Genomic DNA, 144179 nt, shown 5'->3' with positions numbered 1-144179 from the left:
GACCAATGGCATCCTCCATTTTGGAAGTGTGGGCCTGCACTTCAGGGAATACCAGGCTCTGGTTACTGCTGTGTGAGAGCGATCGAATGTTTCAATAACCATAACTTATGTGTTAAATGGCCACTCTGGGTGCCTCACTGAGCAGAGCAGCACAGTCAGGAACAGGGCCTAGATGGCCTGACTCCTACAACTGAACTGGTACACCAGGCTTCTTCTCACCATCAAGTCCCCCATGTCATGCCCAGAATTATTCTGCCAGGGAGGGTTGGAGGCTGTTCCCTTCAGAACCTGCAAATGCCACTCCCACCCGGACCAGAGGGGACAATGCAGAGTAATTCAAATCCCACCCCTTCCCTCGCCCACTTCCTAAGGAATGCACATGCTCCTGAGATGCCAGCAATCCAACCTAGGTCTCCTGCATGTGGTACAAAAAGCCCTAGCACTCAGCCACTGGGCAAGACTACCACTAACATTCTTAATGCAGAAGAAAGCACATAGACTAGTTACATGATTGCACAATAGAGGGTTTCAGGATTTTTGAATACAAAATACTTAATTTATCAAGTTGCCTAATTAAGAGATACTGATAGAGACATAATATGTGGTGAAAACAACTGCCTAATGGCATAGATACATCACTTGGAACAAAACCGGTGGACCAGAACATCTTTGTCACGTGCACTCTGGTCTAGCTGAGACATAACGCTAGAGTTTTCCAAGTGCATATGAAAGGTTTTTCTATTTCTGTCTGCACAATATAAGGATGCTAGGAACATAAGAATGGCCGTACTGGGTCAGACCAAAGGTCCATCTAGCCCAGTATCCTGTCTACTGACAGTGGCAAATGCCAGGTGCCCCAGAGGGAGTGAACCTAACAGGTAATGATCAAGTGATCTCTCTCCTGCCGTCCATCTCCACCCTCTGACAAACAGAGGCTAGGGACACCATTCCTTACCCATCCTGGTTAATAGCCATTAATGGACTTAACCTCCATGAATTTATCCAGTTCTCTTTTAAATGCTGTTATAGTCCTAGCCTTCACAACCTCCTCAGGCAAGGAGTTCCACAAGTTGACTGTGTGCTGTGTGAAGAAGAACTTCCTTTTATTTGTTCTAAACCTGCTGCCCATTAATTTCATTTGGTGGCCCCTAGTTCTTGTATTATGGGAACAAGTAAATAACTTTTCCTTATCTACTTTCTCCACATCTCTCATGATTTTATATACCTTTATCATGTCTCCTCTTTTCCAAGCTGAAAAGTCCTAGCCTCTTTAATCTCTCCTCATATGGGACCCGTTCCAAATCCCTAATCATTTTAGTTGCCCTTCTCTGAACCTTTTCTAGTGCTAGTATATCTTTTTTGAGATGAGGAGACCACATCTGTACACAGTATTCAAGATGTGGGCGTACCATCGATTTATATAAGGGCAATAATATATTCTCCATCTTATTCTCTATCCCCTTTTTAATGATTCCTAACATCCTGTTTGCTTTTTTGACTGCCTCTGCACACTGCGTGGACGTCTTCAGAAAACTAGCCACGATGACTCCAAGATCTTTTTCCTGATTCATTGTAGCTAAATTAGCCCCCATCATATTGTATGTATAGTTGGGTTATTTTTTCCAATGTGCATTACTTTACATTTATCCACATTAAATTTCATTTGCCATTTTGTTGCTCAATCACTTAGTTTTGTGAGATCTTTTTGAAGTTCTTCACAGTCTGCTTTGGTCTTAACTATCTTGAGCAGTTTAGTATCATCTGCAAACTTTGCCACCTCACTTTTTACCCCTTTCTCCAGATCATTTATGAATAAGTTGAATAGGATTGGTCCTAGGACTGACCCTTGGGGAACACCACTAGTTACCCCTCTCCATTCTGAAAATTTACCATTTATTCCTACCCTTTGTTCCCGGTCTTTTAACCAGTTCTCAATCCATGAAAGGATCTTCCCTCTTATCCCATGACAACTTAATTTACATAAGAGCTTTTGGTGAGGGAGCTTGTCAAAGGCTTTCTGGAAATCTAAGTACACTATGTCCACTGGATCCCCCTTGTCCACATGCTTGTTGACCCCGTCAAAGAACTGTAATAGATTAGTAAGACACGATTTCCCTTTACAGAAACCATATTGACTTTTGCCCAACAATTTATGTTCTTCTATGTGTCTAACAATTTTATTCTTTACTATTGTTTCAACTAATTTGCCCGGTACTAATGTTAGATTTACCAATCTGTAATTTCCGGGATCACCTTTAGAGCCCTTTTTAAATATTGGTGTTACATTAGCTATCTTCCAGTCATAGGGTACAGAAGCCGATTTAAAGAGCAGGTTACAAACCATAGTTAAGAGTTCCGCAACCTCACATTCTTTCAGAACTCTTAGGTGAATTCCATCTGGTCCCAGTGACTTGTTAATGTTAAGTTCATCAATTAATTTCAAAACCTCCTCTAGTGACACTTCAATCTGTGACAATTCCTCAGATTTGTCACCTACAAAAGCCGGCTCAGGTTTGAGAATCTCCCTAACATCCTCAGCCGCGAAGACTGAAGCGAAGAATTCATTTAGTTTCTCCGTAATGACTTTATCCTCTTTAAGCGCTCCTTTTGTATCTCAATCATCCAGGGGCCTCTCTGGTTGTTTAGCAGGCTTCCTGCTTCTGATGTACTTAAAAAACATTTTGTTATTACCTTTGGAGTTTTTGGCTAGCTGTTCTTCAAACTCCTCTTTGGCTTTTCTTATTACATTTTTACACTTAATTTGGCAGCGTTTATGCTCCTTTCTATTTGCCTCACTAGGATTTGACTTCCACTTTTTAAAAGAGGCCTTTTTATCTCTCACTGCTTCTTTTACATGGTTGTTATGCCATGGTGGCTCTTTTTTAGTTCTTTTACTGTGTTTCTTAATTTGGGGTATACATTTAAGTTGGGCCTCTATTATGGTGTCTTTGAAAAGCGTCCATGCAGCTTGCAGGGAAGTGGGTTGTAGCCCACGAAAGCTTATGCTCTAATAAATGTGTTAGTCTCTAAGGTGCCACAAGTACTCCTGTACTTTAGTCACTGTACCTTTTAATTTCTGTTTAACTAACCCCCTCATTTTTGCATAGTTCCCCTTTTTGAAATTAAATGCCACAGTGTTGGGCTGTTGAGATGTTTTTCCCACCACAGGGATGTTAAATGTTATTATATTATGGTCACTATTTCCAAGCGGTCCTGTTATAGTTACCTCTTGGACCAGCTCCTGCGCTCTACTCAGGACTAAATCTAGAGTTGCCTCTCCCCTTGTAGGTTCCTGTACCAGCTGCTCCAAGAAGCAGTCATTTAAAGTATTGAGAAATTTTGTCTCTGCACTTCGTCCTGAGGTGACATGTTCCCAGTCAATATGGGGATAATTGAAATCCCCCACTATTATTGAGTTCTTTATTTTGGGCACGTCTTCACTACCCGCCAGATTGGCGGGTAGCGATCGATCTATCGGGGATCTATCAGGGATCGCGTCTAGTGTAGACGCGATAAAATCGTTCCCCGATCGCTCTGCCGTCAACTCCAGAACTCCACCGCAGTGAGAGCCGGAAGCAGAGTCAACGGGAGAGCGGCAGCGGTCGACTTGCCGCCATCCTCACAGCCAGGTAAGTCGACCTAAAATACGCAACTTCAGCTACGCTATTCGTGTATTTTAGGTCGAACCCTCCTGCCCCCCGTAGTGTAGACCTAGCCTTTGATAGCCTCTCTAATTTCCCTTAGCATTCCCTTTCTGCTGAATGCAGAAAGACATGCAGTTCAGGTTGTGAGACAAACTGACAAAGGCCAGGGATTTCAAAGTCTGGTTAACTCCCTGTCTTTAAGTATGTTGTCTCTTTTCTCTTCCACAACACAGTGCAGTAGGGATGGAGTGCCAGCTTTGGTTTTAGTTGGCCTGTGTTATAATCCTGATGATATTTAAACCTACTATTGTATGTGCAGTTCTGTCTGTTGCTATTTATCTCTCAGAAGCATTTACAATTCACTAAAAAGACTCATTCTAGTTTTTGTCTCCCTGCTAAATCACACTGCTTTACTTTGGCTTTGGGAAAGAATAAATAACTGTTCAAAGATAGCCCAGGGATGTGTATGACCCCACTGCCTTTCACATGCAGCAACAACAACAAAATAACCCTCCAAAGGAGAAACTCAGATTCTCCTTGAAGTTAAAATCAAGGATTAGACCCAACTGGAAACTGAGCTGATTCAATGGTGCGTAAAGCACTGAGTTCTGATGTCATGAACACCATGACCAACCATAATGCCTTTTCTTTTCCCCAGGAGTCCCGCAAAGTGCAGTGCCTTATGTCATGTCAGATAGGAATCAGAGTAGCAGCCGTGTTAGTCTGTATCCGCAAAAAGAACAGGAGTACTTGTGGCACCTTAGAGACTAACAAATTTATTAGAGCATAAGCTTTCGTGGGCTACATCCCCCTTCATCGGATGCATATAGAGTGGAATAAAATTGGCCTCTCAGAGTTGGTAAGACAACTCCCACCTGTTCATGCTCTCTGTATGTGTGTATATATATCTCCTCAATATTTATTCCACTGTATATGCATCTGAAGAGGTGGGCTGTAGTCCACGAAAGCTTATGCTCTAATAAATTTGTTAGTCTCTAAGGTGCCACAAGTACTCCTGTTCTTTTTTCAGATAGGAATGTATGACTGGTAGGTACAGGCACAAACACTTCTGAGTACTGTAGTTTTCCCTACTAACAAGATACTGATGCAGCTGGAGGTGGCATGTACAGCTCTCTTGGAATCTGATTTAACAATCCAAGCTAACAGGAGAGACCTGAAAAGCCGATGTGGTGTGGTTCAGAGTTAAGGTTGGAAAACATAACACTGAGTTATGAAAATGGTGGAAAATATTTAATTGGCTTTTAAGAAACCACGTCCAGAATCAACTCCTGATACTGTTCAAGACACGGGGAGTTTTTGCATTGACTTCATTGGGCCTTAGATTAAGGGGCATCCTAAATTAGGCAGCATGGTCTAGTGGAGAGGCCATGGGGGCAGGAGACCTGTGGTCTATTCCCAACTCTGACCTGCTCTGTGTGACTTTAATCAACTCATTTCTCTCTGCGCCTCTGGTTCTGCTCCTATCACTATTTAGAATGTAAGTTCTTTGAGGGTAGGGACTGCACGGCATCTGCCACAATCCACGCTGGAGCCACTACATGCTGTTGTAATATAAGCGATACGTGCTCACATGGAAGTCCTTGTCATGCTCTACACACAGTTTCTGTACTGAATTCACCATTTCACTTAGGGCATGATTTTCTACCAGTATACTTCTACCAGTCCAACCCTGAGTGTGGATGCAGTGATACTGGTATATAGTGCTTTATAGTGGAATAGCTTGTTCCCCTTCGCCATGGGAAAATAGCTAATAGAAATTTTTTAACCAGATGTAGTGGTGTCCTCTCAAACCTGAGCCTCCCTGTATTTAGGCAACTTTCAAAGTAAAGAGTAAGAAACAGAAGAGAGAAACCAGCCATTACTCCCTTCCTACTCTAGGAGATAGAAAACAGGGTTAGTTTGTACCAGCCCATGCCAGCCATGGCAGGAGATTGGCAGAAGAGGCCACTCATGTCCTGGGCAGTGCTTAATTTGTGCCAGGGGTTGGCAGGGTGGAGCCCTGGCACCTCTGGGCTTGGCAATGCATAGCCCCAGCACCTCTGGGCTTGCTGTGTCAGTTATGGAAGTAAAATATTGCTTGAGCCCTAGCACCTCTTTCATTACAAATTAAGCACTGGTCTTGGGTAATAAATTCTCAGCTCCTTTCCATAGGAGTGAAATCCAGGCTGTGTCATTTCTGCTCCAGCTTCAAAAGAGATAGCAAGAAAATGGCATGTGCTGCGCATAGCAGAGCAGTGGGTCTGTTAAATCTAAGTGCAAATGAAAATAGAAACAATGAAAAAAATCAACTGGGCTTTTGTGTAGTTGGAAGCTCATGTGATTGTATGGAATGGCAAGGACATCAACCAAACCTAGCCTGCAGTACCCAGGAAACGGAGCCTTGATTCTGCAGAGAAAGAGGCTGCAGTATTATTTGATCCCCTACACCATAAGGAAGAAGAGAGTGATTGGCTTACTGGGAGAAATCCAATTTTATGAGGATTTCAGCAGATACAAATTGTTTCCTGGATAAAGGCTAATGACAGCTAATAGGAGACCCAGCAGATGACATGGCAGTGTTTTCCAGTGTTGCCTGTAATCACAACTTCCATCTGTTATTTTCCATCCTCCTAATAAGTATTATGGGCAATTTAGTTGGGGATTGGTCCTGCTTTGAGCAGGGGGTTGGACTAGATGACCTCCTGAGGTCCCTTCCAACCCTAATATTCTATGATTCTATGAATTCCATTTTCACCGTCTTATTTCAACAAAGACATCAATGTTCCTACATTCTGTATGGACACACAAAGTGTTGGGGTTTTTTTAGTTGCTTTGATTCTGGACTAATCTGAAAAGGCATTGGCAAATGTAATTCTGTCAAGCCGACTCCTCCACATGGAATCATAGAAATCATGATCAATTTAGCAGTGTTATGAATAATACAGATTTGCTTTTAAAAAGCATTGAAAGGGGAGTTATTTAAAAATTATGAACTGACAAGGCTGTGAGTAATAGTGAATCACTCTTTAATATTTTAGGTAACTCACCATGAGGAGAGCTGTGTACTAGTTCAGCTATTACCAGGGCTAAGAAGCCAGCTACAATTTCATTAATGGGAGCTGAGCCATATAAAATTGAATAGAGCAGATTCAAACAATACCAGAGAACAATAATTGGGTCTGTCAGTCTCAAAGCTGCAAAATTGAAAAGAACAGCACTAATCTATGGAAAATACAAGAAGAAGTATAGATTGAATTAAAAAGAGTGCAGCTGTAAGGACTATGGTTACTGTTTTGTTAGCAATAAATGATGGAGCAGGCAGGCAGAGTTGTAGGTAAGAGATCTTCATTGTGCATGCATGGTGGCCAGAGTCATTTTGAGAGAGGCCTGTGTCTGACTAGTAGCAACCTGGCCACTTCCTGCCTTCTTGCATTCCCAACACAGCTTCTATTGCTGAGGCTATGGTGAGCTCCAGACTTCGTCTCCCTGTTCTTTGATGAGATAAAATAAAAGTTTTACTTTCTTGCTCTCTTCCTCCTGCATGGTGATATAGCAACCCGCATGGAACTTGGAGGGAAGAGCACAAGTTGCAGGAGGGAAGAATTTGGAGGAGGCCCAAATGCAGCAGCTCTGAAATAGTTCTCTTCATAAAGAACCACTTTAATTTTACAAGCATGGAGGTCTGTCATGTTATTATCCAGCACATGGTACATGAAATTAAATGGATGACTTCAGTGCACAGTTCCAATTCCTGCCTCCACTGGTTCCACTAGATTACTGTCTGCAAAGTCCAGGTGTCCGGCTGGGGGCTTCAGGCTGCATGCCATGGGTCACACTGCTAATTGCTCTGCCTGGAGCTTCTTACAGACAAATCCCTGCTACCATGTTTCTAGGGTTACCATCCATCCGTATTTTCCTGGACATGTCCGGCTTTTGCATCTTTAAATAGCCGTCCAGGAGGAATTGGTAACAAGGTTAAAAGGTCCGGGATTATTCCCCTCTCCTCCCTCCCTTGCTTCCATGCAGAGTGCGGCATGTCTGATTGGGCGGCTGGGGCTGATTGCGCCGCTCCCATTGGCGTCCAGCAGCCAGAGCCCTCCCCTGCTCCCCCCGTGCTGCCTGCAGCCCGGTGTAACGACACAAACAGCCCCACCGGCAGCATATTTTGCCTACACGTGGAGCCAGCATCTGACCAGCATGGGCATGGTAATGTGAGTCCCGGGGGGCAGTCAGGGAGCAGGAGGAGGGTTGGATGGGCCTGTCTGGGGGTGGGGGGGGGTGAATATGGGGTGGGGGTGGCGGGTTATATTCTTTTGTGGTGCTCGAGTTCCAGCAATATCCAGGGATGAGGGCCCTGCTCCAGCAATATTTGGAGCTGGGTCTCTCCCCCGGCCCTGCCTGGAGCGGGCCCAGCCTCCACCTGCCACCCCCCCTCCACGCGTCCCCCACCTGTGGGTCCCTCCCCCGTCCCTGGCCGAAAGAAAGCAACGCGCCCCTCTCCCCTGCCTGCTTGTGCTGCCTGCTCCCAGCAGCAACTGCTGTCTGCTGCCCCAGGGTCCTAGTGCCCCCAATCAGCTAATGGCAAGGCAGGCTGCCCTTACCCTGCCCTTCCACCCTAGCCCTGAGCCTCTCCAATGCCCCAAACCCCTCATCCTCAGCCCCAGCCCTCATTCCCCTGCACCCTAATCCTCTGCTCCATCCCTGAGCCCCCCCTCATCATGAACCCCTCATCGTCAGACCCACAGCCCTCACCCCTGCACCCCCTCTTATCCCCAAACTCCCTCCTAAACCCCAAACCCCTTCCCACACACCCCCTCCTGCCCTCAAACTCCCTCCCAAAGCCTGCACCCCCGCCCTTTGCACCGCCTCCCACCCCCAAACTCCATCTCAGAGCCTGCATCCCTCACCCCCTCCTGCACACCCACCCCCTGCCCCAGCCCGGAGCCTGCACCCAGCACCCAAACTCTATCCCAGAGCCTGCACCCTGCACCCCTCCTGCACCCTAATCCCCAGCCCAGGACCTGCACCCCAGCCCTCCTCCTCCCACCCAATCCCCTTCCCAGAGCCTTTGGCAGGTGTGGGGAGGCGGGTTCTGGGCACCACCAAAATTTCTACAAACCTGCCACCCATGGGGTCAGGGCAGTCAGGGGACAGGTAGGGTCCTAGGGGGGCAGTTAGGGTGGGGGGTTCTCAGGAGGGGCAGTCAGGGGACAAAAAGCAGGTGGGGTTGGGGTTCTGAGGGGGGCAGTCAACCCAGAGTGTAGGGCACTTGCCTTGTATAGAGGAGACCCAGATGTGAAGCCGCACAGCAGGCCAGGGACTTGCACTCAGATTTCCCCTCTCCCAGGAAAGTAGCTGAACCACCAGGTTATTCTGGGGTGGGTTGCTCTTGAACCTGCCTATTGAAGGTGTTCTACTTTGTATAAATACTTAAATATATTAGGCCAAAAGGGAGACTCGGGTCTTGTCTGCACTTGAAATGCTCCAGCGGCACCATTGCACGGCTGTAGCTGTGCCGCTGCAGCACTGCAGTGTGGACCAGAGGGGTTCTCCCACCCACGGAGATAATCCAGCTCCCTGAGAAGTGGTGCGCTAGGTTGGCTGAACTACTGATTTGTCACACCCCTGAGTGATGGAGCTGGGTTGACAAGTTTTTAGTGTGAACCAGGCGTAACTCTATGACCTGGTGCTTAAGGCTTTCACCTAGGTGGTGGGGATTCAGATCCTCTCTCTGCTTGATTCAGAGGAGGAAATTGATTCCATAGCTCCTGCCTTCCAGGTGAGTGCCATACAGTCACTCTCACTCTCTTTTTTAACAGGGAGGGTAATTAGCCCCTGGAACAATTTACCAAGGCTGGTGGATTCTCAGTCACTGACAATGTTTAAATCTGTTTGGGAGGATTTTCTAACAGATCTGCTCTAGGAATCATTTCATGGCAGGTCTCTAGCCTGTGCTATAGCCAGGGTCACACTAGATGATCCCTTCTGGCCTTGGAATCTGTGACTCTATGAAGGGCCAGGAGCGCTCTTGTCCAGGAATGCATGAGGTGCTGTAGCAAAGGGGTGCCGAGATCAGCCATGGTGTCACACCCCAGTCTGCAGGGGTGGGATTCCTCCTTTGGGCACGGTGTGTTGTTTCCTGTCTGAGAACTGGGCAACAGTCAGCCAGACATCATAGGTTGGTTTCATTGGTCGGTGCTCTCCAAGCAGATGTGACAGTAATGGCACCCCATAGAAGGTCTGGTGGAGCTATGTGGTAGCACATGCAGCCTGGAGGTTAGTGTATAATTCAAGTAGCCACTAATATGAGTGGCCAAATTCAGCTCCATGTCAACAAACTGAGTGGGGCGGTTGTGCTCCCAACCAGGCCAGGGCAGATATATGAAGATCCAAAGAGTCTGCTCCCCAGAGGCTCCTGATAGTTTTTGTATCAGGGCGGTATAGAATCATAGAATCATAGAATATCAGAGTTGGAAGGGACCTCAAGAGGTCATCTAGTCCAACCCCCTGCTCAAAGCAGGACCAATTCCCAGCTAAATCATCCCAGCCAGGGCTTTGTCAAGCCGGGCCTTAAAAACCTCCAAGGAAGGAGACTCCACCACCTCCCTAGGTAACGCATTCCAGTGTTTCACCACCCTCCTAGTGAAATAGTTTTTCCTGATATCCAACCTGGACCTCCCCCACTGCAACTTGAGACCATTGCTCCTTGTTCTGTCATCTGCCACCACTGACAACAGTCTAGATCCATCCTCTTTGGAACCCCCCTTCAGGTAGTTGAAGGCTGCTATCAAATCCCCCCTCCTTCTTCTCTTCTGGAGACTAAACAATCCCAGTTCCCTCAGCCTCTCCTCATAAGTCATGTGCTCCAGACCCCTAATCATTTTTGTTGCCCTCCGCTGGACTCTTTCCAATTTTTCCACATCCTTCTTGTAGTGTGGGGCCCAAAACTGGACACAGTATTCCAAATGAGGCCTCACCAATGTCGAATAAAGGGGAACGATCACGTCCCTCGATCTGCTGGCAATGCCCCTACTTATACAGCCCAAAATGCCGTTAGCCTTCTTGGCAACAAGAGCACACTGTTGACTCATATCCAGCTTCTCGTCCACTGTGACCCCTAGGTCCTTTTCTGCAGAACTGCTACCTAGCCATTCGGTCCCTAGTCTGTAGCAGTGCATGGGATTCTTCCGTCCTAAGTGCAGGACTCTGCACTTGTCCTTGTTGAACCTCATCAGGTTTTTTTCAGCCCAATCCTCTAATTTGTCTAGGTCCCTCTGTATCCGATCCCTACCCTCCAGTGTATATCATATCATAGAATATCAAGGTTGGAAGGGACCTCAGGAGGTCATCTAGTCCAACCCCCTGCTCAAAGCAAGACCAATCCCCAGACAGATTTTTGCCCCAGATCCCTAAACGGCCCCCTCAGGGATTGAATTCACAACCCTGGGTTTAGCAGGCCAATGCTCAAAGCACTGAGCTATCACTCCCCAGCTACAGGAAGAGATCTTCATTTTCAGGTGTTCCAGGTGAAGCTGGTATGACAGACATGGCCATTGCCTGTAATATTCTGGACAAACCTTATTGAAATATTAAACCTTATTGACTTAAGTTTGAGTATGTTAGGAGTTCATTGTATTACAAATGCAAAGGTTTATGTATTATTGTGGGAGTGTATGTAACATCTTTAGGAAGGGGAAATGACTAATGTAAAATGCTGAAATGTTAGCTTCCAAGGGCTATTTTAAAACAATGAGCCAGATAAGAAACTTTTAGGATAAATAAAGTTAAGGGGGTTCCTATGAAATACCTGGGCAATGCAAATTTCCCACCTCTGGATCCAACCTTTTGAAGCTACCTTGAGGAGAACCCCATTGTCTGATAGTTTATCTACTCATGGTCTCTATGGCTCAAAGACTCAAACAGTGCAAAGGAGAAAAATCACAGATCCATGAGGGTGCCTGTTCTGAGCTGACAGCTGTTATGAACTTGTGATCACAGAAAACTCCCTTGATGGGGATTGAAGGACTGGTTACCTGCCACAGCCCTTGTTGAAGTCAGGGGGTGATCTCTGGTGACCTTATTAGAATGTGCATAAGTTTTAATGTGTCTTCTCTGTAATGCTTTTGCCTTAAGAATAGACTAGCTAGAGCTTGCTTAGATAGAGCTGTGCAGTAACTTAACTAGGGCAATCATGCTGTTAGCCTCTGAGGAGAAAGCAAAGCAGGCCTGCTTAGGCCATCTGACTTGCCGGGGAATTACAGTGCAGGCAGGAAACTGTGCAGCCTGAAAATACCCTGGGGATGAGGGTGGGGGGAGAGAGTCGCGTGTTTCCCCTCAGAAAGGTATAGGCTGGGGAGCCAGATGCCTGAGTGTGGGTGCCCTCAGTGGACCATGGAAGGGGAATACAGATACAGTTGCCCTGAATTGTGACAGCTGGTATGTAAGACAACGGTCAAGTTTTACTCCCAATGATGTGACACCTTGTTGGAGTGACAGTAACTGACCTTGTACACAGATAGAGAAGACTCAATTGGTAATTGATTGCCACTGTCTCCATTGCTGGAAGTAAGTGGTCAAACTATCCATATCTTGGCTGAGATTCCCTTCCATCCTGTGGAAGTGCTTTCCAGAGTCAGCAATACAGATGTCGTCAGCATACACATACTCCTTAACCTGCATTTCAGGAAGGTCATTGGTGTCCATATCGAACAAAAGGGAAGCCAGCACTGATCCTTGGGGAGGGCCAACTGATTTTCTCCCTGACTTGCAGGATGAAGCTTCAGTTACAAACCATTTCTCTGATGAATCATACCATCAGCCGTCAAGAAGTAACATGCAGCAGCTTTGCAGTTGGCCCACAGTGCCACATAGTGTCATAGGCTGCTGTCAGAACAATGACCTAACAAATGCATTTTCTATGTCTTGAGTCAGAGACAGTGCCTGATCCTGGGTGCATCGTCCCCTCCTGAATCCAGCCTGAAGGCAAGGCAGCTGAGGATCAGGTACCTCATTATCCTACAGCAGGAGTAGTCTCTCCATCACCTTGTAGGTACTCATGGTGGAGAAATTAGTCGGTAGCTCTTTGGGTCTGACAATGGTTTCCCTGGTTTGGAAACAGCTATTACCTTTGCTCTGCATGAGACTTTTGTGATGCCACAATCCTGGGCACACCAATTCAGGAGTCAAAGCAGCCAACTTTTTGTGGATGCTATCCAGACCAGGAGCCTTGGTAGGCTGCAACTGATGCATAACCACATCAAGCTCTAGATCAGTAAAAGGAACCTCAGGGTTGTGTCCACACTCGGCGCCTTCTATCTTAATGCATGACTGGAAGGCACTCAGATGCTTCGGTGATGAATCAACTCATCTTCAACTCCTTCTCCGTCTGGCCCACTGAAATCAGTCAGAATCTTTCCACTAGTGCTGTTACTTGTTTCTCTGTACTGTCAGCAAGACCCATGCTTTCCTTGCTCTCCTTCCCACTGCTCAAACACATGCTGATGCCTTGATGCTATCTGCCTCATTACTGTGACCTTCTCTTCTCCAGACCTCTCCCGCACTTTGTGCACCCATCCCCTCTGTCATTGGAGAGTCTTTCCTCTATTGCAACACAGTGGAAGCACTAGGACCTTCTAATGAGAATCTGGGCATTGGGAACATTCTCCCAGCCTGTCTTTTCACATGGAATCTTCAGGCTCCTTCCTTTGATTAACATGAGTTAGGATTGAATAGAATTTCTCATCCTCCATCGCTGTAGCACTTTTACAGCTGGGAGAAAATGCTTTTTCCTTTCAGTTGTCAAATGTCAAGAGAACTTCCTGAACCATGAAAATGTACATTGCTTCTTACTGAAACCCCTACACAATCTAAAGGAATATGAAGAACAGGTCTGTAATCAGTCTGGGTTATTAAATTACTGTGGAGAGGCATTGCTATAAGAATGGGGCTGCAAACCACTATGACTCAGCAAAAATACAGTTATATAGCTCACAAAATGCCATTACTCAGAAGGAAACAATCATTGTTTTTCTTCAAGTCCTTACTCATGTCCATTTCATTTTAGGTGTTGTGTGCTCGCCACATGCACAGGTGCTGGAAGTTTTTCCCTCAGTGGTCCTAGGGGACCGGCTCTGGTGCCCTCTGGAGTGGCTCACATATGCACTGGTATAAGGGGCGCGTTGGCTGCCCCCTCTCTCAGTTCCTTCTTACCATCAGTGACGGTACTGGAACATCTCCTTGCCTCAGCAAGCTTGCTCCTCTCAACTGTGTCTACTTGCGAACTTTTTGTATATAATTATTAAAAACTTTGATGGTTTTATAGTTCCTTTAGTGTTAGAGTTAGTAATAGTGTGTTAGACCCAAATGGGACTTACCCTAGGGATGGGGCATGACCCGGTCCCTTGTGACTGTTACAAGAAACCCATGCCAGTCAGTGATCCCCAGAGAAGCGGTCCGAAGTGTTTAGGGGAAACCCACATTAGCGACAAGTGTCGCACTTGCAAGAGCTTCAGACTGCAGACCAAAAAGGAGCGGGACATTCACCTCCAAGCACTCCTTATGGAGTCGGCCCTCACATCGGCCTCAGAGCCGACCAGATTGGTCTCTGCTCTGAGCACCGTGGCCTCAGTGCGGAGCATGCTGGCACCAATCTCAGTCCCCATCCCCGGTACTGGCTAATAAGCAAAGAAAGGCCAGGAGGAGATGTTCTCCTACATCCTGTAAAGGGAAGGAGAGAGCTGGAAGAGAGCAAAGACCCGCATAAGGCAGCTCTTCCCCTCCAGACGGTGGCCAGGCTCTGACTCCCTCTGAGCAGTCGAACCCACTCCAAGACCCGTCCGCCACCCTAGGAAGCGGCAAAGGCACTCGGCTACTGAGGACATACTGTCCCTTCCTGTGCCGCCCAAGCTGGTCGCTGACATGCCCCTGTAGAAGGGTTCGGTGGGGTCGCCCCTCGCTGGGGTGGCTGGGAGCCAGGCCGCCTCACTACTGAGGTCCGCTGAGTCGGGGAATTAGCCGGGTGAGGCAGGAAACAGTCAAGGGCTCAGGCCCTCAGGCAGAGGCTGAGCAAATAGTTCCGGAACAAGTCCGGTCCCTGGGTCAGGGCGGGGCGGTAAACAAACAGTCTAGAGCTCAGGCCCCAGGCAGGGGCTGAGCAAATCGTTCAATATCAGAATCTATGATTCTATGAAACCTTAGAAAAACCCGTCTTCCTAAGGCAGCACCTTGACAGCCTTGCCTTCTCTAATGTAAACACAGAGCAGCAGCAGTCATTTTTATATTTAAAAAAGACACACCCAACCAAAACAAGACACTGGATACACTTCTCCCTCTGGAGAGAGAATGAGAGAAAAAAACCCCCATGACAGATGTGCAGTCACGTTACTGGGTCAGGGCGAGGCAGCAAACAAACAGTCTGGGGCTCAGACCCTCAGGCAGGGGCTGAGCCTATAGTTCAGGACAAAACCCCAGACTCCTGGTGCTGAGCATCTGGGGAAAGGGGGAGACGGCCACCCGTGAGTGGGGTGGCAGGGGGGACGCAGGCCTGCCCACTCCACTGCGTCCCAGCCCGGGGCCCTAACTGATCCTGTGTCAGTGGGGATCCTGGCTGCAACACACTGACATCGGCTCTGGGTGTGCCGCAGCCAGACTAGGGTCGACTGCCCCCGGGCTACTTCCAAACTCCCCCTCTAGCAGTACCTGCGTCTGGTCGGTGTCCTTCATGGAATCAAGCACCATGGGCTCCTCAGGGTACTCGGCGAGCAGTAGGCTTGACAGCTCCTCTGGGTCGCTTCTCTCCGGTAGGCTTAACAGCTTCTCCAGGGTCTGGTCATCATCAGGCCCTGACTGGTATGGCCAGTCTTTGGGTTGGTCACAGGCTGCAGGAGTCTCCCCAGCGGGAGCTAGGCCCCCAGCATCTGGCTTAACCGGCGGCCAGGCAGCTTCTGAGCTCTGGGGTGGGGCTTTTGTACTTCCCGTCCTGCGCTTTGACCTTTGGGGGCGGGCGCAGGCTCCAGTGGCTCGGCCCACTTTGGCATCCAGAGGGGTTCGTACCTCTCTGGGGCGGCTGGGAGCCAGGCTGCCTCACTACAGCCCCGTTCAAGGGGTATTCCTGCCTTGGAACCCTTACAACGATCTCCATCACTGCGGCACTGCTCCTCGCCACAGCAGGTGCTGTCAGCACTGGCCTGAGCAGCGCTACCAGCCCCAAGACGTGGGTTGGCTTACCTGACAGAGTTCCTGGCATTGGTCTCTGGACTCTAGGCAGCGTTCCTCAGGCGCTAGGTGTCGATCGTCAGTGGTCTGGCACAGACCAGCAGGGGTGTGAAACTAATCCCCAGGCCCCCAGTGCCGGGAGCACCCGAGCTGCTCTCCCAGCTCACAGCACCGTTCCTGAGGGTTGAGACGCTGGTCCCCAGAGTCCTCTTGCCGGATCGCCAGTACGGTTCATCGTGTGTGCATTAATGGTCTCCGACACGTCGGTCTTCTCACTCCTGCTCCTGATCTACGGAGCGGCACCGCTCTCTAAGCATAAGGTGTCGATCGCTGGGGTACCATTGCTGATCCACCGAACACTGCCGCTGGTCACGGGATCGTGGCACCGAGATCCATCGCCCTCATACAGGCCCTCAGTGGAGGTCCGCAGCCACCATCCTGGTCCCCCAGACAAGTCTCCCCCTCCTTGGGCTCGGAGAGCAAGGAGGAGACCCTGCCTGTATTGGCAATCCCTGCTGGCCACCAGGGGAAGCATGGCCCCAGGGCCAGTGGCTCAGGAGTTGTGTAGCGGGGTGGTTACCCGCTCCTTCCCTGAGGGGTTTAAAGACAGCCCTGAGGGAGGGCTGTTGGAAGGGAAACAACTGCTAGGCTGATTGGGGAAGTAGCCGCAGCTGAGCCACGCCCCAATCAGGCCTCAGCTGGCCCTATATGAGAGGCTGGGAGCCAGGAGCTCAGATAGTCTCTCTCTGCATTCAGAGAGAGAAGGGCCTGGCTGCAGGGAGCTAGAGACAGGGTACCTGAGTGGAGCAGGGCTGGGGAAAGGCAGAGGAGCTGGGGAGCTCCAGCCTGGGAAGCCCCAGGCTGCGGCCTAGCATAAGGCCAACAGGTACTGGAGGTTGCAGAGGGCCTGACCCAGGGGTAGGCAAAGGCAGCAGGTCCGAACCCAACCTTGCCAGTGATGAGTAGTCTGATACTGCAGTCTGCCCCAGGGCGTGGGGACTAGACGAGGACTGGCAGTAGCCTTACACTGAGGTGATGTGGGGATAGTGGGTGGGGGTTTCCCGGGAGGGGAGACCCTGAGAGAAAGGAGCTACTGCCAGGGGGCAGCACCCCAGCTAACAGGGCACCGGAGTCCAGGGAGGGACACGGGGGCCAAGTGGCAGTGGGACACTGGCCTGCAGAGGGTGCTCCGGGCTGGAAATCAAGCTAATTCCCATGGACGACCAGTAGGAGGCGCCACAGGGGAGTCGGCCCTGCTACAAGTAACAATATTCAAAAAAGCCCCTACGCACGAATTCAAAGCCCCCTCCATCTCTGAAGTGCCCCATTTCCAAGGTCTTGCTCCTTTTACCACCCACACCAAGAATTCACCCTACCCCACACTGACTTTCTCTTACCCTCCACTCCACACCCCACAAGCCTCTGTCAACTCTCCTCTCTGCCAACCCCATGATGCCCTGTCTCTTTGCTCATTGCCTACATCTGTGTATGTCTGGCAGAAGAGGTCCAGGACACCTGGTATCACCCAGGCAGCAGCTGGCTGCCCCCTTGCATGTGTTTCTATTGGAACCAGCTGGAAATGGATGAGGGCAATTCATAGGAGGAACCAGATGGTCTTTCTGCTGCAATGCAACAGTACAATACAACTCCCCCAGAGTCACTGGAAAGTACAAGCATTGCAGCCTGGGAGACCAGAATTAGGTCCAGCTCTGAGTTCTGTCCTGTGTTGTGAGCTCTGACTAAAATCCAGAAAATAAAATGCTTAACCTCCCCAAAAAAACAAACCCCAGCCTTTTGCTTTGCAGCTATGGCATGATTCAGAGAGTCTCAGCATGCACGCTCAGGTAAATGGTGTTCTTTTAGCCCCATTCTGTTCAAATACATTTGATGATTCAGTCTCTTTCTTTGGGCCATTTCCATTTTCATTGTGTGTAGCTAAGCTCCTGCTTTCACCTGCTGTTTCCTTGCACCAAATGATATTTGTGTTCTTTTCTCATTGGTTTCCTTGCTGCTCATCTGTCTGGTTTGCTTTTGTTGTCGTCATACCTATTTGCTTGCCTCTTTGGCCTTTGTTTCCCATTTCCTCTTGCATAACATCCCTCCCTTCGCAGCTGGGAGCTCAGCAAATCACGAAAGCTATGCTCCCTACTCTCCCACTTTCGCAGATCCATAGTGTTTAAGGCCAGAAGGGACAATTCTATCATGTAGTCAGACCTCCTGTGCAAGATGGGTGAAATTCTTCAGCCTAATTACCCCTGTAATAAGCCTAATACATTGTGTTTGACTAAAGCATATCTTCCAAAAAGGCATTCAGTCTTGATATCAAGACTTCAAACAATGGACAATCCAACACTTCCCTTGATAGTTTGTCCCAATGGCTGACCACTGTCACTGTTAAAAATGTGTGCCTTATTTCTAATTTGAACTTGTCTGGCTTCATTTCTAGTCATTGATTTGCATGTGTCTCTCTGTTAGGTTAAAAAATCCTTTAGTACATGGTACATGGACAACTTCCTGGTACAAGTGCTGGAGCAACAGACTAGGCCCATGCTCCTCTTGACCTGCTGCTTGCAAACAGGGAAGAATTGGTAGGGGAAGTAGAAGTGGGTGGGAACCTGGGCAGCAGTGACCATAAGATGGTTGAGTTCAGGAGCCTGACAAAAGGAAGAAAGGAGAGCTGCAGAATACGGACCCTGGACTTCAGAAAAGGGGAGAGGGAAAGCTCAGTGGTTTGAGCATTGGCCTGCTAAACCCAGGGTTGTGAGTTCAGTCCTTGAGGGGGCCGTTTAGGAAACTGGGTAAAAATCTGTCTGGGGATTGGTCCTGCTTTGAGCAGGGGGTTGGACTAGATGACCTCCTGAGGTCTTTTCCAATCCTGCTATTCTATGAAAAGCAAATTTAGACTCCCTCAGGGAACTGATGGGCAGGATCCCCTGGAAAGCTACTACAAGGGAGCAAGGAGTCCAGGAGAGCTGGCTGTATTTTAAAGAAGCCTTATTGAGGGTGCAGGAACAAACCATCCTGAAGGGCAGAAAGAATAGCAAATATGACAGGCGACCAGCTTGGCTTAACAGTGAAATCTTCAGTGAGCTTAAACTAAAAAAGGAAGCTTACAAGAAGTGGAAATTTGGACAGATGACTAGGGAGGAATATAAAAATATCGCTAGAGCATGCAGGGGTGTAATCAGGAAGGCCAAGGCACAACTGGAGTTGTAGCTAGCAAGGGATGTGAAGGGTAACAAGAATGGTTTCTACAGGTGTCATAACTATAAAGGGAAGGGTAACAGCCCTCCTGTGTACAGTACTATAAAATCCCTCCTGGCCAGAGACTCCAACATCCTTTTACCTGTAAAGGGTTAAGAAGCTCAGGTAACCTGGCTGACACCTGACCCAAAGGACCAATAAGGGGACAAGATACTTTCAAATCTTGGTGGGGGGAAGGCTTTTGTTTGTGCTCTTTGTTTTGGGGGTTGTTCGCTCTTGGGACTGAGAGGGACCAGACATCAATCCAGGTTCTCTAAATCTTTCTGAACAAAGTCTCTCATATTTCCAACTTGTAAGTAAACAGCCAGGCAAGGCATGTTAGTTTTTATCTTTGTTTTCTCAACTTGTAACTGTACCTTTTTGCTAGAGTGTTTATCTCTGTTTGCTGTCACTTTGAACCTAAGGCTAGAGGGGATTCCTCTGGACTCTTTAAGTTTGATTACCCTGTAAAGTTATTTTCCATCCTGATTTTACAGAGATGATTTTTACCTTTTTCTTTAATTAAAAGCCTTCTTTTTAAGAACCTGATTGATTTTTCCTTGTTTTTAGATCCAAGGGGGTTGGATCTTGATCCACCAGGAGTTGGTGGGAGAAAGGAGGGGGATGATTAATTTCTCCTAGTTTTAAGATCCAAGGGGTTTGGATCTGTATTCACCAGGGAATTGGTGAAGAGTCTCTCAAGGCTACCCAGGGAAGGGAATTAGCATTTTGGGAGTGGTGGCAGCGGACCAGATCTAAGCTGGTAGTTAAGCTTAGAAGTTTTCATGCAGGCCCCCACATTTGTACCCTAAAGTTCAGAGTGGGGAAGCAGCCTTGACAACAGGTATGTTAGCAACAAGAAGAAGGTCAAGGAAAGTGTGGGCCCCTTACTGAATGAGGGAGGCAACCTAGTGACAGAGGATGTGGAAAAAGCTGAAGTACTCAATGCTTATTTTGCCTCAGTCTTCACAGACAAGGTCAGCTCCCAGACTGCTGCACTGGGTAACACAGTATGGGGAGAAGGAGAGCAGCCCTCAGTGGTGAAAGAACAGGTTAAGGACTATTTAGAAAAGCTGGACATGCACAAGGCTATGGGTCCAGATCTAATGCATCCAAGGGTGCTGAGGGAGTTTGCTGATGTCATTGCAGAGTCATTGGCCATTATCTTTGAAAATTCATGGTGATTGGGGGAGGTCCCGGACAATTGGAAAAAGGCAAATATAGTGCCCATATTTTAAAAAGGGAAGAAAGAGAACCCTGGGAACTACAGACCAGTCAGCCTCACTTCAGTCCCCAGCAAAACCATGGAGCAAGTCCTCAAGGAATCCATTTTGAAGCACTTGGAGGAGAGGAAGGTGATCAGGAACAGTCAACATGGATTCAATAAGGGAAAATCATGCCTGACCAACCTGATTGCCTTCTATGATGAGATAACTGGCTCTGTGGATTTGGGGAAAGCAGTGGATGTGATATATCTTGACTTTAGCAAAGCTTTTGATACCATCTCCCACAGTATTCTTGCCAGCAAGTTAAAAAAGTATGGATTGGATGAATGGACTATAAAGTGGATAGAAAGCTGGCTAGATTGTCAGGCTCAATGGGTAGTGATCAACGCCTCAATTTCTAGTTGTCAGCTGGTATCAAGCGGAGTGCCCTAGTGGTCAGTCCTGGGGCCGGTTTTGTTCAACATCTTTATTAATGATTTGAATGATGGGGTTAATTGCATCCTCAGTAAGTTTGCAGATGACACTAAGCTGGGGCGAGAGGTAGCTACGCTGGAGGGTAGGGATAGGGTCCAGAGTGACCTAGACAAATTGGAGGATGGGGCCAAAAGAAATCTGATGAGGTTCAACAAGGACAAGTGCAGAGTCCTGCACTTAGGAAGGAAGGATCCCATGCACTGTTAGACGCTGAGGACCGACTGGCTAAGCAGCAGTTCTGCAGAAAAGGACCTGGTGATTACAGTGGATGAGAAGCTGGATATGAGTCAGCAGTGTGCCCTTGTTGCCAAGAAGGCCAACGGCATATTGTGCTGTATTAGTAGGAGCATTGCCAGCAGATCAAGGGAAGTGATTATTCCCCTCTATTTGGCACTAGTGAGGCCACACCTGGAGTATTGTGTCCAGTTTTGGTCCCCCCACTACAGAAGGGATGTGGACAAATTGGAGAGAGTCCAGTGGAGGGCAATGAAAATAATTAGGGGGCTGGGGCACATGACTTATGAGGAGAAGCTGAGGAACTGGGGTTATTTAATCTGCAGAAGAGAATAGTAAGGAGGGATTTGATAGCAGCCTTCAACTACCTGAAAGGGGGTTCCAAAGAGGATGGAGCTCGGCTGTTCTCAGCGGTGGCAGATGACAGAACAAGAAGCATTGGTCTCAAGTTGCAGTGGGGGAGATTTAGGTTGGAATTAGGAAACAGTATTTCACTAGGAGGGTGGTGAAGCACTGGAATGAGTTACCTCAGGACCTGGTGGAATCTCCTTCCTTAGAGGTTTTAAGGCCAGGCTTGACAAAGCCCTGGCTGGGATGATTTAGTTGGGGTTGGTCCTGCTTTGAGCAGGGGGTTGGACTAGATGACCTCCTGAGCGCTCTTCCAACCCTAATATTCTATGACTAAACTGATTGAGTTATGTATATGAGATTTTTAGTGAAATAAGTAAGAAGCCGTCTATATTACACTGACCTCTTCCTGGGTTAGCTAATCTATAAAGATGAAAACAACGAGGATAGAAGGCAGTTAAAAAACATACAATTTTTGGGGTGGAAATATTGCAATGGAATAAAACAAATTTCTTTAAAGTAGTGCCTTCTTGCACTTTCAAAAATACACTTCACAGTTTTCCAGCTGAGAAAAATAAAATGTGATCAAGTTCATCACCCATCCCATTTTCTTATACCCTTAGAATTTTTCCCCACCTTCTTTGCAGTGGGGTAAATAAAAAGGACAGTATTTCCTCCCAACTTTCTCAAGTTTTTTAACTTTCCTTTTTCCAACTGAAAAAAGGGGAAAGTCAAACAAAACCAAAAGCAGAGGGGCAGGATGGAAATCCTGAAAATCCAACTGAAACTTTTGGGGGCTTTGAAAACTAAAATGAAACAAAATGCAAAATGTTCACTTTATTTTGTTTCAAAATTTCCAGTTGACAAATTTTAAAAAAAGACATTTTCCCATGAAAAAATAATTTCAACTAAACCCCATTTTTCAGCAGGATAAATTTTTCACTTGAAAAACTTTGACTAGCTCTAGCTGAGGGATGGTGAGAAATGGGAATGGTGGAGAGTTGTCAATGAAGCAGGATAAAGGGCTGCAGCATTATGGCACTTTTATCTCTTCCTAATTCAGCAGCTGGCCCTAAAACAGAGTAATTAGTGCGAGGCATCAAGCTCTTTCATGCCTGTGTCTTTAAACCGCAGGAATAGAAAATGTGCCATAGATGAACATAGCAATGGTCTGTCTAGCCTGAATCCAAGAGTTGGATATCTTCTCTTCATTGGAGGCTTTAGAGGAAAGCATTAAACTACTCTCTTGCCCTGAACTCCAACACCTATATCACATGTGACATTTCTCCCTGATCCAGGACAGTGATCTGCAGTACTAGAGGGAGACAGTCAAGAAGCTGCCTAGAATAAAGTAGAATGTCTACTTTAATCTCATGTAGGCAAACTCAGAGTTCAGCAAGACTATGCTTGGAGCAGACAGGGTGCTGTCACAACTTGAGGTGCAAGTCCATGGTGACTTGGGTGGTGGGACACAAAGGCAGTGGGCCACCTGGCTTTAGACTTCCTTTGAGGCAAACAGACAAAAATGGGAAAACATTGTTCCTATTTCTACATGCATTGTACCACACAGTTTCTGTCTGCAAGCCTCCTGTGTATTTGTCAGTGTTTTAGAGCAGATGATTCACCAACCCTTCTTTATCATTTTTTATCTTGCATCAGCTGACAAGTCAGAGTTAGTATAATGCATCATTATCGTTTTCAGAACCTAAGTTACAATGGCATTGTGAATAATACCAGGAAAAAGGCATTATTTGTATTGAAATGAAGGGTTAGCAAGGTAACATCCTAAAGCTCCAGAACAGGAGATTAAAAAAATACATCAGATGCTATAACAACCAAATGCAAAATATAATAACCTTGTCTGTGTCATTTTGTATGAGCATGAAGGTCCACAGTGTATATTCTGGGCTGACAGTAAACACTGCTGCTTGCCTTACATCCTTTACAACATCAAAGTTCTCATTTCTCTAGCTGCCTGACTTCCTGTCACCACAAATTCGTGGTGCATTACACTGTTCCTCAGGATCACAGCATTTAACTCTGTGAACACATTGGCAGAGCAGGGTCCAACAGCTAGCTCCAGGACATCCATCGTTTTGGGGTCCCTGCTTTCTAAGTGAATTCAGTACTGGTCAGTGCTGTGGAGCACTGTATTTAGCTGTTCCTTGCTGAGATCAGACTAAATTTATTAAAGATCTCAAAATAGAGCTGTAAGGACCAGAAACATTGTTATTTGTAGCTAGAGTAGGATAGAATTTCTGATGGAGAAAATTTGATACTTTTTAGAAAAATGGAGATATCCATGCACTTCATGAAATAATGAACAGCTTTAAATAACATATCTGCTAAGCCATACTGATTCTACAGAGCATTCAGTTTTGCTTTTTATCTTTCATCTGATACAATGCACTATAATGTGCATATATATATATATATATATATATATATATATATATATATATATATATATTCAATTAGTGGGCCTGAATCTACACTCTGTTACATCCAGGTTACCATTGATGTTAATGTCATAATACTAGTATATTGGAGTAGAGAATAGCCTCTTAGGTTTGAGTCAAGAACTGACAAGTTACCTGCACCAGTTCTTTCAGTAGAGAATTCTGACAGTACCCAGTATGGATGTACCTGGTATATTTCAATATCATCTAGCCTCAACACAAAATTATAACTCAGCCTCCAGACAGTGTTAGGGGTCACAACCCTCACTCACCAACAATACTGTTTATTCAGATTAGAGATAATCAATAGAAATTATGTAGTCAAGTCATACCTACTCTCTAACCCATAATTTAAAAGGAAAATACAGTTTGAATGAAGAGAATGTGTGTGAATCTTGTGACCCTGGATGTGTGTGAATAAGAGGCAAGGTGCAGGAGGTAGAATCTTTTATTGGACCAACTTCTGTTGGTGAGAGGGACAAGCTTTCGACCTACACAGAGCTCTGCTTCAGGTATGAAGAATAACTAAGGCATGTGAATAAGGCATTGCAAATAATAAGGCATGTGAAGTGAAGCCCCATCTTTCCATTTTGTTAGCAATTATTCAAATCTTGCTGCTTAGCCAGATGCTTCTCTCTAATTCCAAGTAGCATCCTGCTTTGTAAACCAATAGATTTCGAAGTGTTGGACTTAATTATTGTGTTATCAGTTGGGATTCCTCTTCCAGTTCAGTTTGCTCAACATGAAGATGATGACAATAAGCTCTCACTTTTGCTTAAGACACCAATGTAGTATGTGACACACATGAAAGATTTCAGAGTAGCAGCCGTGTTAGTCTGTATCCGCAAAAAGAACAGGAGTACTTGTGGCACCTAAGAGACTAACAAATTTATTTGCGCATAAGCTTTCCTGGGCTACAGCCCACTTCATCGGATGCATAGAGTGGAACATATAGTGAGGAGATATATATACATACAGAGAACATGAAAAGGTGGGAGTTCCCCTACCAACTCTAAGAGGTTAATTAAGATGAGCTATTGTCAGCAGGAGAAAACAAAAAACTTTTGTAGTGATAATCAAGATAGCCCATTTCAGACAGTTTGACAAGAAGGTGTGAGGATACTTAACATGGGGAAATAGATTCAATGTGTGTAATGGCTCAGCCATTCCCAGTCTCTATTTAAGCCTAAATTGATGGTATCTAGTTTGCATATTAATTTGAGTTCAGCAGTTTCTTGTTGGAGTCTGTTTTTGAAGCTTTTCTGTTGCAAAATTGCCACCTTTAAGTCTGTTACTGAATGGCCAGAGAAGTTGAAGTGTTCTCCTACTGGTTTTTGAATGTTGATTCCTGATGTCAGATTTGTGTCCATTTATTCTTTTGCATAGAGACTGTCAGGTTTGGCCAATGTACATGGCAGAGGGGCATTGCTGGCACATGATGGCATATATCACATTGGTAGACGTGGAGGTGAACAAGCCTCTGATAGTGTGGCTGATGTGATTAGATCCTATGATGGTGTCACTTGAATAGATATGACAGAGTTGGCATCGGGCTTTGTTGCAAGGATAGGTTCCTGGGTTAGTGTTTTTGTTCTGTGGTGTGTGGTTGCTGGTGAGTATTTGCTTCAGGTTTGGGAGCTGTCTGTAAGTGAGGACAGGTCAGGTCTGTCTCCCAAGATCTGTGAGAGTGAGGGATCATCTTTCAGGATAGGTTGTAGATCTTTGATGATGCGCTGGAGAGGTTTCAGTTGGGGGCTGAAGGTGATGGCTAGTGGCATTCTGTTATTTTCTTTGTTGGGCCTGTCCTGTAGTGACTTCTGGGTATACTTCTGGCTCTGTCAATCTGTTTTTTCACTTCAGTAGGTGAGTATTGTAGTTTTAAGAATGCTTGATAGAGATCTTGTAGGTGTTTGTCTCGGTCTGAGGGATTGGAGCAAATGTGGTTGTATCTTAGAGGTTGGCTGTAGACAATGGCTCGTGTGGTGTGTCCTGGATGGAAGCTGGAGGCATGTAGGGAAGTATAGCAGTCAGTAGGTGTCAAGGCTGCTTCCCCACTTTGAACTTTAGGGTACAAATGTGGGGGCCTGCATGAAAACATCTAAGCTTAACTACCAGCTTAGATCTGGTCCGCTGCCACCATTCCCAAATGCTAATTCCCTTCCCTGGGTAGCCTTGAGACTCTTCACCAATTCCCTGGTGAATACAGATCCAAACCCCTTGGATCTTAAAACAAGGAGAAATTAACCACCCCCCCTCCTACCTCCCACCAACTCCTGGTGGATCAAGATCCAACCCCCTTGGATCTTAAAAACAAGGAAAAATCAATCAGGTTCTTAAAAAGAAGGCTTTTAATTAAAGAAAAAGGTAAAAATCATCTCTGTAAAATCAGGATGGAAAATAACTTTACAGGGTAATCAAACTTAAAGATCCCAGAGGACCCCCCTCTAGCCTTAGGTTCAAAGTTACAGCAAACAGAGGTAAACACCCTAGTAAAGGGTACATTTACAAGTTGAGAAAACAAAGATAAACTAACACGCCTCGCCTGGCTGTTTACTTACAAGTTGGAAATATGAGAGACTTGTTCAGAAAGATTTGGAGAACCTGGATTGATGTCTGGTCCCTCTCAGTCCCAAGAGCGAACAACCCCCAAAACAAAGAGCACAAACAAAAGCCTTCCCCCAACCAAGATTTGAAAGTATCTTATCCCCTTATTGGTCCTTTGGGTCAGGTGTCAGCCAGGTTACCTGAGCTTCTTAACCCTTTACAGGTAAAAGGATTTTGGAGTCTCTGGCCAGGAGGGATTTTATAGTACTGTACACAGGAGAGCTGTTACCCTTCCCTTTATAGTTATGACAGTAGGTTTCCAGTATAGGGTGGTGTTTATGTTACCATCGCTTATTAGCACAGTAGTTTCAAGGAAATTGACCGCTTGTGTGGATTGGTCCAGGCTGAGGTTGATGGTGGGGTGGAAATTGTTGAAATCATGGTGGAATTCCTCAAGGGCTTCTTTTACATGGATCCAGATGATGAAGATGTCATCAATGTAGCGCAAGTAGAGTAGGGGCATTAGGGGACGAGAGCTAAGGAAGCGTTATTCTAAGTCAGCCATGAAAGGATTCATTTATAAAACCCAGCAGTATTAAAAAATTGCTGGGTTACAGAGTCCTGGCTGAAAAATACATTCAGTCAATGAGTGTATTTGGGTGATGAAATGCATATTTTGTTTCACTGGGTGAGTATGTTGTCACTCGTCCTGCTAACTCAGGGGTGGGCAAACTTTAGGGCCAAGGGCCACATCTGGGTGGGGAAATTGTATGCAGGGCCGGAACAGGGGGTTGGGGTGCAGGAGGGAGTGCAGGCTGTGGGAGGGGATGCGGTGTTCAGGAAGGGGCTCAGGGCAAGGGATTGGGGCAGAGGAGGGGTGCGGGGTGCATGAGGGGGCTCAGAGCAGGGGTGAGGACTGCGGGAGGGAGCTCAGGGCAGGGGTTGGGGTGCACAGGGTGCAGGGTGCATCAGGGAGCTCAGGGCAGGGGGTTGGGGTGCAGGAGGGGTGCAGGGTATACAAGGGGGCTCAGGGCAGGGAGTTGGGGTGCAGGAGGGGTGTGAGGTACAGGCAGGGGGCTTATGGAAGGGAGATGGGGGGCAGGGGGCAGCAGGGGTTTGAGCTCCGGCCCAGCACCGCTTACCTAAAGCGGCTCCGGGGTGGCAGCAGTGTGCACCGGGGACAGGGCAGGCTTCCTGCCTGCCCTGGCCCTGGCCACACACTGCTCCAGGAAGCACTGTGGCCCCTAGAGGAGGGCAGAGGGCTCTGCATGCACTCCCTTGCCGTGCCTCCAGGTACCTCCCCTGAAGCTCCCATTGGCCAGGGTTCCCCATTCCTGGCCAATGGGAGCTGCAGGGGGCGGTGCCTGGAGGCAAGGGCAACGCATGTGGAGCCCTCTGCCCCCCGCCAAAGAGCCGCTTCTGAGAGCGGTGCGGGGCTCGCGGGGGGCAATCCATCGGGCCAGAATTGTATGGGTGGAATTTTAAAATTAGTTATAAGGGTTCTGCACCATTTTCCTCATGTAGTTGGATTATGCCTCTTAATAAAACCATGTGTCAATTTTCTAAGCTGCTTCTGGACTTTTAAATACTATTGGGCTGTGACGGGTTGGACCCCCTGGGATGTCACCTGGTGTGCTGGGACGCCACTGAGTCAGTCTTTTCTGCCAGCCTGGGACCCCTTTACCTGGTCTTGCTGGGCCAGGCTCCCTGTTAGAATATAGATATTTGGGCCTGCCTGTAAAGGCCTAGACTTTAAGAATTTAGGTGTATTTTTTATCACTTAACTAGTTATAGAGATATAAAATAAAGAATCAAAATCACAGTCCGCCTGTGTCTGGGCCTTCTCTCACCAGGAGAGTCTGAGGCCTTATTCTTAGGCCGAGGCCTTTGGCTAAGCAGCAGGGGCAGCCATAAGCTGGGAAGTGAAGGGTCATATCCTCACGTTCCAAACCCGTCACATGGAAATAAGTTGGTATTTATGGAGGGCTGTTAGGAAGATGATCCTATCCTGATAATGCCCATCACGACCAGATAAAGAAACAGCTCTTAAGGCAAGAAGACACTTATCAGTGGTTGTGAAACCCTCATTTCTGTATTGTTTTATCTTTATGGCCCCCACTTTTCTATCATTAATCTGTCTGGTTCTCTAATTATTTCTGTCTAATGTATAATTAATTTTGCTAGGTGTAAGTTAATTAGGGTAGTGGGGTAATTGGTTAGAGAATTATGTTATAATATGTTAGGATTAGTTAGGGCTACCATACATCTAGGTTTCCCCGGACATGTCCGGCTTTTCGCTCTTTAAATAGCCGTCCGTGGGGGATTTCTAAAAATCTAAAAATGTCCGGGATTTCCCCCCAATCGGCTATTTATTGACCGAAAAGCGGCTGACAGGGCGGCCGAGCGATGCTCTCATTGGGGCCTCAGCAGCCAAAGCCCCTTCCTGGCTCCCCTCATCCCCTGCAGCCTTAGCACGCCGCCTGGCAGCGCTGGGGGGTGGGGCTGTGCGCCTGTGAGGGAACGCGGCGGCGGGGCTGGCAGTGGCGGCCAGAGCCCCTCCTCCACAGCCTCAGCACGCCGCTCAGCAGCGCTCGGGCGGGGCGCTCCTTGGGGCGCGGAGCCAGACACCTGCTCTAAGTCAAGCGGCACGGTAAGGGGGCCGGGGAGTTGAAGAAGGGGGGCAGTCAGGGGACAGGGAGCGGGGCGGGGGGTTGGATGGGTTGGGAGTTCTGGGGGGGGGCTGTTGGGGGCAGGAAGTGGGAGGGAATAGCTAGGGGGTGGGGCTACCCCCCAATGGAGTGTCCTCTTTTTTGAAAGTTCAGATATGGTAACCCTAGGATTAGTTAGATAGATTTCAGTAAAATGATTGGTTAAGGTATAGCTGAGAATATTACTATATAAATTGGGATCAAACAGGAAGTGGAAGGGGAAATTGGAATCATGCTTGTTAATGGGGGGACAGGAACAGGGACACAGGCAAGGTTCTGCAGCATCAGAGCTGGGAAGGGGGACACGGTGTAAACGCTTGGCAGCGTCAGAGCTGGGAAGGGAACACTGGGGAACAGACTCTATGGGCATATAGAGATAAGCTCAACTGGTATGAAGGGCTACGGAATATGCTTGCTTGGAAACTAACCCCAATAAACATCTCATTGTCTGCACTTTGGACTTCTGGTCTTTTGCTGCTTGCTGCCTGCGTGGCAAGAACCAGGGAAGTGGGAGGGTGAAGGGAAAGTCCTCTAACACTTCCCAGCCTTTTCCAGCCAAGCACACAGGCAGGGCCCCACCCAGCTGCACAGAGAGACAGAGATCCGCTCTGAGACAGCTCAGCTTAAGGGGCTTGCCACAGCACGCAGATATCCAACCCCTCCCACCCCCCTGTTGGAGTACAAACCCAGAATTATATGAAATTCACCTCTTCCCTCAATGTGGAGGAGGGTATGCACAACTTCTCGCCCTCTCCCCCAATTAGAAATCACATAAACTGGGTTATATTTTAACCCAGAACTAAATTTAACAACTATAACAGGTGTATTTTAAGTAGTCAAGGAGGTAGCAGACAGAGCAAGGCAGATTACTAAGAAAATAAAATAAAATAGAGGACACAAACTAAGCTTAATACACTAAAGAAACTGGTTACATGTAAATTCTCACCCTAAATGTGGTTCTAATAATCTTCTTCACAGGCCAGATGCCCTTCCAGCCTGGGTTCAGTTCTTTCCCCCAGTTCAGTCTCAGTTTTTTCCAGCTGTCATCTCAGGTGGGGTAGCCGGGAAGAACTGATGACCTAGATTAACTCACTCCCCACCCTTAAATAGGATTTGCATAAGGCGGGAGTCTTTGGTTTCCTAGTTTGACCCCCCTCCCCCAGCTTCTCTTGGAAAAGTACAGAATTCAAGATGGGTTCCAATATCCGATGACATGGTCACATGCCACTGTAGGGCCCCTGTAGGAATTCTTCACAGGCTGACTGTAGCGGTCTCTCGCTCTCGCCGTGGGGGTGGCAGTCAGGGCAGCCTTCGGCGGCATGGCTGCGGGAGGTCTGCCGGTACCGCAGCTTCGGTGGCAATTCGGCGGTGGGTATGCCGAAGGCGCAGGACCGGCAGATCACCCGCAGAAATGTCACCGAATCCGTGTGACCAGCGGACCGCCGAAGGCCGCCTGACTGCTGTGCTTGGGACGGCAAAAAATATAGAGCCACCCCCGTCTATCAGTATAATCTGTTTACAGACTAAGGATTTGGGGCCAGATCCACCAAAGAATTTAGGTGCCTTGTGGTGGGGTCTGCAGGCCCCATGCTGAACCAGGGCTGGCAGTAGAGCAATATGGGGTGAGAAGGGCCCCACTCCTGAACAGGTGCAGGGCATGTTCCCAGTGGAGAAACAATTTAAAAGGACACTGGTAGCCCTGGAAAGGGGGAAGGAGTTGTGTGCTACATCAGGAAGCAAGGCTGATGCTGAGAGCTGTGTCAGGAGCAGCTACAACTTTGTGAAGGCTGCTCTAGCTGCAGGAGTTTGGATATCCTCCCGCATGGCTCTGGAAGCTGAAAGCCTGAAAACAGATTGCTTGAACAGGACACTAAGAGACTGAGGAGTGTCAGATAAGCCAGCTGCTGTGGGTGCCCCAAACTGAGGAGCTCCAAAGTGGTAGGAAGTGGGTAGCTCAATAATTGACCTGTGTGGTTTGATAAGCCCCCGGGACCTGGGTTGGGATGCAGTGGAGTGGGTGGTCCTTGGTCCCCCAACCTTGCTCCACCACACTCATCTGTATTGGTATAGAGAGTACACTTATAAAGTGGATGATACCAAACTGGGAGGGGTTGCAAGTGCTTTGGAGAATAGGATTAAAATTCAAAATGATCTGGACAAACTGGAGAATGGTCTGAAGTAAATAGGATGAAATTCAATGAAGACAATTGCAAAGTACTCCATTTAGGAAGGAACAATCAGTTGCACACATACAAAATGGGAAATGACTGCCTAGGAAGGAGTACTGTGGAAAGGGATCTGGGGGTCATAGTGGACCCCAAGCTAAATATGAGTCAACAGTGTAACACAGTTGCAAAAAAAGTGAACATCATTCTGGGATGTATTAACAGGAGTGTTGTAAACAAGACACAAGAAGTAATTCTTCTGCCCTACTCTGTGCTGATTAGGCCTCAGCTGGAGTATTGTGTCCAGTTCTGGGTGCCACATTTCAGGAAGGATGTGGTTAAATTGGAACAAGTCCAGAGAAGAGCAACAAAAATGATTAAAAGTCTAGAAAACATGACCTATGAGGGAAGATTGAAAAAACTGGATTTGTTTAGTCTGGAGAAGAGAAGACTGAGAGGGGACATGATAACAGTTTTCAAGTACATAAAAGGTTGTTACAAGGAGGAGGGAGAAAAATTGTTCTTCTTAACCTCTGAGGGATAGGACAAGAAGCAATGGGCTTAAATTGAAGCAAGGGAGGTTTAGGTTGGACATTAGGAAAATCTTCCTGTCAGGGTGGTTAAGCACTAGAATAAATTGCCTAGGGAGGTTGTGGAATCTCTCTCATTGAAGATTTTTAAGAGCAAGTTAGACAAACACCTGTCAGGGATAGTCTAGATAATACTTAGTCCTGCCATGAGTTCAGGAGACTGGACTAGATGACCTCCTATGATTCTATGAACCTGTGGGGGAGCAATCAAATGCTGGGGGTGATTGAGGCTGCCACCGGGGCTCCCTCTGGGACGACTAGGTTGCCAGAATGACCACTAGGCCAGCTGGTCATTGGACCATCCCATAAGACCTAAACCCCATATTCAGGGGCCTAAGTCTCAGTTCTAGGCTCCCTTTGATCTGCAAAAGTCCCACTTGGCTTCCACCAAATCCTGTAGGTGCCTAAACTCACTCAGCACCTAAACATCCATTGTAAATGTTCCCCAGATGGGTAAGTTTCTGCCTCTGGGCATGTGCAGTGCTGTTTCCCTCTTGGCATTCAGATACCAATCTCCCACCTAAGCCCTAGTGCAGTCCACAAACTCAGAGCACACCAACTGCCTCAAGCCCCATAAGAGGAAGGGTGGTACCACCTGGGATGTGGGCGATCGGTTCCAATTTCCTTCTGTCTGTCTGAGGGGTAGGAAGGATTTGATATGGGGAGTCTCCCACCTCTCAAGGGAGGGCTCTAACCACTGGCCGATGGGATAGTCTGATGTGGGGCTCCCTCCATCTCTCTGGCTGAAGCTGTCACTGTGGATAAATACTGAAATAGTCGTTGAAGCAGGATGTTTGTAGATCCCTGTTATGGGTTCCACATGGGGTGCCACCTGGAACTGGGGTACCTCTGAGCCCTCTGACTCACCAGCCGTGTTCCCTCTTGGCACTGTGCTGCTATGACAGGCTATAGTCAGTTCGCTGGTCCAACACTTCCACCAGCATCCACATAGGCAGGGACATATCTAGCTGCAGTTGCATGCAGGCTTTGACCAGCCACCGCATGAACCAAAATAACCCCCAGCTTCCCACCTAGGACTCCAGAGTTATACCGTCCTGCCTTGGTCAAAACCCCACCAGGATGAATTTATTACTCAGTTTGCATCTCCCTCAATGTGGAGAGGAATGTGCACAATATGCTTGTGTTAAACCAAGCTGAAATTTTCCCCAGACACTTCCCCAGAGGAATAATCACAAATTCTTATTTCACTAGTTTAATTTACTAGACAATGGTCACCGTTTCTAAACAGCAAATGGCCACTCCATTTCCACAGCACATATTCCAAAAGACTGAAGTTCATTTCTATATGAAGGTGGCTACATTGTTCAGAACTCCTGCCCTGGATTATAACCCAGTGGCAGGTGTTACTCGTGATAACCACACCAGCTGTAAGAAATGTTGTGTCAGTGATTGATGCTGTGTAGGAGGATGCCATAGGCTCCAGGCTCCAGGCTCATGCAGAATTACACTGTCAGAGAGTTTGGAGTGTTTAGTTCAGGAATTTTTTGGCAAACAGACTGGGAAGATCATCATCAAATGTTTCTGTTGATACAACATCCTATTTATTCCACATTTTAAAAGAAGCACCACTTAGAGTTTGTAGGATCTGCCATTTGAAACAAACGATGCTGTTAATTTGCCATGGCAGTCAGGGTTTGCTAAACACCATTTCAGGTTTTAATTCATCACATGAATATTTGGAATTGGGATGATATAAGCAAAACTATCAGCATATTTTTGCAGTCCCATCTCCCTTCCTCTTCATATCATACTGCTCTCCCTTTCCTCCTCACTCCTCAACAGCTATCAGCTGTGATCATCCAGGAAGGCAGATGAGCAGCTCCCTGACTCACATGTCTGACCAAATACCCTGTAAGATGCATTGCATGTAGCCCCATGGTCGATCTATCCTCCTGTCCCTGTCTGTAGTACCCTGGAACATACATGGTACGGATATGTACACTACTGTCTAAAAGGGAGCCTCAGAGCTGGACAACCTTTGGAATTAAAGACAGCTTTCAGCTTCATCTGGCTAGGAAATGTTTCCCCTCGGATGAGGACTGGATACAGTGATCACTGATTCACCACCTCTGGATTAGATCCCTGCAACTCCCCACATCTGGAAGTGAAGTGGAGGTATTGCAGGAACTCCTGGAATACATCGCCCCTGCTGGCTACCACTTAGCTTCCATTTCCAGTTCAAGACCTCGGTTCTGAACATCAGCGACAGCAATGGGTGAAACCCAACTACATCAATGACCACATCGCCATCTGTGACCTGTCAAGATGGCTGTGTTGTCAAAAAAGATGCCAAGAGCTCTTCGTAGAAGGGTTCTGGCTGTGGAATTAGCTCCCAAACAAAATGAAACTAATCCAGTTACAGGGCATGCTGCAAGACCCTCCTTCAAAAAATAGCTTTATACAGTTTATACAGAGAGAGCGAGAGCAGGGAGCTCCATGAATGCAGTAGGAACTGGCCATGCAGATATCATGTACCTGGGAAGTACTTAGATACTTCAACAGTGGGTGCTGTGGAAAAACCGTAGAGACAGACAGTTCTACCAGTTATAAAACAAGATGCTGCTTTGTCTTTTATTTCTATTACAGTTTCCAGTGCTTCAGCTATATGTATTAGAAACCAATGCCCATAGGAAGAAATGGAAAGAATAGAACAAGTTATCTATTTTGTGTTCATGTTATTTTTCTAAAAAAATTTACATTGCTTACTTTTGCCATAAGTATGATAAACCTCAGAAGATTAAAATAATATGCTGGTCACTGCAAAAGTCAAATCCCATCTTGGCTTTATTAATACTCTGGTGCATCAGCTGCTAGAGTGAAAAATAAATAAATAAAAACAAAGAGTACGAGGACTGTGATTTGCTTTAGCCGAGAGAGAACTTAGCTGATGATTGCTGATTCAGAACAACAGAGTGAAGGCGCTGTAACTGCAAGACATGAACAGAAGAGGTTGTTTAAAAGTCCAAGTGAAAGAAGAACTATGTAACCAAGTTAGAGAGTAGTGTTTGGAAAAGTGCTTTCAGAATGACTCAGAAGAGCGATCTCCCAGGGCACTGGAGCTTGCCGGAGGGAAGAACAGATGATGTTTTTTCCCCTCTGCTGAGGTCAATTATTCACCATCTTGAACTACGACATCAGCCTTGGGAAGCTGTTTTTGGCTAGAATACTTCTGGACTTTTCTGTTTCTGAAGAATTTTTCCAGCCTGCCTCACTGCTTCTCCCAAGATCTTTCTGAGAGTGCTGAATACTGGCTACTGCAAGGCTCTTTAATCTATCAGAGAAGGCTGGAAGTTAAAGCCAAAGACATTCAAATTAGAAATAAGGCCCACATTTTTAACAGTGAAGGTGATCAACTGTTAGCACAAACTACCAGGTGTGGTGGTGATTCCATCTCTTGAAGTCTTCAGATCAAGACTGGATGTATTTCTGGAAGAAATGCTTTAGCCAAGATGAAATTCTCTGGCCTGTCTTACACAGGAGGACAGACAAGATGATCTGATGGTCCCTCCTGGCTTTATAGTCCGTACATCCATGTTAAATGCAAAAGATCTGAATAGTCCCAACAAACCCGTAAGCTTTCCTTCTCGCCCTCAGAGCATGCTTAGGTTACACTAGATTGCCCTATCTCCCTCCCAGCTCCTGTTCAAGGGCCCATGTTGGTCTGGAGTTGCAACATAAGGATTCAGGGAAAGCTTTTAGAACCAGTGCTGCATTGGGCATGAGAGATGCATGGGGCTGGGGAGTGGTGAAGTGCAGCACTTGAAGTGCAGCGGCTGGAGGCTTTATAATTGCAGAGGCCAGGAGCAGGCATAGTGGGTCAAATTCAGGCCTGGCATAAGTGGGTGTATTTCCATTGATCCTGGGAGTGCTGAGGGGAGTATGTGCTTGCTGCACTGTTAGAAAAGAGCCAATATGTGCTAGCTGCACACCAGGGCAGCCCGCATGTCTCTTGCTCTGGCCTGGAGAGAGCAGGCTGAGGCCCAGCCCATGCAGACATGCCTGCTCTAGTCACTGAGTGGCAGCGTAATAGCAGGCCAGGCAGACACACTCTGGCTGCCTCTGCACAGAAGCATGAGGAGACTCCTCGAGCCCTGTCTGCCAACTGTCGTTGAGCCGTACCTTTTAATGGAATGCCTTATCCTCCTGCTTCATGCAGAGAGCTGCACGACCCCCTCTGTAACATGCTATTGCAGAACTGGGAGCGAACCAAAGGAAGGGCCAACTAAGCATCCCAGCAGGTTGGTGTTTAGCCAGTCCTGATTCATACAGGGTGCTGGGGTAGTAATGACTTAGCCTCAGCTATCCCAACATCCTACAGAACAAGGCAGACATTCAAAACACGACTTCATTCAGCTGCCTAATGAGCCCCATTTGCAATCGCTTAAATCAGCCTTGGAAAACGATTGTTTACTGACCAAGGCAAAAAAAGCCGCTCCCTGGCCTTTTCCAGGATGGTGACAGTGAAAAAACTAAGCATATTGTACATACCTGTCCAAAAAAATGTTGTGCCCACAGGTGAGTGGGGGAGGAGAATGTCTCTGGGCTGACTGGAGTGAATGTTTACATTATGAGCTCCTACAGATGGGGGCAAGGACTCACTCTTGCTATATGTTTGCACAGTCGGTGCTACAGTGATACAAATAAATACAAATTGAAGAGTAATGGGTTAGGTACACAATGCATTCCTGAGCAACGGAATCACTGAGCACAGCTCATAATAATCTAACGAGAACAGATAACCACATTTGCTTTCCATAAGAGGTAGAGTTGCAAGAGTAAGCTATGCCTGATTTCTATAAGACATGACAGTATTCTATTAGATCTAGCATCTAGGGAGCAAACACATGCTGCAAATACCTGGCTTAACCTCCAAATGGTAAACATGTCATGATGTGAAAACCAACGTATAGCTACACTAGGACAAGATTAGCTACATTAAATCAAGCACAATTAATGCTAATACACTGCTCCCATCACCAGCGCTCCCTAATTCAAAATTCCCTTTTGTGGATGTCTAGACTCAAGCAGAATATCAGCTCAGCCATCGCTGAGTATTTGACTCAAACACCACTATCTAAATAGATGAGGCCTATTCTCCCGTAGCTCATTTTATAGACAAATTGTATGTAGTGGAGTTGCTCTTTTTCCAGAGATTCATTGATTTTTAAGGCCAGAAGGGACCATTATGTACATCTGATGTGACCTCCTGCAGAATACAGGCCAGAGAATGTCACTCTGTGATTCCTGCATTGTGCCTGGTAACTTGTAACTTGTGACTGAACTAGCTTATTTCTTTTACAAGGACATCCAGTGTTGGTGGATGTGATGGAGATGTTCCAGTGATTAACTACCCACCCTGTTATGCATTTGTATCACATTTCTACCTTGAATATTGGTGACTTTTTAATTTGATGTATTTTACAGAGGAAGTGTTTTGAATGATAACAGTATTTCTCAATGTTTTAACGTGAGTTAGTCAATAGAGTTGCTATGTTACCTGTCATTCTACGATAACATTTGGTAGGTCAGAAGTGAATCTGACTCTAAGGCCTGGTCTACACTACGATTTTAGGCGAATTTAGCAGCGTTATCTCGATTTAACCCTGGACCCATCCACACGATGAAGCCCTTTCTTTCGACTTAAAGGGCTCTTAAAATCGATTTCTTTACTCCACCTCCGACAAGGGGATTAAAACTGAAATCGGCCTTGCCGGGTCGAATTTCGGGTAGTGTGGACGCAATTCGATGGTATTGGCCTCTGGGAGCTATCCCAGAGTGCTCCATTGTGACCGCTCTGGACAGCGCTCTCAACTCATATGCACTGGCCAGGTAAACAGGAAAAGGCCTGCGAACTTTTGAATTTCATTTCCTGTTTGGCTAGCGATGCGAACTGATCAGCACAGGTGACCATGCAGAGCTCATCAGCAAAGGTGACCATGGAGTCCCAGAATCACAAAAGAGCTCCAGCATGGACCGAATGGGAGGCACGGGATCTGATCACCGTATGGGGAGACGAATCCGTGCTAGCTGAACTCCGTTCCAGTAAACGAAATGCCAAAACATTTGAAAAAATCTCCAAGGGCATGAAGGACAGAGGCTACAACAGGGACTCGTGGCAGTTCCACGTGAAAATTAAGGAGCTCAGGCAAGCCTACCAAAAAACCAGAGAGGCAAACGGCCGCTCCGGGTCACAGCCCCAAACATGCTGCTTCTATGATGAGCTGCATGCCATTCTAGGGAGTGCAGCCACCAGTACTCCAACCCTGTGCTTTGACTCCATCAATGGAGTAGGACGCAACATGGAAGCGGGTTTTGGGGACGAGAAAGATGATGAGAAGGAGGTTGAAGATAGCTCACAGCAAGGAAGCAGAGAAACCGGTTTCTCCAACAGCCAGGATCTGTTTCTCACCCTGGAACTGGAGCCAGTAACCCCTGAACCCACCCAAGGCGGGGTCCCAGACCCTGAAAAGGGACCTCTGGTTGAGTGTACCTTTGTAAATATTAGACATGGTTTAAAAGCAAGCGTGTTTAATGATTAATTTGCCCTGGCATTCGCAGCCAGTACAGCTACTGGAAAAGTCTGTTAACGTGTCTGGGGATGGAGCGGAAGTCCTCCAGGGACATCTCCATAAAGCTCTCCTGGATGTACTCCCAAAGTCTTTGCAAAAGGTTTCTGGGGAGGGCAGCCTTATTCCATCCTCCATGGTAGGACACTTTACCACGCCAGGCCAGTCTGGAATCATTGCATAACACAGCGTATGGTCCTGAAGTTTGCTGGCATTCAAACAACATCCGTTCCTTATCTCTCTGTGTTATCCTCAGGAGAGTGATATCATTCATGGTCACCTGGTTGAAATAGGGTGATTTTATTAAGGGGACATTCAGAGGTGCCCCTTCCTGCTGGGCTGTTTGCCTGTGGCTGAACAGAAATGTTCCCCGCTATTAGCCATGCGGTGAGGGGAGGGGTGAAGCGATTATCCCAGAGAATTGCATGTGGGGAGGGGGGGAGGTTAATTGGGTTTGTGCTGCACGCTAAACCGCAAACCGCAGCCCCTCCTTTTAAATTGCCAACCCATTTTAAATGGCCAACCCAATGGCTGCTTGGTATGGGAAATGAGGGCTCTGCTGTTTGAAACCATTCCCACATGTTATGAAGGTTAAAGAAGCCAAAAGACTGTGGCTTACCATGGCTGCCTGCAAGCCGAATTCTGTTGCCCGGCCCTGCGTGAGGGGGGGGAGGGATAGCTCAATGGTTTGAGCATTGGCCTGTTAAACCCAGGGTTGTGAGTTCAATCCTTGAGGGGGCCATTTAGGGATTGGGCCAAAAATTGGGGATTGTCCTGCTTTGAGCAGGGGGTTGGACTAGATGACCTCCTGAGGTCCCTTCCAACCCTGATATTCTATGAATACTATCTCTCACACCAAACCAGCAGGCTCTCCCTCAATAAGAGGCAAAATGTGACCTCATAACAAAAGCACATGTGCTATGTAATGATAACTGCAAGGTTTACCATGAAAGAGTATACGCATTGTTCTATAAAATGTGTCTTTTTAACTACCACTCTCCCTTTTTTTCCCTCCACCAGCTGCATATGTTTCTCCTTCCCAGAGGCTAGCAAAGATTTGAAAGCAAAAAAAATGCATTCGGGATGAAATGTTCTCTGAGCTCATGCTGTCCTCCCACACTGACAGAGCACAGCAGAATGCATGGAGGCAGACAATGTCGGAGTGCAGGAAAGCACAATATGAATGCGAGAAGAGGTGGGGGGCTGAAGAGAGCAAGTGGCAGGCTGAAGATGATAGGTGGCGTCAGCTTGCTGACAGAAGGCAGGAGTCAATGCTCCAGCTGCTGGAGCATCAAACTGATATGCTCCAGCGTATGGTTGAGCTGCAGGAAAGGCATCAGGAGCACAGATCACCGCTACAGCCCCTGTGTAACCAGAAGCCCTCCTCCCCAAGTTCCATTGCCTCCTCACCCAGATGCCCAAGAACGCAGTGGGGGGGGCCTCCGGCTACCCAGCCACTCCACCCCAGGGGATTGCCCAAGCAACAGAAAGCTGGCATTCAATAAGTTTTAAATCTTTTAAGTTTTAAAGTGCAATGTGGCCTTGTCCTTCTCTCCTCCCCCACCCCACCCTGTGCTTCCCTCCTCCTCCACCCCTCCCAGGCTACCTTGGCAGTTATCCCCCTATTTGTGTGATGAATTAATAAAGAATGCATAAATGTGAAGCAACAATTACTTTATTGCCTCTGCAAGCGGTGATCGATGGCGGGAGGGGAGGATGGCTAGCTTACAGGGAAGTAGAGTGAACAAAGGGTGGGGGGGTTTCATCAAGGAGAAACAAACAGAACTTTCACACCATAGCCTGGCCAGTCATGAAACTGGTTTTCAAAGCTTCTCTGATGCGCACCGTGCTCTCCTGTACTCTTCTAACTGCCCTGGTGTCTGGCTGTGTGTAATCAGAGGCCAGGTGATTTGCCTCAACCTCCCACCCCGCCATAAATGTCTCCCCCTTACTCTCACTGATATTGTGGAGCGCACAGCAAGCAGTAATAACAATGGGAATATTGGTTTCGCTGAGGTCTAGCCGAGTCAGTAAACTGTGCCAGTGCGCTTTCAAACGTCCAAATGCGCATTCCACCACCATTCGGCACTTGCTCAGCCTATAGTTGAACAGCTCCTGACTACTGTCCAGGCTGCCTGTGTATGCTTCATGAGCCATGGCATTAAGGGGTAGGCTGGGCCCCCAAGGATAACTATTGGCATTTCAACATCCCTAACGGTTATTTTCTGGTCTGGGAAGAAAGTCCCTTCCTGCAGCTTTTGAAACAGACCAGAGTTCCTGAAGATGCGAGCATCATGTACCTTTCCCAGCCATCCCACGTTGATGTTGGTGAAATGTCCCTTGTGATCTACCGGGGCTTGCAGCACCATTGAAAAGTACCCCTTTTTGTTTATATACTCGCTGGCTTGGTGCTCTGGTGCCAGGATAGGGATATGGGTTCCGTCTATCACCTCACCACAGTTAGGGAATCCTATTGCAGCAAAGCCATCCACTATGACCTGCATATTTCCCAGAGTCACTACCCTTGATATAAGCAACTCTTTGATTGTGTTGGCTACTTGGATCACAGCAGCCCCCACAGTAGATTTGCCCACTCCAAATTGATGCACGATTGACCGGTAACTGTCTGGCATTGCAAGCTTCCACTGGGCTATTTCCACTTGCTTCTCAACTGTCAAGGCAGCTCTCATCTTGGTATTCTTGCACTTCAGGGCAGGGGAAAGCAAGTCACAAAGTTCCATGAAAGTGCCCTTACGCATGCGAAAGTTTCATCCCAGACATGCAACACTATGTGGTCCCACCAGTCTGTGCTTGTTTCCCAGGCCCAGAATTGGCGTTCCACGGCATGAACCTGCCCCATTAACACCATGATGTGCACATTGCCGGGGTCCGTACTTTGTAAGAAGTCTATGTCCATGTCTATGTCCTCATCATTCTCGTCACCGTGCTGCCATCACCTCCTCGCCTGGTTTTGCTTTTGCAGGTTCTGGTTCTGCATATACTCCAGGATAATGCGCGTGGTGTTTACAGTGCTCATAATTGCTGTGGTGATCTAAGCGGGCTCCATGATCCCAGTGCTATGGCATCTGTGATGAAAAAAGGCATGAAATGATTTTCTGCCGTTGCTCTGACGGAGGGAGGGGTGACTGACAACATGGCTTACAGGGAATTAAAATCAACAAAGGGGGTGGCTTTGCATCAAGGAGAAACACAAACAACTGTCACACAGAATGGCCCCCTCAAGGATTGAATTCAAAACCCTGGTTTAGCAAGCTGTTGATTTCACAGAGGGAGGGAGGGGGGAGCAAATGAATACAAAACAAATCGGGTCTATTTCTTGTTTTGATCCACTCCATCTATCTTTTACATCTTAGGCTGGCAGCAGACGGTGAAGTAGGACTGCTGGCCATTGTCATCTCCTGGCTGCTCGGCAGCAGATGGTGCAGTGCGACTGTTAGCCATCCTCGTCTCCTGGGTGCTCGGCAGAAGATGGGAATGACCTGGCTGAGTCACTCCCATGTCTGCCCAAGTGCCCCTGACTGACCTCACCGAGATCGGCTAAAAGAGCACCCAGGAGTACGACGACGACAACGGCTACCAGTTGTAATGCACTGTCTGCTGCTAAAAGGCAATGAGCTTCTGCTGTGTAGCAATTCAATCCCATGTCTGCCAGCACCCAGGAGACATACGGTGACAGTGAGCTGAGCGGGGTCCATGCTTGCCGTGGTATGGCGTCTGCACAGGTAACCCAGGAAAAAAGGTGCAAAATGATTGTCTGCCGTTGCTTTCACGGGGGGGGGGGGCTGATGACATGTACTCAGAACCACCTGCAACACTGTTTTTGTTCCATCAGGCATTGGGATCTCAACCTATAATTCCAATGGGCGGAGACTGCGGGAACTGTGGGATAGCTACCCACAGTGCAACGCTCCGGAAGTCGATGCTAGCCTCGGTACTGTGGATGCAGTCTGCCAACTTAATGCACTTAGAGCATTTTGTGTGGGGACACACACAATCGACTGTATAAAAACAATTTCTAAAAAACTGACTTCTATAAATTCAACCTAATTTTGTAGTGTAGACATACCCTAAGTCACTATGTCCAGGTGCACAATAAAGTCAAAGTTATAAAAATATATTTTATGCTTAGGTAAGCGCAAAACTGTCTTGGAGAAGGCATATCAAGATGATGTAAATACAGATATACTCTGCTTCAGTTAAAGTGGGTGTTTTCATCTGTTGGTTAGGAATTATTACTGACACAGTGGAAGTTCAAAGGAAAAAGATGATATCTCTGTAAATTCCATCTAATGCATTCTGACAGTCACAGAACAGGGTTCACGGTATGTTGCTTTCTTTTTTAGCTTCTCCTTCTGGTGATAACCTTTTAATCCCAAGCTTTGTGCTCTTCATTTGTTATCAGCAATGCATATCCATCTGCCCTCCAAGGGAGCTATGACTCATACCTGACTCATAGCCACTGGAGCAGAGCTGCAACCTTTACTTCATTTCCTGGGAGAAGCATCTATTAGATTCATCGTGGACGATTCGGCATTTCTCACTGTCGTTTACAGATGAAGGCATTTGTGATTGGCTGAGGCTGGATCAACTGATTCACTGCAATGAATGGAAAATAAATCTCTTAGGGCAATTGAGCTCCTCATCAGAGGAGCTGCAACACTTTCTTCACAAGCACAATTTCAAGTCAGTGGTCAATCTTTTCCCTGCAGAAGAAGCAGATGGCAAGTGTCATGGTCTTCAGGAGCACCTAGCTTCACTGACCCATGCCTCCTTTCCTTATTACTGGTGTGTGACTTAGTAAAATAAGCCTGAGAATGTATATTTTTAGAGAACAATTGTACGTGTTCACTTCAGCATTTCCTGTGAAAACTGTCACTATTCCTTGCTGACTGAATTATTGGCTGCAACCAGTCACTTTAAATTGATTTGCTCACATCCATCTGCTGTAGGAGTTCACACCAACTGAATGAAGGGCATGTTAACCTTCCCTCTCTGCATAATACTGCATATATTGATAGCTAAGTTACCTTAAAAAAGCAGAGCACTGCAATGAAAACAGCAGTTTTACAGGTTTGGAATCTTCCCTCTGACAATGGCTTTCCATTTAGGGAACGTAAGAATGGCCCATATGGGGTCAGACCAAAGGTCCATCTAGCCCAGTATGCTGTCTTCCAAAAGTAACCGGTGCCAGATTCATCAGAGAGAACGAACAGAACAGGGCAATTATCGAGAGATCCATCCCCTGTTCTCCACTCCCAGCTTCTGGCAGTCAAAGGATTAGGGACACCAAGAACATGGGGTTGCCTCTCTGACCATCTTGGACCTATCCTCCATTAATGTATCTAATTCTTTTTTGAAGCTAGTTATACTTTGGCCTTCACAACATCACATGGTAACAAGTTCCACAAGTCGACTGTGCATTGTGTGAAGCAGTACTTCCTTGTTTGTTTTAAACCTGGTGCCTGTTAATTTCATTGGGTGACCCCTAGTTCTTGTATTATGTGAAGGGGTGAATTACACTTCCTTATTCACTTTCTCCACACCAGTCATGATTTTGTAGACCTCTATCATATTCTCCCTCCGTTGTCTCTTTTCTAAGCTGAACAGTCCCAGTCTTTTTCATCTCTCCTTATATGGAAGCTGTTCCATATCCCAATCATTTGTGTTGCCCTTCTCTGTACTTTTTCCAATTTGAGATGGAGCCACCAAAACTATATGGTGTATATAAGGTATACACATACCATGGATTTATAGATATGATTTCTGCCTTATTATGAATCCCTTTCCTAACAGTTCCTAACATTGATTGCCACCGCACATTGAGCAGATGTTTTCACAGAACTATCCATTTTGACTGCATGATCTCTTCCTTGAGTGGTAACAGCTAATTTACACCCCATCATTTTGTAGGTATAGTTGAGATTGTTTTCCAATGTACATTACTTTGCATTTGTCAACACTGACTTTCATCTGCCATTTTGTTGCCCAGTCACCCAGTTTGAGAGATCCCTTTGTAACTCTTGGGAGTCAGCTGTGGACTTAACTATCTTGAGTAATTTTGTATCATCTGCAAACTTTATCACCTCCCTGTTTACCCCTTTTTCCAGATCATTCATGAATATGTTGACCAGCACAGACATCTTGCAGGGAGTGGTCATCAGGGCCGGCTCTAGGTTTTTTGCCACCCCAAGCGAAAAAAAAAAACCTCCGGGAGCGCAACTGCCAAAGCAAAAAAAAAAGGTGGCCAGAATGCTGTCCCTGAAATTGTGCCGCCCCAAGCACGTGCTTGGTTTGCTGGTGCCTAGAGCCAGCCCTGATGGTCATGGGGGAGACAAAAGTGAGTAGCGTTAGTTAGCACTGTATACTACTCATGCACTGGTCCCAGTACAGATCCTTGGGGTACTCTGCTATTTACCTCTCTCCACTGTGAGAGCTGGCCATTTATTCCTATTAACCAGTTACTGATCCATTAGAGGACCTTCCCTCTTGTCCCATGACAGCTTACTTTGCTTAACAGCCTTTTGTGAGGGACCTTGTCAAAGGCTTTCTGGAAATCTAAGTACACTATATCCACTGGATCACCCTTGTCCACATGTTTGTTGACCCCTCAAAGAATATTCTAATAGATTGGTGAGGCATGATTTCCCTTTACAAAAGCTGTGTTGACTCTTCCCTAACAAATCATGTTCACCTATGTGTCTGTGTTCTTTACTATAATTTCAACCAATTTACCTAGTACTGAAGTTAGGCTTACTGACCTGTAATTGTAAGTATTGCCTCAGAGTCTTTTTTAAAAATTGATGTTATATTACCTATCCTCCAGTCATCTGGTACAGAGGCTGATTTCAGTGCTCTTAGGTGAATACCATCTGGGCCTGGTGATTTATTACTGTTTAATTTATCAATTTGTTACAAAACTTCCTTTAGCAACACCTCAATCTGGGACAGTTCCTCAGATTTCACCTAAAAAGAATGGTTCAGGTGTGAGAATCTCCTTCACATCTTCTGCAGTGAACACTGTTGCAAATAATTCATTTAGCTTCTCCACAATGGCCTTGTCTTCCTTGAGTGCTCCTTTAGCACCTCGATTGTCCAGTGGCTCCACTGATTGTTTGGCAAGCTTCCTACTTCTGATGTACTTACAAAAACTAGCAGCATTTTCTTTTTTATCATTTACTCGTTGCTCTTCAAATTATTTTTTGGCCTGTCTAATTATACTTTTACATTTGACTTGCCAGAATTTATGCTCCTTTCTATTTTCCTCAGTAGGATTTGACTTCCAATTTTTAGATGATGTCTTTTTATCTCTAGCCATCCCTTTTACTATTTTGTTTAGCCATCGTGGCTTTTCTTTATTTTTTGGTCCTCTTACTATTTTCTTTTATTTGGGGTTTACAATTAGTTTAGCCTCTATTAATGGTGTTTTTTACGTTTCCATGCAGCTTGCAGGCATTTTGCTCTTGTGACTGTTCCTTTTAATTTCCATTTAACTAGCTTCCTCATTTTTGTGCTGTTCCCCTTTTTCGAAGTTAAATGCTAGGGTGATGGGTTCTGTTTTGGTTTTGGTGGAGTCCATCCTTCCTGTATAAGGTTCTCCTTTCGCAAAAGGTTCCCCAGTTCCTAATAAACCTAAATCGCTCCTCCCAACACTATCATCTCATCCACACATTGTGACGGTAATTCTGCCTGTCTAACTGGCCCTGCACATGGAACTGGAAGCATTTCAGAGAATGCTACTGTGGAGGTCTTGGACTTTGATCTCTTACCTAGCGCCTGAATTTGGCCTCCGGGATCTCTTTTCCAGATTGAACTAGGTGTATCCCAGCCAGGTGCCTAACTAAGCACTCTCGTTTCATTCCCTTGGGGTTTCTTAGTGGGGACATCCTGGCCAAATCCCATTCCTCCCACAAGACAACAGCCCCATGTAGATGGACGAGTCTACTAGCCTGAGTCAGATGAGCAGGATTTGGCCATTAGTTACTTCCCATTTTCTGGCCTTGGATATAAATGCACAAGAATCCAGCCACTGGCTGCCAGGAGAGCTCCCACATATTGCTAACATCAGGGAGCTGAACAAGAACAATGAGAAACTTGTGAGAAATGTTCCTAGTGTGGCAAAGGCTGGCAAGTGAGGAATGAACCCTAGTGTCCAGCCTGACAGCTCTCTGGCCTGCTGATGGATTTCCAGCATATTGCAATTCACTGATTGATTGCTTTAAATTGCTTTCCTGCCACCTCATTGCTGTTAACTGAAGTGCTGCCAGACCTACACCGCTGAGTGCTGTAATCATCTCTACTGCAGGCTGCTCCCTCCTGACTTTCTCCCTATGGCCAGCTACTGTTGTTCTTCTTCAGTACTTGTACAGTGTCTGTGAGCACACTCAGATGCAATGACACTGGAGAGACCCTCCTGACCCCCTTGCCACGAGCTGTGGCTTAAAAGCCCCCGTACAGCCCATGGCTTGTGGGGTTCTTTGGGATTTATTGCAGTGGCATTGCAAGGCTGCAGCCAGATTAGGGCCCCATTGTGCTAGATGCTGTACAAACACAGAACACAGGATAGTCCCCAGTAAATGTGAACAGTGCTGCCAACTCTCGCGATTTTATCCCATCTTGCAATATCCTATTTTTCATAAAACCTCAGCTCCTGGAGCCAAGTAAGAATGTTTCTAGCTCTCCTGGCTCCAGAGAAATCTTGCCAATATGACCCAAAGGCTCTTGGTGTTGTTGGAGAAAGGAGAAATATGGACACAGCGAGGCAAATGGGTGTTTCTCAGCTGAGGGTTCAGGCATGCCACCTAGGCACAGGCCCGACTGGTGTGCTGTGCAGAGCGGCACTTCTCCCTGGCGAGCTCAGTGGGAATACGCAGTCAGCCCCCCAGCTCTCAAGTCCATTGTTGGAGAAGCAGGGAATGCAGGCAGCAGGGCAGCATCAGTGGGGCTTTAAAGCTGTTCCAGTATGGAAGGCTTTCCAGATTAGCTGTGCTTCTTCATCACCCAGAAGGTGTCTTAAAAACTCATTTCTAGTTCCTCTCTCTTCCTTAGAGCGGTGCAGGGACCAGCCTTTTGTTCAGAGTTCTGTGTATGCACAGCACCTCACACAATGGGACCCTGGTCCATGACTGGGACAACTTGGAGCTACCACAACAGAAATACAGTAACAATAGAATGGCATACTTTGCCCAGCCTCTTTACCTACTACTGGCTTGGTAACTTATTTCCCTACCCCCCCAACCCCTCCCCCCCAAAATGCAACGGAGAAGATGTCTGTCATCTTTTGATTAGTCAGATTGTTCACTGTCACGGGATCCATGCTACTGGTTGCAATTTACAACGCTATGGCTATCCCGCTGATACCCGTTAACTAATATATACTAGCTTTGAGATAAAACAGTGAGAGAAACATTTTATCCACAGAGATAACAAACAGGGATGCTGCCCTGGCAAAGAGGGAGAAGGAATCTCCCCAAAAGGTGGAGGAGGAGAAGCCATGTATCCACAAGGCTGGGAGGGTTGCGGCCACCACTCCCAAGAAGAAATTAAGGGTGGTGGTCGTCAGTGATCCCCTTCTAAGGGGGACGGAGACATCCATTTGCCAGCCTGACATGGCATCCTGGGAGGTGTGCTGCCTGCCAGGCGCCCATATCAGAGACATTACAGAGGGATTGCCAAGGATCATCCAGCCCTCTGACTATAACCCCATGCTGCTCATCCACGTGGGCACTAATGATCCTGCGAGGTATGACCCTGAGCAGATAAGGAGTGACTACAGGGCTCTGAGAATGAGGCTAAAGGAGCTGGGGGCCCAGGCAAAGACAGACACAGCCTGAAGGTGACTGCATGGCTACACAGATGATGTCACCAGGGGGGCTTTGTCTGTTGACCGCGGGATGCTGTTCTGAGAAGAAGGATTGCTGAGCAGAGAAGGGGAAGAGTATCTTCAGATTCAGACTCACCTAGTGAGGCAGGCTTTAAACAAGGTTTGACGCACAGAGCCATAACTAGGCATTTCAGCACCTGGGGCACTCAAGCATTTTTGCGCCCACTACTGTATTTTCATCATTAGAAAAAACACACCCTCAATTCTCAACATTGCGCTTGTTTTTGAAGATGCTTAACAACATATAGTCCTGATTTTTATGCACAGATGCTTCTTCTTTGTGTGTGTCACTGTTCCCACAAGTTACAGCTGAATGTCTGGTTATTTGCACTGCTTCTGTACTGGAGAGACACAAAGACTCACTCACTGTCAACTCACCGCTTAGGAGTTAGTGTAAACTAACAAAATAATAATGTGATATCTGTGGCGTGGGCTGCACATTTCCCCCCTCCTACTGTGTGCTCCCAGGCATTGCAATCAGCCAGATGTGGAGTCTTAGCTTCCATAGAAATCCTCAGCTGCAGGGAGGGGAGGAAATGACTAACTTCGCACCTAACTGTGATTGCTGTGAGAGTAAATACACAGTTCAGACTGTGAAAACTGGACACCTGGCAACTGTAGCACCAGCCCAGACCATTAGCCGCCCCCAGAGCTTCACCACCTGCAGACCTTTGCTGCTGCTGCTTGCTGCTGCGGCTGCATTGCTCTGTGCCAGGGTAAGGGGCTTGCTGCACTGGGGATTCCCAGCTCCTAGACAGGGATGGGGGCGCTGTGGCCACTGCAGGGGCTGGAGGCAGCTGGCTGTACTCCCTGCTCCCGCCTTGGGAGAGAGAGGGACAAGGGCAAGGGTAGCTCAGGGAAGGTACAGGGGAGCTGAGGGTTGGTGACCATGGGCCCATGTGGGGAGTTGGGGAGGGGGAGCTGGGAAGCCCAGAGGGGAGCCTTGGGGGGAGGTATGGGGAGAACTTGAGGGTCCCTGGAGGGCTTGGCAGAGTCTTTGAAGCCCTAGTGGGAAGGTAGCCAAGAGGGAGGAGGGATCTGATTTTTCCATTCCTGTGTCTGCCCTACTCCCCCGTCATGGTTATAGCCCTGGGGGCAGGAGACAAAAGCCCGCAGGTAAGTTCAAAACATGGAGACCGGGGTGAAGGGGAAACTTGGGGAACATGAGCAATCACCTCAAGGACAAAGGAGGGACAAGAAGGAATACAGAGGAGAAAGCTAATAAATATCTCAGGTGTTTGTAAACTAATGCGGAATAAACAGAAAGAACTAGAAATCCTAGTGAATAATCACAATTATAACATAATTGGCATCCCAGAAACTTGCTGGGATAATTCACATGAATTCACATGGAATATTGCTATAGAATATTGGTACAGCTTGTTCAGGCAAGAAAAAAGGAAAAGGTGTTGCCTTGTATATCAAAGATGTATACACTTGCCCTACAGTTGAGACAGATGTGGGAGGAAGACCTGTTGAAAGTCTCTGGGTAAGGATAAAAGGTGGGGAAACAAGGTTGATGTCATGGTAGGGGTCTACTACAGACCACCTAGCCAGGAAGAAGAGGTGGATGAGTCTTTTTTTTTTTAATCAACTAACACAATCATTCAAAGCACAGGACATGGTGGTGATGGGGGACCTCAACTACCCAGGCATCTGTTGGGAAAATAACACAGCAGGGCATAGATTATCCAACAAGTTCTTGGAATGCATTGGAGACAACATTTTATTATAGAAGGTGGAGAAAGCGACTGGGGGAAAGGCTATTCTATATTTGATTCTGATAAACAGGGAGTTGAGAATTTTGAAGGTGGAAGGCAGCTTGGGTGAAAGTGATCATGAAATGGTAGAGTTCATGATTCTAAGGAATGATAGGAGGGAAAACAGCAGAATAAAGACAATGGATTTCAAGAAAGCAAGCTTTAGCAAACGCAGAGAATTGGTAGGTAAAATCTTATGGGAAGCAAGTCATGGGGAAAAAAGAGTTCAGGAAAGTTGGCCATTTTTTTAAGAGACATTATTAAAGGCACAAAAGCAAACTGTCCCAATGCATAGGAAAGACAAGACCGTGCTGTCTTCACCAGGAGATCTTCAACAACCTGAAACTCAAAGAGTCCACTCAAAAAGTGGAAACTAGATCAAATTACAAAGAATTATATAAAAAACCACACAAGCATGTAGAGACAAATAGAAAGGCCATGGCATAAAACTAGAAACTAGCTAGAGACATAAAGGGTAACAAGAACTCATTTTACAAATACAGTAGAAGCAAGAATAGGATAGACCATTACTCCATGTGGAGGGAAAGACAGTAACAAAAAATGAAGCCATGACCAAAGTGTTATATGTCTTTTTGGTTTTCACCAAAAAAGTTTGCAGTGATCGGACAACTAACATAGTGAACATAGTAAATGGGGTAAGATCTGAGGCTAAAATAGGAAAAGAAAAAGTTATGAGTTGTTTAGACAAGTTAGACATCTTCAAGTTGGCAAGGCCTGATGAAATTCATCCTAGAATACTTAAGGAACTGGCTGAAGAGATGTCTGAGCCATTATCGATTATCTGTAACAACTCATGGAGGCCGGGAAAGATTCCAGAGACTGGAAAAGGACAAATATAGTACCCTATCTACAATAAGGGGAATAAGGACAACCTAGGGAATTTTAGACAAGTCATCTTAAATTTGGTACCTGGAAAGATAATGGAGCAAATCATCAAACAATCAATTTGTAAGCATCTGGAAGATAGTAAAATGATCTATAACAGTCACCGTGGATTTGTCAAGAGCAAATCATGTCAAACCAACCTAGTACCCTTCTTTGACAGGGTAACAAGCCTTGTGGATGGGGGTAATAGTAGATGTGATATATCTCAATTTTAGTAAGGCTTTTGATACTGTCTCACATGACCTTCTCATAAGCAAACTGGCGAGATATAGCCTAGACGAACCTACTATAAGGTGGGTGCACAACTGGTTGGAAAAGCATACTCAGAGTAGTTATCAATGGTTCACAGTGAAGCTGAAAGGGCATATTGAATGGGGCCCCGCTGAGTCGTGTTCTATTCAATATATTCCTACATGATTTGCATAACTTCCTACTTATAACGTTTGTGGATGGTACCGAGCTGGGAGGAAGAATGATGCCACTAAATACTCTCTCTGTGCTATTCTAGTCGGGTTTCTATCCCGGCCTCATGACTGTAGTATCTGAGCCCCTTCCAGTCATGCATTAAGCCATGTGATTAACATCTGTGGAAGGCTGGTGCGAGCTGAGAGGTGGTGCCATGTGGGAGAAGGGCTGAGTCCATAGCTCTAAGGAGGGGATGGAAAGGAAGACTTCTGTTTTTCACAAGAGCTCTATGGCTGGGGAGTCCCACACCCTCAGGAGAGCTTTAGCTAATGAGTGTGGGAGGGGCCCAGCAGTCAGTGTGTCAAATATACGCCCTATGTCCCCCATGACTGTCCTGAACCTGCAGCTCACCCTGGGCACCACACAGACCTGGCTACAGCGGCCAGCCTGAAGCATGATGTCACCTGAGGGAGTGCAGCTGAGGAGGGAACTCGTGCCTGATTGGCCTCAGGCACCTAAGTCCCTCCCCCTCCCCATATTGATCAGCTGCTGCCACCCCACCCCAGCCTGAGTTGTGATGTGCATGCCCTGGCCTCCCTCCACTGAACTGCACCCTGGACTCCTGCTCTGTCCCTGCTGGCATCAGGCTGAGGGGAGCAGCTCCTTCCCTGCAGCGTCCCTCCCCCGGGTGGGAATGCCCAGAGGGAGGGAACAGTCCACAAAGTAGGAGAGGGGAGGAGATTATCCAAAGTGGGAGAAGGAGAATTCTCAAAGGGGCGGGGGAGAAAAAGGGGAGGGGTCCCTAAAATGGGGAGGGGGAGTGTGTCTATGAGAGGGATTCCCCAAAAGGAGGGGGAGGAATTACCTCCCATGGGGGACAAATTCCCAAGTGCAGGGGAAAGAGATTAATGCCCAAGTGGGCAGGAGGGAATTCCCAAACTGCTGAGGAGAGAGGGAAAAGTCACCCGCTGGTGGCAGTGGGGGGCAGGGGTGCACAGTAAATGGGTTGTGGGATGGAGGGCTCATAAATTCACTTACTTTCAAATATCATTAGTTGTCTTTAAAGGCACCGTTTAACATTGCTCCCAAAGGACGCCTGTTCTGCAGCTGGACAAGAGCACATCATCAGCCTCAGCTCCTGGACTCTGCAGGAAAAGACCAAGGCCCCTTGCCACAGAATGGATTTGATGCTCCTGCTGCTATAAACCTGCTGACAAATAAAGGTGACATCACACACAGCCCTAAGGGGAGGGGGTTGGGGGCATGTACCCAGAGCCCCAAGCTCATTGACATGGCAAAAGCTACAAGCTGCAGTAAGAGTTGTACTTAGAGCAGGTCGGAAATTTTCCAACAGAACCCTTTTCTGTTGGCAAGTGCTGTTTGGTGGAGACTGAAACATTTTGCAGAAATGGGTTGATTTTGATGAAGTTTTTTGGGGGGAGGGGAGAGGGGGAACCAGAATGGAGCATTTGGATAAGGTCAAAACATTCCATTTCAATCTTTTTAGAACAGAACATTTTGTTTTTCCATTTCGAAACAACTTTTCATTTTTTGATGTAATCTAGCATAATATATATCTGAAACAATAAAATATAAAATCTGAAGAACACTTGACCTGAAATGTTCTTTCCCCAGAATTTTCTTTCATTAAATTTTTGTTGTTGTTGGTTTTCATTCTGGTTTGGAATTGAAAAAATGTCAAAATTGTGGAATTTCCCTGGGATAAAAATCCAGTTCCCACACAGCTCCAGTTAGAACATCTCCATGACATATGGACTGTATAAGTAACAAAGGATATTTCCACTTCTCCTCTAAGGTGAGTCTGTGAATGCAGGCTGCTGGCAACTCTGATTAAGAAGCAGGGAGTGCATGTGAGAGAGAGAGCTTAGGGAAGGAGCTAGGTCTGAATTACGCATGTTTTGATGGAAGTGAACTACCCCGGTGGTTGTTTTCAGAGAGGTAAATTGGAGGGGAAAAGAGAAAGGAATCTTCCTTTGTTATCTATGTTTTAAATATAGATGGTTGTAGCAAGCCATGCAACTAAGCAACCATTTTCCATCAAAAGTGCCTAGCATGCATGGAATGTCTATGTTCAGTTTGGTTTTCCATTATTTCAGGGTGTGCGTGTATCTCTTTGCAACTGCACATGTGAGTTCAATGCTTGATGAAGGATTACATTGAAAAGAATTATTTCTATGGCTTTTGCAAAGCAACGGTTGTGATACACAGGCTGCCCAGGTTGTTACAGTGCTCACAAGAGGTAACACTTGTAGATGAGAGGAACACAGCCAAGAAAATGTATCCTGCTTCTTAGAACCCATTTGCTCAAGGAAGAATAAATTAAGGAGTAGCATTACAGTTAGATGCCTTTATAGTAGGGCTGTAGAAGGCTCATTATGAAACCTCCACCTATTCCAAATGCACTTGATTATGAATTTCTTTTTAAGCTTGAAACTTCAGTTCATCCCCAAAGGGGTTGCTAACAGTCAAGCATACCTGGATCTTCTCCCGATGGACTCATTGCCAGTCTGTGATTTGTTTGCACTGAAACCATTTATCATGGTTTTGAAGTGAAAGCTGTTGAAATTTAGAGCTAAGGACCCCATGCAGGCTGAAACCTAAGAAAGGATCCAGACCAGTGGTGGATTAATGATTTTGCTGCCCCTAGGCCCAGGGTTTTTTTCTGCCCCAAGATCGAAAGTCCCGAAGCAAAAAACAAACAAACAAAAAACCAAACTCCGAGAAGTGCCAAAGCAAAAAAAAAAAAACTTCAGAGAGCGCAGGTGCCACCCCCGCAAATTTGCCACTCTAGGCATAGGCGATAATACGCCGCTGCCCCAGACAGATCCCTATGGTCTGCAGATGCCCCAGTGCTACTAAATTACTTCTGCAGTGGCCAGTGTATGTCCAAAGCCTTCATTATACAGACCCTCTACGGGACTTCTCATCAGAGATTTCTACTGCACTAAGAGACCAGGGTCTTTGTCCCCTTCTTGGAGCTGGTCCATAGAAGAGAAGTTAATGAGCCTGGTACAACTGTTAGCTAACAGACTTATTCCTGTAGCTCAAGAGATAGAGGCTCATGTTTTCATGGCCCACTCAAAAGTCCACTTCTGGCGGGGGAGAAGGGGGCTTTCTATTTACTTCAGTGGGCTTTGGATCAGGTTGCTTTACTCTAAAACGGCTGGGATCAGACTCTGCTGCCTGCCCTGTAAAAAAAAAAAAAAAAAAATGCGGTGGATAAGGGATCTTGTGTAAAGATAGGTTGGCATGACATCCACTCTGTCACCTTGTGTTATGAATGTTCAGGTGCTAACCTCCCAGCCAAGCAGGAGCCCACCCCTAGCTAGCGTGGAATGGAGAAGATTGCAGACTCTCACTTTAGAGCTGGTTCTACACGCAGTTTTTGTTCTGCTTTACAAATGGACGGTTAAATCAGTGCAACACCTTCAGGTCAATGAATTTATTCCATTATAAGAGTACTTATTTCAGTCAATTTGCAGAAATTAGTTGTATCTCTATAAGTACCTTTGTGTCCATGTAACTGGGACCACGTCCAAGGCTTGTGCCACTTTAATTGTATTGCCTTCTAAATTGATATAGTTAAAGCAGTACAACAACTGTGTATAGACAAGCCCTTAAGTGGGGATTATAGCTTATAGATACTACAAGTCCCAGCACACAATACTCCATCTTGATCTCATCACTTTCCTGCTCAGTTCAAGAGGAAGCATTGCATGCAGAAACCCGTAGCTTCTGAGGGATGCTTTTTTATATTAAAGATGAGGGTCCCTGCAGGATATAGTGCATAACTCTGCATGATGCACTGCAAACCAGGAACACAGGGGTGAGTATTATCAGAGCAATGGCAGAGTTTTTACATTCCAGGGTGACTGAATACAGAATGTCAGAGATGATCAAAGGGGTGAAAACAGGAGACCCTTCAGGCAATTATAGTTAAAGTGCTACAATCCCCTCTAGTGTGGATGCAGTTATGCAGTATAAATGGGTATAGATGTGTTTATACAGGTGTAAGTTATTCCCTAATGGGAAAGGGAATATGCTATACTGGTACAAGGCACCTGTATAACTGCATCCACAACAAGGGTTGTGCAAGTATAACTATTTTGGTTTTTAAAAAATCACACCCCTAATAGAAATAGTTATACCAGTATAAACTGAGTGTGAAGAGCTATTTTACTTTGCATCAGAGTTAAACTGTTAAGCAACCTGGATACAAAATGATTTAAAAAACAAAAAAATGACCCATCTTAAATTACAAAAATGTAGTTTTGAATGCTTTTTGACCAACAGTAGTAAAAAGATGATTTTTTTATGAAGGGTTAAAATCCATGTGCATGTTATATAACAACCTGGTATATGGATTTGCCAGCTCTTTCTCAGACCCGAAGTCCAGAGTTTGGTTAAGAGACCAGAGGCCTAGTTAATAGTGATTAGCTAAGAGAAAGCAGAATAAACAAGATGACATTGCCTTTGCTAAGATATGCTTGGTCAGTAGAAATGCCAGATGTTGAAGCAATAACTGAATAATTATGTTTCATCCAATGTTTCAAATTGAACAAAGGATCCCTGTTCCTATTGTGTTTCTCCTGAAGGGAAAACAGTCTTCCCACAAATCCAACCTTGAGTTTATGAAATATTGGCACATGTCACTATAATGATATGGCATCCTTCCACCTCCCTTCCAAGGGACCAATGCCCTGCCTTAAGACATAAAGGAGACAATCTCTATTTTCATATGCTTTCACTGTTTCTTTGCTTTATCCCCTAGACAGGTACCTGTCAGACAATCAAAGGAGTTACTCCGTTTCTATGGACCCCAAATCAGAATTCAACATATATATTTTATACTAATAACATTTTATCAAAGTATTAATCAAATGTTAACTTGCTAACTTGAGACCATGGGCGGAGACATTGAGTAACCTTTTAACCATTGGCTATTGTGCTATCTTGTCTTGCTGCAAAACCTATCCCGGGGTGTGGAACTGCCTACCCCGTCACCTTCCCCCGCCCATGGAAAATCTATATATTCTATTGTAATCAATTGATTGACAGTGTCTCCAAGCCTAATAAGCCAGTTGACACTCCGCCAGCGCTGTGTGTAATAAACCCCTATGCTTTGACCTCTACACGGTGTGGATTTATGTCCTTCATTTTAAAACTAATTTTGATGCCTCTTCGCATGGACTTTGAGAATCAAATCCAACAGTACATACACATTTCCAATGAACTCACAGGATACGTTTATGCAGGATTTAGCCCTATGTTTTTTAATTATGGGTCAGATTCTCTCCTAGATGGATGATTTCCTGCAAAAGAAAACCCTTCCCAACTGGGAGTCTCAGAATTTTTCTTCCATTGGAGGGTCAGATTTGTCTCCCATGGATCTGCACTACCACTCAGTTACCAGCAATGAGAGGACCCCCACAGAATAACAAACACTACACAACAATCCCAAAGCAGTTCTTTTCCTTTTTCTGGGGTACAAAGAGGTCAAAATTAAAGTCTTCCTATTTCAGAGGGCAATCAAATGCCAAATGAAAACCCTAGTTATTTTTTACAAATGTTACCATACTCTTCTCCTTAATGCATGCAATCTGCTTGTGTGCTGCCCAGACACAATATGCACCACACCAACATTTATTTAAAGAAATGTTTTAAACCCACTTCACTTATCACCCAAGAAAATTTCCAGTAATTTGTTTCCTACCTATTTCTTTTCTTTAATTGTTATTAACCTTCTGTAACATCACAAAGCATGGCATGCTTTCTATGCATCCTACCCCGGGGATGTAATTTTGGTTGATATATGTTCCCATATTTAACAGTTTGAATTATGTTTCTAGGTGTGATCTTCAGTGTAACCAAATGAGTTTTGTTATGACTGTCGATCTTACTTGGATCTGAACTGTATCTAGTGACAGACCTTAGTGCTCAATAACATGTATAGTGAGATGTATCAATTGTTGTATTCAGTCACTCCTTTCACAAGTGAAAAGTAACCGGACATTAATCTCCTACTGGGCAAAAATAAATTTTAAGGCTGTCTCATCTACTCATGCTAAGGATTATGTTTTTGCATCAGTGCCCTAGAGGGATTATATGCTATGTGTTTAGAATAGGTGGCTGATTTGGAATAATTGCCTTGTGTGAAATAAATTTTAAAGCCAAAATTGATTTAACCTCAGCCACCAACTACCTAGTCACTGCCGTAATTAGACAGTAGATCCACTACAGGGCTGGATAATATTCTAATAGCCCCCCATTAACCATGAATGTGTGAATGGCTTGATTTTCCTAATGATAACATTCAGCATAGAAAAATACAAATAAATTATGTGATGAATCATCCAGGAGATGAATCTGAACCTCATCCTGATGGATAAATCGTATACATAATCGACCAGCAGCAGGTGTGCTGAAGTGATGCTGCTGGGCCAAAGTGGCAATCAATAAAGTTCTATCATGTGCACATGGGGCCATCTCCATCTCTCATTCTCCAGCTGCCATCCCCAGTAACAGCCAATATCCTAGCCTGGCAGTTCAGCTCAACCCCGTTGGACATTAAACACAAGGCAAAGTGCCTGGCTAGAAATGAATGTAACCTACCAAAAACTACATTAATGTTGAAAAGTTCAGCCCTCAGAACGAAGGTAGTGATCAACGGCTCGATGTCTAGTTGGCAGCCGGTATCAAGCAGAGTGCCCCAAGGGTCAGTCCTGGGGTCGGTTTTCTTCAACATCTTTATTAATGATCTGGATGATGGGATGAATTGCACCCTCAGCAAGTTGGCAGATGACACTAAGCTGGGGGGAGAGGTAGATACACTGGAGGGTAGGGATAGGATACAGAGTGACCTAGACATATTAAGAAGAACAGGAGTACTTGTGGCACCTTAGAGACTAACAAATTTATTAGAGCATAAGCTTTCGTGGACTACAGCCCACTTCTTCGGATGTAGTCCACGAAAGCTTATGCTCTAATAAATTTGTTAGTCTCTAAGGTGCCACAAGTACTCCTGTTCTTCTTTTTGCGGATACAGACTAACACGGCTGCTACTCTGAAACTAGACATATTAGAGGATTGAGCTAAAAGAAATCTGATGAGGTTCAACAAGGACAAGTGCAGAGTCCTGCACTTAGGACAGAAGAATCCCATGCACTGCTACAGACTAGGGACCAAGTGGCTAGGCAGCAGTGCTGCAGAAAAGGACCCAGGGATTACAGTGGACAAGAAGCTGGATATGAGTCAACAGTGTGCCCTCGTTGCCAAGAAGGCTAACAGCATATTGGGCTGCATTAGTAGGAGCATTGCCAGCAGATCGAAGGAAGTGATTATTCACCTCTATTTGGTGCTGGTGAGGCCACATCTGGAGTATTGCATCCAGTTTTGGGCCCCGCACTAGAGAAAGGAGGTGGACAAATTGGAAAGAGTCCGGCGAAGGGCAACAAAAATGATTAGGGGGCTGGGGCACATGACGTATGAGGAGCGGCTCAGGGAACTGGGCTTATTTAGTCTGCAGAAGAGAAGTGAGGGGGGATTTGATAGCTGCCTTCAACTACCTGAAGGGGGGTTCCACAGAGGATGGAGCTGGGCTGTTCTCAGTGGTGGCAGATGTGTGTTCACGCTCTGCAGCGATGTTGCTCCTGTCCTCTGCCTTGGAGCCCCTGGCCATCTGCTCCAGGGAGCCTCCTGCTGGCTGTGCAGAGCGGAGGGGAGGAGAAGAGGCACTGATGTCAGGGTGTCCCTCTCCCCCACCCATGTACCCCATCTCCATAGAGTGTGGAGGGCAGGGCTCCGGAGCAGGATGGAGCTGCTGGCAGCTGCTGCAGTCTGAATGAGCCTTCTGATGAGTGCCGCTGTGCTTAAAGATCAGAGGGGGAGCCGTGCTAGTCTGGATCTGTAAAAAGCAGCAGAGAGTCCTGTGGCACCTTATAGACCAACAGACATATTGGAGCATGAGCTTTTGTGGGTGAATACTCACTTTGTCAGATGCATGCCTCTGATGAAAGCTTGTGCTCCAATACATCTGTTCATCTATAAGGTGCCACAGGACTTTTTGTGCTTAAAGAGACAGTGCATGGTCTCTCATAGACTACCCCAGCAACCAGTCCCCACACACTCTGTCTCTGTGACTTTCACACACACACACAAACACATATTCTGTCTCTAACATGCACAATCCCAGCAGTTGTTTTTTAAAGTGAGTCTCTAGCCTTTTTCCTTGCACAGATCACTCAGAAAATGGCAACCAATTACTAGTGTTGAAAGTCTGGCAGTGTGATAATTCCCCCCCTGAAACTCACCAGTTATTCATGGTTCCCTATTTAGAGATGAGGTCTGACATTCATGGCAACAAAACACACAGCTGTAGTCCCTTCCATTCTGAGGGCAGTCCCAGATCAATTTGCAGCCATCATTGATGATGGTCAGACCTCTGCAAACTCTTCCCCTCCCAGGGCCGGCTCCAGGTTTTTTGCCGCCCCAAGCAAAAAAAATTTTGACTGCCCCCCGTCCCAACCCTGGGCTCCTCGCCGCACCCCCCTGCCGCCCCAACCCTGGGATCTCCCCCACCACCCACACCCCCCTGCTGCCCCCGCCCTGGGCTCTCCCCCCCCCCGACCCGCACCCCCCCTGCCACCCCAGCTCTGGGCTTCCTCCCTACCCCCCCACCATTGCCCCCCACATAAACCTCCTGCTGCCCCAGCCATGGGCTCTCCTCCCCCACACACCTACACCCTCCTTCCGCCGCAGCCCTGGGTCACTGGTAACTCGCTCCCAGGGCGGGTCATTCAGCAGGAATTTTGGATGTGCACAGAACACAGACAGGACTGGTTCCCATACGGTTACAGAACTGCAGTAAAGTGGAACAATTTTCAGCTTGTGTGACTGGAGGATATCTGGATGCACATTATAAGAGTGTGCCACATAAATGAGGAAAAGTTGAGGTGCCTTTATTATTCTTTTGTTCCATTCTTTCTTTTTGTGGGGAATTTGCCAATGTAATATCACTATCTTCCTTTTAAACAAACAAACAAAAAAAAAGGTAATGGCTGTTGAAAATAGCAATTCCAGTCCTAATAACCACTGGGAAGCACTTCTTGCTCAATTTTATCCTACTTTTTCTAAAGCACGTTACAGTGGATCCGTATATTTGATTTGGGGGAAATGAAGTAACAGCCGCCCAAACTGAGCTTGAGCACTCCTGAATTTTGAGGTGTTCAAATCTGGAAGGCATGTATGCAGCAGCGTGTCTGGCGCTGCGCGAAGCCAGACATGCTGGTCTGAGTGGCACGGTAATGGGGCTAGGGGGTTGGAGAAGGGGTAAGGGGTTCTGGGGGGGCAATCAAGGGACAGGGAGCAGGGGGGGGTTGGATGGAGCGGAGGTTCGGGGGGGCAATCATGGGCAGGGAGAAGGGGGGGTTAGATGGGTTAGGGGTTCGGGGGGGCAGTCAGGGGACAGGCAGCAGTAGGATAGGCATGGGAGTCCCAGGGGTTTGTCAGGAGACAGGTAGGGGGTGAGGTCCTAGGGGGGAAGTTGGGGGGGGTCTCAGGAGGGGGCAGCTGGGGACAAGGAGAAGGGAGGCTTAGATAGGGGGTGGGGTCCTGGGGGGCAGTTGGGGCAGGGGTCCCGGGAGGGGGTGATCAGGGGACAGGGAGCAGGGGGGTTGGATGGGTTGGGGTTTCTGTGGGGGGCAGTCGGAGGGAGTGGATGGGGGCAGGGTGGGGCTACCCTCCCTCCCCCATGGAGTGTCCTATTTTTTGATTGTTAAAATATGGTATCCCTGCCCTTCCCAATGCAGCTCTCCATACAAAGCAGGCTGCAGCATGAGGTCTCAGCTTCCTCACTCCCTCCCCCTCTTTCCTGTTGGTAGTGGCCAAGGGAATGCTGGGAAATGTAGTTCTTTCCCTGCTCCAGGGCTGGCTCTATAGGCAGGGAGCTAACCAAGGAACTACATCTCCCAGGGCCCCCTGTTGGTTCTCAGCTCCCAGGCTGGATCCCTGCTGCCCCTGCAAATGGGCTGCCCCAAGCACATGCTTGCTTTGCTGGTGCCTAGAGCCGCCCCTGCCCCTTCCCCATCAACCCCAGCTGCCACTGTCTGCAGAGTCGAAACTAATGAGGCCACTTGCTGCAAAAAAGATAACTCAACAGTGCAAGAGGCAGCTCAACCACATGGACTAAGCATGAACCTGGGGCCATTGTACAGTAATCCCAGCTCTGAGGCTGACTTCCCTTTTTAACTTCTCTGACCCAATTCCTACCTCTGTAGACTGGAAACCTACCTTCCTGTGATGATGGGACTAGCTCAGAGTACTCAAAAGTATTAGTATGAGTGGGGGGAGGACTTTGAAGTGAGCAGACTCCAGGTGAGAGTAAGGGTGATTTCTTGAGGCAGGGGACAGAGGGAAGGGAAAGGGAAGAGACAGCATATGATGGGACAAAACAAGGGGTGGTGTAGGGAGCCAGGGTGGCTTCCCTCCGACCCTGAGGGTAAAGTGCCTTTCCCTCAGCCTGAGTGGGCGGGGCCAGCCCAAGCTCGCTCCACCCCCCGGAAGGGGAGGGGTGGAACAGGAAGTATAAAGGGCGGGGCCCTTAGCTCAGTTAGGGCAGCACCAGGGAGGGAGGCAGACGCAGACCGCGGGCTGCTCCCTTCAGAGCCTGCTGCCACACCAGGGGAGGCCCTGGACCTGTGGAAACCTCACCTGGAGGACGGACTGGGGCTGCCAGGACTGCCTGCTGCCGAGTACCCAGAGGAACTGGAGGAGCCGGAGGGGGAGCGGGAGCTGCCAGCAGCCGAGTACCCAGAGGAGCTGGAGGAGCCTGAGCCTGAGGGGGAGCCGGAGCTGCCAGCAGCGGACTACCCCGACGCACTCACGGGACCAGAGGGATTCGGGCGAGCAATCGGGTAGGAAGTAGCCCAGGGACAGAGCTGCACAGTGGTGAGTCTATGTAGCGGGACGACCCCGCTGACCCAGTGGTGGGACCCTCGTTCTGCCACTGTCAGGGCCCTGGGCTGGAGCGCAGTGGTGTAGGGTGGGCCTGCGCTCCCCTACCCGGCAGAGCCACGCCAGGACCATTGCCGGCGCTCCCCTGCCTGAGGGGCACGCTACTGACCTTTGCCGGCGCTCCCCTGCCTGAGGGGCGCGCTACTGACCTTTGCCGGCGCTCCCCTGCCTGAGGGGCGCGCTACTGACCTTTGCCGGCGCTCCCCTGCCTGAGGGGCGCGCTACTGACCTTTGCCGGCGCTCCCCTGCCTGAGGGGCGCGCTACTGACCTTTGCCGGCGCTCCCCTGCCTGAGGGGCGCGCTACTGACCGTTGCCGGCGCTCCCCTGCCTGAGGGGCGCGCTACTGACCGTTGCCGGCGCTCCCCTGCCTGAGGGGCGCGCTACTGACTTTAGCCGGCGCTCCCCTGCCTGAGGGGCGCGCTACAGACTCTGGCTGGCGGCCGCCCCGCCACTAATTCCCCGCTGACGGAGGCGTGACCCAGGCCGGCCAGTGACCTCGTAGCTCCCCACCGCCCCCTAGCGGGTAGGTGGGCCGACACCGATCACAAGTGGTGGAGAATGCGGGCAGCGCCCCCTATCCCTGCCGAAAGGGATTAGAGCAAGGAGGCAGCGACAGCCCCTAAACAGAAGATGGAGGTGGAAAGGCTTATCAAGGTGCTGGCCGAGACTCAGCAGCAGCAGCAGCAACAACTCATACAGCAGCTTGGTACTCACCAGCAGCAGTTGCTTCAAACCTTGGGGGCCCAGCACCGCGAACAACAGACTCAATGTTTCCAGCAACTTGCCACCCTGTGGCCGAGCCCCGGTGGAGCCCAGCCGGGCGGGGTGACCACCCCCAACCCTCCTGCTCCACCAATCCGTCTGGCCAAGATGGGGCCTGAGGATGACCCAGAGGCTTATCTCGTGACCTTTGAGCGGGTTGCTGCAGTAGCTGGTTGGGCGCCGGACCAATGGGCAACCCTGCTTGCCCCCTATCTAACGGGGCCGGCCCAGAAGGCTTACCGGGGGCTACCAGACGATGAAGCCCGTGTTTACGCCAGAGTAAAAGCGGCTATCCTGGATGCCTTCGACATCACCCCGGAGACTTTTCGGCGACGGTTTCGGGGAAAGCTGTACCCCCCGGGGGCCCGGCCCCGAGCCGTGGCACAGGAATTAAAGGATGCAGCGTGCCGATGGCTACAACCCGAGCATCGAACTGTGGCTGAGGTGACAGAACAGATCATCCTCGAGCAATTCGTGCACATCCTTCCGACTCCTGGGAGGGCGTGGGTGTTGCGGCACCGACCTCAAACTCTAAGTGCAGCAGTCACACTTATGGAGAACTTTCTAGAGGCCGAGGCCCCAATAGGACCGACAGCCCGACCCCCAAGCTCTGGACCCGGCGCTCAGAAGCCGGAAAGGGGGTCCACCCCCAAAGTCAATGTGCCCGCTCGAGCCCGACGACCAAACGGCGGCGGCACTACTTTTCCCCGACGGCCCGAGGCCCCACAACCCGCACCGTCTGGACGTTTGGCCCGTCCATCGGGCCCCGGCCAACCCCGCGGCCACCCGGGTGACCCGGCACGGCCGGGGCGCACAGAGGTAGGACCTTGCTTTCGGTGTGGTGAGTACGGTCACCTGCAACGAGACTGTACGGCGATGGAATGCGATTTTGGCCAGGTGTACACCGGGGAGAGCCGGGCCCGCACACCATCCGCGGCCAAATTGACAGCCCCCATGAGCATCGCCGGGACACCTGTGGTGGGTCTAATTGATTCGGGCTGTGGGCAGACTCTTGTCCGCCAGTCCCTCCTCCCGGACACCGAGCAGATCATCGGGGAGGTACGGATACAGTGCATACATGGGGACGTGAAACCGTACCCCACCGTGCAGGTCCCTCTCACGGTAGACGGGGCGACTCAGGTAATGAATGTGGCGGTGGCCCCGTCCCTTGCCTACCCAATCATCCTGGGCCGGGACTGGCCAGAATTCGTCGAGCTGCTCCGGTCCCTATCTCCGGAAGAGGCATTCGAGGGAGCCTCCTCTGTGACGGACCCAGGCCCCAGGCGGAGCCCCGACCCCGACGGTGACCCATCCCTTTCGCCCAGGCAAGACGGCCAGGAGACAGGGGGCCCCCCGGTGGACATTCGGGACTTTAGCCGAGACCAAAGGGAGGACCCTATGCTCCGGTTTGCCTATGAACAGCTGGCACGGGTAGAGGGGAAGGTCGTGGAGGCCCAGCGGGCTACCCAATGGCCTAGATTTGAGCTTGACCAAGATCGTCTCTACCGTGTGGAGCGGGACCCTCAAACTCAAGAGGTCCGGACCCAACTCGTGGTTCCCCGCATTCATCGACGGACGGTCCTAAAGCTAGCCCATGACATCCCAGCCGCAGGCCATTTAGGACCGGAGAAAACCGCAGCTAGGGTCCTGGCCAAGTTCTTCTGGCCTGGCATCCACCGCGAAGTGAAGGATTACTGTGGGTCATGCCCGGACTGCCAACGCGCCGCCCCGGCCGGGATCCGGAAGGCCCCCCTAGTTCCATTACCAACCGTGGGCGTTCCATTTGAACGAGTAGCGATGGACCTGGTCGGACCCTTCCCGAAAAGTCAGGCGGGCTACCAATACATCCTTGTCTTGATGGACTATGCCACCCGCTTCCCTGAGGCTGTCCCCTTAAGGAGTATCACTGCCCGCACTATTGCGGCAGAGCTCGTGAAGATCTTTGCCAGGGTAGGCCTCCCTCAGGAGTTACTTACTGACCAAGGGACCAACTTCACATCTAAGTTGTTCCGTCAGGTATGTGCCCTGCTGGGGATTAAGAAGCTGCAGGCCTCAGTTTACCATCCCCAGACGGATGGGTTAGTCGAACGTTTTAATCGAACCCTGAAAGGAATGTTGCGACGCTTCCCCACCCAGGACCTCCGTCAGTGGGATCAACTACTTCCCCCTTTACTACTGGCGATTCGGGAAGTTCCACAGGCCTCCACGAAGTTCTCTCCATTTGAGCTCCTCTATGGGCGACGGCCCCGCAGAGTGATGGATCTCCTGAGAGAAACTTGGGAACATACACCATCCTCAACGCAGGGCCTTTTACAATACGTCTTGCAGCTGCAGGAACGGTTGGCCCGGGCGGGTGAACTCGCGAGGGAAAACTTAAACACGGCCCAAAGGGGCCAGGAGCAGCAATATAATCGGGGCACCCAGGTCCGATTATTTGCCCCCGGGGACCAAGTTCTCCTCCTGCTCCCCTCGGAGGAATCAAAGCTTTTTGCCCGCTGGCAGGGCCCGTATGAAGTCCTTCGCCAAGTGGGGCCTGTCAATTATGAAATCCGGCAGCCTGATCACCGGAAGGGAAAGCAGATCTATCACGTGAATCTTTTAAAACCCTGGCGGGAACGGGAAGGACTACTAATTGCCCCATACCCACCTGAACCAGACCTTGGACCACAACCCCCCGAAGAGTCTGATAATGGGGAACCCCAGCTAGCCGAGACGCTCACGGCTGAGCAGCGGGAACAGGCCCTCTGCCTAGTGAAGGCATTCCCCAGGAGCTTCACCACGAAGCCCGGACAGACTACGCTTGCCTACCATGCAATCCAGACCGACCCCGGGGTGGTGGTCCGAGAGACGACCCGGCCATTGCCTAGGCGAATGCGAGAGGCTGTGGAGGAGGAAGTCCAGGCCATGTTGGGATTGGGTGTTATCGAGCATTCCCAGAGCGAATGGCGGAGCCCTGTCGTCCTGGTTCCGAAGCCAGATGGGAGCCGGCGGTTTTGTATTGACTTTCGAAGAGTCAATGCCATTTCAAAGTTTGATGCGTATCCAATGCTCCGCGTCGATGAGCTCCTTGACCGGCTTGGAGAAGCCTGCTACATCACCACCTTAGATCTCACCAAGGGGTACTGGCAGATCCCCTTGGAACCCCAATCCAAGGAGAAGACTGCGTTCGCCACCCCGTCAGGTTTGTACCAGTTTACTCGGATGCCTTTCGGCCTCCATGGGGCCCCAGCAACCTTCCAGCGCTTGATGGATCGGGTTTTGCAACCTCACACCAAGTACGCCGCCGCCTACCTGGATGATGTGGTCATCTATGGCAGCAACTGGGAGGAACATCTCAACCAAGTGGCGGCTGTCCTCCGGGACCTCCGCGCCGCCGGCCTCACAGCCAATCCTAAGAAATGCCGAATCGGGCGCGAAGAAACCACTTATCTGGGGTACACCCTGGGGCGGGGACAGGTACGCCCCCTCATCGGGAAGGTTCAAGCCCTCCAGGAATGTCAGGCGCCAACCACGAAGAGGCAGGTGCGTCAGTTCTTGGGCCTAGCCGGCTATTACCGGCGGTTCATACCTCACTTTGCAACCATTACGGCCCCTCTGACAGAACTCCTGACCAAAGATAGCCCCCGTAGAGTGTACTGGTCTGACGACTGCGAGAGGGCCTTTCAAACTGTCAAAGACCGCCTGTCTAGCGAGCCCGTTCTCTTCAGCCCGGACTTCGATCGGGACTTCATTGTCCAGACCGATGCCTCCGGCGTTGGGCTTGGGGCGGTCCTCTCACAGGAGGTGGACGGGGAGGAGCATCCTATTGTTTACATCAGTCGGAAACTGTTCCCCCGGGAGCGGAACTACTCCGTCCTGGAGAAAGAGGCCCTAGCTGTTAAGTGGGCGGTTGATACTCTCCGCTACTACCTCCTCGAGGCCCCCTTTATACTGGTTACGGATCATGCACCCCTGAAGTGGCTCAACAAGATGAAGGACACGAATGCCCGCCTGCAGCGGTGGTATCTTACACTACAAACCTACGCCTTCACGATCCACCATCGGGCGGGACGGGACAACGCCAACGCGGACTTCTTCTCCCTTCTGGGGGAGGCTGAGGACGCCAGCTCCGAGGTTCGGGAGCTGGATTTGAGGGGTGGGGTATGTAGGGAGCCAGGGTGGCTTCCCTCCGACCCTGAGGGTAAAGTGCCTTTCCCTCAGCCTGAGTGGGCGGGGCCAGCCCAAGCTCGCTCCACCCCCCCGGAAGGGGAGGGGTGGAACAGGAAGTATAAAGGGCGGGGCCCTTAGCTCAGTTAGGGCAGCACTAGGGAGGGAGGCAGACGCAGACCGCGGGCTGCTCCCTTCAGAGCCTGCTGCCACACCAGGGGAGGCCCTGGACCTGTGGAAACCTCACCTGGAGGACGGACTGGGGCTGCCAGGACTGCCTGCTGCCGAGTACCCAGAGGAACTGGAGGAGCCGGAGGGGGAGCGGGAGCTGCCAGCAGCCGAGTACCCAGAGGAGCTGGAGGAGCCTGAGCCTGAGGGGGAGCCGGAGCTGCCAGCAGCGGACTACCCCGACGCACTCATGGGACCAGAGGGATTCGGGCGAGCAATCGGGTAGGAAGTAGCCCAGGGACAGAGCTGCACAGTGGTGAGTCTATGTAGCGGGACGACCCCGCTGACCCAGTGGTGGGACCCTCGTTCTGCCACTGTCAGGGCCCTGGGCTGGAGCGCAGTGGTGTAGGGTGGGCCTGCGCTCCCCTACCCGGCAGAGCCACGCCGGGACCATTGCCGGCGCTCCCCTGCCTGAGGGGCGCACTACTGACCTTTGCCGGCGCTCCCCTGCCTGAGGGGCGCGCTACTGACCTTTGCCGGTGCTCCCCTGCCTGAGGGGCGCGCTACTGACTGTTGCCGGCGCTCCCCTGCCTGAGGGGCGCGCTACTGACCGTTGCCGGCGCTCCCCTGCCTGAGGGGCGCGCTACTGACCGTTGCCGGCGCTCCCCTGCCTGAGGGGCGCGCTACTGACCGTTGCCGGCGCTCCCCTGCCTGAGGGGCGCGCTACTGACTTTAGCCGGCGCTCCCCTGCCTGAGGGGCGCGCTACAGACTCTGGCTGGCGGCCGCCCCGCCACTAATTCCCCGCTGACGGAGGCGTGACCCAGGCCGGCCAGTGACCTCGTAGCTCCCCACCGCCCCCTAGCGGGTAGGTGGGCCGACACCGATCACAGGTGGAAATAGAAAAGCAGCATGAATGTGGGAGAGGAGATGGTGCTTCTCAAGGTAAGAAAAATGCACAGGGATGAGGTGGATGGGAATGGCTAGAATGAGTCAGAAAAGGGGATAAACAAATGGAAGGGGACACACCACAAAAGGCCCCCAAGGGGGGAGTGAATTCCATTCTGTTTGTTAGTCCTTCATTTTACTGTGTTTCTTTGGAGACATCCCCCATCCCTGTCAAGCGGAGGGACTTGAGCACTTATGTTACTTGATATCGCTGGATTCTGTAGTTAAATAATTGAAGGGGAAGTCTCCTGAAATGCCCCAGAAGGCTCTCCTGTCTCTTTGGATGAAGAATAGTTCCGTCTGTGGACCCTAGCACTCACATCAGGAGTGAAATCCTGGCCCCGCTGAAGTTCACTCCTATTGAATTTTGTACGGCCAGGATTTTACTGCAGGACTCCAGTTCCGCAGCAGAAGAAAACTGGTGGCAGAATGAAGTTCTGGTAAAACATCAAGTTGTTCCTCACGCTGCTAGTGCCAGACCTGTGTAGAATGGCATGTTTGCGGAGGGACAGTCAGGGTATTGCATTGCTTTTCCAAACCATCCCAAACGGCTGTGGCTGGCTCTGTTTAATATGCACAGAGACCAAAGAGGAACTTGAGTTTTTAAGATGCATTTCCCACATTGTGTGGCAGCTCATGAAGAAGGAATCCAGAAGAGATTGTTTGTTTGTTGTGTCTGGATAGGAGAGAATTTAGTGATGACCAAACAGAGGGATTACAAATTATGAGCGGACTAAAGCAAAACAAGATGAGTCATTCATGTTGATGGGGGCAAATCTTTAACTGTGAGGATAATTATCCATTGGAACAGACTGCCAAGGGATATGGTGGGTTTTCCATCACATGATATCTTTAAAGCCTGTTTTTCTAAAAGATACAATTTGACTTGGCCAGAACATTTGGGGTGTGATGTCGAAATCACTCGGTGGGAGTCTGTGGCCTGTGCTAGGCAGGAGGTCAGACTAGATGATCTAATGGCCCCTTCTGGCCTTAAATCCAGGGAAATACACGTGTACACCAAGAACATGAAATTCATGTCGGCCAAGGATCAAGTCTGGAGATGTGCTAAGCACCTGCAGTCCCACTGAAGTCAAAGGGCTCGATCCTGCACCATCCTGCACCACCAAACTTTCATTAATCAGTTTGTCATTCACTGCAGTAGGTGCAGAATTGGGACCCCAAAGACAATTTCAGGTGCTCCCAGGACTTGGCTGTAAGTGATGAAACTACCGAAGCAAATAGCTCGAATGCATTTGAGGCAGCCAAGTGTGAGTGGGCTGGAACGATACCGTCACACAGCCTAGGCCATCTGAGAAAGACCTACAGGGGACAGGCTTGTTAGGCAAAATGGCATTTTCATCTTAATCACTTGTTTTTGCCCTAAGCCTATGATTTCTTCTGACAAGTTAGCTTCATTCATGTCTAGCGCTAGAATAGGAATAAGAGGTGTGTGTGTGGGGGGGGGGGGGTGATTTTGTGCTACCATGGCAACAGTTGCCATAGCAACTGTTAAATTAGTTGGCTGCTGATGAAATGCAAATACTAATATGGTTTCAGTGAAGTCACGTTGAAGTAATTACAGGAGTTTCATTCATCCAGTCCTCGCGGCACTCTGGGAATGCAAATGTTGCCCTGAGAAGTCTGAGCAATCTCACAAACATGACTGAGCAGCTTGCAGCATCAATGGAAGACTAGTCCCTGCGCCGAGGGATTTGCATTATCCATGCAGACAGTTCCCCTGCACTTGAGAAGGAAGAGATTACAATCTGGTTAATTTCCCAGACTGCAGCCAGATAGCCAGAGAGCAATGCACCTTCACAGTCATTCTTGGAACTGTGCCTTTGACAAGGTAAATGATTTAAACAGTCCTGCATGACATTTCCCATCGCCCTGCAATACCTTCAGTAATAGCTGGGTTTAAAAATCCCAGGTGATTTTTCTTTTCTTTTCTTTTTTTTTTTCCAAGTGATGACAAAGCACCATTACATCTACACCTCTACACCAATATAACGCTGTCCTTGGGAGCCAAAAAATCTTACCACATTATAGGTGAAACCACGTTATATCAAACTTGCTTTGATCTGTCAGAGCGTGCAGCCCCGTGTGTCCCCCTCTCCCCCCGGAGCGCTGCTTTACCGCGTTATATCCGAATTCATGTTATATCGGGTCACGTTATATCGGGGCAGAGGTGTACTTGTAAAGGTGCCCATCTGACACACAGAAAACATACAGGACAAATACAGAACAAGGTACATCATATCTGCACTCAGAGAGGCCAGCATAATTAGCAAAGACAGATTTAAAAGATTGGTGCTATTTAGTTTAGAGAGAAAGGAATAAAATAAAATTATAGAGGTCTATAAAGCAAAGAATGACATAAGGAAGGACCATTATGCATGAAGAAGATAAACAATACAATGAAAAATGTTGAAAGATTGATTTATATTTGGTACACTGCCCATGGAACTACCTGCCATTACACATCATTGAGGTCAAGAGTTAGCAGGGTTTAGAGTCAGATTAGACATTTATATGGTATTTAGAACATCCACAGGGGCAGTAAACAGAGTACAAACATAGGATGGTTGCAAATGCTCATGTTTTGGGAAATATTCATAGTTAGCTCTTACCATCCATAGATCTCCAGTGCTTTGCAAACGTGCAGCCGTATCAGTATCTCCATTTAGAAAGAGGGACACTGAGACCCAGAGGTGCAGTAACTGGCACACTCTCACAGCAAAGTCAATGAAAGAGCCAGGAAATGAACCTGACTTCCAGTCCAGAGCCATGTACATGGGCGTATACAATCTGCTGGCATTCATTCACACTGTCTGTGCAGGAATAGGAAGAAACCATCCCCAGAGGCCTGCTATTGAATCATTGTCCATGACAGAGGTTTCACACTCCCTCTAACGCATGAGATATCAGCCCCTTTTGGAGTGTGCAAACCAAAGCAGGCAGACAGCTGGTCTAATATGGCAAGTTAACTCCTCCATTCCCAGTAAGCACTTAGCCCTGTTACACACTGAGCACAGGTAAGTACTCTCAGCAGAACACAGCCTGTGTGGAATGCTGAAATATTGAGCAAATGGGAGGCTCTTACACAAACCCCACCCTGGGCAACAAGGCGCAAGGAGCTGCTCTGGCTCAGCCAGCCCCGCCCTACCATAACTGCATGACACGATAGGCTGATGGACGAGTTACCAGGAGGCCGAACTGCTTCCCTCTGTGCAGAGTGGGGAGGAGAAAAGACGTTTAACTCGCAGTTCCTGAGGTAAGAAGGCAGGATCTTTCCCCATGACTGCTTGGCGGTCCCTCCTCAACAGAAGGGAGGGCATGATTTGATATACCCTGAAAGGGAGGTATTTCCCCCGTCTCACTAACTTGATCTGTTTGTATTAATTCACCTTGGTTTTGTTTTTGGGCTATCCTGCAAGGGGAGAAACTTGGAAGTAAGGGTGTGGTATGGTATTGCCACTCTTACTTTTGCACTGCTGCTGGTTGGGTGCTGCCTTCAGAGCTGGGCACCTGAGCAACAGCTGCTGCTCTCCGGCCACCCAGCTCTGAAGGCAGCACAAGAAGTGAGGTTGGCAATACCACAACCCCCCTAAAATAACCTTGCAACCTTCCTGCAACTTCCTTTTGGGTCAGGACCCCCAATTTGAGAAATGCTGTTCTCCCCAGTGAAATCTGTGTAGCATAGGGTAAAAGCACACCAAAGACCAGATTTCATTTTTTTCTCAGACAAAACTATTAATCAAGTTTGACCCGAATACATGAAATTTCAGAACACTGAAAAGCGTATGTTTGATGAAAAATCTAGCCATAAAAAAAAAATTGGCCAGCTCTAGTTATAATTTACAAGCATTGCTCTCAGACATTTGCCATGTTTAACCAATTATCCTCAGTGACAACTCCTACTCTCTCATCCAATAGAACAGTGCATGGACCAAGAGTCCCACTCTGCAGAATGGATTAAAAGGAACCCTTTGTCTTACATCAGCGTACCACTGCAATAACGATAGCTATGCCATGGGTCCAATGCTGCTTTTTTATGCTTGGTGTGACTCGGGGTGCCTGGGGCAGCCCTCCCTGAAAATGCCAAGGTCAGGACAGGCTACAAAAGGGAGCACAGACACTCCCAAAAGTAGTGGTTAACACTGAAGTTAAACTCACCAACCACTCACAAACTGTGCTTCTGTTCCCCCACACTGGTTATTGAGAAGCTAAAAAAGAAATCACACAGCCCCCTTTATTTCATTCCAGTTCTCTGGCTCCCAATCAGCACCTAGGTCCAGTACAGTGAGAAGTTATTTAAAAACTCTGCTCACTGTAGAAAATATTCTTTCTGACCCCAAAGGGTCATCCAAGTTATCAAGTCAATATTAGTTTGGATCTTACCCAAAATACCACGCTGCCAGACAATCCTTTAGTATCTAAAACTAAAGGTTTATATAAAGAAAAAAGGAGAATAAGAAGAGAGTTGTTAAATGATAAAGCACTCAGATACATACAGATACTACAAAGTCCATATATCAGGTTCATAGCAGTATTGGTGAGTTTGCTGGCTTGAAAGTCCCCCTGGACCACATCCACAGCTTGAAAGGGTCATTCAGTCTTTTGTTCAGATCTTTGTAGAAAAGTTACTCCAGAGGTAAGAAGCAGGAATGAAGACAAAAATGGAGATGATGCAGCTTCCCTTTATATTCCTTTTGCCCATGGGCAGTGGGTCGCATATGCTGGGGGAGGTTTTGCTTTATTTTTGTCATTTATTTTTGTGTCTGCATGGGTAATTTTATAGTATTTGAATAGTTTTTCAAGTGATTTTATGTGAATAAAGGTGTTTGTCCCATCAATCTCTCTCTGTCTCTCAGAGAGTGAATCCTTGGTGTATGTTGAAACCTTGCAGCAATTTTAAAGTGTATTGCATGTAACCCTGTGCTCAGAGAGAAGAGGAGTTAATCTACATTCCGGTAACTCATAAAATTCATTCAGAAAAAAAATTTTAATTATACTTCTCCCCCTCTGTGAGGGGTTGTACCAGCCCCACGCTGGGCCTTCAAGGGTTAATCCATCTCTTTGGATCAAGGAGGCCCCATGTCTGCTGGGCATGCTGCAGCTAAAAGGAAAAGCTGACTGCTGGAGAGCTGCAGGCTCCTGTGGAAGGAATGCCTGCACTCCAAGACACGGAGGCCAGCCAGATGGTGATGACCCATGACCCCCAGGCTTGGGATGCCACAGAGAGAAGAGAGACTGTGGGGACCCCAAGATGGCAAACCACAGAGAAATGGATAGGAAGTGACCCAGGAAAAGTTTGTGGGGAGTCGGTTGTAGAACTGGAGACCAGCTCGGCGTGTTTCAGCAAGATCCTGGTGGAGAGGGAGGGCCCAGGTCCCCCTTCCCTGGCTGTTTCCCCCTGTTGGGGGGGGCAGCCCAGCTCAACAACCCTATTGATTCTGGCCACTAGTCTGCACGGCCCTGACCGAAAGTGCAGCTCTGTGGGCGCCGATCGCTAGGCTGCACATCCCTGACTGAAAGGGCTGTTCTATTGGCTCTATCCTGTTGACTCTGGCCATTAGGCTGCTCAGCCCTGACAGAGAGGGTAGTTATACTGACCCCGGCCAGGAGGCCTCACTGCCCTAACTGAGGAAGTCGCCTTGTGGACACTGGTCATTAGGCCACACTACCCAAGGCCAGGGGCAGACATCCAAACTCAGCTGCAGGGACATAACACCCCTTCGCACCACACACAAAGGATTATGGGGTGTACCAGCCCGCGACACTCTTCCTTTGTAAATGATGTCCAGAATCCAAAAAAAGTGCTCGCAGAGCTCTCCAGGTATCAGGCGTTGTAGTAAATATAGGAATACAGAACAATGCACTTCCATATGTAGACTGAAATCATGGGAGATGCAAGCAAAAATTCCTCATCATAAAGCATATGTTGCTATTAGATCTGGTAAGAATATGGAGGATTTTCCAAAAGAAATTCAAAAATTTTCAACTGAAAACTTTTTCAACTGAAAAATTTTCAGTTTGGAAATGCTGTTGTGGTGCCCCTAGTTTGGGTTCTGCATTCTCCCATTCTCCTCTAGAGGGTGGGCTCCCTCATCAGACTACGTATTCCATCACGCATCACAAATGGTCTTTCTTTTTGGAGAGGGAAGGCAGTGCATCATGGGAATCCTCTGGCACACGTTGCTGTCAGGCTTTGCCAGGGAAAACAATGTGATGCTCACTTTGACAGGAATGTCTGTACTAGCCACTCTGGTCATCACTTTGAACTCTACTGCCCTGCCCTCAGGTGACCAACCATCAGACCCGCCCTTTAAATTCTCTGGGAATTTTGAAAATCACCTTCCTGTTTGCTCAGCCAGGTGTGGAGTGCTCTCAGTGCATCTTTCCAGGTGACCATACCTCCACGCACCAGGCGATCCCCAGTGTGGAGCAATGGCGAGGTGCTGCACCTCATCAGTGTTTGGGGGGAGGAAGCTGGCCATGGTGCATCATGGAAGATGGAGTGCAGCCAGGGAGCCTAACCCATAAAGAATGGGGACACGAGGGAACCAAGATACAGCTCCCATGTTCACCTTGGTGGCAAATCCAAATCAAAATATTTTCTTTTTCAGGTTTTCAGTCTTCTAAAGAAAATCAAAATTATCCATGGAAAACAGACACTGTTCATGGACGTGTGTTTTGATATCACTTCCCGGATGTCCACATTGGGAGCATGTCCCAGAATCCAGCCACTTCTGCATCACACTCAGATACTATGATGAGACATGGCTTCGTCTTGTCTTCTTCTCTAATTGAATAGATTTTTAAAGTTGATCTGAGGCAAAAGAGAGCTCATTTGCTTGGTGTTTGGGAGCGAGGAAGTGCATCTATATTCGCTGCTCCATAGAAAAAAAAAGGTCCCTACATGACTCATGAGTCAATTGACTTTCAAGCGGGATTTTAGTAACATCTCCACAATGGTTATGAGCCAGGGAGCTGGGGGGAATCATAGAATATCAGGGTTGGAAGGGACCTCTGGAGGTCATCTAGTCCAACCCCCTGCTCAAAGCAGGACCAACCCCAACTAAATCATCCCAGCCAGGGCTTTGTCAAGTCTGACCTTTAAAACCTCTAAGAAAGGAGAATCCATCACTTCCATAGGTAACCCATTCCAGTGGTTCACCACGCTCCTAGTGAAAAAGTTTTTCCTAATATCCAACCTAAACCTACCCCACTGCAACTTGAGAACATTACTCCTTGTTCTGTCATCTGCTACCATTGAGAACAGTCTAGATCCAGCCTCTTTGGAACCCCCTTTCAGGTGGTTGAAAGCAGCAATCAAATCCCACCTCACTCTTCTCTACTGCAGACTAAATAATCCCAGTTCCCTCGACCACTCCTCGTAATCATTTTTGTTGCCCTCCGCTGGACTCTTTCCAATTTTTCCACATCCTTCTTGTAGTGTGCAGCCCCAAACTGGACACAGTACTCCGGATGAGGCCTCATCAATGCCGAATAGAGGGGAACGATCACATTCCTCGATCTGCTGGCAATGCTCCTACTTATACAACCGAAAATGCCATTAGCCTTCTTGGCAACAAGGGCACACTGTCGACTCATATCCAGTTTCTCGTCCACTGTAACCCCTAGGTCCTTTTCTGCAGAACTGCTGCCTAGCCGCTCAGTCCCTAATCTGTAACAGTGCATGGGATTCTTCCGTCCTAAGTGCAGGACTCTGCACTTGTCCTTGTTGAACCTCATCAGATTTCTTTTGGTCCAGTCCTCTAATTTGTCTAGGTCCCTCTGTATCCTATCCCTACCCTCCAGCATATCTACCATTCCTCCCAGTTTAGTCATATCTGCAAACTTGCTGAGGGTGCAGTCTATGCCATCCTCCAGATCATTAATGACGCTATTGAACAAAACCGGCCTCAGGACCGACCCTTGGGGCACTCCGCTTAATACCAGCTGCCAACTAGACATGGAGCCATTGATCACTACCCATTGAGCCCGACGATCTAGCCAGCTTTCTATCCACCTTATAGTCCATTCATCCAGCTCATATTTCTTTAACTTACTGGCAAGAATACTGTAGGAGACCATATCAAAAGCTTTGCTAAAGTCAAGGAATAACACGTCCACTGCTTTTCCCTCATTCACAGAGCCAGTTATCTCATCATAGAAGGCAATTAGGTTAGTCAGGCACGACTCTCCCTTGGTGAATCCATACTGACTGCATAGCTCATACTGCCTAAGCCTAGCTTTGCTGTCAGCAGTTCTGCCAGGCTATATATGGCTGCTTCTGAAGCCTTCCATATTGCACAGAGGAAGATGAAGAAAACATGTCCAGATAAGCAGAAGGAGACAAATGATTGGCTGGAATAAGTGGGGTATTTAGATAAAATCTGTTCAGGCAACTGCTCAGAGCACAGCTAAATTTAATTTCAGATACCCAGATCAAGAGAGGGATATTGAGCATAAAATGAAAAGACATGAGCTCAGAAAACACCAGATCATGTTTTCATAGTAGGGCAAGCTTTGGGAAGGAAACCCACACACAGCTGCCTCATTTGCTAAACACTCTCCAACTTCTACACTGAATGAGGCAGGGGGACTGTAGAAAAAAAATGTATGTGATCATGAAATAAAAGTCTGCATTGGAAAGTATATACACAAAGAGGCCAAATTAAGGTTGCATGGGTAATCTTAACTTTGGCATTTGTAGATTTAGCATCCTTTACTTTATAACCTTAACTATTTAACATAATTTTTAATGGAATTTTCTAGGTTTTTAAAAAGAAAGACAATAAACCGAGGAAATCCATCTTGCTGAACTATCTGCTAGATAACACTTGAATGTTCTGTCCTGCACCATATAATCAAAAAAGATAATGCTCCTATGGAAGACACCCTGCCTATACTGTATGGGATTAAAGCCTGACTCATTACTTACACACCCTCACAAATCATAGTCAATATGACCCTACTTCTTAAAAAAAGAAATCCCACTTTGCTTTCTCATACATAAATCATAATCCATAGAGCTTTTCATCTGTAGATCTCAAAGCATTGTACAAAAGAGATGAGTTGCAGTATCTTCATTTTACAAATGGGGAAACTGAGGCATGGTGACTTGTTTATGGTCACCCAGTAGGCCACTGGCAGAGCCCAGAATAGAACCCAGGTGTCCTGAGTCTAGTCCAGTACCTTATCCACTAGGTCCCACTGCTCTGAAGAGAAGTCAGCATATGCACAGAGCCTGTTCTGTTAATTCCCTCTAGGGCACCTGGCATTGGCCACTGTTGGTAGACAGGATACTGGGCTAGATGGACCTTTGGTCTGACCCAGTATGGCCATTCTTACATTCTTATGTTCTTAGCCAATGGACTGCTGGCTGATAGTAACAATAATCTACTCTGCTATCATATGACAAAAACCAGAACATGTGTGCCAAAGCACTTTTTAAAAAAAAAATCAGTCAGCAAAAGCAAAGTGTTTTTTTACCAGACATGTCTGTGACCTAGGAACTACATCCCACCAAAATCCAGTTCTGCCCTGTTCCTGCTGAGCTGCTGGTGCTGTTGGGGGCGGTGGGGAGCATACAGGCAAAAGTTCATTTTTTTAAGTGTTGAAAATGGCAAAACCATTTCCCCCTCAATATTTAAAAAAATCATTCCTAGGCTATGGAGAAACATGAAGAGTGTCAGCACAAACATTTGGTAAAGGCATGAGGGATTGAAAAGACCCTTCAGAATGGGCCCATTTGTTCACCTTAATGATAGGCATCCCGGTCGACTCCACTTGCAATATAAAAAAGCTACATACATTTATAACTGTACAGAGACATGGGATGAAATGGGAGTTTTGCCATTGACTTCAGTGGGGCCAGGATTGTAGCCACAGTGTTTAAACATGAAACAGTGCACTGTTGAACTAACTGACAGTCTTGCTGGAATAAGCGTACAGAAAAGGGGGGAGACCTTTCCACACTGATACTGGTTTGGACAAATCTCATGATGCCTTTGTGACGGGCTGGACCCCCCCATCCAGGTGCCACCTGATGTGCTGGGGTCCCACTGGTTCCGCCCATTCCACCAGCCTGGGTTTCCTCACACTGTCCTAGTTGTGCCAGGTCCTCAAGTCTTCTCCAGCACACACACAGGTAGGGACACATCCAGCTGCAAATGGACACTGAGACACTGAGATCAGCTCTGTGTGGGAGGAATCAGCTCGGGGATTGCCCAGCACACATGTGCAAACCCAAAATTACATTGTCCTGCGCTGGATAGAAAGATCTGCACAGCATAAGCTCATGAAAATTCTCCCTCTCCTTCAATGTGGAGAGAGATATGCACAGCTTTTTGCCCCCTCCCCCCCCCCAGATATAAATGGCACCAACTGGGTTTTGAAATAAACAAGAAATAAGTTTATCAACTACAAAAGGTAAATTTTAAGTGATAATAAGGGATAAACAGAACAAAGCAGATTACTGAGCAAATAAAACAAAACACACAAACAAAGCTTAATACACTCAAGAAACAGGTTACAAAATGTAATTTCTCACCCTAAATGTTGTTTTAGGCAACTTGAAGAGTTTCTGTAGCTTAGAGTTCCAATTATTTCTCTTTACAGACTGGACCCCTATCTCAGAGGGCTTTAAACTAGGTTCACCTGGGGAAGGAGACCAAAGCCCTGAGGTAAGTGGGGAAATTGGATACCGGGAGGAAGCACGAGCAGGAGAGCGCAAGAGGGGAGGACTCCTGCCTCATACTGAGAAAGCGGGACGATCAGCGAGTTATCTTAAGTGCCTATACACAAATGCAAGAAGCTTCGGAAACAAGCAGGGAGAACTGGAAGACCTGGCACAGTCAAGGAATTATGATGCGATTGGAATAACAGAGACTTGGTGGGGTAACTCACATGACAGGAGTACTGTCATGAATGGATATAAACTGTTCAGGAAGGATAGGCAGGGCAGAAAAGATGGGGGAGTTGCATTGTATGTAAGAGAGGAGTATGACAACTCAGAGCTCCGGTATGAAACTGCAGAAAAACCTGAGAGTCTCTGGATTAAGTTGAGAAGTGTGAGCAACAAGGGTGATGTCGTGGTAGGAGTCTGCTATAGACCACCAGACCAGGGGGATGAGGTGGACGAGGCTTTCTTCTGGCAACTAACAGTAGTTACTAGATCGCAGGCCCTGGTTCTCATGGGAGACTTCAATTACCCCGATATCTGCTGGGAGAGCAATACAGCGGTGCACAGACAATCCAGGAAGGTTTTGGAAAGTGTAGGGGACAATTTCCTGGTGCAAGTGCTGGAGGAACCAACTAGGGGCAAAGCTCTTCTTGACCTGCTGCTCACAAACAGAAAAGAATTAGTGGGGGAAGCAAAAGTGGATGGGAACCTGAGAGGCAGTGACCATGAGATGGTCGAGTTCAGGATCCTGACACAAGGAAGAAAGGAGAGCAGCAGAATACAGACCCTGGACTTCAGAAAAGCAGACTTTGAGTCCCTCAGGGAACTGATGGGCAGGATCCTCTGGGAGAATAACATGAGGTGTAAAGGAGTGCAGGAGAGCTGGCTGTATTTTAAAAAATCCTTATTGAGGTTGCAGGAACAAACCATCCCAATGTGTGGAAAGAATAGTAAATATGCCAGGCAACCACCTTGGCTTAACAGTGAAATCCTTGCTGATCTTAAACACAAAAAAAGAAGCTTACAAGGAGTGGCAGATTGGACAAATGACCAGGGAGGAGCAAAAATATTGCTCAGGCATGCAGGAGTGAAATCAGGAAGGCTAAATCACACTTGGAGTTGCAGCTAGCAAGAGATGTTAAGAGTAACAAGAAGGGTTTCTTCAGGTATGTTAGCAACAAGAAGAACATCAAGGAAAGTGTGGGCCCCTTACTGAATGAGAGAGGAAAACTAGTGACAGAGGATGTGGAAAAAGCTAATGTACTCAATGCTTTTTTTGCCTCTATCTTCACAAACAAGGTCAGCTCCCAGACTGCTGCACTGGGCAGCACAATATGGGGAGAAGGTGACCAGCCCTCTGTGGAGAAAGAAGTGGTTCAGGACTATTTAGAAAAACTGGACGTGCACAAATCCATGGGGCCGGATGCGCTGCATCCGAGGGTGCTAAAGGAGTTGATGGATGGGATTGCAGAGCCATTAGCCATTATTTTTGAAAACTCATGGCGATCGGGGGAGGTCCCGGATGACTGGAAAAAGGCTAATGTAGTGCCCATATTTTAAAAAGGGAAGAAGGAGGATCTGGGGAACTACAGACCAGTCAGCCTCACCTCAGTTCCTGGAAAAATCATGGAGCAGGTCCTCAAGGAATCAATTCTGAAGCATTTAGAGGAGAGGAAAGTAATCAGGAACAGTCAGCATGGATTCACCAAGGGCAAGTCATGCCTGACTAACCTAGTTGCCTTCTATGATGAGATAACTGGCTCCGTGGAAAGCAGTGGATGTGTTATTCCTTGACTTTAGCAAAGCTTTTGATATGGTCTCCCACGGTATTCTTGCTGGGAAGTTAAAAGAAGTATGGGCTGGATTATAAAGTGGATAGAAAGCTGTCTAGATCATCGGGCTCAACGGGTAGTGATCAATGGCTCCATGTCTACTTGGCCAGTTTTGTTCAATATATTCATCAATGATCTGGAGGATGGCCCAGGCCGGCTCCAGCTTTTTTGCCACCCCAAGGGGCGAAAAAAAAAAAGAAAGGAAGGAAAAAAGGAAAACCTGATTGAGCTGCCACCGAACTGCCGCCGAAGCGGAAGAGATGGAGTGAAGGATCCACCGCTGAATTGCTGCCGAAGACCCAGACGTGCCACCCCAATAACAGATGGAGTGCTGCCCCTTTCTATTGGCCGCCCCAGGGACCTGCTTCCTTCACTGGTGCCTGGAGCCAGCCCTGAGATGACGTGGACTGCACCCTCAGCAAGTTTGCAGATGACACTAAACTGGGACGAGTGGTAGATACGCTGGAGGGTAGGGATAGGATACAGAGGGACCTAGACAAATTAGAGGATTGGGCCAAAAGAAATCTGATGAGCTTCAACAAGGACAAATGCAGAGTCCTGCACTGAGGATGGAAGAATTCCATGCACTGCTACAGACTAGAGACCGAATGGTTAGGCAGCAGTTCTGCAGAAAAGGGCCTAGCGGTTACAATGGACGAGAAGTTGGATATGAGTCGACAGTGTACCCTTGTTGCCAAGAAGGCTAACGGCATTTTGGGCTGTATAAGTTGGGGCATTGCCAGCAGATCGAGGGACGTGATCATTCCCCTCTATTCAACATTGGTGAGGCCTCATCTGGAATACTGTGTCCAGTTTTGGGCCCCACACTACAAGAAGGATGTGGAAAAATTGGAAAGAGTCTAGCAGAGGGCAACAAAAATGATTAGGGAGCTGGAGCAAATGACTTACCAGGTGAGGCTGAGGGAACTGGGATTGTTTAGTCTGCAGAAGAGAAGAATGAGGAGGGATTTGATAGCTACTTTCAACTACCTAAAAGGGGGTTCCAAAGAGGATGGATCTAGACTCTTCTCAATGGTAGCAGCTGACAGAACAAGGAGTAATGGTCTCAAGTTGCAGTGGGGGAGGTTTAGGTTGGATATTAGGAAAAACATTTTCACTAGGAGGGTAGTGAAGCACTGGAATGGGTTACTTATGGAGGTGGTGGAATCTCCTTCCTTAGAGGTTTTTAAGGTAAGGCTTGACAAAGCCCTGGCTGGGATGATTTAGTTGGGGATTGGTCCTGCTTTGAGCAGGGGGTTGGACTAGATGACTTCCTGAGGTCTCTTCCAACCCTGAATTCTATGATTCTATGATTCTCAGTCTGGACTCAACCCCTGCCTTTCCCTTTAGGTGTTTTTAGCAATCTTCCTTCTTGGACTGGGAGGCAGTGGAGATGAGTCCTGATTAATTTACTCCCCAACCTTAAATAGAATTTACATAAAGTGGGAACCCTTTGTTTCCAGTGAAAAAATACCAGCAGTGTCCAAGGTGGTACTCCCTACCAGATGACATCAGCAGATGACCCTGCAGTGTCAAAGCAACAACCCAGGAAGCTCCTTAGGACAGTGGGAGATTAGTATCTTCAAAGTTCTATTGTCCTTCTTCAATGGCTCATTCAGGCCAATTGCCTAATGTCTGGTGGGCGTTCCCCCAAATACACACACAGTTGTAATTGTTACATAGTCAATATTCCTAACCTCATATACAGAAATGATACAGGCATACAAATTGGATAATCACATTCAGCAAATCATAACCTTTTCAATAATACCTCACATGCCCATCTTGCATAAAACATATCTTAGTTATGCCATATTCATATCATGACAATATTTCTATGAAGAATATGGGTTGTAGCATCACAGCCTTCGTGTTATCATATCGTACCAGTGCAATGTTATTTTACCAGTGTTCTCATATCATCTTACGTTATCAGTGCAATGCATGCACCTCAGGGAGCACAATCCGGACTGCGGTGGAACTAAAATCTCCTCCTTAACATGTTCTCATGCTCAGAACCAGGGCCGGCTTTAGGCCGATTCCTCCGAATCGGGCCCCGTGCCTAAGAGGGCCCCGCGCCCGTGCCTCAGAGGGCCCCACACCCTAAAGAAGAGCGCCTAACTTTTAAATTTTTACTCACCCGGTGGCGGTCCAGGTCTTTGGTGGCATTTTGGCAGCGGGTTCTTCACTCGCTCCGGGTCTTCGGTGGCATTTCGGTGGCGGGTCCTTCAGTGCCACGGAAGACCCGGAGCAAGTGAAGAACCCGCCACCGAAGTGCCGCCAAAGACATGGACTGCCACCGGGTATTCGAATTGGGCCCCGCACTTCCTAAAGCCGGCCCTGCTCAGAACTACAGCGGCAGCTAGAGTCAAACACTAACCTGCAAATCATTGTACAAACAAGCCAAGTCATTTAGGATGTGAAACTCTTGTGTGGAATGAAGCCAGTACAGAAAGTAATGTATCTAACGAGCTGGCTTGAAACCTGAAACAAAACCGTTTTAAAAGTTACACCATTGCAACAAAGTGCCTGAACTGTTATTTTTAGTGGCTGAAAAATGCTTGGGGAGTGGGAGGGAGGGAGGGAAGATTGCCTAGGATAACTCAAAAATGACTAAATGGGTTTCTTTAGATTTTCATAAAACAATTCAAGCAGGAGAATGGAAGTACTATTTTCAACCTTAACTACAGCTACTGTTGCATCACTATAATATAGTAAGATACGGTGGGTGAGGTAAAATCATTTCTTGGACCAACTTCTCTTGGTCCAAGAGACAAGCTTTCGCGCTTACAGAGAGCTCTTCTTCAGACACTCACTCCCTTCAGACAGAAAAGCACTCACCCACCTTGTCTTTCTAATGTCCTGGGACCAACATGACTGCAACAACACTGCAGACATATAATATAGTGGTCATATAAAATAACAATAGCTGGAAAAACCTTTTAAAGTAGCACATCATATTAGTATTTGAATGTCGTCCATTTCAGCATGAAATTAATTGTAAGGGTACAGTGCCAGGCTGCCTTAAAGTGATAATCTATACAATGTTCATATCCTTTAAGATTACTTAATGAAAGCAAAGTCAAGTCTTAAAAGGTTTCTGTGGTACTAATAGGACTGGCTGGTTCACCAATTACTTTACTAATGTTACCATATTCTCTTTACCACATAAAGTTTAATTAATGTAAATGTTGATGTATTGCGCAAGAGTGCACCTTGCATGTAGAAATGTACTGCGTTACTGGTCCTAAATCCTGACAGATACATTCAAATTCAAGGCAGAGACTGGTGGATGTTAAAGGGATACCGTCAACTTGAAATCTAGTTCATTAAAAGCAAATTCATAAATAAATAAAAGCAGTTTCAGGTCCTACATCTTCCACTGAGGACCCCTGTCAATTTTTATTGTTTCACAATCATGCTTTCACATTTTTCTTCCACGACTGCGTGTCCAGAACCCACACAAACGACAGGAGAAATTAACCGAATGGGAATGGGGGAATGGTAAAAACAATAATTCACAAAATGCTGTCAAATGCACAAAGTAAGCTAACTGGAAATATAGAGAAAAATATGTTTTTCTCTGATCTCTTTCAGTGACAGCCATCGTAGGTGTCACTTGTAACTGTATAGTAGGTAAAAAGAATATTCAGACCAAAGTGTGCTATTTAAGTTGACAGTGCCACTTTAAAGATTGAAAGAGCAAGTGTCTGAAACAGAGGCAAAGAAATTGAGCAGTGTAGATACAGAAAGATTAAGACAAGAACATACAGTGAATGACACACTCATCATCCCATGGGATGGCTCTGTCAGAGGCTGCAGCCATCTGCCGCTCTGTAGAAAGAATCTGAAAAGCCCTTGCTGCAGGCAATGACTGATGCTAGTAGAGGAGTTATCCAGGGAGATGGGTGACAGTAGCTAAAACAAGATAAATATTTGTTTCCAGATTGGCTGTTTGTGCTGAATTTAAGGCTTCACTTTCTCATGTATCCTGCAGATTCCCAGAGTTACTTTGGTGTCAAATCAAAGCCAGGCATGTGAAAATTAGTTGTGACCTACAAAGGGATGACTTGGCTTCATTTTCAACTGAAAGATGCAACTTCTGGAAAATACATAAACTCCCCCCCAATGCCAGACCTTTTCATGGTGTCCAGCAGCTTGAACACTGGGCCCCAGAACATTGGTTAGGAGGAGTAACACACAGGAGTGTTGGAGAGAATGGCACTTTATGGAATGGGTTACCTAGGGAGGTGGTGGAATCTCCTTCCTTAGAGGCTTTTAAGGTCAAGCTTGACAAAGCCCAGGCTGGGATGATTTAGTTGGGGTTGGTCCTGCTTTGAGCTGGGGTTGGACTAGATGACCTCCTGAGGTCCCTTCCAATCATATTCTATGATTCTATGATTTATTCCCAGGCCACAGCTACATCATCCGATTTAAGGGGACAAAGGTTACATGACCACGGCAAGTATCCTGCTACAAAGAGAATGATTAATACATTAATAACACTGCTCTACAGCCAAAATGCTTCTGAAATAAATGTAGTCAAACTTTACTAATTCTGGGTCACTGAGAACGAAAATGATGCTTAAAATTGTTGATTGGCTCTAGTTTTCAAGATATGCTGTTGGGTCAGTATATACGACCCTTGACTTGGAAATGGCGGAGGATAAGTGAGTTATAAAGGGAAGGGATCTCAATTTAAACCAGAAATGACTAAAATACATCTTTGACTGGATCTATGAATAAATCTATGACTAGGTTTGGACAGTACTTGCTTTTTAGGCAAAACAATGAATGATGCAATCTGAAGCTGGTATTGCGTCATACATTATATGAATTGCATCATGTTATTCCTAGAAGTCATGGATGATGCAATCATAACGAAGCTTACATCACTCTGCTGAACAAATTGCCCTATATCAGCTCTAGAAATCATACAGTGTCATGCTCTCTTATTTGTCAGTGTTTGATTTTGCAAAGGGACACATTTCTGTTTAGCCAAAGTGAGCAGAGATGCCTCGTACTTGTGTGAACAGTGCAGATAACTTCTGCTATGTTTGTGGTGCAATGATTTTTGCATCACAAAAGCGCAGTATAACCACTATGGTTAAGAAAGCCTATCACCTTTATTTTGGCTGCAAAATTGGAGATCAGGACAAGAGGTGGGCCCCACACATATGCTGCAACACTTGTGCAAAAAATCTACGCCAGTGGTTGAACAGGAAAAGGAAATCTATGCCTTTTGCAGTGCCAATGATTTGGAGAGAGCCAACAGATCATACCAGCAATTGTTACTTCTGCATGGTGCCTCCAGTTGGGAAAGGTGTGTCAAAGAAGAAAAAGTGGACTGTGCATTATCCAAACATTCCATCAGCTATACGCCCAATACCCCACGGAGAAGGATTGCTGGTTCCTGATGCACCAGAATCATTCTCACTTGAATCAGACGAGGAAGAGGAAGAGGATGAAACTTCTGGTCCTGAACCATCAATGTCACAGGACCCACATTTTCTCCCATCCTCCTCCTCTGAACCACACCTCATAACACAAGGTGAACTGAATGACCTAGTCAGGGATTTGGAACTACCCAAGAGTAAGGCAGAGCTGTTGGGCTCCAGACTACAGCAGTGGAATCTCCTGGCAGGTGATGTTAGGGTTTCCATGTTCCATGACCATCAAAAGGATCTTGTCCCATTCTTCTTCATGGAAGGTGATCTTGTAGCCTGCAACAACATCGATGGTGTGATGGCAGCCCTCAACATCGTTCATGATCCAGATGAGTGGAGACTGTTCATTGATTCATCGAAGACGAGTCTTAAAGCTGTTTTACTGCATAATGGCAATGTTTTGCCATCAATTCCAGTTGGTCATGCAGTCCATATGAAGGAAACCTATGACAACATGAAACAACTTTTGAGGTGCATAAACTATGACCAACATCAGTGGCAGCTTTGTGGCGATTTGAAGGTTGTTGCTCTCTTGCTTGGTCTGCAGACTGGATACACAAAGTACTGCTGTTTTCTCTGAGAATGGGATAGTCGTGCAAGAGATTCCCACTACATCAAGAAAGATTGGCCACTCCGACAGTAATTGGAGCCTGGGAGGAAAAGTGTTCAGCATACCAATGTTACCAGCTAGCATGTACTTCCTGTACATGGTAGGCATATGGACTGGCTACAGAGCTTCCACTACAGGGGACAGACTAAGCCCGTCTCCCCTGGACCAAAGCAGGGGAGCCCAATCCAGAGAATTAAAGAGGACTGGGTGCCCCTGGGCCTATAAAGGAGTGCTACTGGGCAGCTGGGTCATGTACTGAGACAAGCTGACTCCTGGGAAGGGAAAGCCACACTGGGGTGAAGCTAGCTCTGTGATGGGTCCCTGGAGCCAGGAAAGCTCAGGGAAGCAGCTCCAGGAAGGGAGCAGAGCTGAGTGAGACTGGGAAGCTGCCAGGAGCAGGAGAGCCAGGGACCCCTAGGTGGCACACCCACCCTGCCTAGGTGCTCAGCATGATGGGACTTCTTTGCCCAAATGATCACCTTTGGCTGGTCTCCTTCTTATTGGGGCAGGGGTATGGCATGAGGGGAAGGTGGAGGAGGTGATCCACCTGTTAGTGGCAGGACAGCGGCAGCAGGTGACCTCTATACAACAGTAGCAGACCCAGGCCCTGCTGATGCAATTGATAGAAAACAAACAGACACAGCAGGAGGCCCAGCAGAGGTGGCAAAAAGTCCAGTCCAAAGAACAGGAGTGGCTACAGGAATGGTTGGGCCAGTAACACAGTTGGTGATGGGTCGGGGGATGGTTGGCTCTGTGCCTGGTGAAGCTCAGGCCAGAAGATGACCCCAAGGCTTCTTCCCAACATTTGAGTGGGAGGCAAAGGCAGCGGACTCGGAGGAGTTGACATGGGCAGCCCGCATAGCACCATTCCTGATGGGCAAGGTGCAGGCAGCTTACCGGGCAGTGAGTGACAAGCAGGCGAACTCCAACCCGGGGATGAAGGCCGCCATCCTTGTCAGGACATCAGGGAGACCCCATGAAATCTCAAACTACATGGGATACCATGGGGACCCAAAGAAAATCCCAAATTCAATAGGGTACCTTGGGGGCCCAAGCTGAACTACACATTAAACAGGCCAGTGGGAGGACTCAGACAGGACTACTCCACCAAGTATTGGGCAATGGTATTCACACTATCATCCAGCACGGACAAGGCTCTAGGAGGCAAAATTTAGGCAGAAATGTTCTGCAAATGAACCCTTATCTGCAGTTGATCCAGGTATGTTAGAATAAGGTTATTTAAATAATTTTCATCACTTCCTTATATATCCACTCTAGACTTGTTCTGTAGATGCCAGCCTTCTTCCTCCTTTTCTGGTCATTGTGAATAGTGCAGAAACCATGCCCGGAGCCTGCCCTTGATATTACACTTTCTTCTTTATAAAGCTAAAGGGAATCCTGTATACCCCAATTGGTTGTTTTGGGGAGGGGAGTGAGTGATGAGGTCACTACCTTGTACACCTCCAGCACGTAGGTCCTATTTCCATTTGGATAAGAGTTATGTATTTTAAAGAGATCCTTGGTCAATTTTGATGGCTTCATCTCTTTTTCTCAGTTTTTCTCTTTCCCACATTATACCTATCTTTTACCTTTCCGGGTCTGCCATCACCTCTTCAGGCACCTAATAAAGAAATATTTGACCTAAACACTCCTTATGGCTAATATTATAAATTGTATTTCCTGGACCATCATGGGGTGAATCACCCAATAAAAAGAAAAAGAACTATTACCCATCTAAAATCAATAAAAGCAGAGATTATCTTCGTGCAGGTAACCCACCTTAACGACTTGGAGGCAGAGGGGGCCACAGAGTGAGAGAGGACAGCAGGTTGAGAAACTGCAAGGAGATTCATCGGACATGGAAGAGGGCTAATTCCCCAGAGCAGCCAGGGAGGTGCCCCCTGCGGTCAGTGGGTACCCCATGGTAACCTCCCATAAATCTCAGAAGAGTAGTGGACAAAGCTGGCCTCTTCCTTGCAATCCGAGGAAATAATCAAGGTCATGGAGGAAATAGTCCAGGCCTACGGACAGAATTCTGTCAAAGTGTCAAAGGAATTCTGGAATTTAAGCTGTTATACCTTTACAAAGATGCCTTGAAGGAGGGCACCTTACTTCCTACTATGAGGGAAGCCTAATTATCATACTACTTAAACGGAGTAAGGATGTGCAAAAGTGTAACAGCTTTAATCAATGCTGATCTAAAAATACTTTCAAAAATATTGATTAAGAAGCTTGAAAGCATAATAAATGATGAGACTCCCCCCAAATCAGGTAGGATTTATTAAAAAAAAGGGATGGTTCAGATTATCAACTGACATGTATTATGTTATGGCATTCCACCAACATTCTAGAAATTCCCATGCAATCATTTCACTCGATGCAGAGAAAGCCTTTGACAGAGTGAACTGGCAAGATCTGTTTCTTACCCTGGATAAATTTGGGTTGCAGAAAGCCTTTATTTCATGGATAACGCTGTTGTATTCCAATCCCAAATCATGTATCCTAACAAATAGCACAATATCCCCCCTTTGATCTGTTTTGGGGAACTAGACAGGGATGCTCCCTCCTGTTCAATTTGGCATGAGAACTACTTGCAATACTAATCAGGGAACACCAAGGTATTCAAGGGATCAAATCAGGAGACAAAAATCCTTCAAGATACAGACCAAATCCTCATAAAAAACCTTATTCAAATATCCTGTCCAGTTTGGCCACAGCTCATTTCCCTTCCATTGGAGGTCCTAATTCAAGGTGTATGATGCCACTCAACGGTGGAGTGGGAAGCAGAGGCTAGAGGCAGAGATTAGAAAGAGGCTGCTGTGGCTGATACTAGTACACAATGGGCCTGGAGAGCGGGTGGGCGACATACTTGGGTATAATCCAGATCAGAGAGGTGCCACTCTTGCCCTCTAACCTGAGGTACCTTGCAATGTCTTGCTGTTGTAGCCTCCATCCTGGACTGCTCACAACCAGCCACAAGCATGCAAGCCAGTCCCAGATAGGGTTGTGTAATTGCAGCCTTCCACTCATATCCTGGCTTTCACCAACCTGGGTGATACTGCAAAGTGACCACAACACACTTCCAGTCCCAGACTTACCCCCAGAAATGTTTGCCTTGCACTTTCCAGCCCTCTCACAGAGAGTCCAGAAATATTACATTCATTATTCTTTTAAGGGAATAATAATTCTTTTAAGGGAAGTTACCCAGACACTTTACATTAAACACACTGGATTAGATGAAACAATAAAACAAGTTCATTAACTTCAAAGAGATAGATTTTAAGTGAGTACAAGTAATGAGGAATAAAAGTCAGAAATGGTTACAAGAAAAATAAAGATAAAACATTTACTAGTACCTCACTTAACAAACTATATTAGATTCAAGCAAAATTTCTCATCACATGCTTCCAGCAAAATTACTGACCAAACTCGTCAGGTCAGGACCCCTTCCCCAAAATCCAGTGGTTGTTTCATTTGTTTTCTCAGCTGTGGAGAATGTGATGGGCAGGTAGAGAGAGAGGGTGTCTCTTGGGGTGGTTGTCCCTCTTTATAGTTCCAGTCCCCCTCTTGAAAAATATTGCCAGCTGAGAACCAGGAGACAAAGAGCCTATGTGGAAGGATGTTCCCTGATGGCTTTTTTCACCTGTTTCAGCTTTCTTTGTTTTCACTTGCTTGATGATGACTCTGTTTACTGCTTAAATTCAAATTAAGGCAAGAAGACATTCCTTTCTTTAGGACAGACCTGTTTACTGATGTCTGCATAGGCAGCACTGTGGGGTTTGGAACATACGTAAATAATATCATAGAGAGGAATCTTATAACTTCACATACAATGTTGCCAGACATATTTTAACAGGACAATGCTGACCAGTAATTATGAGTTTTCAAATGATATCTTACAAGGAATAACTTGTACAAAGATTATTATGGTAGGGTGTAGGGTGTGAGTAAAAGGGAGTATTCCAGCACAAGGGCATAGCTAAGAGCAGAACACTTAGAGCTACAATTCTTTAAGACAGTAGTTCTCAAACTTTTGTACGGGTGACCCCTTTCACATAGCAAGCCTCTGAGTGCAACCCCCTTATAAATTAAAAACACTTTTTAATATATTTAACACCATTATAAATGCTGGAGGCAAAGAGGGGTTTAGTATGGTGGCTGACAACTTGCGACCCCCCATGTAATAACCTCGTGACCCCCTGAGGGGTCCCAACCCCCAGTTTGAGAATCCCTGCTTTAAGCAATGAGATGTCAGTGGGACCAAGATTTGGACCTCTGTGCTATGCAAACTTGTTGCTAAATGTTGAGGTAGTTTTTGGGTTGAACATTGCTGACCATCATCAAAAGCTTTTATTTCAACTTTACATGCAGTGTTGATCACAGTGAGCTCAGTTTGAAGTCAAAACAGGAGAATGTCAGGGGTGTATCATGTCTGCAATCCTCTTTACCATTGCCATCAACTGGGTAATGCGGCGTCCAACAGAAGACATGCCAAGAGGCATTAAATGGACACTCTTCTCATCCCTTGAAGACCTGGACTTCGCAGATAATGTCACTCTACTATCACATACCCAACACCATATACAAGAAAAAAACAACTCGACTCAATACATTCAGCCAGCAAACTGGACTGAAAATCAACTGCAATAAGACCGATATCATGACCTTTAATATTGCCGCACCATCACCAGTACGGATAGATATTATGTTCTCACCAATGTAGAAACATTCACATACTTGGGCAGCACCATCAACCAGGAGGGTGGAACAAGCCAGGACATCCAGAACAAAATCAATAAAGCCAGGAACACCTTCAGGAGCTTAAATACAGTCTAGAAATCATCAAAATACAACACCAAAACCAAACTCAAGATTTATCAGAGCTGCGTACTTTCAACACTACTTTATAGTGCAGAATGCTGGGGAATGAGAAAGTATGACATAACCAAACTGTCTTCATTCCATACAACCTGCCGAAGAAAAATCCTCCCTATCTTTTGGCCCAGAACAATCTCAAACCAAGATTATTGACACAGTGCAGCCAAGAGGATCTGAGCACCATCATTGCCAGGAGACATTGGAGATGGATAAGTCATGTGCTTTGGATAGAAACTGATTCCATCACCAGAATAGCAATAAGATGGACACCTGAAGGCAAGTGAAAACGAGGCCACCCGAAAACGACATGGCAAAGAGCTGTGGAAGCCAAGCTGAAAAACCTGGGGTACAGCTGGGGAACCATTGAAAGACTTTCCAGAAACAGACAGGAGTGGAGGAGCTTCATCACTGCCCTAAACACCAGAGGCGTAATAAGAACATGATGATGATGATGATGATTGCTGACCAAATGAAAAAAGTCATGTTCCCCCATCCTTTCTCTTCCTGCTTGCTTTACTGCTTCACCTTCCTAGTGATGCTTCTTATCATAGAATCATAGAATATCAGGGTTGGAAGGGACCTCAGAAGGTCATCTAGCCCAACCCCCTGCTCAAAGCAGGACCAATCCCCAACTAAATCCTAAATCCCCAACTAAATCCTAAATCCCCCGACTAAATCTTTCCTCAGAAGACTCTGAAGAGTTTTGAGATCCAATCAGGTGTAGGATTTGGGTTCCAATTCAGTGGTGCTGTCTTTCTTGAAAATTTGACCCCAAATACTAGAAAGCTCAGGAAATCAACAGAGCTCCTGAGATTTCTGCCATGTTGGGACAATCATAATTTCAGCAACAGTGAGACTACAATAGGAAGCTGAAAATGTGTCCTCATGGCTTAAAACAAGCCCAGGGAAAACTCTTCAGGAACAGAGGGGCAGTTCACACCTCATCGGGGCATGTATGGGACAAACCCAGCCCAGCCTCACAGGAACACTGGTCTAGGCAGCAGCACATGATCTGTGGGACTCTTGAGTGAGTCACTCCCCTTCTCTTGGTCAATTTGGGACTGTGATGAGATATTGCTCACCTGACTCGGAAGTGGGGGCAAAGCCAATAGGGAAGAAAGAACATGCTAAAAGGGAGAGACTTTAGCCATGCTGGTTCTCTCTTCCACCTCCATCTACAAACACCACCACCAAGTGACTGAAGTGCTGATCAAAGGGGAGAGCCTGGCTGGAGAGCAACCAGCCAGCCTGTGGTGAGACGCACCTGAGTTTGTAAGGGCACTGAAAGAGTTAAGATCAGCTTAGAATGCGTTTTGCTTTTATTTCATTTGACCAAATCTGACTTGTTATGTTTTGACTTATAATCACTTAAAATCTATCTTTGTAGTTAATAACTAAAATAAATAAAAATGCAGGTCCAGGCTCCCCCCTGGCAGAAAGCAGGACTATTGGAAAAGGAGAGAAAAGGGCATAAAATGGGAGAACCAGAAATCCTAGTGCAAAATAAATAAGCCAGGAGGAAAACGAGATCTCCCTAGCTAACGGTAAGGGAGAAGAAGGTGCTTCAGAACAAGGCTTATAGGGAAAAAATTACCCTCACTTATTGTCAAGAGTCAGAGAGTCCCAGGAACCCTGGCCTTCAGAACAGCAGGAGGAGGAACCCTGAGAGTTTGTGGGGCTGGGAGAATCAGGATCCCTAGTTATGGAGAAAAATTGGGGACAGCACCAGGCCCAACTCCAAGCCAAGGAGGAGAGGGCAAGGAGAGCAGGCGAGCGGGCTTCCCATGGTGCAAAGGTCTGTGGGCAGAAGCAGAATTAGGGGGATGTTCCCCACCCATCAAATGTTCCCGTTGCAAGTGGAAGATGGAGAACCACCCTGGGGCCAGCATGAGCACAAAGAGTCCAGCACCTCCTCTGAAGAGGGGAAGGTGTGTGGAAAGAGAAACCATGCTGTAAGGCCGGGGAGGCAGGGGATTAACAGGTGAGCCTGCACTCTGATTGCTCTGGCATTAATTGGCTCTTCCAGGGAGGGCTAATTTGAGTATGAAATGTAATTAGCGAAGCAGGATAGCAGGTTGGGTGAGCTAAAGGATCAATTAGCCTATCAGCTGAGGACTGTTAAAAAAGGCACAGGAAGGAAGGGCAAGAGGAGAGAAGCAATGCTAGCTGAGCCCACAGGGAGATCTCCAGGAAGAGAGACCTCTTGGGCCAGAGATACAAGGGATGTTGTAAATAGTGTTGCTGCACAAAACTATAAAGGTGTTGGTGGAGGGAAACCAACCAGTGAAGTCTGAGCAGATTTCCTTGATGCCAGGGAGCAGGAGTGGATTGTGGTGCAGAGTCCTGGGGTCATCTCCAGCTCTGTAGGAGGAGCTCAGAGTCTTAGTGCAGATGGTGGTGCAGCTGGGACAAAGATTCTCAGGAGAGACAAGTAACAATTGCTCAAAGAAGGTAAATATTTGTTTCCAAGCCAGCTGTTCCAGTGAAATGCCAGGCTCGCCTTGCCTGTGCATGACTCTGAGCTGGCCCTGGGATGCTCTAGACAGAATGTCTCCTGGCCTGGAAGCGATCATCCATGGAAGGTTACAAAGAAGCAGGCCTCCAGACCATATCCTGTATTTCCTTCCTTCTCCTTACCAGGACTGGTCACTCCTGAGCTACTGTGTGGCGGAAACACAAGCCCTGTGGGCTGGAGGAGGCCAGAGAATGCCCTGGGGAAAAGAATATAGCAAGGGGACAGACAACAGGCCCTTTGCCTCCCAGACCTGATGCTGAGTCAAGATCCCCTGCTAATTATGTGGCTCTAAAACCTGAAAGGCAGCTTGCTTACTTTGTGCATGAGTTTCCTTAATCAGTACATTGCTACAGACGAACCACTCTTGACTTAAATGCTCAGGGCCTTAGAAGAAGTGAGTTCCACTTGCAGCTCACCCAGATTAGGTGGAAAAGCACAAGAGCAGCAACACACAAACATTGTGTAGCAGGTAGGTACAATTGAAATGGAGAATGTGACTTGGCAAGGAATGGGATTGATTGATATGGGCCTTTAGCTAGTTCTTAAAACAATGACTAGCTTCAGAGATAGTATGCCTCCTTAAAGGGAAGGGTCCTGGAGAGAAACTTGCCCTTCAGTTATCCATTGCTGTTTAACATAGCCCAGGGCAGGGCAGTCACAAGACTGGCTAACAGTTGTTGGCACGAGAGTACAAACATGGCACGAGAGGACAAGCTGGACCAGGACAGCTCAGCACTGTGGGAGCCCAGACCCATAGCACTGCCTGAAATTCTTGTTCATCAAGCTTTGTGGTGAAGAAACATGCACTTTCCTGGGCTTGCTTCCTCTGATCATAATGAGCTGTCTCTGAAGGCTTGACCCAGAGTGTGCCTAGGGACATCATACTAAAGATGGTTGCCAGGAGAGAAGGAAGCTTTGAATTCACCCTGTTTTATTTCCAGGCTGAGCAGTGATGGATTGTTGCTGTTTTGTCCTCTGGTGGCCTTTCCTTGTGGAATCTCCCAGAAGGCCATAGAAAGCTGTGATTCAGAGATGAAGTTTAAAATTAACGCCACTATTTATCAAACAAATGATACAATTGTTTTGTGTAAACAGAGATGAGATCAGTGATCTAACCAGTGCCATCTGCCCTTCATCTGACTAAAAGGAAAAACAGAGCTACTGCAATTGATTTCAGATGATAAAATATAATTTGTTTAGGGCCCAATTTATAACAAAGTTAAAGTGATACCGCCTGGCCTGTAATTTGGCCTAGATTAAAATGGATAGAATCTTGTAGTGCCTCTGTATTTACAGTTTTAAAAGATTAAACACAAGGTTATGATTCAGACTATTAATGGAAGATGTTGCAAAACTAGGGGCCAATACAGAATTATTTTCCTTTTTTAAATTTTGGGTTGCTTTAGAGGATGTGACATAGGCACTGAAGCTAAAAAAGGTAAAAAGCATTACAGTATAATAGCTTTTGATATGGTCTCCCACAGTATTCTTGCCGCCAAGTTAAAGAAGTATGGGCTGGATGAATGGACTGTAAGGTGGATAGAAAGCTGGCTAGATTGTCGGGCTCAACGGGTAGTGATCAATGGCTCCATGTCTAGTTGGCAGCCGGTTTCAAGCGGAGTGCCCCAAGGGTCGGTCCTGAGGCGGGTTTTGTTCAATATCTACATTAATGATCTGGAGGATGGCTTGGACTGCACTCTCAGCAAGTTTGCAGATGACACTAAACTGGGAGGCGTGGTAGATAAACTAGAGGGTAGGGATCAGATACAGAGGGACCTAGACAAATTAGAGGATTGGGCCAAAAAAAACCTGATGAGGTTCAACAAGGACAAGTGCAGAGTCCTGCACTTAGGACGGAAGAATCCCATGCACAGCTACAGACTAGGGACCGAATGGCTAGGTAGCAGTTCTGCAAAAAAGGACCTGGGGTCACAGTGGACGAGAAGCTGGATATGAGTCAACAGTGTGCTCTTGTTGCCAAGAAGGCTAACGGCATTTTGGGCTGTATAAGTAGGGGCATTGCCAGCAGCCCGAGGAACGTGATCGTTCCCCTTTATTCGACATTGGTGAGGCCTCATCTGGAGTACTGTGTCCAGTTTTGGGCCCCACACTACAAGAAGGATGTGGAAAAATTGGAAAAAGTCCAGCGGAAGGCAACAAAAATGATTAGGGGTCTGGAGCACATGACTTATGAGGAGAGGCTGAGGGAACTGGGATTGTTTAGTCTCCAGAAGAGAAGAATGAGAGGGGATTTGATAGCTGCTTTCAACTACCTGGGGGGGGTTCTAAAGAGGATGGATCTAGACTGTTCTCAGTGGTGGCAGATGACAGAACAAGGAGCAATGGTCTCAAGTTGCAGTGGGGGAACATCTCCCAGGGATTTCAGAAAGAAGACAGCCACAGTTGCAAAGGATTGTGGCCCCAATCTGGCGGTACTTATTTATGGCTGGATTCTATTCTCATTTACAACAGTGTAGATCTTTGAGTAGTGCCACCAAGTTAATGGATTTTCTCAAGATTTACACCACAGTAATTGAGTGCAGAATCTGACAGGATTTAGCCCTATATTAACATAACCAAATACTGGTATGGAAACAGCACACCACATACCATTCAAACACATGAACTTCTCAATGAATGAATCAATGAACATTCCTAGCTGCAATCATTACTTCTTTCTCCATTCTGCATTATTAGCTCTGCAATATTGTACTGTCTCTCCATTAACTACCAGCGAGTCATAAAGAAACAACCATAACTCATATTCCAGAAATCATCCTACCATGCACTGATTCAGTCACCATTCCCAATTAAATTCATGAAAGATTAATTCCTTAATTAATTAACATTACAAATCATAACCATTAGCTGCCCTTCCATTAACCATTCAATAGTTCACAGTATTACACTGATTTCTTAATTAGCCCATGGTGAGTCAAAAAACCAGTAAGTAACTGCTCACATCCTCCTTGTCCCTTAGGCAAAATTATCTGCAGGTTGCTCTTCTATTCCATTTACTTTTCAGCTCCCTCCAGAGTACCTCTCCTCCACAGCTACAAACACACATGGCTTTGGCCCTCTCTTATGCTTATGAGAATGAGCAGCTCACCCAAGGAAAAGGCAGGGTAAGTCACTTCTTTTTTTTCCCCCACTGGGAGAAAATTCTCCTTTATGGACCTCTCTCTAGAGTAAACCTGGATAGAAATATCTGGGATTGAAAACTGCATGACATCCCATCTGCCGACCAATTAAAGGAATGCCTCTAGTGGCATATATTGATTTATTATTAGTTGCAACAATGATCATGTTGCTCTGCTTTATACAGCGCCTGCCATCTACACTGTCCTAGAGTTTAAAGCCAGAAGGGATCATTCTGATCATCCAGCCTGACTTCCTGATAACTCAGGCCAGAAAACCCCACGCAGTGATTCCTGCAGCTAGCCCATAACTTCTAGCTGAGTGTATTTTATACAGGGGCATGTGGCCATGATTTGTGAGGATTTCTTATTGCGTTCATAGCTTTTGGCACACTCCTGAGAGCTGCTGAGCAACTGCAGCTCCCCAGGAAGTCAAGGGGAGCAACTGGTGCCCAGTTCTTCTCAGGATATGGCCTGTTGTTACAGTCACTGGGGCCAGGTCCTCCAAGGGATTTAGGCACCTAGCTCCCATTGGGAGGTTGAGTCTCTGCCCTGTGTACCACACTGTAGCATTTAGCCAAGGGCTGCACTGGGGCAATGCGGAGGTGTGACACCCAAGGAGAGGCCATTGGTTATTCTGGGCTAGGTCTTTCGCACTGTTTTTTTATGGAAGTCTTTGAAAGGTCTTGGCTAAAGAACAAGAAACCCCCTGAAAACCCCACACTTTTCACAGAACAAGAAAGCTATTTCCTGCCCCGCTCCAGTTGATAAGTATGAAAGTCCCTCAGGTGTTTCTGAGGTGCCATTCGGCTGCAGGTGAGGTGCAGGTGAGGTGCACTTAGAGTGCATAGCTCACATGAGGGTTTATCTCAGCTGAGTCAGGATAATGCACCTTGAATGGCAAAATTTAGGCCTACCTCTTCAGCTGAGCATCTTTTCTAAAAATTGGGCTGATTGACCTCTGCATGTGTGACTGAGGTGGCCCTCATATGCTAACAGCATTTAATCAAGAGTTGGAATATTTATATTGTAGCATGCAAGTCTTTGCACTACTGAAACAGTTCTTTGTTCCTCTCTGCACATCCATTATGACTCTATCAGTGAGCTACGATTATAGTGGAACCAATACGGGCCATTTGATAAGGAGTACCCAAGATACAGTGCCCATAAAAAAATTACATGACATCAGACCTTTCCGGTTCTGATAACATTATTGAGCACACCTCGGGCTCAAACTATTGCACTGATCCACCTCAAACTAATGTCATATGCTCAAGCTCCAATCTGGCTAGGGTTTTGCACCTGCTTCCCCCGGGAAAGCAATAGTTCAAGATATTTTTGGTGAGAGTGGCTCAAGTCTGGACGATGAGCTACAGAGTGACTCATGCATACATTGCAGGGTTACTATTCTCTTTTGGGCAACAAGCACACCTCACATCAGAGTCATGAATATTTATTATTAATTTGTATTACCATAACAGTCATGAACCGGGACCCTGCTGTAGTAGGACGAGAGCCCTTGTATCAGAGGCGTGGTACAAGGCAGGGCCTGCTCACAGAATCTGGCAAGAACAGGGCTAATATTGCAGAAATGTACATTCCTACGAAGTGCTAGTCACAGAGCACTCACACAAACACATCCCGATATCAAGTGGTACCAGAACATCCTGATAGCAAGGATGGTACAAAAACATCCCCCAAGGATAACAAGAACACACTGACCCCTCCTAAAAGATAAGGTCAGGATGACAGTACGTAATAGAGATGTTTTGATCGAACCAATGTGTACGAGGTGATGGGTGATAACCATCGGGGGGGCCGTACCTAACTATGTCAGAGGGGCAATGCTAACTTGTTTGTATCAGTGTATAAATATGTATCTCAAAGGGAGTGTCTTTGTCTGCCTAGGGAGGAATGGAAAGTCCTGCCATTGTTATGGGCATACATGTATTAGCGGTCTGGTAGAGTCTGTGGGATACTTGTACCATGCTTCATTGACAATAAACCTGGCTGGTGCCTTCGTACCTTAACGGATCTTGGGCGGTTCACTCAAGGTCTGCCGTGCCAGCTATCTGCGCAGGGCTGGGGCCGTTACATAGAGGTAACACACACACGCAGCCAAACATCTACCAACATCTGACCACACCTGTCATGCTAGGCGCCGTACAAACACAGAACAAAAGGATGTGGCTTACAGCCTAAGTGTAAGATAAGAGATAACAGATGGATACACATTGATCAGAAGAGGAATACAAGGAAATAATGAGAAAATAATGGTCAGCTCAGCGCACCAACAGCCCCGAGGTTGTCAAGGTGTTTGTAGGCACAGGAGAGCTCCTTATATCTGGTAAGATAGAGAAGAGGGAGCCAGTGAAAGGATGCAAAGAGAGGTGTGACATAATCACAACACCAGGACAGGAAAATGATGTTTGCAGCAGCCTTCTGAATATATATGAATGGGGAAAGATTGCATTTGTCAAGGGCAGAGAGAAGGATGTGGCAATAACTGAGACACGAGGCGATGAGAGGGTTAGCTGTGTGAATGGATAACCTTAGAGGTATTATGCAGAAAGAAGCTGCAAGATTTAGACATTCCTTTGAAGTAAAGGCCCATGAATTAAAATCCTGTCCTTGGGGAGCTGTTTGCTGCATACATCCTGCCCTTGCCTGCTGGCTGGAACCACAGTGGGGCTCCTTTTGGAAATGTGTGGCATGATTTGAGCAAGGTTAGCACCCCACAACTTACACCCCTCACATCATCTGCCCGGGAACAGGTGGTGAACAGGGTTGTGTCAGAGACGTGAAGCCTGGATGGTGAAGTGGGCTGAATGAGCTGGGAGGTACTAGCTGCTACTGTGCAAACGGCACCAGACAGACCAGCACAACAGTCCATTCATCTCCACTGGGGTGTTCTCATTGAACTGAGAACCTGTCATTGGGATGAAAGGTCCACTTCACACCGCTCTTAGCCTCATGTGCTGCACATGGATGTGTGGAGCCCCTTCCCCAGACCCTAGGCCCAGATTTGGGGTAAGGACTCTTAATCTCCACCTTCTGTCCCTTCCCGCCCCCAGCAGGTACATGCACTCCTCACAGCCACTTCCTGCCCGTCTGCCCACAGCCCCACTCAGCTTATTGGAGGCTAGGGTGACAAGTGGGAGGGTGGGGCTGGCAGCTGAGTGATGGAGAGGTGTGCCCCAGTGCACAACTGGGATTTGGGTAGTATTCGTGATGCAAATTTGGGGTTACTTGTTCGAGGGTCCTGAAATACAGGGGCCCTCCACTCCCCGCAATGAGCTCCTGATAGGTTTCAAAGTGCCCTAAATTCCTCATCGCCTTAAAAGCTGCTGTGCTCCAACAGCAGCTGTGGGATTTGTTGTGCAAATGCAGGGGCATTTGATCAAGGCGTTTCCAATAGATAGCCCGCCCCCCTCAATGAGCTGATTACAACTTTCACAAGACTCTCAATGGCACATGCATTGTGAGATTATCTTGAGTAGTGGCAAGACACAAGAGAGGAAAAGGGTGTACATTTTGGGGCAAATGTGGTCAAGGGGTTCCTCCGACACAGACCTTCCCCCAGTAAGGAGCTGATTGTGGTATTCAGATAGCTCTAAAATCCACATGCAGAGGAAGCTTGTCTTGCAAATCAGTATTCCACAGTAGAGGCTGGGGTAGAGAGGAGAACACCCACTGAGAAGCAGGGTCGGCTTTAGGCCGATTCGGCTGAATTGGGCCCCGCGCCAAGAGGGCCCCACGCCACAGCTCTCCACCCCGCCCCCAGCTCACTTCCCCCACCTCCCCTCCCCTGCTCGCGCCGCCCCCTGCTCCTCCCCCGCCCCTGCTTCCCGCGAATCAGAGGTTCGTGGGAAGTCTGAAAAGAAGCAGGGGCGGGCAGGCAGCACTAGATAACCCAGGGTGGTGGGGGGCGCGAGGAGGGCTCCGGGGACGCACGGCCTAGTCCGGCCCCGGTTCCGGCCGAGTGCGCCGGCCCGCGGCGCGGCTCTGGCCCAACCTGCGGCATGGCTCTGGCCCCCTGGCCTGGCCCGGCCCCCTGGCCCGGCCCCCGCGGTGCGGCTTCGGGTCCGGCCCCCAGCCCGGCCCCCGCGGCGCGGCTCCAGTCCCCCGGCCTGGCCCGGCCCGGCCCCCGCGGCGCGGCTTCGGGTCCGGCCCCTGGCCCGGCCCCCACGGCGCGGCTTCGGGTCCGGCCCCCGGCCCGGCCCCCGCGGCGCAGCTTCGGGTCCGGCCCCCGGCCCGGCCCGGCCCCCGCGGCGCGGCTCCAGTCCCCCGGCCTGGCCCGGCCCCCGCGGCGCGGCTTCGGCTCCAGCCGCCTGGCCCGGCGCGGTTTCGGCTCCGGCCCCTGGCCCGGCCCCGCCCCGCCCCCGCGGCGCGGCTTCATGTCCGGCCCCCGGCCCGGCCCGGCCCCAGCGGCGTGGCTTCGGCTCCAGCCCCCTGGCCCGGCCTCCACGGCGCGGCTTCGGCTCCGGCCCCCGGCCCGGCCCCCGCAGCGCAGCTCCGGCCTGGCCCCCACGGCGCGGCTTGGCTCCGGCCGCCAAGGGGCTCTGGGCCAGACCCAAGCCCGGCGAACACGGCCGGAGTGCGGCTCGATTCCTGGGGGCGGGGCTTGCAGCAGTGTCGTAGACACTGATTGCTCATTTCTGATTCTCCTTAAGACACAGGAGAACAAGGCTCTCATTTTGCTCGTATTCACACGTATTGTTGTTAGTGTTCGGTGACTCACTCCTGAGTGTGCCCCAGTGGTGCAAGTGGAATCCAAAATGCCGTTAACCTTCTTGGCAACAAGGGCACACTGTTGACTCATATCCAGCTTCTCGTCCACTGTGACCCCCAGGTCCTTTTCTGCAGAACTGCTACCTAGCCATTCGGTCCCTAGTCTGTAGCTGTGCATGGAATTCTTCCGTCCTAAGTGCAGGACTCTGCACTTGTCCTTGTTGAACCTCATCAGGTTTCTTTTGGTCCAATCCTCTAATTTGTCTAGGTCTCTCTGTATCCGATCCCTACCCGTCCCTTCCCTATGATCCACCCTCCTTACCTGGGGAGGACTGTCCTCCTCCCACTGCATCTTCAGAACCGCAGCAGCAAAAGGAGCAGAATGTGGGGCCACCGGGCATAGCTCCTCGGCATGGCTTTACTGCCCCCAGGCCTGTCCTCCGGCGGGGCTATTGTACAGACGGAGGAGACCCTGCATGGAAGGGTTGGGGGTGATACAGCTGCGCTAGAGGAGTGCTGCTGTGGGGCCACCCAGCAGCCCCCCGTTCTGCTGCTCCTCTTTCCGGTACGCCGTACCAGCTATAAATATCTTGCTGGTACGGCGTACCGGGCCATACCGCCCTACTTGCACTGCTGGTGTGCCCACAACCTGCTAATCTGTCACTCTTTAAAGTAGCTGTCAAACACAACATCACAGTGTAATCAAAATAACTACCACCTCATCCCTCCCCCGCAAGCACAACAGACACACAATACTTTGAAATGTCAGTGCACAAAGAGCTGCTCTGGGAAAGCACATGGAACGAGATTCCTCATTCCAGTTTTCCCAGGACACAGCTAGTTCTCATAACTGGGGCTCAGGCTAAACTAGAACCAGGAGCAATCAGTTCCCTTAGTAATTAAAGAAAGGGCATGAGTATGTGATAAGCATTACAGGGCATGGCCTCACTGGGGAGCCAAGGATTAATAGACACAGCTCTTAAGCTTCTCTGAAACCCAGCCCAGAGCCCTTAGAGGGACCAGGAGATCAGCTGGGTGTCTGAGTTTACTCCACCCTAGGGGTAAAGTACCAGGTGCGACTCTGGGTAGACAGGGTAGGCGGTTGAGGAGGCCTGTAACCCTGGCAGGGGTCTGCAAGCATTTCTAGGCCTGCCTGAGAACAGATCCTGCCATGCTATTACCGGTGGACTGAAGAAGGGGCAAAGTCGGCAATCTGTCTCGTTCTCTGAGGCGTGGAAGGCGAGGGCCTGCCGCTATGGTTTGCTGTCCCTATATCCTCCGCAGCTTGGTGCAGAATGCCTTGGAACAACAGACCATTTCTTTCTGAATTACAGAAGAAAAGTCTCCAGTAAAAACCACACTCTGCATTCCTGTTCATAGAAAGAGGAGCGTACAGTATTACAATGCAATATTGTTAGGGAGGCTGCACATATGCTCTGATAATCTCTTTAGCATCATAAATGGTTATGATACAAAATACCCAATCAAGAAAGAGCATGCAAGAAGCAACACTGCCCCCTCATGGTATAATGGTAAAACCACAGCCTGACATTCAAACTACAATTCATTTCTGTGGAACAAGGAGACCTGCACAATAAATGTACCACTGTGTGTTCCTTAAAGCAACGTTTTTGTTGGGGAGATTTGCAAGTCACCAAATGTCCTATAACCTCTGGATCTTTTTTAACCAGCAGGGAAACGGCTCTAAATCTGAATCCTGGCATCTGGATCTGATGTAGCAGATCTGGGCATGTAGATTTCCAAACCTACATTATAATTGGACCTGGTCAGCCTTGGACCTGATCATTATACTTGGTCAGCGTTCACCCAATACCAAGGCCCACATTCCTTCTAAAAATCACAAGAATCTTTTCAATATTTAGTGGGTCAAACATCAAAGCCCAGGAAAAGAGAATGCTTTCTTTGGACAGACAATTGTTACCCCACTAGGGTAACAATACATTTCAGCTAGCAGCACATACATGAACATTGTGAAGTGGCAGGACATAAGAAAAAGACGGTACCTGGCTTTTCTTCCAGTCAGAGAAGGCCTGAGCTAAGAAATCCAGACACAGAGTTTCCCAAACTTCAGAGGTGTTTGGCTCCAAGGATTAGGGCTGGCCCAATCTCTATATGAAATCTATTTACTCCTTGATTTGTCTAAACTGACATTGTTTGGGGGCACTGTACTATCTATCTGGCTGACAATTCAGGTAACTGAGGGCATTTTCAATGTGATTAATGGACATGGCGAGACATGACCATGTGTTGAATTACAGGTTGTTTTGAAAGTCAAATCATCTTTACTTGTTTATAACAAAATAACTAACGCTGGTTGTAAGAACTATTGATTTTCTCACAAAAAAATTGCCCTTGAACATTTTGGGGCTTTTAGGTTTCAACAAAAAGCCAGAAGATATCAAGAAAAATGGAGATTTTCCATGAAAACTTTTGTTTCTATGAACAAGCCCTTTTTTTCCCATTGAAAATGAAAAACTTCAAGCAGCTCTCAAAATAACATTTTCCATTGTGCTTTCAAGACTGGTGAGATTCACCTATACGTGGAAAATTGCCTAACAACATATTGTGAAAGCACAAAAAGATGAAAAAGCATGAAAAGACAAATCAAACTCTTCTTCAGTGATGAAACCCACACGCAGTCAGTGTGTGATCCGGGTGAGGGCTCAAGATGCCTTAACTAACCAAAATGAAGCTCTGAGAACATAATCACTGCTAGCTCCCCTGGGCCAGACCCTTTTAGGTCTCTTCTCATTGCTTCCTTGCCAGCTGCAAGGTCTGCTCTCAAGTGCATAACTCTGAAATGCTGCTGGCTGCTACAGCTCTTCCTTTCATCAAGCCAGGAGCCTTGTTACCTCGGTGGGGGATTCAGCATCCTTCACAGACAGAGTGTGATGCAGGTCAGATCTCAGAAGAGATTACGCTATTTACTGCACCACACCGAGAGAAACATTGGCCCAGCGGGGAAAAATGCCATGTCTCAGGCTAGGTCTACACTGGGGGGGGATCGATTTAAGATACGCGAATTCACGTAGCTGAATTCGACATATCCGAGCCGACTTACCCCGCTGTGAGGACGGCGGCAAATGGACCGCTGCAGCTCCCCCGTCGACGGCGCTTACTCCTGCCTGCGCTGGTGGAGTACACACGTCGATTCGGGGATCGATTGTCGCGTCCCGACGAGACGCGATAATTCGATCCCTGAGAGATCGATTTCTACCCGCCAGTCCAGGCGGGTAGTGAAGACAAGCCCTCAGACATGAGAAATAACGCTGGCCGGTTGTCGCTGCCCATACATGATGGTGGGTTTTTTATCTCCCAAGCAGTGATGCAGCAGGGCTGAGGTCAGAGATGATGCCTCCGTGACATTAAAGGCATCACCAGGAAACCAAACACAAACAAGGAAAACTTCCTTAAATCTAAAGAGGGGGCTTCGAAAGAAGGGGGCAAGGAGGCTCCCGGCCACATGGCTCTGCTGCCTACCACACTACTAGAGTCTGTGTCATATACATGAAGGGAGGGTAGAAGGAAGGCAGAGAGAGGCTGACTTGCATCCTCCTACTAACTCCGGTTCACCTCTTTTGATGGATATTATGTTTCTGATGGGAGTCCAAATCCAGCAGCTGCTTCTCCAGGCTGAGGCTGGCGTGAACCAGGAGTGAGACACACCCAGGACCCTCCATGCAACACAGGGGCCCTGGCAGTAGGAGGCAGCGGTGGAACAGCTCCGCAGTGGCTTTTGAGAGTGGGGTTGCCCTTCCTTTCATAATGAAAGTCGTTAGTTCCCTGCTCTTTAGATGGCACCAAGGCAGGTAAGCCTGAACATTGACCGTGGTGCAGACACTGCAAACTGAACATGAGACACACTTTTTTGTTTCCTGCAAAGTTTTTGGCATGCTGCTTGCAATCTGGTGCCACTGTAACCCACACACCTTCTGGGTGTGGTGTTCTGGCCATCTAGTGGCCCCGAGACTACTGAGAGAGAGTAAAATGAGTCTGTTCTACAGACTCTAACAAGCAGTTGGCTTTTAGTTCACGCAGTAGAGGCTCATGCACTAAGTTCCAGAGGTCCCTGGTTCGATCCTGCCTGCCGACAACCAAGGTTTGTCAGTGTTACAAGTGGGGGCTTGTCTGGGAAGTCTCTGAAGCTTGGGATGCACTTCCTCAGCTAGGGGAAGTATGTAACCCACACACGTCCTGGGTGTGGTGTTCTGTCCTATCTAGTGGCCTCAAGGCCACTTACAGAGAGTAAAATGAGTCTGTTCTACAGCCTTAGCTAACAGCCAGTTGGCTTTTAGCTCATGCGCTAGGGGCTCATGTACTAAGCTCCAGAAGTCCCTGGTTTGATCCCGCCCGCCGATGACCGGGGTCTGTCAGCGTTACACCAGGTCCTCAGGGGAGTGCCCTCCATGTGCAAGGCCAAACTCAACCCCCTTTGGGAATGCTCAGCTGGGAGTTGTTCTGATCCTTCACTCACACCAAAGTAATCTGGTGCCTCCCTTCTGTGGCTGAAGGGAACAGGACTGCCCACGTTCAGAATGATCCAGCGGAGTGTGGTGTGTGGGATGGCAGCACCCTTATAGGGCAGGACAAGTGCAGAGAGCTGTCACTAGGACTCGGGAAGAATCCCCAAGCAATCACCGAAGAGAATATTATGGGATGTTAATGCATACAGTGTGTGTGAATTCGTGAACTTGGAGCAGCATTCAGCTTCCAATGGCTAGGCTACAGTTGTGCATGGCTGTAACCAGTGAGGGCTCAAATGGTCCCACACCCTCGCTGTAGCCCTCAGTCGGGAAGGACCATGTTACTTTGTTGTTAATGCATTAAACCAATTGAATTACACACTGAAGGGGTTTTCCCCCATTTTCTTACTGTTTTCACACTTTTAAAAAATGTCTCATGAAAGGCAGCGGGATGGGAGCCTTAACTGGAATGGGTGACGTGAGCGAGAGGCTGGCTGGCTGATTACAATGCGGTCACAGTGCCAGCCCCAAGGCTTCCTAGGCTTCCTAATGAAGATGAATTAAGTGCCAATGACAGCAAGAGGTCTCTGTGGAGTGAATAAGATCCGTCTCAGTTGTAACTGAGTTCCGTTCATGTGGCCAACATGACTCCTGGGGCTGCAAGAGGAAGAGCCATGGAGGACACTTGGACACACAGAGTGCTTTGTCTGTCCAAGCAGAAGGCCTGGGTCAGTCACTGTATATGTACTGTCAGCAGCTCCTGGCCCTATCTTTAGATCAGTGGCAAGAACATGCACACAGTCCAAAGGATTGAACAGCCCGACTTCTCTATGCAGCTGCTTGGCAATACTGTGTTGTTTAAAGGGGGTCCCATCTATTAGCTTCATCAACTTTCTCTAGGAAAAAAATAGCCTCCCTATTTTGGCCCTTGTAATGGAACTAAGACTTGTTGGGTTCTATTCTGTGTCCATCACCTTGTATAAAACTTCAGACAGATGGCTAAACAGAGACTGACAGATTCCCTCCAAAAGTTTGAATACACAAGCAAATTTGTGGGTGCTTTATCCAAAGCCACCTGGAGTCTCTGAAGCTGACCAAGCCTATCAGTGCTCTCACCTCCAAGAAGCCCAAAGAAAGACTCTGGGTTCTTTTATGATACTGACATGTTAGTTCATGTGATCAGAGAGCTCTCAAATAGGTGCTCTGAACACCCCGAACGTTCTGGCTATAGAATATGCTAACACCAGAGGTACCATGCAAACAGGAGGCAGAGAGGGCATGCACTCCATCATCCGCACTGAACCAAACCACCTGGCTGACCTGGTCTCCCTCCCCTTGCCAGGCAAGCAGCTCCCTGGCTACTATATTTTGCTGGAGCAATGACCCCCAGGAGCCATGAACTGCTTCATTCACAGTCACCTTCTCTGGGCCTCGTGTCTCTACCTGTGAACCCAACACATGCTCCACTTGGAGGAATCACAAGGCATGGGATCTAGCTGAGACACAAGGTATCCAGAGTGCTGGCGCAGAATGACTAGTCTCTCCCCCTTGTCTTGAGTGCCCACGAGTGCCCTCGCCCTGAGTGAGTGACCATCCTTCCATCAAACTAGCCGTGGAGCATCCACCTATTTCCAAAGACCCTTCAGCCATAGCAAGAACTAAACTTTCTTTCACCTTCAGTCATTTGCAGAGCCATCGCTAAGCTGGGCTGTGCCATCTTTCAACATGCCACACACACAGAACCCTTTGTTAAGCTCTTGGATCTGACACAAGAGAATCTCCTCGGTACATCCAAACAAAGAATGCCCTGCACAGGTGGCTATTGTGCAAGAGCCCCAAGTCTCAGTGGGATGATGTCACACCACTTCCATATGCATCTTGTTAAGTGTTAGGACTGAGCAGGGTGTGGGGTTTTGTATAAAAATGGCCCCACCTAGCTTGTGCTGTGCAGCATGAGGCCTCTGTGCTTTTCATGGAATCATAGACTATCAGGGCTGAAAGGGACCTCAGGAGGTATCTAGTCCAGCCCCCTGCTCACAGCAGGACCAATCCCAAATAAATCATCCATCATTGTATAGCTTGCCAGCACACCCCAGTCTGCCTTTTTGTGATAATACAGTGGGGAATTAAATTAGATGTGGTTGGGCTATCAAAGCTTCTTCCCAGTTAACAGTGGGTCTTAGGCTCCTAGATGCTTGTGAACATTTTACCCTTAGTCTAGATGCTGTGTTATTACAACAGGTTTTATGCTGGATTCTCACAGCAGGATTCTTTCTTCCCTTTGACATCTGAAAATACCTTTGGGTGACCATACAGCCAAGATCAATTCTTTTCCTGTAATTCAGGACATTCCTTAAGGTTCACCAGTCACCACCGGAGATGGCCAAAAGATGGCCAGTTTTGGGCGGGGTCAAGCTACATAAGCCAAATGCTCTATGATAAGTCCAGTGGTTGGATTTTCCAAACTTCTTCCATGTTGAAAGATATTTCTAAGGCATCTCACACCTTGGCATGTATGTAAGACTGTTCCAGGTTTAACAGTGTATTTGTAGCAAATACATAGAGCCTGATTCTGCCACACTTATTCCCACTTAGCAGCATCTTACTCTATAAGGAGTAGTGTTTTCTTCAGTGGGACTGCTTGTGGAGTGTGCACAATCTAGCTAGCCCATAGAAAGAAATTCAGCCTATTTCTAAGGAGCAGCCCTTCAAAGCTAAGGTTATGTCTACACTACCACAGCCTGGTCTACACTACGGGTTTAGGTCGACTTTAGCAGCGTTAAACCGAATTAAGCCTGGACACGTCCACACAACGAAGCCCTTTCTTTCGACTTAAAGGGTCCTTTAAACCGGTTTCTTTACACCACCTCCGACAAGGGGATTAGCGATAAAACTGGCCTTTGCGGGTCGGAATTGGGGTAGTGTGGATGGAATTCGACGTTATTGGCCTCCGGGAGCTATCCCACAGTGCTTCATTGTGACCGCTCTGGACAGCACTCTCAACTCAGATGCACTGACCAGGTAGACAGGAAAAGACCCGCGAATGTTTGAATTTCATTTCCTGTTTGCTCAGCGTGGAGAGCATAGGTGACCACGCAGAGCTCATCAGCACAGGTAACCGTGATGGAGTCCCAGGATCGCAAAAGAGCTCCAGCATGGACCGAACGGGAGGTACGAGATCTGCTCGCCATATGGGGAGATGAAGCAGTGATAGCTGAACTCCGTAGCAGTAAAAGAAATGGCAAAGTATTAGAAAAGACCTCCAAGGCCATGAAGGACCGAGGCCATAACAGGGACACACAGCAGTGCCGCGTGAAAATTAAGGAGCTACGGCAAGCTTACCACAAAGCCAGAGAAGCAAACGGAAGGTCCGGGGCAGAGCCGCAAACTTGCCGCTACTACGCGGAGCTGCATGCGATCCTAGGGGGTGCAGCCACCACTACCCCAAACGTGTGCTATGACTCTCTCACTGGAGAAACACACAGGGAAGACGGTTCGGGGAACGAGGAAGATGAGGATGGAGGTACTGGAGGTAGCTCACAGCAGCAAGGAAGCGGAGAAACCGGTTTCTCCAACAGCCAGGATATGTTTGTGACCCTGGACCTGGAACCAGTAACCCCCGAACTCACCCAAGACCCTCAGGGCACACAGGAGACCTCTGGTGAGTGTAACTTTGTAAATATTTGTAAACATTAAAAAAAAAAAAGCAAGCGTGTTTAATGATTAATTTGCCCTGGCAATCGCGGCCAGTACATCTACTGGAAAAGTCTGTTAACGTGTATGGGGATGGAGCGGAAATCCTCCAGGGACATCTCCAGAAAGCTCTCCTGGTTGAAATGGGGTGATTTTATTAAGGGGACATTCAGAGGCGCCCGTTCCTGCTCTTCTGACCAGAAATGTTCCCCGCTGTTAACCACGCGGTGGAGGGGAGGGGTGAAGTGATCATCCCAGAGAATCGTGTGTGTGGGGGGGGTGGTTTACTTGTGTTTGTGCCGCATGTTAACCGGGAAACCACAGCCCCTCCTTTTACATTGAAAACCCATTTTAAATGGACAACCCAATTCATCCTTGATATGGGAAATGCGCTGCTGTTTGCAACCTTTCCCGCATGTTAAGAAGGTTAAAAAAGCCAAAACACTGTGGCCTACCATGGCTGCCTGCAAGCCGAAATATGCGACCTTGTAATGAAAGAGTGTACCCATTGTTCTCTAAAATGTGTCTTTTTTAACCACCTCTCCCTTCTCCTCCACCAGCTGCAAATGTTTCTCCTTCGCAGAGGCTCGTGAACATTAGAAAGAGAAAACATAGGACGAGGGACGATATGTTCACGGAGCTGCAGATGTCCTCCCACGCTGATAGAGCACAGCAGAATGCGTGGAGGCAGTCAGTGTCGGAGATGAGAAAAGCCCAATATGAACGAGAGGAGAGGTGGCGGGCTGAATCGCGGGATGAACAGAGCAAGTGGCGGGCTGAAGACGATAGGTGGCGTCAGCTTGCAGACAGACGGCAAGAGGCAATGCTCCGTCTGCTGGAGCATCAAACTGATATGCTCGAGCGTATGGTTGAGTTGCAGGAAAGGCAGCAGGAGCAGAGACCGCCGCTACAGCCCCTGTGTAACCAACAGCCCTCCTCCCCAAGTTCCATAGCCTCCTCACCAAGACGCCCAAGAACACGGTGGGGGGGCCTCCGTCCACCCAGTCACTCCACCCCAGATGATCGCCCAAGCATCAGAAGGCTGGCCTTCAATAAGAGTTAAAGTTTTAAAATGCAGTGTGTCCTTTTCCATCCCTCCTCCCCCACCCATCCCAGGCTACCTTGGCAATTATCCCCCTACTTCTGTGAGGAACTAATAAAGAATGCATGAATGTGAAAAAACAATGACTTTATTGCCTCTGCAAGCGGTGCTCCAATTGGGGAGGGGAGGGTGGGGTGGGGTGGTTGGTTTACAGGGAAGTAGAGTGAACCGGGTCGGGGGGGGGGGGGTGGTTTGGAGGGTTCATCAAGGAGAAACAAACAGAAGTTTCACACAGTAGCCTAGCCAGTCACAAAACTCGTTTTCAAAGCTTCTCTGATGCGCACTGCGCCCTGCTGTGCTCCTCTAACCGCCCTGGTGTCTGGCTGCGCGTAATCAGCGGCCAGGCGAGTTGCCTCAACCTCCCACCCCGCCATAAAGGTCTCCCCCTTACTCTCACAGATATTGTGGAGGGCACAGCAAGCAGCAATAACAATGGGGATATTCTTTTCGCTGAGGTCTGAGCGAGTCAGTAAGCTGCGCCAGCGCACGCTTTTAAACGTCCAAATGCACATTCCACCACCATTCGGCACTTGCTCAGCCTGTAGTTGAACAGGTCCTGACTCCTGTCCAGGCTGCCTGTGTACGGCTTCATGAGCCATGGCATTAAGGGGTAGGCTGGGTCCCCAAGGATCACAATAGGCATTTCAACATCCCCAACGGTCACTTTCTGGTCCGGGAAGAAAGTCCCTTCCTCCAGCTTTCGAAACAGAGCAGAGTTCCTGAAGACGCGAGCATCATGTACCTTTCCCGGCCATCCCACGTTGATGTTGGTGAAACGTCCCTTGTGATCCACCAGGGCTTGCAGCAGCATTGAAAAGTACCCCTTGCGGTTTACGTAGTCGGTGGCTTGGTGCTCCGGTGACAAGATAGGGATATGGGTTCCGTCTATGGCCCCGCCACAGTTTGGGAATCCCATTTCAGCAAAACCATCCACTATTGACTGCATGTTGCCCAGAGTCACTACCCTTGCTATCACCAGGTCTTTCATTGCCCTGGCAAATTGGATCACAGCAGCCCCCACCGTAGATTTGCCCACTCCAAATTGATTCCCGACTCACCGGTAGCTGTCTGGCGTTGCAAGCTTCCACAGGGCTATCGCCACTCGCTTCTCAACTCTGAGGGCTGCTCTCATCTTGGTATCCTGGCGTTTCAGGGCAGGGGAAAGCAAGTCACAAAGTTCCATGAAAGTGCCCTTACGCATGCGAAAGTTTCGCAGCCACTGGGAATCGTCCCATACCTGCAGCACGATGCGGTCCCACCAGTCTGTGCTTGTTTCCCGGGCCCAGGGTGTTCAGGGTGGAGTACTGGGGTTGACTAGAGAGCAATCTGCGGTCAATTTGGCCGGTCTTCACTAGACCTGCTACATTGACCCCCAGTGCATCGATTGCCAGAGCGTCGAGCTGGCTATAGTGTAGATGTAGCCTAACTGAACAATTGTGTTTGTATTGCCAGGGGCAGGAAGCAAACATCAGAAAATGAGGCATGGAAGGGCCAATGAGAGTTAAAATCCAGTCTGCCATTCACAGCATAGTGCCTATCTCCATGGCTGTGTCCCAGGACAAGTAAATGAAGCAGAGCTTACTTCAGGTGTGCATTGCATCATGCTATTAGGAGACAGAGCTAATAGCTGGTGAGGTGATTAGAGCCCTATAAACACCATGGATGGATGACATTGTGACAACCTGTGAAGACTCGGCACTGCTGTGTATCAATGCAATGGCATTGTGTGGAGGCATAAATATCACACCACTTATTTTTGTCCTACAAGACTAGAACCAGTTGACAATTCCAGTTGCCAGACATTTGAGATGGAAATTAACTAACCCACTGGCTTGTGAGCATCAGAACTGCTTTGCACTGACATCTGCTGCAGCCGCTGTGCACTGATGGAACCCAGGAGTCATTTTCCAAAAGCCAATGTGCTGGCTGCACCTCAGAAAGGCAGATCCTGGTAATCAGAGCAGAACTGAAGGCCCAGTAAGTTGGGCAGCCATGAAGATAGTGCAATACATTTGTAGTTCTCTTCAGTTTCCCATCTCTTCCTTAAGCCACGTTTCTGACTGATCAGGATTCTGGCTGACCTGTAACCTAACGGTGGTGATCGGCAGAGCTTCAGAGAGGCTTCTCAATCTGAGGGGTGTCCTGAACACAACACATGAAGGGTGCACCCGAGAATCATCTCTGCACATTAAAGACCAAGACCTGGTAGAGCTGCGGTTCAGAACGCTCTGGAAATGGCAAATGGCTGGGCATGCGGCTGTCAACAGAGAGACTTGCCCCACCTCAGGAGTCTTGGGAGATGTATGGCATTTCACTGCCAGGGGACAATGAGTCCCAGTTCATTCTCCAGCTTGTTCCTGGCAACTGCAGCACCTTGGCAGGGAGCTGGTTACTATTATCCCCTGGGATTTTCCAAGGAGTTGCACATTAGCTGCCCAACTCCTATTGGCTTCCTTCCAATGGTATTTGGACACCTAACTCTCTTAGGATCCTTTGAAAATCCCAGTTTTGTTACTGAGGCACTGGGATGACTGACTAACCAGTAAATGAATTTCATCTGACAGATAAGGACCGCAAGAGTGAATATCTGCCTGTGGTGTAGATGGAGAGAAACTTTTTCACTCGGAGGGTGGTGAAGCACTGGAATGGGTTACCTAGGGAGGTGGTGGAATCTCCCTCCTTAGAGGTTTTTAAGGTCAGGCTTGACAAAGCCCTGGTTGGGATGATTTAGTTGCAGATTGGTCCTGCTTTGAGCAGGGGGTTGGACTAGATGACCACCTGCGGTCCCTTCCAACCCTGATATTCTACGAATCAGCACTGGGTGAATAAATAATGGGAGCTGAGGGACCTGGGAGTGAGAGCAGTTTGTATATAGTTGAATCCCAACATCCCGGATCCAGTCTTTCTGGCTATGTAGGATGGTAAATGTATGAGCGCAGCTGAAGAGAATGATTCACGATCTCGGTATGACAGGACCTCTGCAGAAAACTTTATAGGGGTGGGAGAGGAAGCATTACTGACAGTAGGAGGGGGAAAATCTGACAAAATCAGAACCTTCCTCTATTTCCTTCTATGGACGTTTGAACCCAACCTTCTGGAAATGCACAAAAGGACTCTACAGAAATTAAAGCAGATTTGATAGTAATGGCTCTAAAAGCCATAGAGCTGGACACAGAGAGAGCCTCTCGATAGGGTTCTAGCCATACTACAAAATGATTTAAAACATCTATAGTTGGGCTGCAAAGTGATTTAAAAAATTAATCACGATTAATTGCGCTGTTAAACAATAGAATCTCATTTATTTAAATATTTTTAGAGGTTTTCTACATTTTCAAATATATTGATTTCAATTAGAACACAGAATATAAAGTGTAAAGTGCTCACTTTATATTTATTTATTACAAGTATTTGCACTGTAAAAAACAAAATAGTATTTTTCATCTCACCTAATGCAAGTACTGTTGTGCAATCTCTATCATGAAAGTTGAACTTAAAATTTAGAATTGTGTCCAAAAGAACTGTATTCAAAAATAAAACAGTGTAAAATTGTAGAGCCTGCAAGTCCACTCAGTCCTACTTCTTGTTCAGCCAATTTCTCAAATAAGTTTGTTTACATTTGCAGGAGATAATGCTGCCTGCTTCTTGTTTATAATGTCACCTGAAAGCGAGAACAGACGTTCTCATGGCACTTTTGTAAGTGGTATAGCAGGATATTTACTTGCCAGATGTGCTAAAGATTCATATGTCCCTTCATGCTTCAACCACCATTCCAGGGGACATGCGTCAATGCGGACGATGGGTTCTGCTCGACAACTATCCAAAGCAGTGCGGATCGAGGCATGTTCATTTTCATCATCTGAGTCAGATGCCATCAGCAGAAGGTTGATTTTCTTTTTTGGTGGGTTGGGTTCTGTAATTTCTGCATTGGAGTGTTGCTCCACACCTTGTCCCTCTCAGATTTTGGAAGGCACTTCAGATCCTTGAGCCTTGGATCGAGTGCTGTAGCTATCTTTAGAAATCTCACATTGGTACCTTCTTTGCATTTTGTCAAAATCTGCAGTGAAAGTGTTCTTAAAATGAACAACATGTGCTGGTTCATCATACAAGACTACTATAACATGAAATATGTGGCAGAATGCGGATAAAACGGAGCAATTCGCCCCCAAGAAGTTCAGTCACAAATTTAATTAACACATTTTATTTAATGAGCATCATCAGCATGGAAGCATGTCCTCTGGAATGGTGGCCAAAGCATGAAGAGGCAAATGAATGTTTAGCTTTTGCGAACAGGGGCTGCTAACAGGGAGATTCGCAAGGGAGTTCTCCAGGTGAAGGAGGAGCAATACAGCACCCTTTTGGGGAAGTGACTGTCTGTAGTGTGTGTTTGTTTGTGTTTGAGGGTTACTTGCTGTGTGCTGAGCTTGTGTTTGTCAGTCTGTTTGGTTGTTTTGGTTGTTTGAAGGACCGTGTGCTGTGGCTGGCAGTTGGAAGCTGTGAGCTTCAAAGGAAGGTTGAAGGGAGCTTTTGCGAACAGGGGCTGCTAACAGGGAGTTTCGCAAGGGAGTTTGGAAGGGGAGCAGGAAGGGCTGGGGGGACCATCCAATGTGAGAGGTGCCTGCAGGTGGAATCTCTCAGGCAGCAGGTGGGAGAGCTACAGGAGGAGGTGTCTAGGTTGAGGAGCATCCGAATCCACGAGCAATTCCTCGACAGTGTCCATGTGGAGACAGCTGAGGTAGCTGTCCCAGTACACAGGACTGCTGATACACCACTGGTGGAGGAGGAGATGGCTCAGGGTGGACACTGGCAGCTGGTTACTTCTGGCAGCAGGCAGTGCTCCACCCCTGCTCCGAACCCTCCTGCCGTGGTAATAGGTAACCGTTATGCTCTTCTTGATACAGGAAAGAAGGAATCACTCCCTACAATAAAGGAGGAGAAGCCTCGTACCCCTAAAGCTGGGAGGTCTGCTGCCACCACTGCGAATAGGAAACGTAGGGTAGTGGTGGTCGGAGACTCTCTGCTGAGGGGGACGGAGGCGCCCATCTGTCGCCCTGACATTTCATCTCGGGAGGTATACTGCCTGCCAGGAGCCCGTATCCGAGACGTTACGGAGGCATTGTCGAGGATTATCCAGCCCTCTGACTACTATCCCATGCTACTCATCCATGTGGGCACAAATGATACTGCGCGGTGTGACACTGAGCGGATCAAGAGTGACTACAGGGCTCTGGGAGTACGGGTGAAGGAGTTTGGAGCGCAGGTGGTATTCTCTTCGATTCTTCCTGTCAAAGGTAGGGGCCCGGGCAGAGACAGATGCATCATGGAGGTGAATGCCTGGCTGCGAAGATGGTGTCACCAGGAGGGCTTTGGCTTCCTAGACCATGTAATGCTATTCGAGGAAGGACTGCTAGGCAGAGATGGCGTTCACCTTTCGAGGAGGGGAAAGACCCTATTTGGACACAGACTGGCTAACCTAGTGAGGAGGGCTTTAAACTAGGTTCGACGGGGACAGGTGAGCAAAGCCCACAGGTAAGTGGGGAACATGGAGACCGGGGAGATGGGTCGGAAACGAGAGGGAGTGTGGGCTATATTGGCAGAGAGAACGGAGGGTCAGGACAAAACTGGGAGGAAAAAATCAAACCAGTATCTTAGATGCCTATATACAAATGCGAGAAGTATGGGGAATAAGCAGGAAGAACTGGAAGTGCTAATAAATAAATACAACTATGACATTGTTAAGTTTCAGAGTAACAGCCGTGTTAGTCTGTATCCGCAAAAAGAAGAACAGGAGTACTTGTGGCACCTTAGAGACTAACAAATTTATTAGAGCATAAGCTTTCGTGGACTACAGCCCACTTCTTCGGATGCATATAGAATGGAACATATAATGAGGAGATATATATACACACATACAGAGAGCATAAACAGGTGGGAGTTGTCTTACCAACTCTGAGAGGCCAATTAATTAAGAGAAAAAAAAAAAAAAAAAAACTTTTGAAGTGATAATCAAGCTAGCCGAGTACAGACAGTGTGATAAGAAGTGTGAGAGTACTTACAAGGGGAGATAGTCAATGTTTGTAATGGCTCAGCCATTCCCAGTCCTTATTCAAACCGGAGTTGATTGTGTCTAGTTTGCATATCAATTCTAGCTCTGCAGTCTCTCTGCCAGCAATGCCCCTCTGCCATGTACATTGGCCAAACCGGACAGTCTCTACGCAAAAGAATTAATGGACACAAATCTGACATCAGGAATCAAAATACTCAAAAACCAGTGGGAGAACACTTTAACCTGTCTGGTCATTCAGTGACAGACCTGCGGGTGGCTATATTACAACAGAAAAACTTCAAAAACAGACTCCAAAGAGAGACCACGAGATCTTACATGATCTAAAAAAATAAAAAGGAGTCATATAAAAAATGGAAACTAGGACAGGTTACAAAGGATGAATATAGGCAAACAACACAGGAATGCAGGGGCAAGATTAGAAAGGCAACGGTACAAAATGAGCTCAAACTAGCTACGGGAATAAAGGGAAACAAGAAGACTTTTTATCAATACATTAGAAGCAAGAGGAAGACCAAAGACAGGGTAGGCCCACTGCTTAGTGAAGAGGGAGAAACAGTAACAGGAAACTTGGAAATGGCAGAGATGCTTAATGACTTCTTTGTTTCGGTCTTCACCAAGAAGTCTGAAGGAATGCCTAACATAGTGAATGCTAATGGGAAGGGGGTAGGTTTAGCAGATAAAATAAAAAAAAGAACAAGTTAAAAATCACTTAGAAAAGTTAGATGCCTGCAAGTCACCAGGGCCTGATGAAATGCATCCTAGAATACTCAAGGAGCTAACAGAGGAGGTATCTGAGCCTCTAGCTATTATCTTTGGAAAATCATGGGAGACGGGAGAGATTCCAGAAGACTGGAAAAGGGCAAATATAGTGCCCATCTATAAAAAGGGAAATAAAAACAACCCAGGAAACTACAGACCAGTTAGTTTAACTTCTGTGCCAGGGAAGATAATGGAGCAAGTAATTAAGGAAATCATCTGCAAACACTTGGAAGGTGGTAAGGTGATAGGGAACAGCCAGCATGGATTTGTGAAGAACAAATCATGTCAGACCAATCTGATAGCTTTCTTTGATAGGATAACGAGCCTTGTGGATAAGGGTGAAGCTGTGGATGTGGTATACCTAGACTTTAGTAAGGCATTTGATACAGTCTCGCATGATATTCTTATCGATAAACTAGGCAAATACAATTTAGATGGGGCTACTATAAGGTGGGTGCATAACTGGCTGGATAACTGTACTCAGAGAGTTGTTATTAATGGTTCCCAATCCTGCTGGAAAGGCATAACGAGTGGGGTACCGCAGGGGTCTGTTTTGGGACCTTTGCTATTCAATATCTTCATCAACGACTTAGATATTGGCATAGAAAGTACGCTTATTAAGTTTGCGGATGATACCAAACTGGGATGGATTGCAACTGCTTTGGAGGACAGGGTCATAATTCAAAATGATCTGGACAAATTGGAGAAATGGTCTGAGTTAAACAGGATGAAGTTTAACAAAGACAAATGCAAAGTGCTCCACTTAGGAAGGAAAAATCAGTTTCACACATACAGAATGGGAAGAGACTGTCTAGGAAGGAGTACGGCAGAAAGGGATCTAGGGGTTATAGTGGACCACAAGCTAAATATGAGTCAACAGTGTGATTCTGTTGCAAAAAAAGCAAACATGATTCTGGGATGTATTAACAGGTGTGTTGTGAGCAAGACACGAGAAGTCATTCTTCCGCTCTACTCTGCTCTGGTTAGGCCTCAGCTGGAGTATTGTGTCCAGTTCTGGGCACCGCATTTTAAAAAAGATGTGGAGAAATTGGAAAGGGTCCAGAGAAGAGCAACAAGAATGATTAAAGGTCTTGAGAACATGACCTATGAAGGAAGGCTGAAAGAATTGGGTTTGTTTAGTTTGGAAAAGAGAAGACTGAGAGGGGACATGATAGCAGTTTTCAGGTATTTAAAAGGGTGTCATAAGGAGGAGGGAGAAAACTTGTTCACCTTAGCCTCTAAGGATAGAACCAGAAGCAATGGGTTTAAACTGCAGCAAGGGAGGGCTAGGTTGGACATTAGGAAAAAGTTCCTAACTGTCAGGGTGGTTAAACACTGGAATAAATTGCCTAGGAAGGTTGTGGAATCTCCATCTCTGGAGATATTTAAGAGTAGGTTAGATAAATGTCTATCAGGGATGGTCTAGACAGTATTTGGTCCTGCCATGCAGGCAGGGGACTGGACTCAATGACCTCTCGAGGTCCCTTCCAGTCCTAGAATCTATGAATCTATGAATATCTGTACGTAAATACCTTGCAATGCCGGCTAAAAAAGTGCCATGCAAATGCCTGTTCTCACTTACTGGTGACACTGTAAACAAGAAAAGGGCAGCATTATCTCCTGTAAATGTAAACAAACTTGTTTGTCTTAGCGATTGGCTGAAAAAGAAGTAGGACTGAGTGGACTTGTAGGTTCTGAAGTTTTACATTACTGCACTCTAAAACAAAACAATGTAACAAAAAAAATCTACATTTGTAAGATGCACTTTCACTACAAACAGATTACAACAGGTGAGATCTCCTGATTCATACTGTGAAAGTAGGGCAATTGGCTAGTTATCTTGGGTGCTGTACATGAACACAAGAAGCAATTTGTTTCATGGGAAACAAGCAGGAAGAATTGGAAGTCCTGGCACAATCAAGGAACTAGGATGCGATTGGAATAACAGAGACTTGGTGGGGTAACTCACATGACTGGAGCACTTTCATGGATGGGTATAAATTGTTCAGGAAGGACAGGAAGGGGAGAAAAGGTGGAGGAGTTGCATTGTATGTAAGAGAGCAGTATGACTGTTCAGAGCTCCGGTATGAAGCTGGAGAAGAGCCTATGGGTTAAGCTGAGAGGTGAGAGCAACAAGGGTGATGTCGTGATGGGTGTCTGCTATAGACCACCAGACCAGGAGGATGAGGTAGACGAGGCTTTCTTCGGACAACTAACAGAAGTTTCCAGATCGCAGGCCCTGGTTCTCATGGGGGACTTCAATCTCCCTGACATCTGCTGGGAGAGCAATACAGCGGTACACAGACAATCCAGGAAGTTTTTGGAGAGTGTTGGGGACAACTTCCTGGTGCAACTACTGGAGGAACCAACCAGGGGCCGTCCTTTTGACCTGCTGCTCACAAACAGGGAAGATTGGTAGGGGAAGTAGAAGTGGGTGGCAACCTGGTCAGCAGTGACCATGAGATGGTCAAGTTCCTGACAAAAGGAAGAAAGGAGAGCAGTAGAATGTGGACTCTGAACTTCAGAAAAGCAGACTTTGACTCCCTCAGGGAACTGATGGGCAGGATCCCCTGGGAGACTAACATGAGGGGGAAAGGAGTCCAAGAGAGCTGGCTGTATTTTAAAGAAGCCTTATTGAGGGCACAGGAACAAACCATCCTGATGTGCAGAAAGAATAGAAAATATGGCAGGCGACCAGCTTGGCTTAACAGAGAAATCTTTGGTGAGCTTAAACACAAAAAGGAAGCTTACAAGAAGTGGAAACTTGGACAGATGACTGGGGAGGAGTATAAAAATATCGCTAGAGCATGCAGGGGTGTAATCAGGAAGGCCAAGGCACGATTGGAGTTGCAGCTTGCAAGGGATGTGAAGGGTAACAAGAAGGGTTTCTGCAGGTATGTTAGCAACAAGGAGGTTGTCAGGGAAAGTATGGGACTGTAGTAGGTTTGGGCCGAGGTTCGGCCCTCGGCGGGGCTGTGGGGTGTCCCACCGCCTCGCTCTGGTCCAGCGGCAGTCTGGGACAACAGGCACACAGTTAGGGGCTCAGGCCCATAAGCAGGGGCTGAGTAAAGAGGTCCGAAACCCAGACCCTTAAGCAAGGGCTGAGGCAACGTCTATAGCAGCCCAGGCCCTAGGTCAGGGCGGGGCAGCAAGCAAACAGTCTATCAGTGGCCCAGGCCTTGCAGCAGGGGCTGTATCAGTTTGGGACAGCCCAGGACCTAGGTCAGGGCGGGGCAGCAAACAAATAGTCAATCAGGTACCCAGACTCTCTAGGCCAGGGGAAACAGGGGGAGTCTGCCACCCAAGGAGTGGGTGGCAGGGGGGACGCAGGCCCTCCCACTCCACTGCGTCCCAGCCCGGGGCCCTAGCAGCGACGGAAACTCACTGCTGTCAGTGGGGATCCTGGCCGCAACACACTGACATCGGCTCTGGCAGTGCAGCAGCCAGACTGGGGTCGGCTGCCCCCGGGCTACTGCCACACTCCCCCTCGTATGGTACCTGGGCTGTCTTAGTGTCATCGGTGCTCTCCACCAGCATTGGCTCCTCTGGATAGGTAGCGGGGAGCAGGCTTGGCTCCTCCTCGGGGTAGCTGGCCCGGGGCAGGCTTGGCCAGTCCTCCTCGGGGTACCTGGCCCGGGGCAGGCTTGGCCAGTCCTCCTCGGGGTACCAGGCGAGAGGTAGGCTCGACCGGCCCAGTGAGTCAGCAGGCCGGTCACGGCCTGCGGCTGTTTCCCAAGCGGGAGCTCGGCCATGGACGTCTGCTCTCTCCGACAGCCTGGGCTCCACTGAGCTCTGCAGGCGGGCTTTTATACTTCCGGATCGGGGCCGTGACCTCGGAGGGGCGGGCGCCGGACCCGGTGGCTCCGCCCACGTTGGGATTAGGGGAGGTTCGGCCCTCAGCGGGACTGTGGGGTGTCCCACCGCCTTGCTACAGGGACCCTTACTGAATGGAGGAGGCAACCTAGTGACAGATGATGTGGAAAAAGCTGAAGTACTCAATGCTTTTCTTAACTTGGTCTTCACAGACCAGGTCAGCTCCCAGACTGCTGCATGGGACAGCACAGTATGGGGAGGAGGTGAGCAGCCCTCAGTGGTGAAAGAACAGATTAAGGACTATTTAGAAAAGCTGGAGGGTGCTAAAGGAGTTGTCCGATGTGATTGCAGAGCCATTGGCCATTATCTTTGAAAATTCGTGGTGATCGGGGGAGATCCCGGACGATTGGAAAAAGGCAAATATAGTGCCCATCTTTAAAAATGGAAGAAGGAGAATCTGGGGAACTACAGACTGGTCAGCCTCACCTCAGTCCCTGGAAAAATCACGGAGCAGGTCCTCAAGGAACCCATTTTGAAGCACTTGGAGGAGAGGAAGGTGATCAGGAACAGTCAACATGGATTCAATAAGGGAAAATCATGCCTGACCAACCTGATTGCCTTCTATGATGAGATAATTGGCTCTGTGGATATGGGGAAAGCGGTGGACGTGATATACCTTGACTTTAGCAAAGCTTTTGATATGGTCTCCCACGGTGTTCTTGCCAGCAAGTTAAAGTCTGGATTGGATGAATAGACTATATGGTGGATAGAAAGCTAGCTACGTCGTCGGGCTCAATGGGTAGAGATCAACGGCTCAATGTCTAGTTGGCAGCTGGTATCAAGCAGAGTTCCCTGGGGTCAGTCCTGGGACAGTTTTGTTCAACATCTTCATTAATGGTGAAGCACTGGAATGGGTTACCTAGGCAGGTGGTGGAATCTCCTTCCTTAGAGGTTTTTAAGGTCAGGCTTGACAAAGTCCTGGTTGGGATGATTTAGTTGCGGCTTGGTCCTGCTTGGAGCAGGGGGTTGGACTAGATGACCTCCTGAGGTCCCTTCCAACCCTGATATTCTAGCATTCCATGATTAAATGATCTGGATGATGGGATGGATTGCACCCTCAGCAAATTTGTGGATGAGGTGGGGGGAGAGGTAGATATGCTGGAGGGTAGGGAGAGGTTCCAGAGTGACCTAGACAAATTGGAGGAGTGGGCCAAAAGAAATCTGATGAGGTTCAACAGGACAAGTGCAGAGTCCTGCACTTAGGAAGGAAGAATCCCATGCTCTCCTACAGGTTGGGGACCAACTGGCTAAACAGCAGTTCTGCAGAAAAAGACCTAGGGATTACAGTGGACGAGAATCAGGATATGAGTCAACAATGTGCCCGTGTTGCCAAGAAGGCTAATGGTATATTGGGCTGCATTAGTAGGAGCATTGCCAGCTGATCGAGGGAAGCGATTATTCCCCTCTATTCGGCACTGGTGAGGCCTCATCTAGAGTATTGCGTCTAGTTTTGGTCCCCTCACTATAGAAGGGACTTGGACAAATTGTAGAGAGTCCAGCGGAGAGCAACGAAAGTGATTAGGGAGTTGCAGTATATAATTTATGAGGAGAGGCTGAGGGAACTGGGATTATTTAGTCTGCAGAAGAGAAGAGCGAGGTGAAATTTGATAGCAGCCTTCAACTACCTGAAGGGGGGCTCCATAGAGGATGGAGCTAGGCTGTTCTCAGTGGTGGCAGATGACAGAACAAGGAGCAGAGGGGGAGGTCTAGGTTGGACATTAGGAAAAACTATTTCCCTAGGAGAGTGGTGAAGCACTGGAATGCGTTACCTAAGGAGGTGGTGGAATCTCCATCCTTAAATGTTTTTAAGGCCTGGCTTGACAAAGCCCTGGCTGGGATGATTTAGTTGGGGTTGGTCCTGCTTTGAGCAGGGGGTTGGACTAAATGACCTCCTGAGGTCCCTTCCAATCCTAATCTTCTAGGATTCTATGATTGTACTACAGTACTTGTAGGAGGTGAACTGAAAAATACAATTTCTTTTGTTTATCATTTTTACAGTGCAAATATTTATAACCAAAAATATACTTTCTGATTTCAGTTACAACACAGAATACAATATATATGAAAATCTAGAAAAACATTCAAAATATTTAATAAATTTATATTGTTTAACAGTGATTCATTTTTTTTAATCGCAATTAATTTTTTTGAGTTAATCACGTGAGTTACTTGTGATTAATCGACAGCCCTAGTCTATAGTTTTTAGTCTCAGTCTCTAGTCAGCACTATTGGCCTTCTCCATATGGAAACCTTTTCAACAGGTCTAAAATGCTTGGGAATCTTTCCTTACCCCAATATTTGTCACGCCCTGCTGCACCTCCAGCTTCGAGCCTGCAAAGGGGCCCCAATACTTTAGGACAGGATGTCCTGCCAGCATTTCCAGCCCCACCAGAAGCAAGAAGCCACCCAGACTCTGATAATAAAGCCAAGCAAAGAGAGTTTCAATAACGCACCCAAGGATAGCACAGTGAAGAGCTGGAAAAGAAGAACTCAAGACTCTTCTGCATTTTCTTGCTAAAATCTTCCCAGTTTCTCTTGGATGCGGTGTCCTGTTTTATCTTTTGAGTAATTAAACAGCTGTTCTATTATCTCCCAAGGTGGCTGCATGTCAGTGGTGGGTAAAGGGATCTCTGCATGCACTGAAAAATAATTTATGACCTCTAAATACTTCACAATTATCATTCAGCTGCACAGCATGGCTGCTTGACACTTCATGGAGAGAGCAGAGATACAGCTTAGATACCCCTGCTCCAAGAAGTCCCACCAGATGGCCTAAAGGAAATTCTCCCTTGGCTAACAAGCAGCATGAAGCCTATGCCATGCCATCATTCTGGGGCTTCTGTTGTTTCTGATTCCACCATGCTTAATTTACATAGCAGACAGAGAGCTAAAAGAACAGGAGTACTTGTGGCACCTTAGAGACTAACAAATTTCACAAGGACATTCATCACCAGTGTGTCATTAGCTTTCAGAAAAGACCTCACTCTGTGCACTCTTATAAGACAATAATATTGTATGCAAGCAGTTGATTTAAATGTTTATCACTCTTGCCTCAGCCCCTGAAAGGGGAGGGATGTTAGCAGATAGGTGGTGCCCAGAGAACCTCCTAGTGTGAGGATTGGCTCCCCCTGTGATAGGAGCACCTCCAGAATTGGCAATGGATCAGTGGGGCGCAGGTGACTGTGCTGTCCCCCAAGAGGGACTTTGGATATAATTTGACTAATAAAGTTGCGGCCTGGTTAAAACCCAGACCATGTGTCTGTAGGATTCTTCCATGCAGTGAGTGCACCAACCCTCTTTATGAGATGCAGGCTGCTTCCCCATTGCATGTCAGTTCCATTCTGTGGGTCAGGGACCCACATCTTCCTCCCCTTTTGGCTGCCTTTCTAGAGGAGACCTAACTCTGCTGCTGCTACCATGGCATTGGAAAAGAGACCTCAGTCAGCCAAGTGGGACTGCAAGAGAGCTCCCCTCTCAACACTGCTTCTCAGAGAACCTGCTCCCGAGTTGATCAAAATCTGTTTGATGGATAATGGAACAAGACATGTAATAACTTATTTGATCTATTTTATCCCCATTATTCAACCCTCTCACTTAAGAATTCAGTCAGCAGCAGTTATGCCTCTGGCCGGAAGCTTGGTGCTTACACGCGACGAGAGATTATTTCAGTTTACACCCTCTTACTCGTTCATGAATTCAACATTTCCCCAGCAACACCTCCAACGTTTGCACTCATTCCAAACCTCTCATTTATTGATGGCTGGCACTTTCCAAACATTCGCTGCGTCAAGGAGCTCGCAATCTAATCTTTAAACCCGAGGATGATTTCCCAGAGGAATATGGGCTCATTAAAGCAGGAGACTAGTCAGAGAACCGAGTGACTCCTTGTAGCTGACCTTCCGCGTGGGGGTAAGGTGAGTGCCGGGAGCCCGGTCTGGCCGTTGGACTGTGGGCTAGCCAAAGCATGGCTGGAGTTATTTTCAGCTGCTTATTTAATTTGGCAGGCCTGCTGGAAGCAATGGTGGTTACTCCATAACTCCTCGTAACACCAGTGTCGTCTTATCAGTATCAGAGTACATACCTCATGCTCTCCACGCTAAGGGCCAAATTCTGAAATCGGATGCTTGCACATGGCTCCTATTATCTGCAAGAGGGAGACACATGAGCACTTCCAATGGTGGAATTTTGCCTTAACTGATTACATCAGAAGGTTATTTCACTAACCAGAAGGCAGAAGCAGCCTCCTCTCAATAGGAGAATAACTTCTAATTACATATCGCTCCCAGAAGCCCCGCACTAGGATCTTTATTATCTTCCATGTTTATTAATCAGCGAGCTGGTGTTAACAAAGAGATCCTTTTTAGAAGATATGCAAATAGCTCTGCAATTTTCTCCCAATGACTCAGCACTCCTATTAGAAGCTCACTAATAAGACACCCAACCTACTAAAATGCCCTGTGAATAATTAGCAACTTCATGTCTTTGAGAGCAACAAAAGTGATTAGGGGGTTGAGGCATGTAGAGGAGCAGATTCACCCCTGCAGCACCTCCTGCTGGTCATTTCCAGGAATTAGCTCATGTCAGCATTGGTGGTCCGCCTGTCCCAGACCCCAGTGCCCTTTTATCTGGGGTGCTGCCCCATGGGACCTCTCAGCACTAGGGTCTCCCCTCCCTGGGGAACCCCTACCTCACCTCAGAATAAGGCCACTGCCAGTCACCAACTAGCCCCCACTCCCTGGGGCAGACTGCAGTATAGGCCACTCATTACAGGCAAGGTTGGGTTTGGACCTGCTGCCTTGGCCTACCCCTGGGCTGCCCTCTGCAACCCCCAGTACCCCTTGGCCTCCTACTAGGCCACAGCCTGGGGCTTTCCAGGCTGGAGCTCCCCAGCCCTGCTCCACTCAGGTACTCTGTCTCTGGCTCACTGCAGCCAAGCGCTTCTCCCTCTGGGGGGAGGGAGAGAGACTGGTGGGCTTCTGGCTCACAGCCTTTTTATATAGGGCCAGCTGAGGCTTGATTGGGGTGTGGCCCAGCTGCAGCTGCTTCCCAATCAGCCCAGCTTAGCAGCTCCCAGCCACAACCTTCCCCCGGGGCTGTTTTAAGCCCTTCAGGGCAGGAGCAGGGTAACCACCCCACTACAGGTAGGGTGACCAGACGTCCCGATTTTATCGGGACTGTCCCGATATTTCCTTGTTTGTCCCGCGTCCCGACCGACATGCGGTCGGGACACTGGACAAACAAGGAAATGCCCCGGAGCCTAGAGCCCGGAAGTGCTCGCGCCCCCCCCCCCCCGCCCCGACTCCGCCCCCTCCTCCCCCGATTGGTTCCCTCCCCGAATCCCCGCCTCTTCCCCGGGCTCACCATTCCCCCTCCCTCTGCAAGCGCTGGAGGGAGGCCCGGGAGACGCAGGGGAAGCGCGGGGCCGGGGTGAGTAAGAGTCCGGCCTGGCCCCGAGCAGGCAGGACTCAGTTGGGCGGTAGGGCGATTCGGGGGGCGACCCGCGGGGCCAGGCGGCGACTGTTGTTGTCCCCCCAGGCAGCGGGACACGGGAGCAGCTGCTGCTGCAGCTCCCACTGCCGCGGGGGAGGAAGCGGCCATGGCGCTCCGCGGCTGCGGCGCCTCCGAACCCCGCGAGCCGGGGCCTGCTGCGGGGACCCAGCAGCGCGTACGCTGGGCCCAGCCCCTGGCCAGCGTCTGGGCTGCTGCCCAGCTGGTGCTATCCCGCGGCGGCCCCGGGACGGAGGCATCGGCAGCCCAGCCCCGTTCGTTCCCCTGCGGGACGGGGGGGCTGGGGCCTGCTGCCCCCACTCCGGGGCCGCCGCGGGATAGCACCAGCTGGGCAGCAGCCCAGACGCGACTGGCCAGGGGCTGGGCCCAGCGTGCGCGCTGCTGGGTCCCCGCAGCAGGCCCCGGCTCGGGGGGGGTTCGAGGGCGCCAGAGCTGCAGCCGCGGAGCGCCATGGCCACTTCCTGCCCCCACGGCAGTGGGAGCTGCAGCAGCGGCTGCTCCCGAGTCCCGCTGCCCAGGGGGTGAGAACAGCTGCCGCCTGGCCCCGCGGGCCGCCCCCCTCCTCGCCCTACCACCCAACTGAGTCCTGCCTGCAAGGGACCAGGCCGGACTGTTACTCACCCCGGCCCCGCGCTTCCCCTGAGTCTCCCGGGCCTCCATCCAGGCTTGCGGAGGAAGGTGGGTTTTTTTGTTTGTTTGGGGGGGGGGGTTTGGCCCCGCCCCCCGCCCCGCCCCTCCCCCCCCCGCGTCACCCCCCCTTCCCCCGCGTCCCGATATTTGTCTTGGGTGATCTGGTCACCCTAACTACAGGGCATATGATTTATGAGGCAAGGCTGAGAGGGGATATGATTGCTATCTTTAAATATATTAGAGGGATTAATACAAGGGAGGGAGAAGAATTATTCCAGCTTAGTACTAACGTGGATACCAGAACGAACGGATACAAACTGGCCGTGGGGAAGTTCAGACTTGAAATTAGACAAAGGTTTCTAACCGTCAGAGGGGTGAAATATTGGAACGGCCTACCGAGGGAAACGGTGGGGGCGACGGACCTGTCTGGTTTTAAGATAAAGTTAGATAAGTTTATGGAGGGAATGGTTTAATGGTAAAACATAGTAGTCAAGGAAAGCCAAGCAATGGTGGGTAAATAGTATAATGGCTAACGGGGTCGGGCTGGAGACTCTTGCCTATATGCTCGGGGTCTTACTGATCGCCACATTTGGGGTCGGGAAGGAATTTTCCTCCAGGGCAGATTGGCTGAGCCTCTGGAGGTTTTTCGCCTTCCTCCGCAGCATGGGGCAGGGATCTCTAGCAGGAGGGTCTCTGCCGATGGAAGTCACTAAAAACAGGATTGGGGACTTCAACAGCAGAGTCCAGGGAAGGGGTAGGGACGGTTTTATGGCCTGCAGCATGCAGGGGGTCAGACCAGATGATCATAATGGTCCCTTCTGACCTTAAAGTCTATGAGTCTATGAACTGGGATTATTTAGTCTGCAGAAGAGAAGAGTGAGGGGGGATTTGATAGCTGCTTTCAACTATCTGAAAGGGGGTTCCAAAGAGGATAGATCTAGGCCAAGGCCGGCTCTAGGCTTTTTGCCGCCCCAAGCAAAAAAAATTTTGGCTGCCCCCCGTCCCAGCCCTGGGCTCCTCGCCGCACCCCCCTGCCGCCCCAACCCTGGGATCTCCCCCACCACCCGCACCCCCTGTTGCCCCAGCCCTGGGCTTCCTCCCTACCCCCCCACCATTGCCCCCCCACATATACCTCCTGCTGCCCCAGCCCTGGGCTCTCCTCCCCCACACACCTACACCCTCCTTCCGCTGCAGCCCTGGGTCACTGGTAACTCGCTCCCAAGGCGGGTCATTCAGCAGGAATTTTGGATGTGCACAGAACACAGACAGGATTGGTTCCCATATGGTTACAGAACTGCAGTAAAGTGGAACAATTTTCAGCTTGTGTGATTGAAGGATATCTGGATGCATATTATAAGACTGTCCTACATAAATGAGGAAAAGTTGAGGTGCCTTTATTATTCTTTTGTTCCACTCTTTCTTTCTATGGGGAATTTGCCAATGTAATATCACTGTCTTCCTTTTAAACAAACAAACAAAACAAAAAAAGGCAATGGCTGTTGAAAATAACAATTCCAGTCCTAATAACCACTGGGAAGCATTTCTTGCTCAATTTTATCCTACTTTTTCTAAAGCAAGTTACAGTGGATCAGTATATTTGATTTGGGGGAAATGAAGTAACAGCTGCCCAAACTGAGCTTGAGCACTCCTGAATTTTGAGGTGTTCAAATCTGGAAGGCAGGTGCGGGGGGGTGGGGGGGCTGTGGCTCCACAGGGGAGCACGGCAGCATGTATGCAGCAGCGTGTCTGGTGCTGCGCGAAGCCAGACATGCTGGTCTGAGCGGCACGGTAATGGGGCTAGGGGGTTGGAGAAGGGGTAAGGGGGGGCAGTCAAGGGACAGCGAGTGGGGGGGTTGGATGGAGCGGAGGTTCGGGGGGGCAGTCAGGGGACAGGCAGCAGTTGGATAGGTATGGGAGTCCCAGGGGTTTGTCAGGGGAGAGGTAGGGGGTGGGGTTCTAGGGGGGAAGTTGGGGGGGGTCTCAGGAGGGGGCAGTTGGGGACAAGGAGAAGGGAGGCTTAGATAGGGGGTGGGGTCCCAGGAGTGGGCAATCAGGGGACGAGGACCAGTGGGGCTTAGACAGGGGGTGAGGTCCTGGGGGGCAGTTGGGGCAGGGGTCCCAGGAGGGGGCCATCAGGGGACAGGGAGCAGGGGGGTTGGATGGGTTGGGGTTTCTGTGGGGGGCAGTCGGAGGGAGTGGATGGGGGCAGGGTGGGGCTACCCTCCCTCCCCCATGGAGTGTCCTATTTTTTGATTGTTAAAATATGGTATCCCTGCCCTTCCCAATGCAGCTCTCCATACAAAGCAGGCTGCAGCATGAGGTCTCAGCTTCCTCACTCCCTCCCCCTCTTTCCTGTTGGTAGTGGCCAAGGGAATGCTGGGAAATGTAGTTCTTTCCCTGCTCCAGGGCTGGCTCTATAGGCAGGGAGCTAACCAAGGAACTACATCTCCCAGGGTCCCCTGTTGGTTCTCAGCTCCCAGGCTGGATCCCTGCCGCCCCTGCAAATGGGCTGCCCCAAGCACATGCTTGCTTTGCTGGTGCCTAGAGCCGCCCCTGATCTAGGCTGTTCTCAGTGGTACCAGATGACAGAACAAGGAGCAATGGTCTCAAGTTGCAGTGGGGGAGGTCTAGGTTGGATATTAGGAAAAACTTTTTCACTAGGAGGATGGTGAAGCAGGGTTACCTAGGGATGTGGTGGAATCTCCTTCCTTAGAGGTTTTTAAGGCCCAGCTTGACAAAGCCCTGGCCGGGATGATTTAGTTGGGGTTGGTCCTGCTTTGAGCAGGGGGTTGGACTAGATGACCTCCTGAGGTCTCTTCCAACCCTGATATTCTATGATTCTATGAGGGGTTCAGGATGGAGTGGGCTCCAGGGTGAGGCAGGGGTTTGGGGTGTGAGAGGGGCTATGGAGTCCAGTGTGGGGCAAGAGATGAGGGATTCATGGGGGCTCCAGGCTGGGGCAGGGTGTTGGGGGGCAGAAGGGAATGAGGGGTCTGGCTGGGGGACAGCTGTCAGAAGCTGGCAACCCAAAAGGAGTGATTACACTGGTCTACAATTTTTGAGAAGTCGTCTGCTTCAGAGATAAAATATGCTATTTATGATGTATTTTGGTGTGCTGAATTCAAATATGACAATTAAAACAACTGATTGGATACTGTTTCTAAGATATTTAAGTTTTTACATTTTATGTTTATGTATATTGTGTAGATAGTAGAGTTTTAATCATAAATTGTAAACCTAGGTCTTTTCATGTGTTTATGGTTGCTTTACATGATAATATTTCACCTGTCCTGTTTATGTTACACTTTAAAAATCAGCAAAAGGGTTATATAAATAAAATGTATTATGAAACAAAAGGCAAAAAACTATTATGTACATAGTTTAGTCCTATTCAGTGTCTACTTGGCACTTCTTGGCTTGTCTCTTGTATTCCCAACTGGAGGCACCGTGCAGAAGTAACAATGGCTGGTATGATCTGTTGGCTCTCTCCAAATCATTGGCACTGCAAAAGGCATAGATTTCCTTTTCCTGTTCAACCACTGGTGAAGATTTGTTGCACAAGTGTTTCAGCATATGTGTGGGGCCCATCTCTTGTCCCGATCTCCAATTTTGCAGCCAAAATAAAGATGGTAGGCTTTCTTAACCATAGTGGTTATACTGCGCTTTTGTGATGCAAAAGTCACTTCACCACAAACATAGCAGAAGTTATCTGCACTGTTCACACAAGTACGAGGCATCTCTGCTCACTTGGCTAAACAGAAATGTGTCCCTTTGCAAAATCAAACACTGACAAATAAGAGAGCACGACACTGTATGATTTCTAGAGCTGATATAGGGCAATTTGTTCAGCAGAGTGATGTAAGCTTCGTTATGATTGCATCATCCATGACTTCTAGGAATAACATGATGCAATTCATATCATGTATGACGCAATACCAGCTTCAGTTTGCATCATTCATTGTTTTGCCTAAAAAGCAAGTACTGTCCAAACCCCGTCATAGATTTATTCATAGATCAAGTCAAAGATGTATTTTAGTCATTTCTGGTTTAAATTGAGATCCCTTCCCTTTATAACCACTTATCCTCCGCCATTCCAAGTCAAGAGTCATATATACTGACCCAATAGCATATCTTGAAAACTAGAGCCAATCAACAATTTTAAGCATCATTTTCATTCTCAGTGACCCAGAATTAGTAAAGTTTGACTACATTTATTTCAGAAGCATTTTGGCTGTAGAGCAGTGTTATTAACCTAAATTGTTCTAGCTTTCTCTCTCTGCATGCCACAGCCCAAATGTAGACCAAACACCCCAAATGAGTAAGAGAAAAATATTGATGGGGCAAAATTGAAGTGCTGGGAGATTCCTTTTTAGTGTTTAAAAAAAAACTCTACATTTTCCCTTCAATTATTCTTTATTTCTCAAAAAAAAAAAAAAAATCCACAGAAAGTACAAAAAGGCCATAGAAACAGTGCAAATAAGTGCTCTTTCTCCAGAGAGTTTACAACGGCTGGTGTTGAGTGGTAGATTGCAGTTGGGTTCACTGAAGTATGGACCCTGGACCCTGGACCCTGGACCCTGGACTTCAGAAAAGCAGACTTTGACTCCCTCAGGGAACAGATGGGCAGGATCCCCTGGGAGAATAACATGAAGGGCAAAGGGGTCCAGGAGAGCTGGCTGTATTTTAAAGAATCCTTATTGAGGTTGCAGGAACAAACCATCCCGATGTGTAGAAAGAATAGTAAATATGGCAGGCGACCAGCTTGGCTAAACAGTGAAATCCTTGCTGATCTTAAACGCAAAAAAGAGGCTTATAAGAAGTGGAAGATTGGACAAATGACCAGGGAGGAGTATAAAAATATTGCTCAGGCGTGCAGGAGTGAAATCAGGAAGGCCAAATCACACTTGGAGTTGCAGTTAGCAAGAGATGTTAAGAGTAACAAGAAGGGTTTCTTCAGGTATGTTAGCAACACGAAGAAAAGCAAGGAAAGTGTGGGCCCCTTACTGAATGAGGGAGGCAACCTAGTGACCGAGGATGGGGAAAAAGCTAATGTACTCAATGATTTTTTTGCCTCTGTCTTCACGAATAAGGTCAGCTCCCAGATTGCTGCACTGGGCAGTACAGCATGGGGAGAAGGTGACCAGCCCTCTGTGGAGAAAGAAGTGGTTCGGGACTATTTAGAAAAACTGGACGTGCACAAGTCCATGGGGCCGGATGCGCTGCATCCGAGGGTGCTAAAGGAGTTGGCGGGTGAGATTGCAGAGCCATTAGCCATTATTTTTGAAAACTCATGGCGATCGGGGGAGGTCCCAGATGACTGGAAAAAGGCTAATGTAGTGCCCATCTTTAAAAAAGGGAAGAAGGAGGATCCGGGGAACTACAGGCCAGTCAGCCTCACCTCAGTCCCTGGAAAAATTATGGAGCAGGTCCTCAAGGAATCAATTATGAAACATTTAGAGGAAAGGAAAGTGATCAGGAACAGTCAGCATGGATTCACGAAGGGGAAGTCGTGCCTGACTAACCTAATTGCCTTCTATGATGAGATAACTGGCTCTGTGGATGAGGGGAAAGCAGTGGATGTGTTATTTCTTGACTTTAGCAAAGCTTTTGATACTGTCTCCCACAGTATTCTTGCCGCCAAGTTAAAGAAGTATGGGCTGGATGAATGGACTGTAAGGTGGATAGAAAGCTGGCTAGATCGTCGGGCTCAACGGGTAGTGATCAATGGCTCCATGTCTAGTTGGCAGCCGGTTTCAAGTGGAGTGCCCCAAGGGTCGGTCCTGGGGCCGGTTTTGTTTAATATCTTTATTAATGATCTGGAGGATGGTGTGGACTGCACTCTCAGCAAGTTTGCAGATGACACTAAACTAGGAGGCGTGGTAGATACACTAGAGGGTAGGGATCGGATACAGAGGGACCTAGACAAATTAGAGGATTGGGCAGAAAAAAACCTGATGAGGTTCAACAAGGACAAGTGCAGAGTCCTGCACTTAGGACGGAAGAATCCCATGCACTGCTACAGACTAGGGACCGAATGGCTAGGTAGCAGTTCTGCTGAAAAGGACCTAGGGGTCACAGTGGACGAGAAGCTGGATATGAGTCAACAGTGTGCTCTTGTTGCCAAGAAGGCTAACGGCATTTTGGGCTGTATAAGTAGGGGCATTGCCAGCAGATCGAGGAACGTGATCGTTCCCCTTTATTCGACATTGGTGAGGCCTCATCTGGAATACTGTGTCCAGTTTTGGGCCCCACACTACAAGAAGGATGTGGAAAAATTGGAAAGAGTCCAGCGGAGGGCAACAAAAATGATTAGGGGTCTGGAGCATATGACTTATGAGGAGAGGCTGAGAGAACTGGGATTGTTTAGTCTCCAGAAGAGAAGAATGAGGGGGGATTTGATAGCAGCCTTCAACTACCTGAAGGGGGGTTCCAAAGAGGATGGAGCTCGGCTGTTCTCAGTGGTGGCAGATGACAGAACAAGGAGCAATGGTCTCAAGTTGCGGTGGGGGAGGTCCAGGTTGGATATCAGGAAAAACTATTTCACTAGGAGGGTGGTGAAACACTGGAATGCGTTACCTAGGGAGGTGGTGGAGTCTCCTTCCTTGGAGGTTTTTAAGGCCCGGCTTGACAAAGCCCTGGCTGGGATGATTTAGCTGGGAATTGGTCCTGCTTTGAGCAGGGGGTTGGACTAGATGACCTCTTGAGGTCCCTTCCAACTCTGATATTCTATGATTCTATGATTCTAAGTATTAATTCAGATGGTATTACAAGGCTAGTACCAGTCATTCTGTTGTATTCTCAGGGACTAAGGAAACTGTTCGTATTGCTTCTTGGTGACATCTTAGCTGTTACCAATAGGAGTCATCCTTTGTTAGCCAGTTGACATTCCAGTTCAATCTCCTGGTCATTTTTGTAGCTCTTTTCTGGACTCATTCCAGTTTGTCCAAATCTTTCTTCAAGTGTGGTGCCCAGCCTGGATACAGTACTCCAGCTGAGGCCTCACCACCATGGGAACAGTTGCAGCTATGTTGAAGTCCAGGGGTTCCTCTCTGTGACTGGACTTTTCCTAGTCTGTTACTCACCAATACCACCAAATGTAGCAATTTTTACAGCAATGAGCATGACATCTGACCATTCTACAGGGGGCGGAGCTTCAATATAGATCCAGACCCTTCTCTGAATCATGTTGGACCCCCACACACCCTAAGCTGGAGGTTGGGAGTCCCTCCCTTGCTATTCATCAGTACCTGTAGTTTGTTAAATATGTAGTTCATGCTCGACAAAAATTGTATGCCAGCTACACAAGAAAAGAGAGTCTCATATTAAGTATCTTATTCTAGTATTTATTAAACCCCAAGTCATTGAGAATAGTATAAAGCCAGAGAGGAATTAAAAGATATCACCAGCCACACATTGAGTCAGTATACCCTGCCCTGATGGTAAGCAAACAGAAATAAAGCAGTTTTTAACCATAGAAAGTGATTTACATCCACAAACACAGTAAAGTACATATAAACTGGTCCCCAAAACTAAAACTCAAAACAAATGGTTCCTGAAGTCTTTTCTGGTTGTTAAAACAACTTTTATCAGAGAAAAAAAATGAACCTGTTTCTTCCCCCACCCCCCCAAGTATCTTCATGCAGCTCTCCTTCTACTAGAATGCTGTTCTGATACATATTAAACAACCTGTAGAGCCTGCCTTGTAAAGAGACACCAGACTGCACCCCTTCCCAGCATGCTTTGTTAAAAAATGATTGACAGACCAGTTTCTCTTCCCTTTGGGGAGGGAGGGTGTGCGCAAGGGGCATGGGCTAGAACTTTAATTTGGTTTTTTTTTTGTAAGGATAAGTCTTAATTTTTTTCCCCCTCGCCTTTCTTCTTTTTGAAACCAGATTAGTTTCATAATATTAGGGGAAAGCTAACCTATATTTCTTCTCAAGTTCTAGCTCTAGCTCAAACCAACAGAGTGAATAACGGTAGGTTGTTAAACAGCTTGCTCTTTTCTTCCTCAAGGATTGCTAACTCCCAATTATAGACTGCTGTATCATACAGCCAGGTGTATTGGCCCCCGTCCCTTTGTGCTAGGTACTGTATTGACATATGACAATGATGGTCCCTGACCAGCAGAGCATATACACTCTACAGCACTCTACAGCTACAGCAAACATTTGACGAGAACACAAGGTAACAATGAGACGATGGTAAGCTGCAGTCATGGCAAACCAGCTCTTTAATGGATGATATTGTTGCATGTTAAGTTGACTTTACTGCAGAAAAACACTAGTACTAAAAACAGTCGGTCAGTTATGATCTCTTAACCTGTACGTCAGTCAGGCCTCGCTTTTCCAGCATTATTGTGTTACTGTGCTGTTGACACCATGTGTTGTGATAAAAGCACCGAGAGATCACATCTGCTTTTGAATAAAGGAGGAGAGCAGATGAATTTCAGTACCTAATCACTAATCCTCATTAAAAATCTGTTTCTAAAGGAGCCCCCTCTGACACTGCACCCCATATTCTTCAGTGATATTACAATGATATGAGTATGGCATAATTATGATGGATTTTATGCAAGATAAGGCATGTGAGGAGTCATTGGAAAGGATATGCTTTGCTGAATACGATTATCCTAATTGTATCCATGTATCATTTTTGTAAATATTGACTATGTATCTATGACTATGTATGATTTAGTTGGGGATTGGTCCTGCTTTGAGCAGGGGATTGGACTAGATGACCTCCTGAGGTCCCTTCCAACCCTGATATTCTATGATCAGTATTTCAAATATGCTTGCTCTGGGTGACACCCCACAACTAGCCTTCAGATACAACAGTGAAGAAACCAGACAGTGCTGATGTTCCATAAAAGAGCTCAGCCTTCCTGAGAATGCTTGAGTCAACCTGGGAGTGATGGCTGCTATGACTCTACAAGGACATGTGACCAGGTCACATGGTGCTGGACTCCATCTTGGGATGTCAGTATTTTTCCCACAAACTCATCTGGTAACCAAGATTTGGGAACAAAGGGCTCCTGACCTATGCTAAAGCTATATAAGGCAGGGAGTGACATCTTTTGTTCTTCACTCCCCACACAAGACGACATGTGGAAACGTCTGAGGAACGAAGACTGAACAAAGACTGAACTGGACCCAGGCTAAAGAATTTCTAGGTTGTATATCAGAGGGGTAGCCGTGTTAGTCTGAATCTGTAAAAAGCAACAGAGGGTCCTGTGGCACCTTTGAGACTAACAGAAGTACTGGGAGCATAAGCTTTCGTGGGTAAGAACGTCACTTCTTCAGATGCCATCTGAAGAAGTGAGGTTCTTACCCACGAAAGCTTATGCTCCCAGTACTTCTGTTAGTCTCAAAGGTGCCACAGGACCCTCTGTTGCTTTTTAGGTTGTATATGACAATCTGGGAAACCCAAGTTGCTAAGCAAAGTCAACTTGTGCCTTGAGAATCTGTACGCTTGTGTTAAGGCTGCTTCCCCACTTTGAACTTTAGGGTACAAATGTGGGGGGCTGCATGAAAACTTCTAAGCTTAACTACCAGCTTAGATCTGGTCCGCTGCCACCACTCCCAAAATGCTAATTCCCTTCCCTGGGTAGCCTTGAGAGACTCTTCACCAATTCCCTGGTGAATACAGATCCAAACCCCTTGGATCTTAAAACAAGGAGAAATTAACCATCCCCCTCCTTTCTCCCACCAACTCCTGGTGGATCAAGATCCAACCCCCTTGGATCTTAAAAACAAGGAAAAATCAATCAGGTTCTTAAAAAGAAGGCTTTTAATTAAAGAAAAAGGTAAAAATCATCTCTGTAAAATCAGGATGGAAACTAACTTTACAGGGTAATCAAACTTAAAGATCCCAGAGGACCCCCCTCTAGCCTTAGGTTCAAAGTTACAGCAAACAGGGATAAACACTCTAGCAAAAGGTACATTTACAAGTTGAGAAAACAAAGATAAAAACTAACACGCCTTGCCTGGCTGTTTACTTACAAGTTTGAAATATGAGAGACTTGTTCAGAAAGATTTGGAGAACCTGGATTGATGTCTGGTCCCTCTCAGTCCCAAGAGCAAACAACCCACAAAACAAAGAGCACAAACAAAAGCCTTCCCCCAACCAAGATTTGAAAGTATCTAGTCCCCTTATTGGTCCTTTGGGTCAGGTGTCAGCCAGGTTACCTGAGCTTCTTAACCCTTTACAGGGAAAAGGATTTTGGAGTCTCTGGCCAGGAGGGATTTTATAGTACTGTACACAGGAGGGCTGTTACCCTTCCCTTTATAGTTATGATAGCTTGCTTATATCAACAGGGTGAGAATTTGCTAGTTCATATCCAGTCTTCCTAGTACTTTAAGATTAGTTTGTGTTTTTGTTTATTTACTAGGTAATCTGCTTTGATCTGTTTACTATCCCTTATAATTACATAAAATCTAACTTTTGTAGTTAATAAATTTATTTTATGCTTTAATTTAAGCCAGTGAGACTTGACTGAAGTGTGTGGGTTACCACAAGTGAGCACTGTCCTCTTCACATTGCAGGAGAGGCAGGCTGGGTATTAAATCTAGGGTGACCAGATGTCCCGATTTTATACGGACAGTCCCGATTTTGGGGTCTTTTTCTTATATAGGCTCCTATTACCCCCCACCCCCTGTCCCGATTTTTCATATTTGCTGTCTGGTCACCCTAATTAAACCCATATATTGGCCAGATTTGACCAGGGCAGGATGGTACTTCTCTGGGGTCCTAGCCTGGGAAGCTGGTGGTTATTTAGGCTGTAGCCTCTCTGCTGTTGCTGCATGCAGTGGCTGGACAGAGCCTGCCTGTAGCTGCAGCTGGGTATCCCCCTACCTGTGTGAAAGCTGGTGGAAGTGCAAGCTTGGTGGGCTTTGCAGCTTGTCACAGCAGCACAGTGTGAGAGGGAGCCCAGGCTGGTGGGTCAGAGGGCTCAGTGGTACCCCAGTTCCAGGTAGCACCCCGGGGACGAACCTGTCACACTAACACAATACTTATTAAAATATATATTTATATTAAACCCTTTGATACTGTCTCCTAATTCTCTCATGAAGTTCTGACTTGCCAGTTTCATGTAATTTATTTCTTCTGTCTAATTGTTGTACAGCATTAAGCAATTGACTCTCAAACCTTTATGCTTTTTAAGAAAGCCTAGGAAGAGAATTGTATCAGAGGGGTAGCCGTGTTAGTCTGGATCTGTAAAAAGCAAGAGAGAGTCCTGTGGCACCTTTAAGACTAACAGATGTATTGGAGCATAAGCTTTTGTGGGTGAATACCCACTTCGTCAGCTGATGATACATCTGTTAGTCTTAAAGGTGCCACATGACTCTCTGCTGCTTTAGGAAGAGAATTACGAAGCTAGGGGAGAAAAAAACAACCTTAGTTGATTAGTGATTGTGGCCACTTCACTTCATCTGTACTGTTCAATGTACTTTATAGTATTAATATCATGTCTTTAACTGAAAATGTACCTTTGCAAGTATTTAAATATTTCTTAATCACAACACTATCCAGATCTCCTCAAAGCACTTCAGACAGTACAATCACTAATGTGAACACGTGTTTTTATTCTAATGCATATAGTGAGATTCTGAAAAGCATCTGAAAAATATTATTCTCTCCCACATCTATAAAAATAGTTCAAAGACCTCAAGTTCCACAAAGGAATTGGCTATCTTGAGCGGTTCAGAGGGTGAAGCAGCAGGATCATTAATATGTATTCTCATTTATCGTAGAATTGAATATTTAAGAAATTATTTGGAAGATTGTAAGTAGTAACAAGACATCATTACAATATAATCACAGCACAGTCAGTGGTACACCCAATTCAAAGTGATCTAGGACGTACCTGCCCTTTAATAACATAACCCCATCTTCCTGCTTTACCATACCTCTCAGTAGTCTCTTACAAAAGCAAGTCTAAGCACTTTCAAACGTAGCCTGCCTCACTTCCCTTCCCCAACATTTTACTGAATGTATTTGTGCTATTTAAATGAAGTAGGTCCTGCCTGATTTTTTTCCCCATTTCCCTTGATTTGTGTCCTCATTTAAGAACTTACTCATTTATGATTTATTTAATACAACTGTTAAATCACCTGTTGCTGTCTTATCCAGTTACATAGTGATCCAGTTACATAGTGATCCTTTTTGATCCTTTCCTTGTTTTGTTTTGGGGTTTTTTGTTTGCTTTTGTTAGTTTTTTTAACCTGGACTTCCTTGTCCAACTCTGCAGTTGAGGATGCAGTAATACCATTTGTGATATGGTGACCAACACCATATATTCCAAAGAAGATTGAACAACTGCCTTGCACAACAGCATTACTGCTTGTTTTCCATCCCACTACTAACACAGCCCAGTCTGTTCGCTAGAGCTCACAGTAACAACCCTCCATCAAACCCTTTTTCTGATTAGTGAGCTCAGTTGTTGCCGCCTTGCTCCCAGGACTCAATTTCAGTTAATTTTCTGAACTGAAATGCATTTGTTATCCCTAAATAAGCCAAAACCTCTGAAGTCATTACATTTCCCTTATGCTGCTCCAACTCTAGTTTTCACCAGAAAGACTTCTTACAAAACCCTTGTTTGAGATAGGAAGACAATAATATAATAAACGCATAAAATCCCCTGCTCCAGAAGTTTCATGCTGTCAAAGTTCCCATCTACAGCTACCCTCATTGTCTAGCATCCTGTTACTCCCTACTCATGAGTTAGTCCTTTGATCCAGTGTGGAATCTTGATCCCCACTCTCAATATGTATTGGGTCACCCTGAACTGCTTTTTGAGAGAGTTCTCTGGACAAATCTTTAAATAGAATTTGTTAGATTCCTCAAAGCAGTATAGAACTTGAGGATCTAGTTTCCTGTGCCTGGGGTAAGTTTAAAATAATCAAAAGTGCAGTTTGCTATATGCCCACCAACAAATCTCATCCAAATCTAGTCAGTTTTCTACTCACCTCTCTAAAGTTACAGTATATTTTAAAGTTACCAGACAAAAATAAGACATACCTTGAAGCCTAATGATCTGAATTGATGCTTTGATGTGCTGGGTTGTTCGTTTTCTTCGCACTCTTGGTTTGGAGCTTGCAGTGTGGACTCTGCTGGTCTGCTTTTGGATTGTCTCTGCAAAATGTAATGTCATTATGTCTAGAGAACTTTTATACTACAGATTAGGTACAACCTTGATTAAAAAAAAAAGGACCAGATGTCTGACAAAGAAGACAAACTCATCAGGTGGAGAATCAGCTCAGTTAATGTGTGTTTAATGATAAAAAGTAACAATTAGGAACAAAAACTGGCCTAATTTAAGCTTTTGTAACTCGGCCTTTATGGCTCATAGACTTTAAGGTCAGAAGGGACCATTATGATCTTCAGTCTGACCTGCTGCACAATGCAGGCCACAGAATCTCACCCACCCACTCCTGTAATAAATCCCTGACCTATGTCTGAGCTATTGAAGTCCTCAACTTGTGGTTTAAAGACTTCAAGGTGCAGAGAATCCTCCAGCAAGTGACCCATGCCCCACACTGCAGAGGAAGGCAAACATTTTTTTGCAAACATCCCCATTTTACAGATGGGGATGGAGGCAGAGTGATTAAGTAACTTGCCCAAGGTCACAGAAGAAGTCTGCAACAGACCTAGGAATTGAACCCAGGTTGAGACATTTTCAGTGTTTTAACCATTAGACCATCCTTCATCCCTCCTTTTCTATTCATTCATAATGAACCTCGTAAACCATGAAGTCACTATGAAGTGGCAGGGGTGCCTCAGATCTTTGGTGTTACATTCCCTTTTACTGCAGTAAGGGTTTGACTTCTATCAATTCTTACCGAATGAAGGGTCTTTAACCATGCTGCTCCCATTACTACTACTATAGGCTACAAAGTTCAGTCAACTTAATCAAACACCTTTTTGAGCACCCAACCATTTCAATTTGACCAAGAGCAGCTGCCTGAGAGCCATCAATGTTTAAGCTGAAAGCACGTATTCACGTTAGCATTAAGAGCTAGTTTCCTTACCTGTAATTTTTCTCATAATGGAGGCATCCACTGATCTGGACAGTTAAGTTGTAGTGTAGAATATGAATTCATATTTTTCCTAGCAGCATCTATGGTGGTAACCAAACATTTCAGACTAGTTTCTAGAAAGTTTGCCAAGTTTTGTTTAAATACAGAACTCCTGTACAGCTTTTCTCCAGAGAAGCTATGCCTGATGCCCCATCCATTACTGGCTTCCTGCCACTTCAAACCCAGGCAAACTTAATGTTTGTGTAGTTTTGCTTCTTTAAACCAATCCTGCCAACAACTTGAAGGTCTCCAGTAAATCTGTCCCTTTTCTATCTCACTCATCCCCAATAAAGTAATGAACTTCACTTTCCCAGAGCTGTGCCAGCTTTGTAGTGCTGTCAGGAGAAAACAGTAATATCTGCTGGCTCAAAGTTGCTAAGACTGAACTCCAATTCTGCCCTTGGTATAGGGTCTCACTTTTACAAAGACTTTTTCAAACTCATTTTTATCTCCTAATGAAGGAGGAAATAATTTTTATGATTTTCTTCCATGAACAATGGAGATCTACTCACATTTTCAAATACTTTTGCAACTTTGTAAATGTAAGCATTGGTTACAAACGTATCTATAATTACAACAGAATATACTAATTTTAACAGCAACTGGGGGAAAAAATTGCCAGGGCATTTTTCCTTCATCTTTCAGAATAAGCAAGGAGACAAGTAACCTGATTGGCTGGGAGAGAACCAGCTGAAGTAAGGTAATTTGACCCAGAACTGATCTACAAGTTACTTGCATGAAATATTAAGGGCAGACGCCAGGAAAAGGGAAACCCATAATATCCATAATTCCCTATGGATACTTGTCCTTATCAATACATCTTTCAAAAGACCATATACTTGCCTTCCTTGTCTTAAGGGGAGTTTGACAGATTGCACCAGCATGCCTTTTTCTTGGTTTATTCAGAGATGCAGAAGCTTTCTCTCATTACCTGCAACACAAAAGACTTGAGTTTTATCTCACCGCTGGGCATACTGAAGGAGTGCACTAACTCGCTAAAATTTTCCAATTATGACTTGACTATGAATGTGTCTACATAGCAATGTCAACCTGAGTCTGTGGCACCTGATCCCATAGGCTCCATGTTTTTAAGCCTGAGCCAGAGTGCCCACATTGATTAGTCACCCTTGGTTTACAATTTCTGAGACTCTGGGCCTCATATGCAGACTCACGCATCCACAACACGCTGTGCAGACTCAAGTCAAGCCAGCCTAGCTCAGGCTTCCTAGCACCTTCCCCAGCTGTAAGGCCCTTTTGTTTGTTTGTTCTTGTTACTGTCGTGCAGAAGTGCCGGCCTACAGAGAAGACCTCGTTAGCTAGATTGAGAGTCATGAGCAGCACCAGCTAGCTGGATTCTGCCATGTTTGTATCGTCGTCTTCTGCCAGGTGCCCTTGGTTCATGGTGCACTATGAAAAAAACTTGACTGTCCATCCCACATGGCAGTACAAGAAGTTGTGGCAGCCCACTAACACATCCAGCTGAGCCTTTTTTGGCTCTGCCCACACTCAGCAACTGGAGCTGGCAACTTCAAATAGTGCCTCATTTTCAAGAGCTTGTCCTGCTCATGCTTTCACTCCTGTCAGGAAGCAGGCAGAGGATCCATGAGACACTGGTGGACATTTTAGTGGCTTTTTGAGACCCACGAAATGCACCTGGCAGAAGACGACGATACAAACATGGCAGAAT

At 47.5% G+C, this 144179-nt stretch overlaps 1 protein-coding gene and 1 long non-coding RNA gene across 3 annotated transcripts; one reads left to right on the top strand and one right to left on the bottom strand.

Moving 5' to 3' along the window:
* Window positions 1-40097: 40097 nt before the first annotated feature.
* On the bottom strand, window positions 40098-142535 carry LOC135984070 (uncharacterized). 2 transcript variants are annotated; one of them, XR_010601992.1, is made up of 5 exons: window positions 142445-142535; window positions 141435-141548; window positions 52446-52617; window positions 42902-43052; window positions 40098-41521 (listed from the first exon to the last, which is right to left on the bottom strand). It is a non-coding gene; the product is annotated as an uncharacterized LOC135984070 (long non-coding RNA). The 2 variants fall into 2 exon arrangements; XR_010601993.1 differs by having other exon boundaries at window positions 52446-52614.
* Window positions 109442-111724, top strand: LOC135983501 (uncharacterized). The gene is made up of 2 exons (XM_065595811.1): window positions 109442-110449; window positions 111042-111724. Exons 1-2 carry the CDS (start codon window positions 109912-109914, stop codon window positions 111542-111544), a joined length of 1041 nt encoding a protein of 346 aa, XP_065451883.1. The 5' UTR covers window positions 109442-109911; the 3' UTR covers window positions 111545-111724.
* Window positions 142536-144179: the final 1644 nt, after the last annotated feature.

The sequence above is a fragment of the Chrysemys picta genome, chromosome 5 (genome assembly GCF_011386835.1).
Source record: "Chrysemys picta bellii isolate R12L10 chromosome 5, ASM1138683v2, whole genome shotgun sequence".
Classification (NCBI taxonomy): Eukaryota; Metazoa; Chordata; order Testudines; family Emydidae; genus Chrysemys; species Chrysemys picta.
Note: the sequence above shows the minus strand (reverse complement) of the source record. Positions and strands in the feature narration are given on the sequence as shown.

Excerpts from the sequence above, each read along its gene's own strand:
- LOC135983501 (XM_065595811.1), top strand. The coding sequence starts at position 109,912 with ATGGAGTCCCAGGATCGCAAAAGAGCTCCAGCATGGACCGAACGGGAG. Across the intron at positions 110,450-111,041 it reads GGGCACACAGGAGACCTCTG|CTGCAAATGTTTCTCCTTCG; the intron begins GTGAGTGTAACT and ends CTCCTCCACCAG.